The sequence below is a fragment of the Moschus berezovskii genome, chromosome 8 (assembly GCF_049115385.1).
Source record: "Moschus berezovskii isolate FMDL1 chromosome 8, NW_MosBer_1.0, whole genome shotgun sequence".
Lineage (NCBI taxonomy): Eukaryota > Metazoa > Chordata > Mammalia > Artiodactyla > Moschidae > Moschus > Moschus berezovskii.
Window position 1 is genome coordinate 13,950,162 of NC_142467.1, and position 121,896 is coordinate 14,072,057.

General features: G+C 40.5%; 2 protein-coding genes and 1 non-coding gene across 3 annotated transcripts; all 3 read left to right on the forward strand.

Moving 5' to 3' along the window:
• Positions 1-33,146: 33,146 nt before the first annotated feature.
• On the forward strand, positions 33,147-33,219 carry TRNAG-CCC (transfer RNA glycine (anticodon CCC)). Its single transcript has one exon. It is a non-coding gene; the product is annotated as a tRNA-Gly (tRNA).
• A 1,860-nt stretch (positions 33,220-35,079) lies between these two features.
• RIOK2 (RIO kinase 2) lies at positions 35,080-53,608 on the forward strand. Its single transcript, XM_055430606.2, has 10 exons — positions 35,080-35,554; positions 38,016-38,154; positions 39,645-39,761; positions 41,777-41,952; positions 44,792-44,880; positions 46,886-47,077; positions 48,538-48,630; positions 49,377-49,901; positions 50,952-51,048; positions 53,322-53,608. The coding sequence occupies exons 1-10, from the start codon at positions 35,489-35,491 to the stop codon at positions 53,484-53,486; spliced, it is 1,659 nt and encodes a 552-aa protein (XP_055286581.2). The 5' UTR covers positions 35,080-35,488; the 3' UTR covers positions 53,487-53,608.
• Positions 53,609-63,463: 9,855 nt separating this feature from the next.
• LIX1 (limb and CNS expressed 1) lies at positions 63,464-118,268 on the forward strand. The gene is made up of 6 exons (XM_055430946.2): positions 63,464-63,970; positions 83,664-83,827; positions 100,766-100,906; positions 104,243-104,338; positions 112,995-113,072; positions 115,278-118,268. Exons 1-6 carry the CDS (start codon positions 63,889-63,891, stop codon positions 115,563-115,565), a joined length of 849 nt encoding a protein of 282 aa, XP_055286921.1. The 5' UTR covers positions 63,464-63,888; the 3' UTR covers positions 115,566-118,268.
• The last annotated feature ends 3,628 nt before the right edge of the window (positions 118,269-121,896 follow it).

Sequence of the window (121,896 nt, forward strand, 5' to 3'; positions counted from 1 at the left end):
GATAACTTAGAAATTAAAGGAATATTAAATAAACAGTTTAAGAAAATGAAGGAATGAATCAAAATTCTATTTGAAACACACACATTTTAAATAATTATACAAGAAATAAAATTAGGATTACTCAGTTTTAATTACAAGAAAAATGTAATGGTCAGATACAAGAATGTTGTGTTTTTGTACATAGTATTCCTCATTACTTTTTCATTTCTACATATTTATTACACACTCAATACTTAACTTTTTAGTTATACTAAGCAAAGTAAATGACTGTGGTATTCCTTTATTTACCATGTGGTTAATGTAATGAATAAAATGTGCTCTGGGTGCACAAAACCAGATTCAAATATTTAATCTGCAGTTGCCAAAACTATTTAAAGTTATTTTTATCAAAAAGTGTACAAGTTGGGTAGGACTTTCTTTTTGTCTACTAGAAATTTTGTGTTCATTAGTTTTCACTAATGAAATTTGCAGAGCTCTAAAGCATCTGGTAATTGGAGCCAAGTTTCACAACTCACATCATCAGTACACAAATATTGACATTAGCTGTCCATCTCATCTGACTTGTGAAATTCTTCTATTCCTGTCTTCCATGGTACCATGATACAGACTTGTAAAATCTGTCTTGATATTTTTGCCCTTATCATATAAAAAATCAAATGAGTCACACTTTGCTGCCAGATCAACAGAATAACAGATCTCTTGGTAAATATCATAGATATTTTCCCCAGAAAAACTCTAAATAAAAAATAGACTATTTATATTATCTATAACAGCATTTTTTTTACTATTATCTATAACAGCTTTTTTTACTTACTATAAATCAGTACACATAAGGTCTACTCTATAAATGTGATCCCAATGTTGTTTTCTAGTCTAAAAAAATCCTTATAAAATTCTATGACCCTGAAGTTTTCCTGTAACATTAAGTTCTCAATTTCTTATAACACATGAATTTATTATTTGCAATTTAAGTAGGATAAATACTCTTTGCAACTTTGCAAAGCACTAGAAATGAATGGGCTCTGAAAAGCACAAATCATAAAAGAGAAAATTAGCAAACTAAATATCCTCTGTTATAAAATGTAGCACAAGAACAAAGTATTTGCAAGAAAGGCACTCTAATATCACCACTCCTTTCCTCCTTATTTCTCCTGTCTTTCCCAAATGTCCACAAGGCAACAAAGAAATGATGACCAATATTTCTTTTCCATGGTGTTGGAGAAGACTCTTGAGAGTCCCTTATACTGCAAGGAGATCCAACCAGTCCATTCTAAAGGAGATCAATCCTGGATGTTCATTGGAGGGACTGATGCTAAAGCTGAAACTGCAATACTTTGGCCACCTCATGCGACGAGTTGACTCACTGGAAAAGACTCTGATGCTGGGAAAGGTTGGGGGCTGGAGGAGAAGGGGACGACGGAGAATGAGATGGCTGGATGGCATCACCGACTCTGTGGACATGAGTTTGAGTGTACTCTGGGAGTTGGTGATGGACAGGGAGGCCTGGCGTGCTGTGATTCATGGGGTCACGGAGAGTCGGACACGACTGAGCGACTGAACTGAACTGAACTGAACATTAACCTTATTCACTCTCAACAGTGTATTCAGGGTCTTCCCTGGTGATCCAGTAGCTAAGACTGCACTCCCAATGCAGGGGGCCCAGATTTCATCCCTGGTGAACGGTAACCCACTCCAGTATTCTTGCCTGGAGAATCCCATGGACGGAGAAGCCTGGTAGGCTACAGTCCACGGGGTCGCAAAGAGTCGGACACGACTGAGCGATGGAACGGAACGGAACTGAAGGAACTAAACCCCACATGCTGCAACTAAGAGCTCAAATGCCACAACTAAAGGTCTAGCATGCTGCAAATAACACCCAGCACAGCCAAATAAATCGATAAATATTTTAATAAAAAGAAAAAAAACAGTGTATACAGTAAAGGATTTATCACTCTGTAAGTGGCTGATCACAAGGACCTGAAGAAAGTGTCCACAGCCTCAAATTTGTCCCCATAATTTGCTCAATAATATCCACATACCAGAACAACCCTGCAATGCCTTTGTTTCCTTCAAGTAGAACTGTTATCTTAAAATAATTAAAATAACCCTGCCCTATACTTTTAGAGGAGAAAATCAATGACTAAATGCTATTAGGATAAAAGAAGTTAATAAAATAATTAAGAATTCAATGAGCTCCTATGATGACTGCTGCTGCTACTGCTAAGTCACTTCAGTCGTGTCCGACTCTGTGTGACTCCATAGACGGAAGCCCACCAGGCTCCCCCTTCCCTGGGATTCTCCAGGCAAGAACACTGGAGTGGGTTGCCATTTCCTTCTCCAATGTGTGAAAGTGAAAAGTGAAAGTGAAGTCGCTCAGTCGTGTCTGACCCTATGATGACAAGTGATACTTAATGCTTGAAATACCATGAATACATCTAATACTTTATGATGTATCATACTTTGTTTATCATTAGCTCTCATTTGTTTATTATGAACAGTATATGAGGTTGGGAGGTCCAAGTTTACCACAGTTTACCAGTAAAGATGGGCTTCCCTGGTGGCTCGGATGGTAGAGAATCTGCCTGAAATGGAGGAGACTCAGGTTTGATCCCTGGGTTGGGAAGATCCCTCGGAGAAGAGAATGGCTACCCACTCCAATATTTTTGCCTGGCGAATTCCACGGACAGAGGAACCTGAAAGGTTATGGTCCAAGCAGTGATAGAGTCAGACATGACTGGGCAACTAACACTTTCACTTCACAAGTAAGGAAACTGAAGATTAGAGAACTTAAGCAACTTACTTAAGGTCACACAGCTAGGAAGTAACAGAAGAGACATGGAAGCCAAACTTGTTAACGATGCTTTCAGGACTATTTCTACCATCAATGAATCCATATCCTTAGATTTAATTTTCGTTTCGTTTCGTTCCGTCGCTCAGTCGTGTCCGACTCTATGCGACCCTATGGACTGTAGCCTACCAGGCTTCTCCGTCCATGGGATTCTCCAGGCAAGAATACTGGAGTGGGTTACCATGTCCTCCTCCAGGGCGTCTTCCCGACCCAGGGATCGAACCCATGTCTTCCGCATTGGAGGCAGACGCTTTAACCTCTGAGCCACCAGGGAAAGTATTTATCACTAAAAACGTTCTCAATAAAGGACCCATTATGTGCTTATACTATGCTGAACACCATGATCAAATTTTTACCATTTCTGTAAAAGGAAGCACCGTCTGATAAACTCCCCTAAAATTTTTGAAATTCCATTTGTATTACTTCTATCATAGCTATTTTTTTAACTTTATTTTGCAATGAGGAAAGCTATTAATATAAAGGAATGCTTTGGTCTTCTCTGGCAGTCAAGAAGCTCTATTTTACTGCTAACATTGAAGGCTGATGCTAATATAGTTATAACAGTATGTTATTTAGAAAGGAACTAAGGCTTCTATTTTGGACTAGAACTAGAAACTGTGCACACTGTAATGCAAAATCAGTAACAGTGAGAAATCTATTTAGGATTTTCCTCTGTAGTTTGAAAGCTAAGGCTGAAAATATCTATTCTTCCAGCCCCTAAAATTATACCCAATTAAATAAAGGTTGGTAGTTGGGAATTACCAACCAACCTCCTCTGGATAATATGTGAACTTTAAAAAGTATATATTTTTAAAAGAGTATATTCCATCATATGGAGAAACATATATGGAAAAAGAGAATCTGAGAGAGAATCAGAAGGAGCAGAAGCAAGAGGAGAAGAAGGAGGAAGAGGAGAAGTAGCAGCTGCAGCAGGAACCCGCTGTGCCTCTCTGTTCCCTCACTTCCTTCTCAACCCTTTATAATCTGACTTCTGCTCACAAGACCACAGAATATTGTCTACATCAAATAAACTCACTACATCAAGCTTTACTCAGTAGCTTGTTCTCTGTCCTTATCCCACTTGAGCCATCAGCAGCATGGGACATGTTTAATTTCTCTATTTCTTAAAACTATCCTCTTGGTTTCTAAGATTCTCTTCCCATTGATGTTTTCCCTGATGCTCCTTTCACTTCCATTTACCACCTTAAATGTTCATGTCACCCAGAGAAGATGAAGGTTTCTCATCTTTTTTAATCCCAGAATAAAGCTCAAAACTATTTTAGGTACAGAAATACAAAGCATCCAACAAACTAAAATCACAATGTCTGGCAGTTGATGAAAAATTACCAGGCAGAAAAATAAACAGAAAAGTACAAGCCATAAAGCAGAGAAAAATTAATCATCAAAACCAACCCCAAAATGACACAAATGGTAGATTTAAGAGGCAAAGACATTTCAACAGTTACCATCACTATATTCTGTTCATAAAGAAACTAGAGGAAAATTGAGCATGCTATGTTTAAATGTAAAAAACATAATACCAATCCCAAATCAAACTTCTAGATGTGAAAACTACAAATATCTCAAGGAAAAATACGCTGAATAGGACTAAAACCAGATTGGAAACTGCAGAAGAAAATAGCAAAGTAAAAATCTGGAGATATGCAATAGAAACTACTCAAAATGAAACACAAAGAGAAAAAAAGACTGAAAAAAGTGCATAGGGTATCAGTAAGCTATGAGGCAACTTCAAATAGCCAATATGTATGTAATTCAGTTCAGTTCAGTTCAGTTCAGTCGCTCAGTCGTGTCCGACTCTCCGCGACCCCATGAATCACAGCACACCAGGCCTCCCTGTCCATCACCAACTCCCGAAGTTCACTCAAACTCATGTCCACAGAGTCGGTGATGCCATCCAGCCATCTCATTCTCTGTCGTCCCCTTCTCCTCCCGCCCCCAACCTTTCCCAGCATCAGAGTCTTTTCCAGTGAGTCAACTCTTCTCATGAGGTGGCCAAAGTATTGCAGTTTCAGCTTTAGCATCAGTCCTTCCAATGAACAACCAGGATTGATCTCCTTTAGAATGGACTGGTTGGATCTCCTTGCAGTCCAAGGGACTCTCAAGAGTCTTCTCCAACACCACAGTTCAAAAGCATCAATTCTTCGACGATCAGCTTTCTTCACAGTCCAACTTAGAGTTGCTAAAAAAGAAGAGACAGGAAGATAGAAAAATACTTTAAGAAATAAAGGCTGAAATGTTTCCAAATTTGATGAAAACTATAAACTCATAGATCTAAGAAATTCAACAAACCCCAAGCAGAAGAAACCTGAAGAAATTACACACAAGCACATCAAAACCAAGTTACTTAAAACTGATGACAAAGAGAACATATTTAAAGCAGCCAGAAGTATAACTTTTTAACAACAGTATGTTTTCCTGTGGTCATATTTTTTTTAAAACCAATATACACTCTTTCTGTAACTTTTCCAGTTAGGATCAATATTTTATTTTTAAGCTAGAATATGATATATACATATAAATACATAAAATCTATGTAACTATAGATTATATACATATGTATAACATAAATTACATATATATAAAATTCAGAAGCAGTGCTAGGAATACTTTGAGTCAAGAGAAGTTCCTCCGAAATAAAATTTAAGGAGGCACTTACCAGACCCTGAAAGGGACTGCTTCCTTAAATTTTCACCTAGGATCCTTTCTTGCCTCTCCCTAGACCTAGCCTTGTTCTACAGCAGTCATCAGAGAAACCCCTCTTAAAGAGTTTTACTCTACTACAAGCAACTGTATTCCAATAAAATGGGCAACCTGGAAGAAATAGACAAATTCTTTAAAAAGCACAGCCTTCCAAGACTGAACCAGGAAGAAGTATAAAATATGAACAGACCAATTACAAGCACTGAAACTGAAACTGTAATCAAGAAACTTCCCAACAAACAAAAGCACAAGGTCAGATGGTTTCACAAGCAAATTCTATCAAAATTTCAGAGAACTAACACTTATCCTGCTCAAACTGTTCCAAAACATTGCACAGGGAGGAGAACTTCCAAACCCATTCTGTGAAGCCACCATTACCCTGATACAAAAATCAGACAAAAATATCACACGCAAAAAAAGAAAATTACAGGCCAATATCACTGATGAACACAGATGCAAAACTCCTTAACAAAGTTCTAGCAAACAGAATCCAACAACACATTTAGAGAATCATAGCAGCATGATCAAGAGGGCTTTACCCCAAGGATGTAAGGATTCTTCAATAAATGCAAATCAATCAATGTGATACACCATATTAATGAATTGAAAGATAAAAATCATATGATTATCTCCATAGATACAAAGATTTTGACAAAATTAAACATGCATTTATGATAAAAAAAAATTCTCCAGAAAATTAACGTAGAAAGAACCTACCTCAACATAATAAAAGCTGTATACAACAAACTCAGAGCAATCACTATCCTCAACAGCAAAAACTGGAAGCACTTCCTCTAAGATTGGAAACAAGACAAGGGTGTCCACTCTCCCCACTATTATTCAATATAGTTTTGGAAGTCCTAGCCATGACAAACAGAGAAGAAAAAGAAATAAAAGGAATCCAGATTGGAAAAGAAGTAAAACTCTGTTTGCAGATGACATGATACTATACATGGAAAACCGTAAAAACACCACCAAAAAAAAACTACTAGAGCTAATCAATGAATTTAGTAGCCACAGGATATAAAATTAACACATAGAAATCCCTTGCCTTCCTATACATTAAAAATGAAAAATCAGAAAGAGAAATTACGGAAACAATCCCATTCACCACTGCAACAAAAAAAAATAAAATACCTAGGAACAAATCTCTCTAAACAGACAAAAGACATGCATGCAGAAAACTATAAGATACTGATGAAAGAAATCAAAGATGATAGCAGATGGAGAGATATACCATGTTCTTGGATTGGGAGAATCAATATTACTACCCAAAGCAATCTACAGATTCAGTTTAATCTCTATGAAATTACCAATGGCATTTTTCACAGACCTAAAATTTTAAAATTTCACAATTTGTATGGAAACACAAAAGACCTCGAATAGCCAAAGCAATCTTGAGAAAGAATAATGGAGCTTGAGGAATCAACCTCCATGACTTCAAATTATACTACAAAGCTACAGCCATTAAGACAGCATGGAACCAGCACAAAAATAGAATTATGGACCAATGGAAAAAGATAGAAAGCCCAGAGATAAACTCACACCCCTACGGTCACCTTATCTTTGACAAAGGAGGCAAAAATATACAATGGAGAAAAGACAGCCACTTCAATAAGTGGTGCTGGGAAAACTAGGGAATTATGTGTTAAAAAAAGAAAAAGAAATTATAACACTTTCTAACACCATACAGAAAAATAAACTCAAAATGGATTAAAGACTTAAATTTAAGGCCAGAAACTATAAAGCTCTTAGAGGAAAACATAAGCAGTATACTCTTTGACATAAACCACAGCAAGATTCTCTCTGACCCACCTCCTCAGTTCAGTTCAGTTCAGTCGCTCAGTCGTGTCCAACTCTTTGCGACCCCATGAATCACAGCATGCCAGGCCTCCCTGTCCATCACCAACTCCCGGAGTTCACTCAAACTCATATCCATCGAGTCGGTGATGCCATCCAGCCATCTCATTCTCTGTCGTCCCCTTCTCCTCCTGCCCCCAATCCCTCCCAGCATCAGAGTCTTTTCCAGTGAGTCAACTCTTCGCATGAGGCGGCCAAAGTATTGGAGCTTCAGCTTTAGCATTCTAGATTAATAGAAATAAAAATAAATAAATGGAACCTATAAAACTTAAAAGTTTTTGCACAGCAAAGGAAAGTATAAACAGGATGAAAAGACAACTCTCAGAATGGGAGAAATAACTGCAAATGAAGCAACTGACAAAAGGTTAATCTCCAAAATATAAGAAGCTCCTACAACTCAATATCAGAAAAACAAACAACCCAATCCAAAAAAAAAGGGGCAGAAGACCTAAACAGACATTTCTCCAAAAAGACATACAATTGGCAAATAAACATATGGAAAGATGCTCAACATTGCTCATGATTAGAGAAATGAAAATCAAAACTACAATGAGGTATCACCTCACACCAGCCAGAATGGCCATCACCAAAAAAATCTACAAACAATAAATGCTGGAGAGGATGTGGGGACAAGGGAACCCTCTCACATTGTTGGTGGAACTGTAAACTGATACAGCCATTATGGAAAACAGTATGGTGATTCCTTTAAAAACTAGGAATAAATCTACCACATGACCCAGCAATCCCACTACTGGGCATACACCATAAGAAAATCACAATTCTACAAGAAACATGTACCCCAATGTTCACTGCAGCAATATTTACAATAGCCAGGACATGGAGGCAACATAGACATCCACGGACAGATGAACGGATAAAGAAGTTGTGGTACATTTCTACAATGGAATATTTTTCAACTCTAAATAAAGAAGTGAATTTGAGTCAGTTGTAGTAAGCTGGGTGAACCTAGAGCCTGTTATACGGAGTGAAGTAAGTCAGAAAAACAAGTATCATATATTAACACACATATATGGAATCTAGAAAAATGGTACTGATAGGGACTTCCCTCGTGGTCGGTCCAGTGGTTAAGAATCCACCTGCCAATGCAGGAGACTCGGGTTCAATCCCTGGTCCAGGAGGATTCCACATGCCACTGGGCAACTAAGCCTGTGTGCCCTAGAGCCCATGCTCTGCAAGTAGAGAGTAGCTCCCACTTCCTGCAACTAGAGAAAGCCTGTGCGCAGCGACAAAGACCCAGCACAGCCAAAAATAAAAAAGTAGTAAACTTAAAAAAAAACACAATGGTACTGACAAACATAGTAGAGAACGAACTTGTGGACACAGCAGGGAAAGGTGAGGGTAAGACAAACTGACAAAGCAGCATTGACATAAATACACTATCATGTATAAAACAGATGGTTAGTGGAAAGTTGCTAAAGAACACGGGGAGTCCAGTCTGGCACTCTGTAATGCCCTAGAAGGGTGGGTGAGGGGAGGGAAAGGAGAGAAGAGGAAAGGTATATATATATATAAAATGATTCACATTGTTGTATGGCAGAACCCAACACAAAACTGTAAAGCAATTTTCCACCAATTAAAAAACAAATAAGTTTTTTAAAAGTATTCAAAAGAAGCAAAAAAAAAATTACTGATATACATTAGAACCTCATAAGAAACTAAAGATTCCTAAAAACTCACTTGTATCCTAGACTTTATATTTACCAGGAAATATTTAAAATTTACCTCATTTGTCAAAAAGCAAGCAAAAATTCAGTACTATTTAAATGTCTGAACCCCTTGGGAAGACAACACAAAACCCTTATTTTGGAAAGTTCATATCTAGCAAGAAAAGTTATCAAATGAACGCAACAATAAAAAATGGTCAATATTAAAGGGCTATGAACTAGGAGTTACACAGCCACTGGGAAGAGAGGGCCTACCACTAAAGATTGCAAAAAGGGTTCCAGGGAGAGTCTCTCTAGGAAGAACAGCTGTGGTGAGGGATGCAAACTCATGGCTCCAGACCAAATACAAGAAGAAGCAGCAGTGCACGCACAATGGTGACAAGTCAGCATGCAGGAAGAAGAGGGAGTGGTGGGAACTACGGCAAACTGGAGCATGGTCCAGAAGATCCAGTCACTCAGCTCAGCCAGTGGTTGCGTGTGGGGAGCAGGTTCACCATAGTCAGATATTCTAATTTTCCAGAGGTTGGAAACTGGCATTTTTGTGCAAAATTTCTGAACTGTAAAGTACTTGCCATTAATTCACACTTTTAAAAAACACCATGCAGGCCAAACAAAATACATATGTAGGCCAGATTCAGCACAAAAACCAGCTATTTTAAATCTCCACTTTTTATTTCTCTCTGAGCCCTGCACAAGAAATTTAGGAACTGAGGATCCAAGTATTCAGATTAATACAACTTCTCAAAACTATTGAAATGTTTTTAACTGTATTTTTTTTCTTAACTCTTGACTTTCCCAGGTTGGAGAATCTTGATACATGGAACCTTGATATATTTCATGGCCCTGTATATGGGTTTTCCCGTATTATGTCATGTGTTTCTTAAGGAACATTAATCTAGAAGTGTTTCCAATCTTAAACTATACTAAAAGAGTAAAGATATAAACACCCTATTACATATAAACACCCTATTAGAACATCCAACCAGAATTTATATTTGGATGATGTCAAAGCCCAAATGGTCAAAATGTTCTACTTTAAAATCTGCATTCTATTCATGAGATTACTTAAAAGTCCCTTTAAAAATGATAATCTCAACTGAATATTGAGAGAATTATAATGCAAACACAAAGAGAAAAACAGCCAAAGTTATCAGTTGTTTAAGAGCTAATGAGTGCCTTAGTTTTTTATTCTGTTGCTTCTCTTTCATGCATAAGAAAAATAAACAGATGGGATATTTATGAAATAAAAAAATCAAGTCATACTAAAATGAAGGATATCATTCTGTACACTCCAACTTAGGATACTACAGTGGAACGAAAAATCAAGAAATCTTTATTAAGTCCTGCATTTCATGATTCAGTTCAGTTCAGTTCAGTCGCTCAGTCGTGTCCGACTCTTTGAGACCCCATGAATCACAGCACACCAGGCCTCCCTGTCCATCACCAACTCCCGGAGTTCACTCAAACTCATGTCCATCGAGTCGGTGATGCCATCCAGCCATCTCATTCTCTATTGTCCCCTTCTCCTCCCGCCCCCAATCCCTCACAGCATCAGAGTCTTTTCCAGTGAGCCAACTCATCGCATGAGGTGGCCAAAGTATTGGAGTTTCAGCTTTAGCATCAGTCCCTCCAGTGAACACCCAGGATTGATCTCCTTTAGAATGGACTGGTTGGATCTCCTTGCAGCCCAAGGGACTCTCAAGAGTCTTCTCCAGCACCACAGTTCAAAAGCATCAATTCTTCGGCAATCAGCTTTCTTCACAGTCCAACTCTCACATCCATACATGACCACTGGAAAAACCATAGCCTTGTTACTTAGAATTCATCTGCATAAAGGACATGTTCACAATCCAGTAAGAATGAAAATACTGACCTTAAAAAGTTAAATGAAGGTAAATTAAATAGGAGATAATTAAACATATTCAAAACAAATTATTAAGAAATTAATTTATCACAGTTTGAACAGACCAATATGTGAATGACCTAAAAATGATCAGTATGCTTATTTTATGCTTAATCTGATATTTCAGAATTGAAATATTTTCAGAAACAAACTATGACAATATAACCAACTTTTCCATCATAACAAAATAAAAGAAAGCATTAAAAACAAACTACCACTGCTGCTTCTTGGATTTTTCTTTACAGATGTAGGGTGGAGGAAGACTGAAGAAAGTAAGAAGTTTCAGGGTCATGAAAACATATGACCCTGATGATATCTCTTGATAAAACAAAAATTTACCCATGTATGCTGGTTCAGTTCAGTTCAGTCTCTCAGTCATGTCCGACTCTTTGCAACCCCATGAACCGCAGCACACCAGGCCTCCCTGTCCATCACCAACTCCCAGAGTCCACCCAAACCCATGTCCATTGAGTCAGTGATGTTATCCAACCATCTCATCCTCTGTCATCCCCTTCTTCTGCCCTCAATCTTTCCCAGCATCAGGGTCTTTTCAAATGAGTCAGCTCTTCACATCAGGTGGCCAAAGTATCAGAGTTTCAGCTACAACATCAGTCCTACCAATGAACACTCAGGACTGATTTCCTTTAGGATGGACTGGTTGGATCTCCTTGCAGTCCAAGAGACTCTCAAGAGTCTTCTCCAACACCACAGTTCAAAAGCATCAGTTCTTCGGCACTCAGCTTTCTTTATAGTCCAACTCTCACATCTACCCATGATGACTGGAAAAACCATTGCCTTGACTAGATGGACCTTTGTTGACAAAGTAATGTCTCTGCTTTTTAATATGCTGTCTAGGTTGGTCATAACTTTCCTTCCAAGGAGTAAGCGTCTTTTAATTTCATGGCTGCAGTCACCATCTGCGGTGAAAAATAAAGTCTGACACTGTTTCCACTGTTTCCCCATCTATTTCCTATGAAGTGATGGGACCAAATGGCATGATCTTAGTTTTCTGAATGTTGACCTTTAAGCCAACTTTTTCACTCTCCTCTTTCACTTTCATCAAGAAGCTTTTGAGTTCCTCTTCACTTTCTGCCATAAGGGTGGTGTCATCTGCATATCTGAGGTTATTGATATTTCTCCCAACAATCTTGATTCCAGCTTGTGCTTCTTCCAGCCCAGCGTTCCTCATGATGTACTCTACATATAAGTTAAATAAGCTGCATAATTTATAATACATATAAATGTGTGCTGGTAAGATAGAATAAAATCTGAATGTAATTAGAGTATTTTCTACTTCCAGTGATAAGGAGGCAATGATGTCAGCCGGGCTCGGGCTGGGGGGTGTAGTGTGGTTCTGAATTTTTGGCAATACCTCTAGCTTACTCAGAAGACCACGAGTTCTTTAACAGCAGGAGCCAGCCTTCCCTGGTGGTTCAGTGGTAAAGAGTCCACTTGCCAATGCAGGAAAACGTGGGTTCCATCGCTGATCCGGGAAGATCCCACATGCTGTGGAGCAACTAAGCCCATGTGCCACAACTACCAAGCTTGTGCCCCAAAGCCTGAAAGCTGCAACTACTGAAGCCCCCAAGCCCTAGAGCCTATGCTCTGCAACACGAGAAGCCACTGCAATTAGAAGCGCACACACTGCAACTAGAGAGTAGCTCCAGATCTCTGCAACTAGAGAAAAGCTGGGTCAGCAACAAAGACCCAACACAGCCGTAAATAAATAAATAGCAGGATCCATGTCCATTTTATTCACTGTGACATACCCAGCACCTAGCACATGGCAGTACACAACTACTTTAATACGTAAGTGAAATAAGTAAGCATATTGTGTGCTGGCCAATAATTATACAAGAGTTAGTCACTCAGTTGTGTCCAACCCTCTTGTGACTCCAAGGACGGTAACCCACCTGGCTTCTCTGTCCATGGAATTCTCTGTAATTCTCTTTTTAATCATTATCAAATTTTTCTTACTCCTTCTTACTCAAAAAATTCTGGTTCAGGTAATTTATGAGAAACACTGATCAAAGAGAACACTGTCATTTAGTGAGCATTCATAAACATATTTTTAATTAATATTATTTAAGAGGCAAATGAAATTAGCATGTTTAAATTTCAGAGATGATCCTTCACTTAAATATCTTTTTAAAATAATTCATTTTATTAAATGCATTGTTTCTCTAAATTCTCAAATAGGTAACCAATATTTTTTAGCACAACATACAAATATGACTGCCATTCTAAGTAGACCAGCAGATTTGTGTTTCTTGAGAAGTAAGATAACTATAAACTATGCAAATTTCGACAGGAAAGCATAATAAAAAGAGTTGAGAAATAAGATTCTTGGAAATAATAACACAAATTTTTTAGCTCCTATATCTCTGTGTATGCTCCAAAAAATAAGAAATTATACAACCAGGCTAACGAAATAAAAATCACTTCAGAAAACAGAGAAATGCTAAAAAACATACAAGATTAGAAATGTTTAACAGAAAAGAAAAAAAAAAATGAACCATATAATAGAGCTATGAACTCCCTAACTGTTCTGAAAAATGTTCAAGCTATATTACAAAATAAATGTTCAAATATATATTTTAATATCCTCCCAGCACATTTCAGTATTTCCCTGAACCAATTTTATATACATGTAATTTATGTCCTTGTGTCAAACACCTGCATGTTATAAATATATTAGCACAAAAACCTATTTTGAGGATTTTATTAAATCAAAAGTATGTACTAGTACATTTCCATTCAGTTGAAGAAGTTAATACAAGAGTTGTTGGCTAGTTATGGTACAAAACTGAGCCAGGAAAAACATTCATATATTTATATACTGTAGCACCTGAAAATGTTTCATTTACACTGTGCCCAGAACCACAAAATTTATCAAATAAATTTTCAGACTCTTCCACCCAAGTAAAGGCTACATTTCCAAAGACACTGTAAGATTCATATTTTTAAAAGTAAGAATTAGCATTACATGATTATATCTAAAAACCATAAAAGAAGAAAAACAGTATTCTGTAAATGATGAAAAATAATGTACAAATGAATTTGTAAAACAAAGTATCGCACACAGAGATTGGGGAAATAATGATCCTAAGAACATTTTACACAAAAAATCAAGACTGCATATGATAAGATGAAAAACCAGGGGGGCTCGGGATTAAAACAAGTTTATATTATTACAGGGAGACAAACATGTTGGGAGAGCCTGAAATTTTCTATTTTAAATTGTTATTTATTTATACTACTTACAATCAGCCTTTTAATACAGCATGGAAAAATTATTAACACCTGAAAACCCAAATCAAGTCAGCCAGCACCCACAAGGATAGAGCCTAACTAAAAATTCACATTATTCACATATTTTAGTGGTTCACAACTAGGGGCAATTCTGCCCCCCAGGGACACGTGGCAATGTCTTGGAACATTTTTTTCGTTATTACAACTGAGAAGGAGGGAAGGTTGCACTACTGGTATTAGTGGGTAGTTAGGAATGCTGCTAAACATCTTCAATGTACAGGATAGAACTCTATAAAAAACTATCCAGTCTAAACTATTAATATTCATTGGAAGCACTGATGTTGAAGCTGAAGCTCCAATACTTTGGCCACTTGATGCGAAGAGCTGATTCATTAGAAAAGACCCTGATGCTGGGAAAGACTGAAGGCAGGAGAAGGGGATGACAGAGGATGAGATAGCAGGATGGCATCACTGACTTGATGGACATGAGTTTGAGCAGGCTCCGGGAGCTGGTGATGGACAGGGAGGCCTGGCTTGCTGTAGTCCATGGGGTTGCAAAGAGTCGGACTCAACTACTATACGACTGAATTGAACTGAAAATATCAATAACGCACAGACTGAGACACTCTGCTATACAGATAAATGATTTTGTTTAAGACCCCTTCCCTGGATCAGTCAGCTCTGCCCAGAAGAGCAAAGTCAAATAGAACAATGAATAGGGATCCCTATAAAGAATCCCTCAGAAAAGGTCCATGTGTTAGAAGACAATATGATTGGCCTGTCCAATTTGCTGAGAAAACACAGGCACTTTTTCTGTGGCCATCACTCAGTTGCCCCTCATACCTCTGTCCCACCTGTCCAGGACCTCTGTTTGGCTGACAGTTAATATGTCTGAATCTCCGTATGTCTTCCTTTTACATTTTATATTGTGGAAAATCCACACACACACAAAACTGAATAGAATAATATGATCATCACCCGGCTTTAACAAATACCAACAGACTTTCATATTGTGATCTTGTCATTTTCATTTTTGGTTCTACCACTCCTGCTTAGCAGTTTTGCATGGATTTTTAAAAGAAAATCTGAGACAACACACTGCTTCACCAATTCATATTTCACTTTCTTCCTACGTAATTAACCCCTGAAGAAAGATAGGATGAACCAGATACGATCAGTCTGGGAAATGGGCAACAATATCATCAGATTAGTTAAATAAAGTAAGGAATTAATGTGAGGGACCAGAGCAGAATTCCAGATCTAGATATAACAGGGCAAGTCTTCCATGGCTACAGGAAGTGAGCCAAGGGCTGCACACCAAAAGAGAGTAAAAAACAAAGGCACGTATGGTGGATGCAGTCAGACACGGATAGAATAGTTAGGACCTGCATGGCGAGTAAGGCGGCAGCGAGATGCCATCACACATTTGCCAAGGGTCTGCATCAGAAACGCTGAGAAGTCCTAATGTTCTTGCCAGCTCTAACAGTTGGATAGCTACCTGGAGTGATCTTATAAAGATTTTGGCATTCAAAAGAGGAAAACAAAAAATCCAAGATCGGTGAGGAATAGGGAAATGGTAGCACCTATGCCACAGAGTTGCTGCTGCTGCTAAGTCACTTCAGTCGTGTCCGACTCTCTGTGACCCCATAGACGGAAGCCCACCAGGCTCCCCCGTCCCTGGGATTCTCCAGGCAGGAACACTGGAGCGGGTTGCCATTTCCTTCTCCAATGTGTGAAAGTGAAAAGTGAAAGTGAAGTCTCTCAGTCGTGTCTGACTGGTAGCGACCCCACGGACTGCAGCCCACCAGGCTCCTCCGTCCATGGGATTTTCTAGGCTTGCCATTGGAGTGGCTTGCCATTGCCTTCTCCGATGCCACAGAGTTACCAAAGTAATAAAACCTGAAAAGGAAACTTAGCTTCCATGTAAATGGCAGGCATTACCTGAGGATCCAGAGACCAAAAGAAAGTCAAAAGTAGCATACGTTATCCTGGAGTCAAATGAAAGGCTGGCAGGCTCCTTGGCATTCTGCCTATTCTCTGCCAAATGTGGGTGGCCCTATATTCATAAAATACCAACAACATAGGAGCTTCGTGACATGCAAGTGTACCACGACGATGTCAAAACAAAAGAAGCCAAGATTCCAGCTCTATATTTATGGGAAGGATTTAAAATCACAGATTTAAATCAAAGATACTCAACTTACAGACATAGTGTCCAAAGGAAAGAACACGCATCCTGGCTTCTCTAGTTTCCAGTCTCCAAACAGTAGACTCTGTGTTCTTTTCAAAACACAAATCTGTTTATGTCACACCTTACTTAAAATCTTTCAGTGATTCCACCTTACCCTAGAATAAAGTCCAAAATCCTAACACATCCTAACATGGCCCTTGCCTAATTTTCCTCCTCCAGTGGTACAGCATTCTACCTTTCTCTGTCATACTAATCTTCTTTCAGTTCCTCTTCTTCTCTCAGATGAAAATCACTGTACACCTGTAATGCTCCTGGCACTGCGTTAAGCATTTTACATACATATTTCGTTTAATCCCCTCAAAACCTTGTGGGATAGGTGTAGTTATCATCTGCACAAGAGAGTAACTGCCTTGCCATGGAAGAGCCAAGTACGGTGCTTAATAAAAGGTACTACACCTCAACAAGTGCTTCCCTCGTAGCTTAGCTGTTAAAGAATCCACCTGCAATGCAGGAGACCCCAGGTCGATTCCTGGGTCAGGAAAATCCCCTGGAGAAGGGATAGGCTATCTAATCTGGTATTCTTGAGCTTCCCTGGTGGCTCAGACAGTAAAGAATCCACCTGCAATGTGGGAGACCTGGGTTCGATCCCTGGGTTCGATCCCTGGGTTGGGAAGATCCCCTGGAGGAGGGCATGGCAACCCATTCTAATATCCTTGCCTGGAGAATCCCCACTGCAGAGGAGTCTGGTGGGCTACAGTCCATGGGGTCACAAAGAGTCAGACACAAATAAGCGATTAAGCACAGCACAGCACAGCACATACTTCAACTAAAACCTTCTGCAAAAGAGACTTGTCAAAAATACAAGAAATTTATTTTTATATCACAAGCAAGACTTGCCTTAAAGTGTCTGGTCACATTTTTTAAAAATTAATTTAAATATAAAAATACAATAATGTTTCCACTAGGTCACAACTCTGATCATCTATAGCCGCCTATATAAGTTGGTAACAGCTGGAAAGCCTATTGTGAGACCCGTGAACTTTACAGCACAGGACAAGCAGAGTTATTAACACACTGCAGACACCAACAATCAAGTAAACCGTATCATGATAAATGATACATGGATATAATAGCCAGTGAAAAGTAGAAGCAAGTAGACAACCTAGAAAGAATAGACCACATCTTGTCTTTTTTTGGGTTCTTCTGCACACCATTCCAGTACTCTTGCCTGGGAAATCCCATGGACAGAGGAGCCTGGTAGGCTACAATCCATGGGGTCGCTAAGAGTCGGACACAACTGAGCAACTTCATTTTCACTTTTCATGCATTGGAGAAGGAAATGGCAACCCAATCCAGTGTTCTTGCCTGGAGAATCCCGGGGACAGAGGAGACTGGTGGGCTGCCGTCTATGGGGTCGCACAGAGTCAGACATGACTGAAGCGACTTAGCAGCAGCAGCAGCAACATACAGTGTAAAGGTGTTCACTTTGTTTTTGTTTTTGTTTTTCCTTTTTTTGTGAGGCCACATCACACAGCTTGCTGGATCTTCCTAGACCAGGAAGGGAACCACAGCCACGGCAGTGAAAACCCAGAATCCTTGCCACTACACACCAGGGAAGTCCTACGGGCACTCAGTTTTAATGAATAATAAAACAACATATTCAACAACGTGTCAGTGCACCACAGTTTAATATTTGAGATTCAAATACCATTTAAGTCAAGGAAGTCAGGCATTGTACAAATACTTTCATTGTAAATGAGTAAAGTAAAAGCTTTGAAATTTAAACTTCAGTTATTCTAAAAGACCTAAGTTGTCCTACGATATAGGCTAAATGAGGTGTCATTTAGCCTGTATCAATGTAACGGCCAGCCAGTTGTTAAAATTTTAAAGTATAATTTCTTTAAGAATTGAAAACTTACTGCACCAAACATAGGACTTGAGGATGCCTTATATTTCTTTTGCTTGTCTAATTGCCCTAGCTTGGTCCTTCAGTATAATGTTGAAGAGATGTGATTAGAGGGCACATCTTCAACTTGTTCCTAATCTTAGGGGTAAAGCTATCAGTCTTTAACCATTAAGTGAGACTTTAACATTGAATTTTTTATAGATGCTCTTTATCAGGTTTAGGAACTTCCTTTTATTCCTAATACACTGACTGCTTTTATCATAAAAATATATGTTTTTTTTAATGCTTTTTCTGTTTCGAGATTACCATGGGATTTTATTCTATTGTGCAGGCTCCTCTGTCCGTTGAATTCTCCAGGCAAGAATACTGGAGTGAGTTGCCAGGCCCTTCTCCAGGAGATCTTCCCAAGCCAGGGATCAAACTCTTCTGAGCCACCCAGAAAACCCCATTCTATTGTTACAATCTATTTTACTGGTTCTATGAGAGATGGGAATACCAGACCACCTTATCTGCCTCCTGAGAAACCTGTATGCAGATCAAGAAGCAACAGTTAAAACCAGACAGGGAACAACAGACTGGCTCCAAATTGGGAAAGAGTGCATCAAGAATGTATATTGTCACTCTGCTTATTTAACTTATATTCAGAGTACATCATGTGAAATGCCAGGCTGGATGAAGCACAAGCTGGAATCAAGATTGCCGGGAGAAATGTCAATAACCTCAGATATGCAGATGCAACCACCCTTATGGCAGAAAGTGAAGAGGAACTAAAGAGGCTCTTGATGAAGGTGAAAGAGGAGAATGAAAAAGCTGGCTTAAAATTCAACATTCAAAAAACTAAGATCATGCCATTTGGTCCCATCACTTCACGGCAAATAGATGGGAAAACAATGGAAACGGTGGCAGACTATTTTCCTGGGCTCCAAAATCACTGCAGATAGTGACAGCAGCCAAGAAATTAAAAGACGCTTACTCCTTGGAAGAAAAGCTATGACAAACCTAGAAAGCACATTAAAAAGCAGAGATATTACTTTGCCAACAAAGGTCTGTCTAGTCAAAGCTATTGTTTCTCCAGTAATCAAGGATGGATGTAAGAGTTGGACCATAAAGAAGGCTGAGTCCTGAAGAACTGATGTTTTTGAATTGTGGTGTTAGAGAAGACTCTTGAGAGTCCCTTGGACAGAAAGGAGATCCAACCAGTCCGTCCTAAAGGAAATCAGTCCTGAATATTCATTGGAAGGACTGATGCTAAAGCTGAAGCTCCAACAATTTGGCCACCTGATGCAAAGAGCTGACTCATTAGAAAAGACCCTGATGCTGGGAAAGATTGAAGGCAAGAGGAGAAGGGGACAACAGAGGATGACATGTTTGGATGGCATCACCGACTCAATGGACAGGAGTTTGAGCAAGCTGCTGGAGATGGCAAAGAACAGGGAAGCCTGATATGCTGCAGTCCATGGGGTCGCAAAGAGTCAGACACGACTAGTGGCTGAACAACAACATTTTATTGATTGGGTTTTGTATACTGAATCAACTTTGCATTCTTAGGATAAACCCCAGTTGATCATAGTATATAATTCTTTTCAAAAATTTTCTTGATTCTGTTTTTTAATATTTTGTTGTGAAATTTGGGGTTCTACATTCACAGAGATTTTGGTCTGTAGTTGTCTTTTCTTGTAATGTCTTCATCTGATTTTGGTATCAGAATAATATTGATTTCACAGAATGATTTAAGATGTTTTTCCTCCTTTTCTAGTTTTTGTAAAAGCAGAGTAATTAAAAAAAGATTTGTAAGATTTTATGTACTCATTAAGAATTCAGATTTTGAGTGAAGAAAGATAAAAAGATAATTATAGAAAGGATTTGCAGGAGTACAGACTTCTGCTTTGGGTCATTGTACAATAACTAGTATTGGACATATCAATTATAACACTGGGCAAAGTATATGACTACTTCTTTCATAAACTGGACAGCCTGTAGTACAAAAGGAAATAAGTCAGGTGAGCCTCTGGGGCTCTTTCTGCACCATGGTACAGTGAGGAGGCGCTCAAGTAGAAAGTATCATTCTCACTGAGCTGACACGGCAAAGGCTGGAGATTGGGGTATCGCAGCAACTGGAATTTATGGAGCAGGAGTCACAGAGGGGGGTTGTGGTGAGGAGGTGACATAGAAGTATGCACCGTAGTTTCCTTCAGGGCTTTGGCCACAGTCAGAACTGTGCATTTCAAGCTAAGACTCCATGAGAACTAGCGGACAGTAGCTACCAATAGTTGAATGGAAAAAAAACAGAGAAGTCACACAAAGTTAGAAAATGTTTAGGGCAAAGGGAATGGAAAGATCTTGTAAAGTTTCTCAGGTACTCGGTTGCAACTCCCAAAAGGATCTGCCTTAACAGTAAGAACCAAAACCCAACAGAAGAGACAAACCTTAGGACTAAGTTCAGTTCAGTCGCTCAGTCGTGTCCGACTCTCCGCGACCCCATGAATCACAGCACGCCAGGCCTCCCTATCCATCACCAACTCCCGGAGTACACTCAAACTCATGTCCACAGAGTCAGTGATGCCATCCAGCCATCTCATTCTCTGTCGTCCCCTTCTCCTCCCGCCCCCAACCTTTCCCAGCATCAGAGTCTTTTCCAGTGAGTCAACTCGTCGCATGAGGTGGCCAAAGTATTGGAGTTTCAGCTTTAGCATCAGTCCCTCCAATGAACATCCAGGATTGATCTCCTCTAGAATGGACTGGTTGGATCTCCTTGCAGTATAAGGGACTCTCGAGAGTCTTCTCCAGCACCACAGTTCAAAAGCATCGATTCTTCGGCGATCAGCCTTCTTCACAGTCCAACTCTCACATCCATACATGACCACGGGAAAAACCATTGCCTTGACTAGACAGACCTTGGTTGGCAAAGTAATGTCTCTGCTTTTTAATATCCTATCAAGGTTGGTCATAACTTTCCTTCCAAGGAGCAAGCGTCTTTTAATTTCATGGCTGCAATCAGCATCTGCAGTGATTTTGGAGCCCAAAAATACAAAGTCTGACACTGTTTCCACTGTTTTTCCATCTATTTCCCATGAAGTGATGGGACCAGATGCCATGATCTTTGTTTTCTGAATGTTGAGCTTCAAGCCAACCTTTCACTCTCCTCTTTCACTTTCATCAAGAGGCTTTTGAGTTCCTCTTCACTTTCTGCCATAAGGGTAGTGTCATCTGCATATCTGAGGTTATTGATATTTCTCCCAGCAATCTTGATTCCAGCTTGTGCTTCTTCCAGCCCAGCATTCCTCATGATGTACTCTGCATATAAGTTAAATAAGCAAGGTGACAATATACAACCTTGACGTACACCTTTTCCTATTTGGACCTACACTGCTGCTGCTGCTAAGTCACTTCAGTCGTATCCGACTCTGTGTGACCCCATAGACGGAAGCCCACCAGGCTCCCCCGTCCCTGGGATTCTCCAGGCAAGAACACTGGAGTGGGTTGCCATTTCCTTCTCCAATGTGTGAAAGTGAAAAGTGAAAGTGAAGTCGCTCAGTCGTGTCCGACCCTTAGCGACCCCACGGACTGCAGCCTACCAGCCTCCTCCATCCATGGGATTTTCTAGGCAAGAATACTGGAGTGGCTTGCCATTGCCTTCTCCGTTGGACCTACACTAACAAACCATTATTCTATTCTGACAGAACAAAAGGATCTTCCAACAATTTGTTTAATGGGAAAAACATTTTTTTTCTTTTTTTAATTGAAGTATAGTTAATTTATAATGCTGTGTTAGTTTCAGGTATACCGAGAAGTAATTCAGTTATGCATATATATGTATCTATTTTTTTCAGATTCTTTTGCCTTTAGGTTATTACAAAATATTGAGTATAGTTCCCTGTCCTATACAGTAGATCCCTGCTGTTTACCTGTTTTACATATAGTTGTATGTATATGTTAACCCAAAACTCCTAATTTTCCCCTCCCCCTTTACCCTTGGTAATCATATTTTCTACATCTATAATCAAATTTTCTATATCTGTAATCATATTTTCGACATCTATTTCTGTTTTGTATATAAGTTAATTTGTAGCCATATTTTTAGATTCCACATATAAGTGATGTCATGTGATATCTGTCTTTCTCTGTCTGACTTACTTCACTCAGCAGGACTATCTCTAGGTCCATCCATGTTCCTGCAAATGGCATTATTTTGTTCTTTTTTATGACTCAGTAATATTCCATTGTATATATGTACCACACATCTTCTTTATCCATTCATCTGTCAGCAGACATTTAGGTTGCTTCCATGTCTTAAATATTGTAAACAGTGCTTAAATGAACACTGGGGTGTATGTGTCTTTTCAAATTGTGGTTTTCTTCAAATACATGTCCAGGAATGGCCTTGGAGGATCATATGGCAGCTCTGTTTTTAGGTTTTTTAAGATGTCTCTATACTGTTCTCCACGACAGCTGTGCCAGTTTACATTCCCACCAACAGTGTAGGAGGGTTCCTTTTCTCCACACCCTCTCCAGCATTTATTATTTGTAATCTTATAGCAATTTAACTAGAAAATTTAATGTGTCAGGAAAAACAAATTTGACACCTAAAGGACAATAATGTAATACAAAAACGTAATACCGAATCCTTACACCCTACCATTGACAATGTCCACTATCAAATAAAAAGACGCTGTATTTGAAAAAGGCAAGAAAACCTGGCCCATATCAAGAGAGAAAAGAAGCAACAGAAAATATCCAGATGTTGAGAGTAGCAGAAAATACTTTATAAATATACTCAAATACTTAAAAAAAAGAGAGAGACACACACACCATAAGTGAACAGATGGGGAAGTTCTGTGGGGAATTGAAAACTATTCTTAAAAAGTCTCAACCAAAAGTTCTGGAAATATAGATACACACACACAGTTGTTTAAGTCAGTCAGATAGCTGTAAAATTAAACACTGTAATATATTTTTAGATTACTGTTAAAATTCTTAAAGATTAAATCAAAGTCAAAAGTGACAGATTCAAATGAGTATGCTAATGTCTAAGTGCAAATTAAATTATAAATGTCTTTATGTAAAGGTCATTTTAAAGGCTAACAAACTAATATCAGAAATATAATATCCAAAAATAAAAAATGCCTCATCAAAATAAAATTTTAAATGCTGGCTAGCATAACTACTAGATATAGTTATGCTATACATAATAACTACTAGAAATTGACCAGTAGGAAGCAATTCAGGGTAAGAACTGTTGAAATGTTAACTATATATTTGTGTTATACATTCCTCATCAGAGGTATGAAAATGGTGGTAGAGACACCAATGTTGTATTATTTGGTATATTTAAATATCAAGTGGAGAATGAAATACTGATGTATGGCTCCTTGCCTAATTAAATTGTGATTTATGACACATTTATGTGCCATCATATATGTCAGGATAAGTGATCTCCTATTTTTTCAATGGCAAATCCAACTAAAAAGATTTTTTCCAAAATAAATATATAAACTTTTATGTAAGTGGAATCCCCATATAGCTATGAACAATATCAAATTAGTTCATTTAGTTATATATTAAATTACACATAAGATTACATAGTAATATAGAGATACTGCTTTGTTCCAGAAAATTTGGAAAACTTAGCAGTGGCCACAGGACTGGAAGAGGTCAGTCTTCATTCCATTCCCAAAGAAAGGCAATGCCAAAGAATGCTCAAACTACCACACAATTGCACTCATCTCACACACTAGTAAAGTCATGCTCAAAATTCTCCAAGCCAGGCTTCAGCAATATGCGAACCGTGAACTTCCAGATGTTCAAGCAGGTTTTAGAAAAGGCAGAGGCACCAGAGATCAAATAGCCAACATCCGCTGGATCATGGAGAAAGCAAGAGAGTTCCAGAAAAACATCTATTTCTGCTTCATTGACTACGCCAAAGCCTTTGACTGTGTGGATCACAAGAAACTGTGGAACATTCTGAAAGAGATGGGAATACCAGACCACCTGACCTGCCTCTTGAGAAACCTGTATGCAGGTCAGGAAGCAACAGTTAGAACTGGACATAGAACAACAGACTGGTTCCAAATAGGAAAAGGAGTACGTCAAGGCTGTATATTGTCACCTTGCTTATTTAACTTATATGCAGAGTACATCATGAGGAGTGCTGGGCTGGAAGAAGCACAAGTTGGAATCAAGATTGCCGGGAGAAATATCAATAACCTCAGATATGCAGATGACACTACCCTTATGTCAGAAAGTGAAGAGGAACTCAAAGGCCTCTTGATGAAAGTGAAAGAGGAGAGTGAAAAGGTTGGCTTGAAGCTCAACATTCAGAAAACGAAGATCATGGCATCTGGTCCCATCACTTCATGGGAAATAGATGGGGAAAAAGTGGAAACAGTGGCAGACTTTATTTTTGGGGACTCCAAATTCACTGCAGATGCTGATTGCAGCCATGAAATTAAAAGACGCTTACTCCTTGGAAGGAAAGTTATGACCAACCTAGATAGTATATTAAAAAGCAGAGACATTACTTTGCCAACCAAGGTCCGTCTAGTCAAGGCTATGGTTTTTCCCATGGTCATGTATGGATGTGAAAGTTGGACTGTGAAGAAAGCTGATCGCCAAAGAATTGATGCTTTTGAACTGTGGTGTTGGAGAAGACTCTTGAAAGTCCCTTGGACTGCAAGGAGATCCAGCCAGTCCATTCTAGAGGAGATCAATCCTGGGTGTTCATTGGAAGGACTGATGCTAAAGCTGAAACTCCAATACTTTGGCCACCTCATGCGACGAGTTGACTCACTGGAAAAGACTCTGATGCTGGGAGGGATTGGGAGCAGGAGGAGACGGGGAGGACAGAGAATGAGATGGCTGGATGGCATCACCGACTCGATGGACATGAGTTTGAGTGAACTATGGGAGTTGGTGATGGACAGGGAGGCCTGGTGTGCTGTGATTCATGGGGTCGCAAAGAGTTGGACACGACTGAGCGACTGAACTGAACTGAACTGAACTGACAGAGATATTGCTTTGTTCCAGCTAGAGTTTGATGAAACAATCTTATTCAAACTCTTCACATGTACGTTCAACAACAGCTTCTTCACTATTACCACAAGATTTCAAAATAGGTAGCTGAGAAATGGATAGACAACTCACCTTTATAAAGAATTTTGTTGATGAGGATTATGGAAGTATTTGCAAGAGAGGAATTCCACTAAGAAAGTTGTCATTGTGACCCATTCTGGAGAAGATGTGAGTGGTATCCTCACTTTACCCCAAGCCTAGATAGAGAGATTTGGGGGGAAAAAAGAAACTGGAAATTTCTCAGGTATTCCCTGAAGTCGGGGGACAAAGTGATCTATTGAATGACTTGTTCCTGAGAAAACTAAAGCAGATTATGACAGCAGAATAGACAGGGCTGAATCTGGGACGTAACTGCACTCTCCTCCAATGAATGACCGAAATGTGTGAATCCTGAAAACAAAATACAGAATTCATGGTAGGTATAAGAGTTGGACTATAAAGAAAGCTGAGCACCGAAAAACTGATGCTTTTGAACTGTGGTGTTGGAGAAGACTCTTGAGAATCCCTTGGACTGCAAGGACATCCAACCAGTTCATCCTAAAGGAGATCAGTCCTGGGTGCTCATTGGAAGGACTGATATTGAAGCTGAAACTCCAATACTTTGGCCACCTGATGCGAAGAGCTGACTCATTTGAAAAGACCCTGATGCTGGGGAAGATTGAGGGCAGGAGGAGAAGGGGACGACAGAGGATGAGATGGCTGAATGGCATCACCAACTCAATGACATGAGTTTGGGTGGACTCCGGGAATTGTTGATAGACAGGGAGGCCTGGCGTGCTGCAGTTCACGGGGTCACAAAGAATCGGACACAACTGAGAGACTGAACTGAACTGAACTGATGTTGGCTTGGAATCACTCAAACCAAGATCCTATCCAAAAGCAACACTTGCCCCCCTACTGCACTCTGTCCATAGGATCAGCTGCAGAAAACTAGAGGAAAGGAGGAGGGGAAGCAAACTGGCCTCTTCCCTCGTCTGCCCTATTCTGTCAGCATCTTCCAGCGATGACACGACTCTCAGCAGAAACAGCTGATCTTAAAGCAGTAGTGTGTGGCAGTTTCACTCTCCAAACCACCTTCCTTGTACCCCTCAGATAGGTGAGTACCAGATGGCCAGTGCCCCTCCCCAGAGTTGTTGGTCCAATCTCCACATTCCTACAGTCCCACAGTGACCCCCCTTCAGAGGTCTGACTCCCAGCTCAAGTTCCCTTCTCTAAGACTTTAAGATACCAACCTCTTCCCTTTTGTACCCCCTGATTTAAAGAGGTTACCTGTTCTCTAATACTTGGTCAATAATTATTTACATAAAATTCTTTAAAAATAATTGGTTTCGTTGTTCCTGCTTCCTGACTAGACTCTGACTGATTCATAATTTTCACTGTCTTCACTAAAACCTGATGCATAGCCCATGAACATGGCATTACAGAATATGACATTATCCCCAAGTTCATGTTCAGCAAGTGGTGACCACAGAGATCCACCTGGAATGATACAGGTGTAAATGGACAACATTCTGTAACCCCTTCGAGTACTGCCCAACTAAACGCTGGAAGCAGAGAATGGCCTCAGTACAACCTTCTCCTTTTGTTTTCCATGAAGACCTCTCCCACCAATCTTTTGACTTAAGACTCTTAGAAGTGAGACAGTCACCAGGCCCTATCTACTCTAAATCTTCAGTGGCAAATGTGAAGTTCTCTAAATGGGTCTCTTCAAGGCCCCATCACTTGATTTGAGGTACAGGCCAGGACCACTCTCCTCTCTGTGGAAAAGGTGAGAGAGGAAACGTTGACATTTCTATCCCTAGAAATATTCGATACAGGCCTTCATCTTTCAATCTTCAATATTCCTCAGCCTTTTTATACGTAGCATTTACAAGCCTTGATCCCTAGAGCCTCCTCTGAAACCTAAAGTCATAAAGAAAAGTTTTCACTTAAAATCCTATCTGTATTAGCTAGGGTATAAATTAATCTTCTATAACAATAGGTCCCCAAATGCAGCAACTCAGATAAGGTTGAGGTTTACTGCTCTCTCCTGTTAAGAGAGCAATAAACTTCTACCTTATGGAAGAATCAACTTCTACTTCATGGCAGGAGGGCTTGCTCCATGATGTCACCTAGGACCAGGACCCTTCCATCTCTTTTTTTTCAGACATCCCCTCAGAGTACTGCCCACACCTGCATAGTTGAAATTGGTTCACTATCGTGATGGTCGAAGTACAGCCTTCAGAAGAGCTGAATGAAATAGGGGGATCTGCATACACAATATTTTAAAGGCAAGACTCAGAAAGCATGTTTATAATTTGCACTCACATGCATAGGAAAAACTTGGACATGTAATCACATCTAGCTCGAACAAGGCTTGGACATGTAATCTCTGCCTTGGGGGCCATGTGCCCAGCTGGAAGTGAGAAAATTCTATTCCCAGACAGGAAAGACATTTGGGATAATTAGCTGATTCTGCTAATGATCACTTATAAATAAGTTCAAAATTCAAATAATACTAAAATGAAATTACTGAAAATTTTAACATGAAATGTTACATTCAGAACATACTTTTAGAACTAAAAAGTTTTATTTAAAAATTTAGTTCTAAAATATCTTAAACTTGCATAAATTATAATCTACCTTGATATTTAAGAAAATAATGTTGAGATCTACTACTGAAAACAACAAAAAAGATCCTCAGATGAGCCAGGACCTTTAGTGCAATGTTTTCAAACTCTGAACCATTTTACCAGAGCCAATAAAATTAAAACAATAAAAATAGCATAGTTTTCACTTCACCTCATTTTTTCAATCTACCTACCCTTACTTAAACAGGTAGGAAAATGCCGAGAGTGGGAGCCATGAGGAAAAATTCAAGAAAAGGGTACTGTTCATTCACAAACTAAATAACCAATTCCTCCAGTGACTATAAAGAGACCATGTATTAAGTACTACAAAGCACCACCTCTAATATTTATAGAAAGAGTGAAAGTCCTAAAAACTACCAGCTAACAGGCTATTTTTGGCTAAACTATACTGTGTCAGCTTTATTCCATACAGGCTTAACATATGTTAAGATGTGTTCAGAAAAACAAATCAGTTCAACATGAACTAATATTCAGGCGGCAACCACAGATCAATTAAAGCCAACTTCTGACTTCCTTGACAGGAAATCCCTCCTATGTTAATAAATGAGTTTGGACTATCAGAGTATTAGTGACTATGGTAACCCTAGTCACTTTTTCAAAAAGCTAATTCCAAAGTTTCCAGATGTCCTCTGACTATAGATAGTTGCGAATTGCACGATAACTAAACAATCTTATCCTTGGGAAACCTGTTTGAAAAGGGACACCTTTAATAATAAAAGTAGAACCATTTGAACGTGTCTCAAGAAGAGTGGTTTTCCCAAAGCTAGGATGAAAGAATCCAGTGTATAAACTGCCCTGTTAAGGCTAGACTTTGAGAAAGCATATTGAGGTATTTATAAATCTACCTATGGAAAAGAATTTGCAGTATTTGGAGGTCTGGCACAGTTACTGCCTTTCATTAGCTTAACTTGAACCCATTTTCACAACTGGGATCTTAGCGAATGTACATTTTTGAACCATCAAATTTTAAACAGAAAATAAAAATTTTAGATATATAACAACTTAAAGACAAAATGCAAAACAGAAGCGTTTTCATAGATTATTCTTTTAATAAAGTTTCAATTGAAAAACACAAGTGACTAAATAATTACATTTTTATGTTACTTTATGTCAACAGACATTTTTAAGTACTTTTCAGGTAATTAAACCACCATTGCTCTTTTGAACACCTCATTGTTAATATTCTCTACTTGACCATTTCCTACTGAAAGTTTAATATCACAATTTATATAAAGTCTACTTTCATGAGAACTCCTTGTGAGCAAATAATGTTTTTATGTTAAAGACTAGCATATTAAGCCGTATTAAAAAGAGAATGATAAGAATGTTTAACCAAGTTTGGAAGTTCGGCAGTAGCTTAGACTAAAAATAAAGCTGTTCTAACAGAGGGCCAGTTAAATACCCCATAGTCTGAAGAATATTTTTAAAGCTCAGATTCATTATTCAAAGAAAAAGTAATAAAACTATGTAAAATGTAATGTGTGGAAACATTTAAAATTCCACCATTTGAAAGAGTAACTTGGAATAATACATTAAGTGTTCTAATTTGGAATCAAGATAATTACACTATTTTAGGTAAACCAAAAGCCCTTACTTAATAAAAATCTCTATTAGAATAATGGGATTATTTTTAACTCTTACAGACAAAAAAAAATATAAGAACAAAAGAACAGGTCTAAAGCAAGGACACCCATTAATTCAATAAGGCAATGAAGTAGAAGATCAAGAATATGAAACAAGTTATTTACTCTCTTAATCAAAGTACATTTAAAAAAACAAAAACAAACCATAAGATTCTTACTCAGGTATTACCTTGTGCAGGCCTAAGAGGCAGACAAATGGCATATTAAATCTCAAAAACATCTCAGAGATTGTGTCAGTTATTAAGCTACTGTCTTTTAGCTCCAAACCCAGACTTCTACATTACACTTACTGACGGTAGAGCTGAGAACCTGTAAACCACATTTCTGTTTTGCCAGCTGTCTCCATGTTGGATTCTGCTGAAAAGCAATCCTATAAGGATAAAAAAATCAACTTTGTGCACCTCACTGACTTCCTTCAGGCTTTTTAGGTACATCATTCTTGTTAGCATCGTCCCAACACTTCTTCAGTCCAGCAGCAACACCCTTTCATAGCAACCTGTGAATCTAGTTTGCAGTTTCTGCAACACCTGCTAAACCAATCCTTATCTCATCCTCCTGGTAGCTTTGGTGTCTTACTATTCTTTTTTTCCCTTACAGTTTTCCATTTAGCTTTATGCCAAGTTCATTATTCTTAATATTACATTTTCTTTTTAAATAATGAATACGGTTTCTCTCCTATGACTGAACCTGGTTCTGACTGACCACCTCTCCAGTAGTTCCAAAGGGGAATGGTGCTATCAAAGTCATCAATATGAAAAACAATATTATTTCCATAAAGTAAATCCTAATCAAATATTTGTGGTTCCCAGGCATACACAGAAGAGAGTGATTCTCAACCTGAGCAGAACGGAGATTTGGGGGCCAATTATGGGGACTATCATTAACCAAGGGCTTCCCTGGTGGCTCGGGTGGTAAAGAATCTGCCTGCAATGCAGGAGACCCAGGTTCGATTCCTGGATCGGGAAGATTCCCCTGGAGAAGGGAAGGGCAACCCACCCCAGTATTCTTGCCTGGAGAATCCCATGGACAGAGGAGCCTGGCGGACTACTGTCCATGGGGTCACAAGAGTCAGACACGACTTAGCGACTACACCACCACCACCACATTAACCAAAGGTTTAGAAACACCAAGTCCAACCCTTTCACAATATAAAGGAACCTATGAATTTACCATCTATGGTAAAGAAGGAAAAAACAAAACAAAACTTTGCAGATGTGGTTAAGAATCTGAGAGGGCCCTAAATGCAATAGCGTGTATTTTTATAAGATATGGACAGAGTGAAACACACAGAAGTGGGGAAGTCAATGTGATACAGAGGCAGAGAGACTGGAGGGATATAAACACAAGTCCTTGTGATGAAACCACAAGGAAAGAAAGAGTCACCAAACCCTGGCAGAAACTGGAAGAGACAGGAAACAGATTCTCCCTTAGAGACTACAGATGGAGCATGGTCCAGAACCATAAAAGAATGAATTTTGATTGTTTTAACCCATCAAGTTTGTGGTAATTTGTTAAGGAGCACTAGGAAACCAACATAAGGATATTAAACAAAAGTTTTATGGGATGTACCACATTTTAAGAATGGCAGGTAGGGTCTACATATACAATGACTGTAAAGAAAAAAACAAAAGGGAAGGGAAGGTGAAAATTAGAAACAGTGGGGAAAAGCAGTGAGACAGAAAATCAAGGGAGCTGTGCAATGTGAAAAACAAAGTAGTTCAATTAGGTAAGAGAACATGCTGCTCGGAGTTAATGACACAGATTACTGAAGATCTTAAATGGCAGCCTAAGAAGTTTGAACTTCAACCTAAGAAGTCTGAACTTTAATTTCTGGACAGTCAAGATCCTCTACAGCTTGTGAGGACAAGCTCTGTGTGTGGTGGGGAAAAGGGTAGGAGATAGTCTGGGAGGAAGAAATGGCGATGTGATAAATCCTTTGTATACCTCTATTACACTATGCTCTAACTTTGTACTCATATCCTTCTACCACAAGGCTTAACGATTGGGACTGAGTTTCCCCAAGATTGAGAAAAATTCTGACACATACGTTCGATGAAGGGTAAATGAGTTGAATGAAGAAGAATTGTGCATTTTTTTATTTTAGTCATTACTAAGCAAGGAGAAGACTCTGATGCTGGGAAAGATTGGGGGCGGGAGGAGAAGGGGACGACAGAGAATGAGATGGCTGGATGGCATCACCGACTCGATGGAGATGAGTTTGAGTGAACTCCGGGAGTTGGTGATGGACAGGGAGGCCTGGCGTGCTGTGATTCATGGGATCGCGGAGAGTCGGACACGACTGAGCGACTGAACTGAACTGAAGCAAGGTATGGTAGAATAGAGCAGAATACTGAACAGTACTTGAATCATTTTTACTTTCAAGAGTTTGAGTAAGATAATTTTATAAAAATACATATTAATATTGAAAGTTTAAGATATTTGAAAAGTATTCCCTGATTAATCCCAGGGAATTCTCCAGAATCAGCACAGCAATTCTAGCCAAATCCAATCAATTAATGATCACTGTCTGGAGCAGAGTTAAGAATTAAACTAAGGTTTGTGCCACAACAAACTAACAATGTCTGCTAAAGTGTTGGATTAGGAGTAGACACTCAAAAGACTCGTGTTTCCCATCCCATTCTTACTCCATAAATTAGCAATTTGGTTTCTTATAAAACTTCATTTTATGTCTTATGTGAGTTACAAAAAGAAACATTCCATTTCAATAAAGGTTTCCATTAGTTGAGCTTAGTTAATCAAAGATTTACTGCATTCAGGGCTTCTCTGATGGTTCAGTGATTGAGTTCACCTTGCAATGCAGGGTGACAATATACAGCCTTGGTGTACTCCTTTCCTAATTTGGAACCAGTCTTTTCCATATCTGGTTCTAACTTGCTTCTTGACCTGCATATAGATTTCTTAGGAGGCGGGTAAGGTGGTTTGGTATTCCCATCTCTTGAAGAATTTTCCACAGTTTGTCGTGATCTACACAGTCAAAGACTTTGGCATAATCAATAAAGCTGAAGTAGATATTTTAAAGCTTTAAAAGGCAGTTATTTTGGTTCACCCTTCACAGGAGGTGAGGGCACTGTATGTGTTTGAGGAGGATTGTGGGCCACTGCTGGCTTGGTGACATTTCAAACCACTGCTGTTCAGCCTCTCCCTGGGTCCAGGCTCAAAACTTTCAATGTAAACTTTGGAACTCAGTATTTACAGGTGTTCTTTCCTGCATCCCCGCCCCCACCCCCTCCAGTTTTCACTGACCCAAGTGTTGATTTTCCTCTTCTCCCAGGCGATCTGAGTTTGTTGCTGTGTTGAAACACAGAACTAGCTGTTTCGTAGAACATGCACTGGAATTCTAAGGCACATAGTCAAATCAGTCCTATCTTTACAGACAGAATAGTTAATATCCTGAAACCAGAAAATAAAGAAAGGGACTTTCCTGGTGGTCCAGTGGCTAAGACTCTGCGCTCCCAATGCAGAGGGCCCAGGTTCGATCCCTGGTCAGGGAACTAGATCCCACATGCCACAACGAAGACTCCACATGCCAAAACTAAAGATCTCACGTACTGCAACTAAGACCTGGCACAGCCAAATAAACAGATACATTAAAAAAAGAAAGAAAGAAAGAAAGCGAGCAGAAAATCCTCTATCCCTCTGACACGCCCTTTGCCTTCTTTTTCGTTGCTGAGGGCAGGCTTTCTCTGGTTGAAGCCAGGGCTTCTCATCATAGTGACTTCTCTTGCTGGGGCCTTCCAGATCTAAGGTTCGAGGCCTTCAGTAGTCGCATTGCTTGGGCCAGCTGTTGCAGCTCTGGGGTTCCAGAGCACAGGCTCAGTAGTTGTACCACACAGGCTTAGTTGCCTCAAGAGATGGGAATACCAAACCACCTTACTCGCCTCCTAAGAAATCTATATGCAGGTCAAGAAGCAAGTTAGAACCAGATATGGAAAAGACTGGTTCCAAATTAGGAAAGGAGTACACCAAGGCTGTATATTGTCACCCTGCTTATTTAACTTATATTCAGAGTACATCATGTGAAATGCCAGACTGGATGAAGCACAAACTGGAATCAAGACTGCTGGGAGAAATATCAATAATCTCAGATACACAGATGACACCACCCTTATGGCAGAAAGTGAAGAGGAACTCAAAAGTCTCTTGATGAAAGTGAAAGAGGAGAGTGAAAAAGTTGGCTTAAAGCTCAACATTCATAAAACTGAGATAGTGGCACCCGGTTCCATCACTTCATGGCAAATAGATGGGGAAACAATGGAAACAGTGACAGACTTCATTTTCTTGGGCTCCAAAAATCACTGCAGATGGTGACTGCAGCCATGAAATTAAAAGACACTTGTGACTTGGAAGAAAAGCTATGACCAACCTAGACAGCATATTAAAAAGCAGAGACATTACTTTGCCAAAAAAGGTCCGTCGAGTCAAAGCTACGGTTTTTCCAGTAGTCACGTATGGATGTGAGAGTTGGACCATAAAGAAAGCTGAGCACTGAAGAATTGATGCTTTTGAACTGTGGTGTTGGAGAAGACTCTTGAGAGTCCCTTGGACTGCAAGGGGATCAAACCAGTCAATAATAAAGGAAATCAATCCTGAATATTCATTGGAGTGACTGATGGTGGAGCTGAAACTCCCAATATTTTGGCCACCTGATGCGAAGAACTGACTCACTGGAAAAGATGCTAATGCTGGGCAAGATTGAAGGTGAGAGTAGAAGGGGACGACAGAGGATGAGAGGGTTGGATGGCATCACCAACTCCATGGACATGAGTTTGAATAGGCTCTGGAAGTTGGTGATGGACAGGGAAGCCTGGCGTGCTTCAGTCCATACACACGACTGAGCAACTGAACTGAAGTGAAAGGCTTAAACTATAAGTTCTTGAGATGAGACAAAAATGCAACCATTATCGTACAAGTTTTGTCATCCTTCTTGTAAAAAACAGAGTTGGCACCCTTTTCGTCGGGGTGCAAGCTGTTAACGGTCCAGCTCAGGTTACGTTTTTGCTTTCCTAAGGAGAAGTCCCTGGGCTCGTGTTCTCCGAAAGCCTTTAAATGAGGCCCTCGATAGCAACGGGAACCTCGACAGCTCCACTGGGAACCGTCCACGTGCGCCCTCTCTCTGGAAAAGCGTTGGAGAGACGCCGACTGCAAGCCCGCCCTCCCACGTCACTCCAGGCCCCACCCCCAGGCGGCGCAGGCGCACTGCGGAGTCTCAGGGCGCAACTTCGACCGAGCACGCCGGGGGACGCCCGAGTTCCCTTCCCCCGCGGCGGCCCGCCCTGAGCGTGCGCAGGTCGACACGGACCCGCCCCTGCGATTACTCTTCCGAACAGCCTTGGTCTTCCTGAGTCCGGCTCAAGTTCTTTTTGTCCCTCTCTTGACGCAGCTCACTTAATCTAAAGAAGGAGTTGCTGTTTGGACATAAAACTTGGTCTTCTCATTAAATTACCACTCTGCCTTTCGACAGACGGTCCTGACAGATATGAAAAAAAAAGTCGTACGATCTCGAGAACATTAAAGAGTCAGCCAATTCAGCGACATTACAAAATCACTTTGCGAAAAGTACTTTGCTTTGTTCCACACTGTGAGCTTCGTCAGACTCAGAAGATGTTTCATTGCCCCAAGTCAGTGAGCACGGACGTCTGTTTAGCGACCAGGACCTGTGGGGTAAACCGCGCGTGCGCGGGCCGCCGGGCCGCCGGGAGAGGCGTGGGAGCCGCGGAAGCTGCGCCGCTGGTCCGCCCGGGCGCCTGAATCCGGCCCGCCATGGGGAAGGTGAACGTGGCCAAGTTGCGTTACCTGAGCCGGGACGACTTCAGGGTCCTGACAGCGGTAAGAAGTGCCCCGTTTTTCCCCTTCTGTGTCCGTTCCCGCCGCGCGTGCCCTTCCTCCTGCTCCAGGTTTGCTGGGAGCTGAGCAGGGCCCTAGGCCCCCCAGAACGCAGCCGAAGTTGGGACTGAGGAAAAGAAGATCGGCGAGTCGGGCTTTTCAAAAGCCTTTCTCCACAAGCTTTTATTTTCCCCCACTTGAAGCAAAGGCCCCCTCTTGACCTTCCTTTCTGCTCCCCTTCTGAGAATCACATTCCAGGCTCTGTGGCCTGGGAAGTTTCTCTGACCCAGGGCTGCTTTTTCCGACAGAGAAGGGATTAAGACTCTTGAAGAGGATTAATTGGTAGCTGAAGAAAAGTTAGACCAAGCGAGACAGCATATTAAAAAGCAGACACATTACTTTTTCAATAAAGGTCCGACTAGTCAAGGCTGTGGTTTTTCCAGTAGTCATGTATGGATGTGAGAGTTGGACTATAAAGAAAGCTGAGCACTGAAGAATGGATGCTTTTAAACTGTGGTGTTGGAGAAGACTCTTGAGAGTCCCGACTGCAAGGAGATCCAACCGGTCCGTCCTAAAGGAGATCAGTCCTGGGTGTTCACTGGAAGGACTGATGCTCCAGTACTTTGGCCACCTGGTGTGAAGAACTGACTCATTTGAAAAGACCCTGATGCTGGGAAAGATTGAAGGCAGGAAAAGAAGGGGAGGAGAGAGGTTGAGATGGTTGGATGGCATCACAGACTCAATGGACATGAATTTGAGTAAACTCCAGGAGTGGGTGATGGACAGGGAGGCCTGGCGTGCTGCAGTGCATGGGGTCACAAAGAGTCGGACACGACTGAGCGATTGAACTGAACTGCATTTCCTACTCACAAACTCAGTCACATAGCATTCTTCAGTTTCATTCAATCAACACATACTTAACGGATTGTTAGTAACGTTTTAGGGAATTGCAGAGGGTACAGGACAGATAAGAGGAAGGAGACAAGTCATTCAGTAAAGGAATAAATAAGAGGGATATCAGGTAAGAAGTGCTATGAAGATGATAAGAGGATAATAGAATAGGAACTCAGCATGATGGGGGCAAGGGAGCTGAATACTGTTTTTTAAACTGTTCAGTCAGACAAGACCGCCTGAGTGCAAGAATCCTGTCTGGTTTTAAAAAGTTTCTGGCACTTGGTAGGTACTGAATAAATATTTGCTAAGTAAAAGAAGGGAGAAGGCAATGGCAAGCCACTCCAGTACTCTTACCTAGAAAATCGCATGGACAGAGGAGCCTGGTGCGCTGCAGTTCATGGGGTTGCTACTAGTCGGACAGGACTGAGCGACTTCACTTTCAGTTTTCACTTTCACACATTGGAGAAGGAAATGGCAACCCACTCCAGTGTTCTTGCCTGGAGAATCCCAGGGACGGCGGAGCCTGGTCGGCTGCCGTCTATGGGGTCGGGCAGAGTCGGACACGACTGAAGTGCCTTAGCAGTAGCAGCAAGTAAAAGAAAGAATGGGGGTGGGGGGGCGGGCATAATAGCTGAATAGAAAGGAGCGGGCGGGAGTAAAGTCCTTGCAGAGAATTGAAGGGAGAAGAAACTGCAGTAGTTAAGTGCCAGGAACAATTTTTGAAGAATAGAAAGGCCAGGGTGGCTGGAGCATAGTAAGTAAGAAACTGAAGAGTTGGAGATGTAACTGGAAAAGATGAGAGCCAGATGATATGCTATAGATATAGAGGCATATAGGCTTGGTAAAGAATTTGTAATAAACTAAGTAGGGGAGCCCCTGAATGTTTTAAGCAGGAAAGTGACCAAAACTGATTGTATGGTCTTAGTCTTATAGCACAAAGATCACCATATAGATTAGGCATTTGCAGAATAAAACACGTTTATTTAGGAGCCGTTACCTTTTGGTTAAATAGACATTGCTTAAGGCAATGGCAAAGCCACTCCAGTACTCTTGCCTAGAAAATCCCATGGACAGAGGAGCCTGGTGGGCTACAGTCCATGGGGTCGCAACTAGTCAGACACGACTGAGCAACTTCACTTTCACTTTTCACTTTCCTGCATTGGAGAAGGAAATGGCAACCCACTCCAGTGTTCTTGCCTGGAGAATCCCAGGGACAGGGGAGCCTGGTGGGCTTCCGTCTATGGGGTCACACAGAGTCGGACACGACTGAAGTGACTTAGCAGCAGCATACCACCTCCAGTTTTTGCCTTCCCTAAACTGCTTTGCATATTCTTGCTAAATTAATGTTCTTAAAACAATCCTTTTCATGTATTTCCTTGACTAGACATCTTCATGAGTTTCCTACTTTCATCAATATAAAATATGACTAGGAAAGGTTATAATTGTGTCTCACAGTTGGTTCTGGAACTGCATGGTCAGAGAAATTTGAAAAAGTTAAGTTTGTAACAAGGTTTTGATAGACAGCAGCTCTATGTTGATTATGATTACATTTTGATTTCTTCAATTTCAGGTTGAAATGGGCATGAAGAACCATGAAATTGTTCCCTGCAGTTTGGTTGCTTCAATAGCCAGCCTTAAACATGGTGGTTGTAATAAAGTCTTAAGAGAACTAGTAAAACATAAACTCATAGCTTGGGAGCGAACCAAAAGTAAGTATTTGAGGCACCATTTGTGATTTTCCATGTAATTGGCTTCCCCCAGAGCAGGTATTCCAAAAGGCAGATAGAAGTTGTCAGGCTAAGAAAGCACTAGACCTAGAACTGACACAGCACACTTTTACCATATTCTACTTCTCAGAGCAATCACCAGGCCCACCCAGATCAGAGAAGTTAGAGAAATAACTTCCACTTCCTGATAAGGGATTAGGAAGTTCCAGGTGCAGAGAGCAAGCAGGATAGAGATACTATTGCTACTGTCTTGGGAAAGTACAGTCTGCCAAAGGACTCTAGAGCATTGCCTCAAACCATTGTGGCGAGAGATGAGTTCTCTTTTCCACCTTTATAAAGGGTCCATACCTTTATAAAATAATATAAATACTAGAAAGATGAAATAAAAAATTGACAAAATACAGGCTCATTTTTCTTCTTGTTAGAATTAAAGACAAAATAATTTTGTAATATTGATATAAAAATATTTTAAGTTAAACACTTAATTTCAGTTTGTATAGGGCTTCCATGGTAGCTCAGTTTAGGTAAAGAATCTGTCTACAATACAGGAGACCCCGGTTCAATTCATGGGTCGGGACGATCCACTGGAGAAGGGATAGGCTACCCACTCCAGTATTCTTGGGCTTCCCTGGTGGCTCAGCTGGTAACGAATTCGCCTGCAATGTGGGAGACCCTGGTTCAATTACTGGGTCAGGAAGATCTGCTAGAGAAGGGATAGGCTACCCACTCCAGTATTCTTGGGCTTCACTGTTGGCTCAGCTGGTACAGAATCTGCTTGCAATGTGGGAGACCTGGGTTTGATCCCTGAGTTGGGAAGATCCCGTAGAGAAGGGAAAGGCTACCCACTCCAGTATTCTGACCTGGAGAATCCCATGGACTGTATAGTCCAAGGGGTTGCAAAAAGGTAGACCCAACTGAGACAAATTGATACAAAAAAATTTTAACCTTTTAATTTCAGTTTGTATAACTTGTCACAGGCTAGTAACAAGCATTTATAGACGGGTGTCAGTCTGTAGATTACCATTTGAGTAACACTGCTCTGCTGCTGCTGTTGCTAAGTCACTTCAGTTGTGTCTGACTCTGTGCGACCCCACAGACGGCAGCCTACCAGGCTCCCCCGTCCCTGGGATTCTCCAGGCAAGAACACTGGAGTGGGTTGCCATTTCCTTCTCCAGTGCGTGAAAGTGAAGTCGCTCAGTCATGTCTGACTCTTAGCAATACCATGGACTACAGCCTACCAGGCTCCTCCGTCCATGGGATATTCCAGGCAAGAGTTCTGGAGTAGGTTGCCATTGCCTTCTCCACTGCTCTAGAGAAGAAATAAAAATTATAAGAAATGCCAAAACTCATAAGACTAGGTAGCCAGTCTTTCCCAGCTAAGACTTCCCAGGTTTAAATTCTGCTCTTGACATGGTGTGACTTGATGGTACAGTATAACTAAAATATGATCTTTCTCATTTGATTTTGTCTAGCTGTCCAGGGCTATCGGTTGACAAACGGAGGCTATGATTACCTAGCTTTGAAAACATTGTCTTCTAGACAGGTGGTTGAGTCTGTTGGAAACCAGATGGGTGTTGGCAAAGAATCTGGTAAGTCCTGATAGTACTATTGAGTGCATTATTTGCTTTGGCTTATATTTCCCTTTGAAAAGGATTCATCTTTTTAATTTTCTATTTTTCTAACTAAACAGTAAATTGAAACGTTGTTTGGAAGCAATATGGATTTTGAAGTTACCCTTAGTATGGTAAATTGTTTTTTCCTAAGTCTATCACTGAAAGTTCAGTTACACCAAGAATTAGTTTTCCTATACTAACTGAAATCTTTGGCAAAAACTTTATTTGTTCTTACTTTAATATCTGAAAAACTGGACATTTGTAATAATTTTTAAAAATACTACAAGGAGGTTCTAAAAACCACATTTTTTCATAACAGAAGTATGATCAACAAGGCAAAGTTAAGTATGTGTAGAACACAGAAAAAAATTCTGAAATAGCATTAAAGAAATACTTATGTATTGGTTTTTTAACGTGTGATAAAAATAAAGAACAGGGGATGATTTTCTTTATGACATGCTCTCTTATACACTGCTTTTTGTCTTACATAGTTTATCCTATATAGTTACATAATTTAAACTGAGAGAGCAAAAAAATTAGAAGCAAAAGAACTATTAGAAAACCTATTTCAAAGGAGGTTGTTGTGGTTACTTCATATGATTTGGATAGCTAGTATATTATTATCCTTATTTATATTTAATAAGGCTTCCCAGGTGGTGCGAACTTCCCTGGTGGCTCAGCAGTAAAGAATCTGCCTGCCAATGCAAGAGATTGAGGTTCAATTCCTGGGCAGGGAAGATCCCCTCTAATAGGAAATGGCAACCCACTCCAGTATTACCTGGATAATTCCGTGGAAAGAGGAGCCTGGTGGGCTGCAGTCCATGGTGTTACAAAGAGTCAGAGGTGACTGAGCACACACACTATCAAGTTAATATTCGATTCCTAAATATGAGAGGGTATGTAGACATGTATAAAATGCGGTACTGTAATGAAACACTTTTTTTGAGATACACTTCCTCTTAATGTTTTTTATGTCCAATTTTTTCAGTCAAAAAAATGGCTTTTTTTTTTTTTTTTAAGAACTTCATTACTTGCGAAATGGTGAGGTACAGAAGAGAGTACAGTGGAAAGTGAATCTAAACTCCTAACCCAGGTCTCCATCTCGTGTTATCACTTCCCAAAGCTATTACTGTTTATTTAACGTCGTGTACGTCCTAGAAATACTCTGTGTGAATACAAGTGTATAATGTTCTGAGAATGTATGTATCTTTTATAATCATAGGTGAGAGCAAGGAGTCCTTAACAGTTCTAAACCTTGATTTTTTTCCAGTTGGTGCATCCATGACATTTCATATCAGCATAGATGTCTTCCTCATAGTTGTCAAGTGTTATATTCTTAGAAATTAAATTATTAGAGCTACATTAAGAATTTTGGTATTACCAAATTTCCTCCAATTTGTGTCAATTTATAATCTCACCAGCATGAGAGAGAGACTGTTTATGGGAAGATCTGCTCCATTCTGATTATTTTAGGATTATATTCTGACACTCAGTATTTATTCATTGAAACAGTTTAAGAATTGAACTTCACATTGCTAAAAAGAAAGGGGTTTTTTTGTTTGTTTTTTAATTTTTTTTTTCTGGCCTCGTCTCACAGCTTGTAGGACTAGCTCCTAGCCACTCTAAGTGTAGTCTTAACCACCGGACCACTGGGGAAGTCCCATGTTGTAAAGGAAGATGTTATTAGTCCCTTCATATACGTGTAAGACACTAAAGCACAATTAGATGTATTCCCACTAAATTGAACTGAGCATTAAACACCTTTGGAAGCAGTAACTTTTGACACCTTTGCACCCCTGTTTTCTTTGTAGTAGATATCAATACATGTCATCACTTTGAATTGTAACTAAAATAGTTTTGCCGAATAAGTATTTTGAGTTATTGAGAAAGATAAAATTTGGTACAACTAAAACCGAAGTTAGAAAATTAGAATTGATTAAACTTACTGGAATAAAAATATAATAATGATCCTTTTAAAATTTTGATTTTAGATATTTACATTGTTGCAAATGAAGAAGGGCAGCAGTTTGCATTAAAGCTTCACAGACTGGGAAGAACCTCCTTTCGAAATCTGAAAAACAAGCGTGATTACCATAAACACAGGCATAACATGTCTTGGCTTTATTTATCTCGTCTGTCTGCCATGAAAGAATTTGCTTATATGAAGGTACTTTTAATTAATTTTAAATTAGTAAGCAAACAATATGTGTAGTTAAAAGGTTGTAGTGACATCCATCAGACTGTTGCCTCCATATCTCCCTACTCCCTGTTGCAGTCCTTACAGACAGTCACTTTTAACTCTTTTGACTATTTCTGCTATTTGTTTTTCTGGTGGTTTCCTTCTATGCAAAGGTGTTTTTAGGTGTTATAAATGCATAAAGGCAACTTTTATGCAGCACTATTAACAGGTAGAGTAGCCTAAAATAATTAATGATGTAAATGTGTGTGTGAATGTATATCTGTTCAGTGTATATGTGTATGTGTATCTCTAATTAAAAACACCAGATAGTTACCTTCTTTAGAAACCTTAGTGTCTCAGATAGTTGACTATTATTTTTTCCCCCACAATGGAAGAAATGTTAATTTATGAATTTGTAAGTATATTAGAAATGGTAAAAAAAAATCTTAGTTTTTAACCTTTTACCTTTCAAAATAAGTTCATATAGATTTATTAAATATCTTTAAAAATAACCAAGTTAATTGTCTTCACTAGTAAATTTTAAAAGTAACTGCATTTTTATTATTCTCTCCAGTAGGATTTATTTGTTATAACTTTTTTAAAATTTTGGATTATTAAGAGTTGTATAACCTGTTTCTTGGGAGTTTCATGTACTTAAATTTTTAGTAATCATGAAGGAAGAATCCTCAAGGGGGTATAAATAAGTGCTACTAATATCATACTGTGTTTTTTGTCTTATACCAATGGTTTGTGTCCTGTGACACAAACCATACTCATCAGTAATGTGAGTAAGCAGTTTGGTAGGAATTGTTACACATTTCCCTCAAACTGTATTAAATGTTTTCTTGGTGTGTTTATAGGAAGATACAGGAATAGAGTCTGGTTGTACATAAATATTTTTCGTAAGTTTATTCTCTCTTTCCCTAAGTAAAAATAAGACTGAGCTTTAACTTAGGGGTTATGGCACAGGGCTAAACCACTGTGACATTAGTTAAAGTTGTTATATACTCGTGAGCCGCCAAGGCTCAGATCCAAAACCATTTGGATTTAAAAATAAAAATTACACAACCAAGCAGACAGTCATTGTGGAGTGGGAAGTAGTTCAGTTCTTGTCTAAGGAAGGTAGGAAAGTGTAGACAGCCTGATGCACTGAGTGTCAGCTATGTGCCTGCCTCTCTGTTGAGTATTTTGCAGCGTAGGAGTAGGAGGGTGGAAGTGAACAGTGAATACCAAAGGAGTAACAGTCTGTCTTAAAATTAGGAAGGTAACATGAACACACACCTGGAGCCTATTGTAGAGTGAAGTAAGTCAGAAAGAGAAATATAAATGTCATACTAATGCATATATATGGACTCTAGAAAGATGGTACTGATGAATCTCTTTGCAGGGCAGCAGTGGAGAAACTGACGTAGAGAACAGACTTACGGATGTGGGAAAGGGGAGGAAGGGGAGGGCACCATGCCTGGAGGGAGTCATTTGGAAACTTACATTACCATGTGTAAAGAGGTCGCCAGTTGGGAGTTTGCTGTATGTCTCAAGGAACTCAAACTGGGGCTCTGTAACAATCTAGAAGGGCGGGATGGGGAGGGAGATGGGAGGGAAGGAGGGGACAGGGGTGTACCTATGGCTGATTCTTGATGTGTGACAGAAAACAAGATTCTGTAAAGCAATTACCCTTCAATTAAAACACAAAGTAAAAAGCAGTTTAAATGCCAAACTTCTGTAGAGTAGAAGGAGGTTTCTTGAATGGCAGTTGCATATGGCTTGTCTATAAGGAAAAGACAAGACAGTACACTTTTCCAAAGAAGCCAGAATGACAGACGTGAATATGAGCGTGAGCCTTGTGTGTACGGGTAACGGTCACTGAGGTGGTTGTTACGATCGCACTCTAGAGTGTTTATTGGACAGAGTATTGAAGAGAACTAGGACTGGATAAGTGGATTAAAGAGTTTTGAAAACTAGGGGAAATTATTCAGACTGGGATCAATATATACAGCATTGTAGGTTTTTTTAAAATGGAGCATTGACACAAGCGTCTTAGTTGGTCCTGGTACACTGAAGAAAGGTGTGGTGTGCAGAGCTAGAACCATTGTTGATGTGGTTGGGGTAACAGTGACAAAGCCCTGCTAGAAATGGCAGCATTCTAAATGGCAGAATGCAGAAAACCAAGATACTTTGAAGGAAGTAATAACAGCACAACTTTGAAAGCAGTAGGATAGGAAAAGTTAAGCACAGGGGAAAAAATGAATCTATGGATGGTGGGCAGTAACCTTTGACTCAGACTACCGGTATTTGTGACCACAGTGACTGTCACATAATAGATTGGTGTTGTGGTCTGAAGAAAAAAGTCAGTGCTCTATAAACTAAAATGTCCAACATACCGAAATATTTCATTTCCTGATATACCAAAAGACAGTATTTCCTAAATCACAATTTATTTCCATTTGAATTTTTTAAGCACATTCCAGTAAATGACAGAAACTTACAAAATAGAAGAGGATATACATATCCTAAGAGACTAAACTTCTTGAAGGCAGAGACATTTTCACACTCATTTTTGTAACCCTAGCACAATGTATATTTGGTAAATCTTCAATAAATGAATGTTTGGTAAAAAAGTGAATTATAAAACTGATTTCCAGTTTTATTTTTATGTATAGCTCATCCTGTGCTGTGATTAAGCCATAGATAATCATGTGTTAACTAATTTTGTGAAGGTTATGATTCTTTTATTTCCCCCTGGTTTTGGACACATACCCTTAACTTTATTGTTCCCTAAAAATTAATGACCTCTTCATTACTTTTTACCTGTTTTGATCTATTTTAGGCATTGTATGAAAGGAAATTTCCAGTTCCAAAGCCAATTGATTATAATCGCCATGCAGTGGTCATGGAACTCATAAATGGCTATCCTCTGTAAGTATTTATTATTCTTAAAACCATGAGTTCTGATAAATAGTTTTTAAAATAAGTTTTTTTCATTGAATGGAGTATGACTTTGGGAAGGTTAGAAATTAACATAAAGCAGTAGACTTAAAGGCAAATTGAAAATTCAGTTTCATTCTGACAATGTGGATTTTTGTTAACAATCTAGTGTGTGCCAAGCACTGTTCAAGGCACCCCAATAAACTAAAAGTCCCTGTCCTCAGAGAGCTTGTGTTGTGATGGAAGGAAACTTGTAATAAATAGCTGAACAAGGAATTATATGATACATCAGATAGTGGTGAATGCTGTGGATTAAAATGAAGTAGGGTAAGTGGGACAAGAAATACTGAGATAGATGTGGAAAGTTGGGGTGATCAAAGAACATTCTAGGCAGAGAAAAGAGCAAAAGTCCTGAAATGGGAGCATACCTTCACTCAGGGAAGAGTGCGGAGGCCACCGTGGCTGGGGCTGAGCGAGTCAGGAAAAAGTTGTGAGTGATGAGACCCGGGAGGCAGCAGACTGTTTCAGTAGAGAGGGTATATTTAAATATGAAAGAAAGTGGAAGTGTTAGTTGCTCAGTCCTGTTGCCCTCTTTGCAGCGCTGTGGTCTGTAGCCTGCCAGGCTTCTCTGTCCATGGGATTCTCCAGGCAAGAATTCTGGAGTGGGTTGCTATTCCCTGCTCCAGGGCATCTGCCTGACAGGGATCGAACCTGGATCTCTCGGATTGCAGGTGGATTCTTTACCATCTACCAGGGAAGCCCAACACTGAGTAACTTTAAGGTTGATTGATACACTTCTGTTTGCTCGCGTGACTGCCACTGAGACAACGTTACAGGGACGGTTTTGTTTGAGACAGGAAACAATGGGAGGATTATTTTGGTGGCAGCGACAGTACTAACCACTGACTGCCAGGGGACTCCCTACCATTGGGGGATTTTTGAATTGAGAAGAGGCATGATCTGACTAATGCTGTAAGGGGATCACTCTGGCTGCTGTATTGAAAATAGACTAAAGGAAAACTAGGACAGGATTAGGAAGAAAATTTAGGAGATTATTATAATCCTCGAAAGAGATGATGGTAGTCTAGATCAGGATGGTAGATGTGAAGGTGAGGGAACATTGTCAGATTCTGGATGTGTTTTACAGTCAGGGCCTACATGATTTGTTTGAGATTGGATATTGATAAGAAGGAAGTGGCAAGTAAAGATCTGGGACCTGAATCATGAATTACTTAATGAGGGATAAAGTTGACACTTATAGAAATGGGAAAGGCTGCAGGAAGAGAGTTGAGGGTTAAGAGAGTAGGGCAGAATCAGAGGTCACTTGGGGACATGGTAAGTTAGAGAGAGATGCCTAGAAGCTCGGGGGAAGTCTAGATTGAAGTCTGTGAATGAGATCAAGAATGGTTAAGACAACAGGTTTCAGGATTAGACCTTGAGGAGCTCCAAAATTTATAAGTCAGGGAAAAGCGAAAAGCTAGCTAAAAAGACTAAGAAGGAATAATCAGTGCAGAAAGACGACAGCCTTAAGAGTTAGTAGGCCAAGGGTCAAGTGAAAGGATCTGCTTCAGGGATCAGGAAGGGATTAGCTAATAGACCAGATTATGATGACGATCAAGAATTGACTATTGGATATGGCAAGTCATTTGGAAGTCATTGGTAGTTTTGACAAGAGCTATTTTACTGGAGCAGGATGAATGAAAGCCTGTTTGAAATGGGTTCATTAGAATGGGAGGGAAAATTGGAGAAAGCACAACTAGAGGAGTTTGGTTGTAAAGAATGCAGAACAAAGAATATGTATAATAGTGGAAAGATGCAGATTTGAGTGGGTTGTAGCTTTTTTTTTAATAAGAGGTATTATATCCTGTCTATATGCAGATAGGAATGAAGAGAGGCTAGAGAGGCTTGAAATGGAAATATTTATATGTAAATAAAGCCATGCTTGCTTTCATTAAAATTATGAATGAGGACAAATGAACCATTTCCATTCTTTCAGATGTCAAATACACCATGTTGAAGATCCTGCATCAGTGTATGATGAAGCTATGGAACTAATTGTTAAACTTGCAAATCATGGACTGATTCATGGAGATTTCAATGAATTCAATCTCATTTTGGATAAAGATGACCACATTATCATGATCGATTTTCCACAGATGGTTTCAACTTCTCATCCCAATGCTGAATGGTACTGGACGTGGCTCTGTTCATGTGTGCTGCAGACATTGTTTAATTTATTCTGGTTTTCAGCCTTGTCATACTGCCATTTGGGTTAATAACTGATTTGAAGTGACTGATAAGGATATCAAAGTGCTAGGATCTTTCCACCTAAGAACTTTTCTTACTCCTAAGTATTTTAAAGGGGGGAGAAAATGCACATTGATCCCAGTTTTTAAAATTTATTCATTAAAATAATATTGTTTATTAGAAGTCTAAAGAAACTTTACTTTTATAAATCATCGAAAGAATTTTAATTACTCTTATAAGTTGACAAACTTGCAAAAGTCAAGCTTTCTTAGCGATGGAACTATATATTCAAACTTTTAAAACAAAAGCCTGCTCCGAAGTAGGAACACAGAAGGGGGGACCCTGGACACCATCCTTTCTGCCTTTTTCTGCTTTTCTCTCTGTTGCATAGTTGCCTCCAAGAGGATTTCACTCAGCATAATTTAATAATTTTTTATGGCCTTAATGAAAGTTGTGGTTTTATACTGAACCTCAGTTACCAGACAGATAATGATACCACCTCCTGTTGTTTTTAGCTTTTATTTTGTTAAGAGAAAGGAATTCACGTAAAACCTCATCCTGACCCAGGGCAGAATCAATTTATATACTGTGGTAATCTTATTTCTCATGTTACTTGACCATCTAAACAAGCCCAATTGTGAAATATGACAGAACATTTTCCTTCATGTGTTTGTATTCCATGATGCAATTGAGCATAATCAAATTAAGGCTGAGTACTTTTCTCTCCTGTTCTCTCAATTCCATGTCATCCTGTCTCTTAATTCTCCCTTTCTGGACACCTTCTAGGGAATTTAACCTGTTCCTGCTACTTTATGGTTACCTAAAAAGCACCCTGATATTCAGAGGGCCTTCTACTCCCAGATTAACGTGACTTCAGATTGCTATTTATAAGCCATAGCATTATTAATCTCTTAAAGATGTTTACTGCATATTAGCTAATGGGTAATAAAGATAATATAACCATTCATTAGTCCCCAAACTTTTCTTACGAGTCACTAGTCTGTTTTGGTCTTCAACTTTCCCAGTTGACTAGAGGTTCTAGTGAACATAGCTGATGGAAACTGTAACTAGACAGACTGAAAAGTAGAAATTGGCCCCCAAACTGCAGGGCCATATCTTCTTTTCCTTGTTTCATATGTGTATGTATCCGTCAAGGTATGGGAAAACCTTGAGTCTATTCTAACCATAGGAACTGCATGCCCTTGACAGCTTATAGTCCTGGTTAGTTCCTCTGCTTTTAGTTTTTCAGATACTGGCATCTGATTTCTTTTGAGTAACATCCTTTTCTCTTTCATGTAAGGATAAGAGTGTCATAACAAATAGCAGGGATGTTGTCATTGGCTAATAAGGAAAAAGATGAGCAACAAAGTCTGTATAAAAAAATGATTCTTGCTGTTGCAGGTATTTTGACAGAGACGTGAAATGCATTAGAGATTTCTTCATGAAACGTTTCAGCTATGAAAGTGAGCTTTTCCCAACCTTTAGTGATATAAGGTTTGTACATTGTATTGCATAAAATGATAGAATTCTGTTAAAATACCTGATTTATTTACTTAGAAGTTAATGCTTTCATCTAAAAATTTTTTGAATAGTGACCTTTGGTACATTATAATTGTTGTTCAGAATCACTGCTGGTAATATACAAATGAAACTTAAAAACTATGCCTGCCTGCGGTCCATTAACCTTACTGAATTTGGAGGAGGAACATACTTAGTTTCTTATAAATTCAAGAACTCTTATTCAATAGCGGATGCTCTGTGAAGAACACATTTTTAAGGAATAAAGTCAAGTGTTTATCAGAATTTGTGCGTTTCCTTTATTCACTACAGAAACTATCTTTAATTGATTCATGGAACATAATTCTCACAGCCAAATTTTCTCATTTTATATGTTTAATTAAGATGCTGTTTTCTGTTTGGGGATGATTGACCTAACTTTAAATTGTTAGCCCCCTCTGAAAGTTAATTTATTAAGCCAGTATGCACTGAAATTTCTGTAGCTTTAATATCTGTTGCTCTTCGCAGTCCTTTTATTCTTAAATGACAACTAACATATGTCTTTTATATTTGTGTACTTGAGTGATTTAAGTATTACTTTTTATCAGAGAAAAACCTTTAAAATCTAAACTGTTAAATTCATTTGAGAGTCATGATTCATCAGAATACTAAATATACTTGCCCATGTCAGGTGGATTTTTTTTTTCTCTCTCTCTAAACGCATAACACTCTTTTTTTCCTAGGAGGGAGGACTCTCTTGATGTAGAGGTTTCTGCCAGCGGCTACACAAAGGAAATGCAAGCAGACGATGAACTACTTCATCCAGCAGGTCCAGATGATAAAAATATTGAAACAGAGGAGAGATCTGAGTTCTCATTTTCTGATGAAGAGATGTCAGAAAGAGCCAAGGATTGTAGATCAGAAAATGAAAGTGGACAAAACTCTGTAGGTGGATCAGTTGACTGCTATTGCGGATCATTTGAAAACCTTGAGCAAATAAAGGAAGATAGTTTGTCAGAGGACAGTGCTGATGCACACAGTTTCAAAATGGCTGAATTCAGTCAAGCTTTAGAAGAAATAGAAGGGCAGGTTGTTGAAAACAGTTCTGTAGCTGAATTTTCTGGGGAGAACAGCAGACGTGAACATGACACCAGGCAAGATGGTGAGACAGGTCAAGGTGGAATCCTTGTGGTCCCTGAGGAGGATGAAGATGAGTGCCCTCATCTGATTGCCTTGTCATCGTTGAACAAAGAATTCAGGCCTTTCAGGTATAGATTTTTGTTGATTTTTTTTTTTTACTTTAATCTGGAGACTATACTTTGATTCTGGTAAATGAGCGCTTTTTTCAAATGGCATGACAGCTGTATTCTGCATCAGTATGTGCAGATAGCTCAGTCAGTAGAGCATCCTTTTAATCTGAGGGTGCAGGGTTCAAGTCCCTGTTCGGGCGCAACATTCCTTCGGAGCTTCCCTGGTAGCTCAGCTGGTAAAGAATCCGCGTGCAATGCAAGAGACCCCAGTTTGATTCCTGAATCTGGAAGATCCGCTGGAGAAGGGATAGGCTACCCACTCCAGTGTTCTTGGGCTTCCCTGGTGGCTCAGCCAGTGAAGAATCTGCCCACAATGTGGGAGACCTGGGTTTTATCCCTGGGTTGGGACGATCCCCCGGAGAAGGGAAAGGCTACCCACTCCAGTATTCTGGCCTGGAGAATCCCATGGACTCTAGTCCATGGGGTCACAAAGAGTCGGACACAGCTGAGCGACTTTCACTTTCACTTTCATGCACAGACTAAAAGCAAATATCACTTTTATTGTTAAAATTCAAATAACTCTATCTACCGTTGACTTGATGCTGCCACATGTATTCAGTTTTAAGCAGTTCTGCCTTAAAATTCAAACAATTTCAAATAATAAATTGATGAGGTTTTAGATGGAATTGTTTGTATTTTTTAATAATTATTCATCTAACGTATGTTTGATTAATGTATAGTCTAATAAAAATGTAGTAAGTATGCTCTTAAAATACATACTTAAAATGAATTTTCTCTCATTCTTTGAAACTTCTGTACTTATTTGTTAATGTACAATTAAAATTACCATTACATTATTTTTCTTGTAAGATTTTTTTTTAGACAAATATCACGTATTTGTGAATCAGCCTCGGCTTAGATAGCAAAAGATCTAAAATTTAACTTTTAGATTTGGGGTAGTTTAATGAAATGGCTTTATTTCAGAATATTGATAGTAATATTCTATAAATTAATCAAACATAATTAACTATTAAGAATTAACTAGGTAAATTTTTATTTTATTTTTAGAGATGAAAAAAATATGGAAGCTACTAATCAACATAGAACAAGAACCCTGAGTGTTACTTCTGTGGGCAGTGTTTTAAGCTGTTCAACGATTCCTCCGGTAACTATTCATTCAACATTTCCAGGATGTTTACTGGGTCACTCTTGTGGGCTTCCCAGGTGGTGCTAGTGGTAAAGAACCTGCCTATCAGTGCAGGAGACGTAAATGGCAACCCACTCTGGTATTCTTGCCTGGAGAATCCCCATGGACAGAGGAGCCTGGCGGGCTACAGTGCATAGGGTCACAAAGAGCTGGACACAACTGAAGCAGCTGAGCACGCATAGAACCACACGGTCTGCAATTGGCTGAATCTGCAGTTGCAGAGGCGCCTCTGATGCAGGCGGCTGACTCTTCAAGTTATATTCAGATTTTTGACTGTAAAGTGGGTCCATGCCCCTAACACAGCCTGTTGTTCAAGGGTCATCTGTATTTTATTTCCTATTTCATCTTTCTTTTTTAAATATACTAATGTGGATTTTTTTTCCCACTTGTTTTTAACATAAAAGTTAAATTGGTAGGAGTTTTAAATTGTTCTAAATTAGGACATGCATGCATAGTAATTAATTATCTCCTTATTTTCTTTAGCTGCTTGATATGATTATCTTATGGTCTCGCTGAATTAAAGACCCAAGGGGAAGTTCAAGCAGAATATTTAGAAAACAAATTCATTTTTTCTTTTCTTGGAGCTATCCTGGAGGCCTCTGTCTGAACTCTGGTTTAAACGTGGTACACAGTCTACAATTTTCCCCAGTCTCATCTGTTGAGTGCTTTCTTTCCTAGTTTTATCTATTTTTTCATCCCGAGCTTACTTTATGGGACAATATGGACTTGAGTAGTTATTTTGGTGGGTTTGGAGAGGACTTTTTATTACTAGATATGTCTTTTTATCCTGTTCTACACCTGATTGAAAATTTTAAGTATCAAAGTTGTGATTTGGAAATAACTGACCTTCAGAAGTCTGAAGGTGTTGCTCTGTTGTCTTGGTGATAAGTTAAGACACCAAACTTACCACGCTGATCTGATTCAGGTTTCTGGTCTCCTGGGGTGAGGACCCGTGACCATTGCCTAGTTTCCTGAGACAGAGAAAAGTCACTCCCACGTTAAACTCTCAGCCAGTACTAATGCTTCCAGTCATGAAACTTCCGCAGTACCAACCAGGTGGTTCTGAAACTGCCTTTCCTGAGACTGCATCTCGTAGCGTATCAGCCTCTGTAGGGACTTGTGTTCTGATTCTTGTTTCCCTTTCTCTTCTTCTACTTCCCATTGAGAATCATCAGACTAAAATAAAGAGGGATATCCTGTTAAAGCCTGTCTGCCTAAACTATGTGAAATAATCCAAAGTCTGCATTTAACTCGACTCATCCAGATTTTTACACTAATATACAGACAGTCCAAGAAGCAGTGCATTAGGAAGACTAGTTTTCCTAGTTCCTTTTTACCTCTCACACCCATTAATCTTTACTTTTTAATGACAGATTTTTAATAAATGCTTCTTTGTACCTAACAGGGTGAGGCATGTTAAGAAGAGCCCCTTGCTTCAATCCTTTCAGTGTTCAACTTCTTTTTTTAGGAGAGAGGTTGGATGATGTAAGATTACATATGATTAAGTAACAGGCTGAATACTACAGAGGGGGGAGAAAGGGTTGCTATGAACAAAATACTCATCTTCCATGTCATTTGGCATTGGCAGCCTGAGTCTTAAGTGATAAAGAAATAATTTGAATTTATGATCATCATGTGAAAACATACATTTCTCCCAGAAACTGTATGAGGACTTTTCCATGAGTAACTCCTGCCATCGAGTCGTTTCTATACCTGAAGTTATGAAGGTGTTCTTGCATGTATTTGACCAGTACTAAATGCTTTCAAACTATTTTCTGCTGTAGAACCATGCCTACTTTTACTTAGAAAGCAAAGGAATAAGCAGATTTTTTTGTTTCAGGTTTTTTTGTTGGTGGTGGTGGTTTTGTTTTCCATCTTGTTGGGTTTGGGTTTTGGGGATTTGTTTGGTTTTTCCCAGTGACACTAGGTGGCACTGTGGTGATTCGTTACACAAAAAATTGTGACTGTTCACTGCTATACTGCTATACCCTGCTTTTTGCTGTAATCTGTATTTCAGTTAAGAATTTAATTCCTACTATTTTGTAGCAGTTCAATGTTTTGTTTTATTGCTGGTTAATATAGTATATACTGTCAGTGTTTGGAACTTTTTTAACTCAAGCTTTTAACGAAAATTTTAAAATATTAGCAATGTAAATCTTTCTTTTACTGACCGTTTACTCCTTATCAAAATGATCAGTTTTCAGTGATACTAATTCATAATATCTTTCCAGGAGTTGGTGAAACAGAAGGTGAAACGTCAGTTGACAAAACAACAAAAATCAGCTGTGAGACGACGGTTACAGAAGGGTGAAGCGAATATATTCACCAAGCAGCGGCGAGAAAACATGCAAAATATTAAATCAAGTTTGGAAGCAGCTAGCTTTTGGGGAGAGTAATATATTTAAGACCTTGACTATATTGCAAAAAGTTACCTAGATCCCTTTTTAAGCCACCTTTAGTATTTTTTGGACCAAGGCGGATATATAAATAGGTAAATAAACTTTCTTTCATTGATAAACTTGACTCATTCAATACATGTTTTCTAAAAATTAGATAAGAATAATTCTCTGCTAAAGCAACACAGTTTTCCGAGTTATTTTTGTTAGGAATATTTGAGTAATTTTCCGACATCTAAATATCACTGTGTGTGTTGTTTCTTTGTTCTCTACCAGTACGTTGCTTGGTTTCATACCCCAGCTTTTCATTTAGCAGGGGGAACTTTTAAGCGAGTCTCATTTCTCTCTCCCTCTTTTTTTCTCCTCCTCCGCCTGTTTTCGTACCGTTAAAATTGGGTTTATAACGACTTTGTAGTATTGTTTTGAGGACTGTATGAGAACGCACAGAAAACACTTGGAACAGAGCCCAGCACTTTACAGTGTACCTGGGCTTTGGCATGATGATCATGACGCTGTTTATCTTTCAGGAAATTTGCTAATGACTTGGTTGTGTTTTGTTTAGCCACTGGAAGAATTCACTGCCAGCTATTTTTTTTAGTCTCTAGTATTAACGGATAAGCAAGCAATGTCTGTCTATTTTCCATTTCCTAAATGAGTAACATCATAATGGGACCAGAAACTTGAGACAGTCCCACCATGGTTTTTATGTTTCCGGATTTTATGCAGCCTGAGCAGAAGTAGACTTAAGGGTGGGGAGGAGTAGAAAGGATGAGAAGTGAAAGATTCTGATATCCTTAGCTGGGTGAGTCGAGGACATATTTCACATCAAAGTTAACAAATATAGTTGACCTTTGAACAACATGGGTTTGAGCTGCGAGGGTCCATTTATACACAGAATTTTTTTTTTTTTCCAGTAAATAATACTACAGTCCTGTTTGGTCTGAGGTTGGCTGAATCTGCAGGTGTAGGAGGGCTGACTGTAAAGTTACAGATGGATTTTCACTGCCTTAGGGGTCTTTTCCCCCAGGAAAAAATAATACATAAGGCATGGTTTCTCCCTTAGAGACTTTATTATCCAGTGAGAGGTGAAAACAGGTTTTTAGATACACATAACGTGATAATCCAGTCCCTTCAGCATCAGCATGGCCAGGAAGAGATATGTCACCTGCAGTGGAGATGGCCACTAGATGGCAGTGTCACCCCGCAGTCGCCAGCCAGGATGACCTGGAATTACTTGAATCTGTAGTTAAATGGCAGAGAAGGCAATGGCAAGCCACTCCAGTACTCTTGCCTGGAAAATCCCATGGACAGAGGAGCCTGGTAGGCTGCAGTCCATGGGGTCGCTACGAGTCAGACATGAATGAGCAACTTCACTTTCACTTTTCACTTTCACACATTGGAGAAGGAAATGGCAACCCACTCCAGTGTTCTTGCCTGGAGAGTCCCAGGGATGGGGGAGCCTGGTGGGCTGCCGTCTATGGGGTCACACAGAGTCGGACACAACTGAAGTGACTTATCAGCAGCATAGTTAAATGGCAGCCCACTCCAGTACTCTTGCCTGGAAAATCCCACGGACGGAGGAGCCTGGTAAGCTGCTATCCATGGGGTCCCTAGAAGTCGGACACGACTGAGCGGCTTCACTTTCATGCACTGGAGGAGGAAATGGCAACCCATTCCAGTGTTCTTGCCTGGAGAATCCCAGCGACGGGGGACCCTGGTGTGCTGCCGTCTATGGGGTCGCACAGAGTTGGACACGACTGAAGTGACTTAGCAGCAGCAGCAATGGTGCCTGTGTTAGGGTTGTTCTGAAGATAAAATGAAGCAACACCTTATAAGAGCTTAGCACAGGACTTGATACATTACAGCCATCCCTTAGTATCCTCTGAGGATTGGTTCCACCGCCACTTGTGGATATCAAAATCCTCTCTTGTTCAAGTCCCTCATAAAAGTGCAAACACGTGGACTCCCTCTCAGCAGTTTCTGCCTCTAAGGATATGGAGAGCTGAGTATTTAGAGTATGTATTACTCAAATGACTTAAAGTTACCAAAAGGAAGAGTCCAAAGGAATCTTTTTTCATGGTGTTTCAGCTGATTTTATCAAGGCGCACAGATGCTTTGCTTGCAGACTTGTCTACTTGGTGTTCCCTTGAAATAAGCTTTTCCTATAAAATAACACATTTTGTAACTCGTACTAAGTTTGTGGTATTGGTAGCCATTGGTCTGCTCTTTGGTGCACAGATGGCTGGCTGAGCTTTCTCCAGAATCATAAAGATCTTTTAAAAGGTACTAACTGTAAGATTAGTGTAGCTCAAGATAATCATTCTCTTAGTTAAGTGCTCAGTAAATTTTCTGACAAAACACATAGTTGCCTAATTTAAAAACTCCGCAGGTAACGCTGCTGTCTCACAGGTTTTATCAGCTGCTTCCGCAGGATAGAGGGTCGAGTTCAGGTTCTCAGGGAGCATTTCCCTGAGCTGTAGGTTTGTTTCATGTTGCAGATTGAGTGCTCTGGGTGGGCTAAGGTTCACCACCTTTGTTCTTCATCCCTCCTCAGAACGACTCCCAAGAGAGCATGGGGCCATCTCAGTTTGACCTTGACGTGCTTTATGAAGTACTGGAACCATCTTTCTCAACTGTATAAGGCTGGGGATTGGTAAGGTCCAGAATAGTCACGAGCTGCACAGTTGCATAATAACCAGGAGTGGAAAGCAATACTCAAAAGACTAATATTCCTGTATTTAACGATCTTAAGTTTTAATATTATAAATAATGATGACATTAAGTAACTGTATAACATGTGGAATCAAGTCATCGTCGGTTTAATTTCATAAATAGGAGCATACCTCATAAATATGTTGTTTAGGACATTTGTCAAGTATTGTGTGCTTCCTTTTAGAAAAAAATACAACCACTTAAATGAATCAAAAAAAAAAAACAAAACCCTGATTACTGTAACTGTGCCGTTGTTGGTAGAACAGGTATTGACCTAAGAGTCCTACATTAGGAAAAAGAAAACGTCCAGTTTTCCAAGTGTTTGGTGTGGTATAAAGTGACATCTGGGCAAGGGGTACACAGGCTTTTTTAATGAAATTTTTGTTGACTGAAGGTCTCAAAGTAGACTATACTAAAGAGCCTGATACCATGAATCTAGTGCTAAGGAATTTCTAAAGACAAAAGAGAAGTGGAATGCCACAGTGTTTTGGTGAACTATCTTGGGCAAGGGGGATTTGGTTAAATAGGTAGACTGAAAGCTTGCTAAGAGGAAATCATGCAGAAAATTCAGACGACAGAAATTAAGGTAGTAAGCTTGTTACACTGTACATGGAGAAAGGTGTTATGTGCCAAAAGTTCAAATTAAAGATGATTTTGAAAATTTTTTTTAATTTATTGAAGTATAGTTGATTTGCAATGTTGTGTTCATTGCTATACAGCAAAATGACTCAGTTATTTTTTTTTCTTTTTCATATTCTTTCCCATTCTGGTTTTGAATCACAGGATATTGAATATAGTGCTATACAGTAGGCACCTTGTTTAGCCATTGTATATATATGTTTTTTTTTAAGTTTAACTTGATGTATTAGGAAAATGAAGGATTTTAGATTTTTAAGCAGTGCAATTATTTGATTTTAAAAAAAGGAGAAGTGAGTGGAACTAAGGGAACTTTGTCAAAATTAGACAGTGGATTGAAGGAAAACTAAAATCTAAAGTGTTAATCCTGTTGTCAGCCTAAGTATTCCAACTCAGACAATCTGAAATAGAATCCTAACCTGCAAGGGTTTTAGAGTCTTTACTGTCTTATTCTTATTTTAGAGATAAGAAAACTTACTTCCCCAGAGTCACATTGACTGGATAAGGTTGGAACTGAGAGAAAAGATAAAATTCATGCTAACAGCTAGGCAAATGGTAGGAGAAGCCGTGTACTCGGGTGGTTTGCTGCTGCTGCTAAGTCGCTTCAGTCGTGTCCGACTCTGCGCGACCCCATAGATGGCAGCCGACCAGGCTCCGCCGTCCCTGGGATTCTCCAGGCAAGAACGCTGGAGTGGGTTGCCATTTCCTTCTCCAATGTGTGAAAGTGAAAAGTGAAAGTGAAGTTACTCAATCATGTCCAACTAGTAGCGACCCCATGGACTGCAGCCTACCAGGCTCCCCTGTCCATGCGATTTTCTAGGCAAGAGTACTGGAGTGGCTTGCCATTGCCTTCTCCAACTCGGGTGGTTTAGAGCTTTTCAATTCTACAAGTGATTAAGCTGCACAGACTGTGATTTGTCTTCCTGGTGCCATGGAGATATGAGAAAAGACAGTCGTCCAGCCAGACCCGGCTTTGAGTCCTGTCTTTCACAAAGTTCCTCCATTTTTAGAGAGTGGTTGGTTTTTTGTTGTTGTTGTTTATTTTTCCATAACAAGCCTTTGCATCTTCTCACAGGCCCAAGAAAACCCATGTCAGTAGACTGAAGCCCTGAGTGGAATTTCTCTGATTGAAGGAGGTGGAAGGGAAGCAGGATAATACCGAAGGAGTAGTTCTTTTCCCTTGAGCTCAAGTCTGCTGTGGCACCTTGAGAGGATGAGAGAATATATTTCCCTCTCACTTGGTCGTTCTCCAGTTTTCAATTTGTGGAAAAATAGCTTCCCTTTCTATCCCTCCTTCTTTAAACAAATTTGGAAAGAAATAATGTTTCCTCTGTGTCAGCAGGACGCAGGCTAAGTGCAGTGCTCTGGCAGTGACTGCATAGGAAGTGAAATGGAAATTATAGTTCACAGTGCGAAATGGATGGGCTTTTATCTTAATGTAAGCATATCCATAAGTGTGGCCTGAATTGTATTGAGAGTATACTAATGATCCAGTCTTTACCGGAAGCTTCATCTGAAATATATGGAGCTGTGAAGTTACTGGCTTACTTGAACCTCACATTGCCATCAACTAATCTCAGGTTTGTCATTTGTTCATAGCCAAAAACATTTCCTTTGGTTTGTTTTAATCTAATAAATAATTCTTTTCATAGTCTAGATTTTCACTTTAAGTTGCTCACTGTTGCAAAGTTTTAAGCATTTCATGTAGTTCATACCCAGAAATGTGGCATTACATTAAGAAGAAAGAAAGTAGCTAGTTAGCCCATGTAACCTGGTGTGTCTCACCCCCCAGCATGCCCGTTACAGAAGACCCACACGTCTTCATTTCTATAGAGTGGCTCAGAGACTCAAATGGAATTCAGGTAACTCTTTTAAGATCCAGCTGATCATTTTATAGCCATAGCTCATGTAGTTTTTTCCCCAACACCCAAATTTTTGTCCTGTACAGCAGAAAGCAGAGGCAACAGGGGTGGTGGTCCTGTGAGGAAATGCAGGGAGAGGGAGAGGAACCAATAATCAGATAAGTTTTCTGGAAGATAAAACATTGTCACAAAGGCCACTGGCAAAGTCCACTCTAACAAGCTAAAAGGAAAATTGTAACTCTTCTTTCAAAGTACATATTATCCTGGAAGTACAGCGAGCCAGTAGTCAGTTCAGTTTCCATAGAACACATGTCTCGTGACCCAGGTTTTGGCATCACCATCTCCAGTCTTGTAAATTTGAACATCCAGATTTTTCCACCTTTTAAAAAAACTCTGAATTTATCCTGGAACTGTTAACCCATGAACTAACAAAGTCTTCCCCCAATGATATCTTTGTCCTCTAAAGTATTTCTTAAAGAATCAATTGTACTTCTCTTTAGAGACCAAATCAGGATAGGGCTGAGTACTTGGTTACACAAAATAACCAGCATGGCATCGGCTCATTCAGGATCCTCAAATATATTGAAAGATAAGGTGCAGGTAAATGAGGGGTTTCCTTTCATTGTGCTTTTTGGTTAAAAGTTGACTCTGACTGCCCTAGCAAAGATACAGGGCAGTTCACTAGTGTGGTTCTGTCCAGTGGGGAGGGAAATTACTTCAGGAAAGCATTTTTCATAACTTTCTATAAAAATGAGAGAATATACATTCCTTTAATCTGTAAATGGGAGAATTAATTTTCTAGTTATTCATGTAGTTTACCAGATTAATACTTAATATCCTGAATGTAGAAAAATATCAATGAACAAATAATCTGAGATAAAGTCCTTTCATGTGGCCTGTGTCTTTAAGCTTCTTTTGTCTGGTAATCTGAAGTTGCCTCTCCAACTGACCCCTCTCATAAATACCTTCCTTGATGCAAACATTTCATTGGTCTCTTCCCAGTTGAGAGTAAACAAATTAACACTGAGCAGCCATTTCATTCCTTTTACTTGTTCCTTCACGGCTCCGAGTAAACAAAGTTGACGCTAACCAGCCATTCATTCTTCCTACCGGCCTCTTCCTAGTTGAGGCTAAACAAAGCTGGCCCTGAGCAGTCATTAGTCATTACCCCTACAAAGTCAGTTTCTTCCTGGCCCTGCCCTTCTCCCCTTCCCCCATATCCCCAGCAACACTGCACAGGGCTCTGACCCGCTTTGGCCAACCTGGCACTGCAGACCTTCCAGTTCCCCTACACATCTCCATTGGAATCTGGAAGGAGCTGCTGGCAATCCTTCCCCACTGTTCTTGTTTTGAATAGTCCTAAATTGGCTCAGGCTCACTTACTGCAAGGAGATCCAGGCAGTTCATCCTAAAGGAAATCAGTCCTGAATACTCCTTGCAAGGACTGATGCTGAAGCTGAAACTCCAATACTTTGGCCACCTGATGCAAAGAACTGACTCACTGGAGAAGACCCTGATGCTGGGAAAGGTTGAAGGTGGGAGGAGAAGGGGACGACAGAGGGTGAGATGGTTGGGTGGCATCACCCAACACGATGGACATGAATTTGAGTAAACTCTGGGAGTTGGTGAGGACAGGGAGGCCTAGCATGCTGCAGTCCATGGGGTCGCAAAGAGTCAGACACGACTGAGCAGCTGAACTGAACTGACTCTGGAGTTGGCATACCTTGTGCGAACATCGTTCAGGAACAGTATTCCCCAACTGCGCTGTAGCCTCGTCTACAGACCAGCTCTCCTGTTTCGCTTACCCCACCTTCCTCCTCCAGGGCCAAGCACTGCAGGAAGTGACAAGGCAAGCAAGGTAGTGGAGACACTTCCTGTTTTAACTGAAGATGATTCTTTGTTGCATTTATTCTGTTTATTTTCATTGATGGCCTGCCTCCTTATCGGTTTTACCTGTAGTGAGCTGGTTAACAACAAGAAGATTGCTCATCTGTATTATTATCCGTCCTCTCTGGGAGCTCAGTACGTGCTGTGGCACCCGGCCTTACCCCTTTACCTCTGGGTGATAAGCTTTGAACACTGATAAGTTTTGAGTTGGATGACATTTCTCATACTTCTAAGTGGTATTCTTAACAGGATTTCTAAAAACATCATTTTGTGTTTTAACTGTAGTCATCTCCCCTGTTTTGCTAATTGTGCTTTTGGCGTATGACTAGAGATGGTGAAATCTGATGTGTGAACCTCAGAATCTGTACTAACATGGGTGCACAGCACAGGGGTTTCTCAGGCTCTTTCATCTTCACCAGGTGCTTTCAACATCAGAGAGAGAATGGTGAGAAACCAAGTTGTTTTTCTAGACTTAAAGCAATAGTGCTTTAAGGAAAGTGAGAGGTCTTTAAAGGGAATATGCAAAGACTTCAGACTGGACCTAATGAAAAAGAAGAAACTATGCTATCCAACTGGAATGTTGTATATCCACCTTTCTAGAATTCCCTTGTTTTATATTATTTCTTAAAATAGAACCCATTAGGGGTCATGATTTTTTTTTATATAGTCTTTGCGAAACTGTTTTGGGGTTCTCTAAGCAGATGTTCCAGAGAAGGCAATGGCAAGCCACTCCAGTACTCTTGCCTAGAAAATCGCATGGACAGAGGAGTCTGGTGGGCTGCAGTCCATGGGGTCACTACTAGTCGGACACGACTGAGCAACTTCACTTTCACTTTTCACTTTCACACATTGGAGAAGGAAATGGCAACCCACTCCAGTGTTCTTGCCTGGAGAGTCCCAGGGATGGCGGAGCCTTGTCGGCTGCCGTCTATGGGGTCGCATAGAGTCGGACACGACTGAAGCGACTTAGCAGCAGCAGCAGCAGCAAGCAGATGTTCGGGCTTCTCAGGTGGCTCAGTGGTGAAGAATCCATGGATCCTTGGGTCAGGAAGATCCTCTGAAGAGGTAAGTGGCTACCCACTCCAGTATTTTTGCCTGAGAAATCCCATGGACAGAGGAGCCTGGCAGCCTACACTCACTGGGTTGCAAAGCCTCAGATACAACTTAGCAACTGATAAACAATAGCAAGCAGATTCTCATATTTTACCTTTTTAGAAAAATCTTTTGGAGTTTGAAGACAGGTTTTAATAAAGACTTACCCTTCCTTCTAGTTAGCATTAATGGTACCTTTGATTTCACCCTATGAATATGTGTCCCTTTTTATTGATGAAGTGATACGAAGTTGACTATGGAAAAGTGATCTGTTTGAAAACAGTCTAGCTTTTAGGAAATCTGTGACTTGCCAGAAGTTTAGAAAATGTATGTTAATATTTGTGCTCATTTGCAATGTAGCCATAGAGTCACAGATGTTGGATAGCGTCTGGCACAGACCCCTAATTTTCTAGATGAGGTTTCCAAGTCCCGAGAAGATGAGTGACTTTCTCAAAGTTACATAGATAACAAAAATCAAATCCCAGATCATACTAACACCAAATTCAGTGTTCTTTCCACCACCTTACACATCTAAAGTAATACTAGAATTAAATTTAATCCCATAAAACTCCATTATTGATTGAAATCCCACCATTAATCATTTCTAATTTTTCTTTTAGATTATCAGTCTTCTTTGAGAATTGTGTACTTTTTGTTGTTGTTATCCTTCCAATGGGAGTGTTTCCAATTCAGTTATCACACTGAAAATATTATGCATTCATTTATACTTCATGTCCAATCAATATATAATAGTCTTTAATCAACAAGCCGTCCAATTTCTCTTAAATTATAAGCTAGATGGCAAGGACATTGAGGATTTCATATTACAGCACATGTAAAGTACACCTGTGTCTTAATGTGAAATGTGACTTCTTTCAGTTGATTTTCTTTATAATATCTTTGCACTCTGGGGCAGCCCTTGTGGGATATACATATTCCTGTGGGCATTTACTAAGTGACAGTCCTTATAATAGGAATTACTATTCTAGCCTCATTCTTTCTGTTTCCTTTTATTAAGCCCACCCCTTCTACCAACTAGCTGAAGAAACTGATCACATGGAAAACATTTTATATAGTCTTTAAAGGACTGGATTCAGTTAATCATATGGTACAACATAATTATGGAAACTGAAAATTGGAAAGCAATCTCTTGTGCCTACCCTGGAAAAATACTTTAAATAAAAGTAAATAAGTCCTCAATAATCCTTCAAGTAACGTAGGTCACAGCCACTGAAATCAGTTGTTTTATATCTGGTGTAAAACCTTATTACTGCAGTGGAATGCTATGACATGTCTCCTGTGAAAAGACTATTTAATACTTTTGTGAGCAGTGTAGGACCTCAATAGAAAAAGCTGCTTTGTTTTCTTCAGATGTTTTCGTAACCACCTATATTCTTTGAAACATATATTTTTACTTCTCCTGGAATTTTTAGTATAAAAAGTAATCCTGAAGAGAAGTGAATGATATCAGAATTCACTAAAATCAATCTTGGGACTGATTTGCCTCGAAGGAGAAAGAGGGAAACAAATATTCCCAGGTAAAGGCAAGAGACAGACTATGAAACTTTACTTGCCTCTGCCCATCAAAAGTGACTATAATTTTGGGTGGATGAAAAAATTAAACACTTGGCTCCCAAAGAGATGCTCCTGAATTCAAACTGAAAGCATGATCTAGAGCCTGGCTACATCCACAACCTTCATAGCACTTTTTCTTTACCAAAGAAGAGTTTAGATTATACAGATTCTAAGCTGGAAATTCCTTTGCTAGCAAGGAAACTTTCTTGAGAAATCATCTCCCTGATTCTATGTACTTGAAGACAATACATCAGAAGATGAATGACCAAAAGAAATACCGAAGTCAGAAAGCTGCACACCATTCAGGCAAAATCTGGTTGGAGAGGAAGGCTGTTCGCATGATTAGTGAGCTTCCCCGGCTAGCCTGTAGGTGGGTGTGTTTAACAGAACGAAGCAATGGGAACCCGCCTGTCAGCCAGCCTTTAGAGCTAATTAGCTCAGCATACAACAAAGATAAGTGAGCCTGGGAGGAGGGCCCCCTGAGGGGTCTTTAGATTCTGGGAAATGTCTGATTGGCAGATGTTAAAAGAGATTCTTTGGTAATCCTGTGCATCAATGAGCTGCACAAATTCAGACCAGGACTGCAAGAATCCAGGCATGAGGGCACTGTGCAGCAGGCTCGCACAGGCAGACCCAAGATGGACAGAACCTTGGAATCCCTGAGACACATCATTGCCCAAGTCTTGCCTCACAGAGACCCTGCTCTAGTCTTCAAAGACTGTAAGTACTGCAGGGGGAAAAGGTTGTTTTTTTTTTACTTTTTTAGAAAATAGCCCTAAATGTCTAGTCACATCTTATTTAAGTATGTTTTCTCCTAAATCTCTGTAGTCGTGTGCTGTGGTCTAAGTGGTATTTAACTTGTTCCTGACTTCAGTCAGGAGAATGATTTCATTTCACCTACGGGTATCAGTCGCTGGGTTATTTTTTTCATTGATACATCTTGCTAACCGTTTAGAAGTCTGTCCTAAAGTCTAAGACTCGCCTCAGACTTGATGAAGTTTTCCAGATGCTCTTTAAAATAAATCAAAGTTGATTGGTACTAGGATTAAAACAAAAAATAACTTGAAGACGATAATAGGATATATCCCCTTTTAAACCTGTTTAGTCCTCCATGCCATGTATTAGTTATGTTAAAAATGTACTGTGTTTGAAATGTTTTCTTGCAAACAAAAGTTAACAGTAAATCACCACTGAGCTCTTAAATTTTGATAACAAATGATAACACTTTAGTTAAAAGGCCAGTAAAATAAGATGTCTTCCCACCTCTGCAACAACACATCCCCCCCCCCAACACACACACACAAACTAAACAACTATGCATGGCACAGTTATTTCAAAATCTTTTTTTAATGATTATGAAAAATAATTCAATCAAGATTTCCAATTCTGGCAATACTATTAAACCATTTGTCATGTAACTTTGTTTCTGGAACCAATTTGATTTCCTGCTGCTGCAAGACAGACTATCTTCGCCTTGTATCTTATCTACAGTGGGGTTCATATTACAAAGGGCTTCTGAAACAGAACTTTGCTGTGGAGCTGCCCAAAAGGTAAAATGCATATGGAATTTTTTTTTTTTTTTAACTTCAATAAGTTACAGCTTTCTTCTTGGGGAATCTCATATGTTTGTCTCCATCAAAACATCAATGGTTTGGATTTTTGCTTTCTGATTGCTGGATAATGTTCGTTTCCAGATGTCCTTTTAGTTTATATTTCTCATATGTGTGATGAAGAAATGTTAGGCAATTTTATTCTGTAAAATTTTCTTCCTAGAAATTAAGTTGTAACGCATTTGCTGTCTAAGGCATAGAGTGAAAAATCTTCTATTTCTCTTTTCTTTCTTCAATCTCTCTTGTTCTCTTGGTTTCTTAATTTTCTTGCTTTCTTTTAAATACTATTTTCAAGCATGTGTCAATAGCTGCGTTAGAACTAGCAAAGATCTCTCCCCACCCCCTCCCGTCTGGCCTGGAATCTATTCAGGTTTGGCATGTTTTTTTTAAGTGAAGAGGCAAGGAAAGACTGCATATCTCCGACCATAGCACTGAATTCACTACGGAAGGGTAAAAGGGCTCTCGACCTAAGACTTTGGATAAATTGTAGAGGACCAGGGATCTTGTGTTGAGGGTTTGGAGAGTGGAAACAGTAAAAAGAAATAGAGGTAAAATGTTTCACTGAGTTCATTGTGAATTTAAGAAACTTCATCTGAAATTATGTGGCCCACTTTCTGAATCCAACTAAATCCCGGCAGCTGTTTACGGTTTACCAGAGAAAATAAGATAGAAAAGGGCTAAGATAAAACGTAACTTATGTCCTGTCAGCTAGGCCTCTGTGGAAACTCTTTTATGCGGCAAAGAAGTGTCACACATTTCGTTTATTAACACGGAACTTGAATTTAATCAGAGAGCATTGCCTGCTTGCCCTAGAATGGGCTGCCACTCTGCGACTGCTTGCATGGCTTAATGGGCGTGAATTTTAACCACTGAGCCTCTCCCTTCAGGTGTTTCTGATCTGAAAAATGACTAAATGAAAGTAAGCCAAATGGCAGATTTCTGTGCCAGGGATTTTTATGTTATCGAAACATCCAACCACTCACCATCCTCATGGAATAAATGGGAACAGGTTCACTTACATGCTGAGGCAGACTTCACAAGGGCCTGTGCCGTGCCTTGGCAACCTACCATGCATATGCCAGGGTTTAGCACATGGACTCATTTTCTTTGGCACACCCATAAGTTGCTGCCACTGCACTCCTGCTTTACACGGCCTGTAAAAAGTCACCGTCAACCTTGAATAGCAGGTTCGAAGCAGCCTCCTCTCCTCTAGTCACTCCTGGCTCCTTTCCCCCCATCCCAGGCCAGTCTTTTTTTGCCAGAAGGAAAGAACTGAGCATTTCAGCACATCACTGCCAATTCCTTAAGGAAAATTACTACCTTGTTTTCCTACAAGATGAAAAGCCGGTTCAATGATGTTTGAAACCATACACAGTTAAACAAAGAAGCATAGAAAAATAATAACATTCTAAAAGTGTTTTTCTAAATTTCTCTTCTATAAATACAAAAGTAGTTTTTTTTCTCTTTTTATTCTTCTGAAATGTAGAATACAAGAGAGATATATTTGATTAATTTGTTGCCCTCACTTGGCTTTCAATTTGTATAAAAATAAGCAATAGTAAATTGAATTTTCTCTTCAAGTTGGTCAGGAAAAGTACCCAGAGAGTTTTCTGGTCTGAGACCAATGCACATGGGGATAGTTACATTCATTTAAGGAAATAAAATATGAATGCTTTTCTCAGCCAAGGAAGTCCTCCACGTGGCATTTTGTATTGCATTAAATCTCTAGTTTGTTTTAGACAAGGTGTTCATCTGACAAAAGTTGTAATTTGTTTATTTTCTTTCCTGAAAGGAAATGAATTCCATGACATTTTCCCCCTTTTCTCTATTTCAAGTTTCAAATGAAAAATAATGGAAAGAAATTTTAAATGAGGTGGGCTCTCAGTTTGTAATTTGGTCCTCTAAGCTGACACGGGACTGTTCTCCACTGCCTGAATGTCTCCACTTTGTAACAGGTATCTCCAGGAGTCTGCACCACCCAACAGAATCTCCTTGGCAGAGGAAGTGAGGCGTGTGTCCATGTTGCCTTCCATTCTGGGCTTTGTGCAACATCCAGTTTCTTCTCTTGTGTCATGCGTCACAACCAAAGATGAGCTATCCTGAAAGCAGCCCTCCTCAGCTTTCTTGAGAGTTTGTGTGTAAGCTTACTACCTGTTGGCCATAGTTGAACAGATTCTCACATGCTTGCTCAAAGGAAACCACCACCCCCTGATTTCAAGATGTCTTCACGTTCAGATCCTATCCTGTTAACTCTTCAAATTGCAAAAGCATCACAAGCTTATCTGCCATCTTTGGGCTCTTTCTTCATGCATCATTAGTAATGCAAGGATGTCAAGTCCTCATCCTGTGATTAAGACACTATGCTAAGAATGTTTATTCTTCACAGCATTTCAATAATGTAGGTTACTATTGTGATTTATGGTGAGAGAAGTAAAGTTTCTGGAGCTTAAGGTGACCTGCTCAAGGCCACACCTAATGAAATGATACAGCCAGGATTCAAATTCTGTATTCCAACTTCTCACCTTTAACTGATACAAGACAGTGCCTCTCAGAAGAGTTCTATTGCCACGTCGTCTGTGCTGTCGTGGCAGTGTGTCAGGAAAACAGAGGTGGGACTGAGATGGACCTTTCTGGGTGTTTGGAGAGAGTCCATTAAATAAGCTTATCTGCATGGCAGTGTGACGGAGAGTGAGAGGGGAAGGGAGTTTTTGAGGAGAGAGAACAGTTTGCCGAAAGGCAGATCGGGCTATACAAGAACAACGCATCAGGGAACGTGGAGACAAGGCTGAAAAGGCAGGTGGAGTCACACGCAAGTGTAGGCAACAGGGAGCTGTTGGAGTTAACAGGGATCCTAGATTAGTTCTGAAAGCATGGGGCATCATGTTGTCTTGGGGAAAAGATTGTATTGACATCTGTTGAAGGTACACTTCCTGATATTAAGTCCGGGAGAATTACAGCTTTTTTACAGCAAGAATCCTTTTGCTCATTCAGGCAAGATACAAGAGTTGTAAACATGCCTATAGGGGGAAACCACTTTCACTAAACAAAGCCAAAATTATGACAAACTTTCTCAAACAGATAGTTACAAACTAGCTTAGTTGTCACTGAAGCCCTGAGAATGTGTTGGTTTCTAGCACTGATTTATAAAGTAATGTGTTAGATTTCACTAATATTCCCCAAAATTTTGCAAGGAAAACAAATTAGGTGGAACCTTTACTAAATATTGCACAATGAGAAGAAAAATTTGTCACATATTTGAAGTTTGTTAACTCTTCCATTTGAGGAGACACTTTTCTGTATGAAAGCTTATGTTTATCCCTGTTAGGTGAATACTTCAAAAAGTAAATTTTTACCCTTTGTAAAAATTGGACCAGACTATAGACCTGTTAAAAATGTCTTAGTAATCGTGATTCTGGCTGTATAGAATGCAAGAGAGGAAAAAGTCTCAAGAGTCAAGTATTTTCCCCACCCCATGCTTTTTAGCATAGTTATCTGAAATCTATAAATTTGATGATACATTTATGGTTTCTGCATTTCACATAAAGGAACGGAGTAGGAAGTAAGAGATGAAGGCACTTGTGCAGTAAAATCCCTCCACGTATTGCGTTGCATTCCACCACAGAAAGTGTGCTGGAAAGAGCATGGTTAAAACACACAAAACAAAAACCTCTACTTCTTGCTAGCTCATTTTGGATTAATGACTACATCTAATTACAATAATTTGAACCCTGATAATTTTAGCATCTAAACTGTGGATGCCTGTTCTACTGAAGAAGCCTAGTCAAATGCTACTTTTACTTTATTGTAGGGTACAACTATTTTTATTTTGACTTATTTCAAGAGAAAAACGCAGATTTCAGTTCAGCTATCTGTGGCATAAGCACTGTTCTCTTCTCCTTTTTTCAGGAAAGATACATTTGGCAGAGTTTAAATACTAATAGTGCCAGAGGAAATTTTTTCAAAATGGAAAAAAAATGGAAGAGGCTTCTTGATCACTTAATGGCAACATCTGTCTTGATACATATATTTCTTAATATATAGATAAGATTTAACAGATCAAAAAGAATATTGATTGACACCAATCCTGTGATCAAGTCTGGCGCCTCCTCATGGTCTGCCGTCTCATCTCACCGTAGGCTTTTTTTTTTTAACAGTTAAGATTTGTTAGCCTGAGCTCAACTTTAACAACTTCTGAAACTCATGTGTTAAGTTACAGCCCATAATAGGATACAGCTGCACAAGGGTGAGTTTCTAAGTTATGATTTTTCTGTTTAAATGATACGGTTTTACTGATTATGTGCTACAGATTGATTTAAGAAATGTAAGACAACTTTAGAAGCCTTTCATAAAAGAATCTTCTTTATTGAATACATTTCATATTGACATTTTAACCCCAAAGGCTCTTATTCCTTTTCTTCCACGTTCAAATGCTCACATCAGTTTAATCTGTCAAGGTAGTTTTTAAAACTCTTATTTTAAAAGAAAAAGAGGGGAAAAAGAATCCTACCGAAAGTTTAATAATGACAAAATAGGCAATTATTACACTCCCTGTAGTTTTCTTTTTTTTTCCCTTCCTCTGCGATGATAATCAGTTGATCCCTATTTTGATCCCATCCCATTACACAGCTGTGGGAACCCATCATGTAGTCACCACTCCTTTGGCACTTATGGGCTGCATAGTGTAGTTTACATTTTTCTCACAGGGCTCTGCCCCATGAGTTATAGTTTTGCTGGCGTGTTTTTTCCACATCTCAGTTGCAAGTCCCAGGAGGGCAAAGCCATACCTTGCACTTCTATGTAGCCACCAGAGGCGTCGCTCACAGGGTCAGGCACCTAGCAGGTGTACAACAGACTTTTTTGGTTGCTGATTCACTGGTTTTCTCCCTCACAAAAAGGAGGAAGATTTTTCCCATTGTCAGGTGAAATATGATGAGATAAATGGCACTGGGACTTATAAGCCATCATCCACTGACACCTTAATCACAGCCTAATTGCACACAGGGTTCAGTTAACAGCTCTGTGAGACAGGAGGGAGCATATTCTTCTTCAGGAGAAGAAGAAGGGATTTTGAAAATAAACACAGCCACTTCAGACGACTTCCCCAGAGCGCTGCCTCAGGTTGACCTTGGTATTGTGATATCACTTAGTCATGTCCAACTCTTTGTGACCCCATGGACTGTAGCCCGCCAGGGTCCTCTTTCCATGAGATTTTCCAGGCGAGAGTACTGGAGTGGGTAGCCATTTCCTTCTCCAGCAGATCTTTCCCAGGAATCGAACCCAGGTCTCCTGCATTACAGGCAGATTCTTTACCATCTGAGCCAGCCAGGAAGCCCCTGGCCTTGGTAGAGCAGCCCAAATTATCCCATATACCACATTGGCACAGTGACTCAGATCGCCAGCTCTTGTTTTCATTCTCTCAGTCTACCCTCAACTCTGAATCACCATTGTGTGCATCAAGCTCTTCAGGGCTGAACTCTGTCTGTACCTTATACAAAAACCCAGTTAAACAGCTGTGGCAGGGTCATGGATAGCTTTCTTATAATGACTCTACCGGGGGAAAGTATGTGACATACCTAAAGCCACATTTGCACAGATTGGACCATTTTAACTAAACAGAACTGGTTGGCAAAGCAACAGTGTTTGCTCTTTTATTTGTTTTTTGTTTGCTTGGATCTTTGGTTGTTATCTAAAGTCAACAGTCCTACAAAGTCTCTTTTTTTTTTTTTAATTGGCATATCATTGCTTTACAGTGTTGTGTTAGCTTCTGCTGTACAACAGAGTGAATCAGCTATAATCAGCTATGTGTATTCATATTCCCCCACCCACCCACATCCCACCCCTCTAGGTCATCACAGAGCACCGAGCTGAGCTCCCTGTGCTGTATTGCAGATTCCCACTAGCTATCTATTTTACGCATGGCCGTCTCTTTATGTCAAGCCTAACCTACAAGTTCCACCCTCCCTTTCCTTCTCCTGCTGTGTCCACATATTCGTTCTCTGCGTCTGCGTCTCTATTCCTGCCCTGGGACTAGGCTCCTCTGTCCTGTTTCTCTAGATCCCTCATACATGTATTAATATAGGGTATGTTTTTCTCTTTCTGACGTACAGTGCAAATGTAATGCCCAGTGGTACGTGGGAAAGATATATACTTCCTAGTTGCTTAAATAGATTACATCAGGTTTTTAGTCTGTGGCTTTTGTGATTGGATGACATCATCTGAACCATGATGTACATGAAAACCACACTTGGGAGCTCAAGTGCTGCCGTTTAATGGTGGTATATTTAATGACCTTTTATTTTGTCTTTGTGATTCCATCTTGTTCCTTGATATTCTCTCCCTTAAAAAGTTATCTTCTTAAAAGTTACCTTGTACTTCCAAAGATATTTTTAAAAAAAAGTTTTATTTAACACAAGGAGCCCAGCCTGGAGCTGTGATTACCTAGAGGGTTGGCTAGGAGGCGGGAGGGAGGCTCACAAGGGAGGGGATATATACAGATAGATAGATAGATATAATTATGACTGGTTCATGCTGTTGTATTTCAGAAACCGACATTGTAAAGCACTTACCCTCCGATAAAAAAGTGTTATTTAAATTTCTCCCACAAATGATTTACAGCTCGTCAATTTTAAATTCTAAAGGTGAAAATTAAAGCAAAAAGAATGATGTAATTTGTGTGTGTATATTTTGGAGAGTCTTCCAATAGATTAATTTTGTAACACAACCCAAAGGACTTAATTCCCTCAGAAAAAGTGTTCAGGATGGAGAACAGGGACCAGATCAGAAGAAAAGGGAAAGGAAACCAAAGAAGAAATATGATCAGCTGCCCAACTGCTGCAGGAGCTAGGCACTGGCTCTGGAGAACAACGAAAAGAAAGCTACTAATGCTGGGAACAGAGCAAGACTCTAAGCTGTCTCATCTCTGTGTGTGGCTGTGGCTACCTTTGAGAGAGTGTCCACAGAAAAGAAGATGTGGCCCAAGTTTCTTACATGTTGCACACGACACATAAGCGGTGTCAGCAAGATTCCCCTAGCCTGATCAGAACTTGTCAGAGCCTGAGAATGGTTATAAATGTTTAGACAGCTGGCTCTGTTGGTCACTGTCCTGGTGTTTGCCAAGCCAAGCACAAGACCTAAAGGAACCCAATTTTGCATGAATGGCAAATTGGCAAGATGCCTTGAGCTTGCTCCTTAAATTATTTGGGAATCCTTTTCCTGTTTCTCCTCAACAAAACAAGAGGATCACATTTACAAAAACAAGGTATATGTGATTGAATTGCTAGAATAGAAAATGCTGTTAATTTTATTTAAAAATATCACCTGCTAAGAGTAATCTATAGTTAAAGATTATATTAAAACATTACATACCATAAATCCATCTGGAGGCAGAGAATCAATTTGAAACTATGTTCCTGATCTTGAAAGCCTCTAACTGGTTTATCCTAAAATGGTAGCCTTTCCAATTTGTCTTAGTTTTTGGCAAAGGAAATTTTTACCCAGCTAGAATTTTTTCTCATGTAAGGCATAAAGAAATAGGCTCTTTTTTTCTGATAGATTTATGACATACTTTTAAGATCCCTTATTGCTGACAAATGACTATCTTTCCAGTTAGGACTTACCTCATATTAGGTAATTGAACTGGGCAATGAACTATAATGTTTCTACTTTCCTGAAGTATAAGAGTTATTAACATTAATTTGAAATAAGCGTTAGTTCCTTTCTGTAGTTTTTCCTAAAAGCAGGTCTGTTACCATTAGCATTCATTTGAAAGTGAAAAACTGGACAAACATCCATGTTTCCAGATTTTGAGACATGTAGTATTTCTTTCCTTTATTTTCTGGCTATTATGAAGCTTTGACTTTACCAGTGAATGAAATTAAAAGAGTTTTCTTATTTCCATCTCTGAATTCTTCACATATCTTAGACACAAATTAAATAGCGCAACGTGTACAATTAGAGAATTTTCAGACTTGAGACTGTTTTCGGAATGTTTAATGATACGGTTTCCAATCTAAGAACAGTCAGTTTCAAAGATGCAATGTGCAAGCATATAATCATGCCCTTTCCTTTCTTCCTTCACCTTTTCCAACCACAAATAATAACTAACCCTCCAGTGCTTACTATGCGTGAAGCTCTATTCTGAGTATTTTCCATTTTAAGCTTTACAGCAACCCTGTAAATACTGCCATTTACAGATGGAACAGAGGCACTCAATAGGTATCTCGCACAGGAGAGACCAGATTCACATCCAGGCATTCTGGCTCCAGTTCAGTTCAGTTCAGTCGCTCAGTCATGTCCAACTTTGCGACCCCACGGACTGCAGCATGCCAGGCCTCCCTGTCCATCACCAACTCCCGGAGTCCACCCAAACCCAGGTCAATTGAGTTGGTGATGCCATCCAACCATCTCATCCTATTGTCCCCTTCTCCTCCTGCCCTCAATCTTTCCCAGCATCAGGGTCTTTTCAAATGAGTCAGCCCTTCGCATCAGGTGGCCAAAGTATTGGAGTTTCAGCTTCAACATCAGTCCTTCCAATGAACACCCAGGACTGATCTCCTTTAGGATGGACTGGCTCCAGAGTCCATGCTTTTAACTACCTACATAAACTGCCTGCCTATTGATAAAACACGGAGAGACAAGATGCAGTACACATTTCAATGTGTTTGAACCAAAACCTCTACTTGAGGACTCTCCTGTAACAAACTCTATAATCCATGGCACATTTACATCTTCTGAATCTCAGAATTCCCATATGAAAACATAGGTCATGTGTCCCTGTTGGCATCTCCATCATGCCCAGTCTATGGAAATGACAAGATCTAAGTTTTTAGGATAAAAGCCCTCTGAGAGGCTTCATGCTTCTTCCTTCCAGGTTGCCAAAGGAGCACTCTGCTTGCTCCATCTCCTACCCACTCCTTGTAGGTTTTTCTGCCCAAGCTCCTACCAGAGAAACATTTTTCCCGGGCTCACCCAGATGCATAAGAGCAACCACACATTCTCTCCATGTGTTTGTGCCCTTGTTTTGCATGAACGGAGCCTCTACAGACAGCACAGCACCTCAAAGACGAAGGACAAGGAAATCTGTGGCCCTGCCTTTCTCACCCACTTGCATAAGGCTGGGGCACCGGAACAGTAGAATTAATTTCCAATTATTAAAAGAAGCAAAGTCCCCTTGCCCTGTCGCTTATCGAATCGCACCCCCTTCTTCATGGCATACTTTCCTGTCACTCCCACACGCAGTTCCTCCACTGAGGCACTACTGCTTTTCCTACTCCTTTTGTCAAATGCCACTCTCACTTTTGGGGGAGCATAGTTTCTACCCCCTTCCCCATCCTGATCATTTTTCTGAGGAGGTTCAGCTTAGGCTCTCCTCCTCTGCATAATTTTTTCTGTCCTTTTCAGTCCACATTTATCTACTTTTCCCCTTAAATGTACTTAGTTCAGTTCAGTTCAGTCGTGTCTGACACTTTGCGACCCCATGGACTGCAGCACACCAGGCCTCCCTGTCCATCACCAACTCCTGGAGCTTGCTCAAACCCATGTCCATCGAGTCGGTGATGCCATCCAACCATCTCATCCTCTGTCATCCCCTTCTCCTCCTGCCTTCAATCTTTCCCAGGATCAGAGTTTTTTCAAATGAGTCAGTTCTTCACATCAGGTGGCCAAAGTATTGGAGTTTCAGCTTCAACATCAGTCCTTCCATGAACATGCAGGATTGATTTTCTTTAGGATGGACTGGTTGGATCTCCTTGCAGTCCAAGAGACTCTCAAGAGTCTTCTCCAACACCACAGTTCAAAAGCATCAATTCTTCAGTGCTCAGCTTTCTCTATAGTCCAACTTAGATATTGTGCCATACATTTTAGAGCTCTAAATGTTACCTTAAAATCATTTCTATTATACAATGTAGCAGTCTAATATTTTGTTAACAAATTATATTATAAATTCATTATTTCTGTAGTCAAACTGTAAATCTTTATGTGCAAAGGCCTATTTTGACCTTTTTTTTTTTTTATTTTTGACTCTATGCCATCAAGGTCAGGGTCCCCAGATAGACCAGGGCCTCACTGCTGGTTAATTGTGGTGTTCTGTTCCACTGATCCCAGAGAGACTACTTTCAAATCCTTTTCAACACTATGCTCCAGGCAGTCAACATAAATGGAGAACTGACACTTTAAGACAAAAGTACTTAGATCTCTGTTCAGGATAGCCATAAGCTCTAGTTATCATGAAAGTGAAGCCCTAGCAGGCAAGCAACCTGCAATCACCCTACCCAGGCTTCATCTTCCTGTACCTACTCAACCATCTCCAACTGAGACATGGCTACCACCAACACACCCATGCTGTGTGGGCACCATGGTGGTTCATATAAGAAATCTCCTATTCTAGAAGGAAGTCTTAATCTCTGCATGAATCGTAGTACTTCCACCTCTCTTCTGTATGTTCATTCAATTGCATGGTTCAGATCTGTAAATAACATGCAACTCTTCTCTATATGATGGATTGTTATCCCAAGGCATTTCATTCCTCTGGCCAGAAGTAAGCCCAGCCAAGCCTGACTTGATAAATTTAGCCAGGAGCACCACATCAATTTTATTAGCATGGTTTATAGGAGATTAAGTGCTAAGACACAGGGCCACTGATGGAATAAGGGCACAGGGAAGGCCATTCATGTGGGCTGGAATCGGGGAGTAAGGCATGATGGAGGAGGTGGCATTTCCTCTGAAATTTGAGAGTAAATTGGATGGTTAGAAAGGAGAGGCAGAAACAACGTTCAGGGTAGGAAGGAGGATTTGAACAAAAGCACAGGGGAAAAAAACATGCAGTATGTGTTCAAGGGCAAGTGAAGTCACTGCCTTTGCTGAAGCTAATTGAGGCGTTCTGCTAGAAAGGGTCAGAGGTTGGACGCTTAAGGTGTTCCACATTGTTGGATGTCTTCGTTGGTCAACTGCCTTCTGTGAAGCTTTAATGCTGAACTTTATGATCAGAAAGAAAGCTGGAGGAAGGGGGAAACCTCACTTAATGAAAGACTTACTTGGAGATCTAGTCACTCCTCCGGAGACTGTCATGTTCAAATTTCAAAACACGGTGAGAAAGAAAGTACCCACAATAATGCCTATCAACTGCATAGCAAATTGTCTTCTTATTGTTACAAAAGTATTCAAAACCACTGAAGAGGTTTGTCTTAGTTTGAGCTGCTGGAACAAAATACCACAGAGTGGGTGGCTTAAATAACAGAAATGTAATAGTATTTCTCATAGATTCAAGATCAAGCTGCTGGCAGAATCAGCATTTTGGTGAGAGCCCTCTTCCTGGTTTACAAATGGCTGCCTTCTTGCTATGTCCTCACAAGGCTGAGAGAGGAAGCTGTGGTGTCTCCTTCTGCTCATAAAGATACCAGTCCCATCGTGGGGCTCTAACCCTCATCAGTTCAGTTCAGTCGCTCAGTCATGTCTGACTCTTTGTGACCCTGTGGACTGCAGCACACCGAGCCTCCCTGTCCATCACCAACTCCCAGAGTTCACCCAAACTCATGTCCATCGACTCGGTGATGCCATCCAGCCATCTCATCCTCTGTCGTCCCCTTCTCCTCCCGCCTTCAGTCTTTCCCAGCATCAGGGGCTTTTCAAATGAGTCAGCTCTTCACATCAAGGGGCCAAAGTATTGGAGTTTCAGCTTCAACATCAGTCCTTCCAATGAACATTTAGGACTGATTTCCTTTAGGATGGACTGGTTGGATCTCCTTGGAGTCCAAGGGACTCTCAAGAGTCTTCTCCAACACCACAGTTCAAAAGCATCAATTCTTCGGTGCTCAGCTTTCTTTATAGTCCAACTCTCATATCCATACATTACCACTGAAAAAACCATAGCCTTGACTAGATGTACCTTGGTTGGCAAACTAATGTCTCTGCTTTTTAATATGCTGTCCAGGTTGGTCATAACTTTCCTTCCAAGGAGTAAGCGTCTTTTAATTTCATTGCTGCAGTTACCATCTGCAGTGATTTTGGAGCCCCCCAAAATAAAGCGTGTCACCGTTTCCACTGTGTCTCCATCTATTTGCCATGAAGATCTTTGCAACCTCATGGACCGTATAGTCCATGGAATTCTCCAGGCCAGAGTGAGTGATAGCCTTTCCCTTCTCCAGGGGAACCTTCCCAACCCAGGGATCAAACCCAGGTCTCCCTCATTGCAGGCAGATTCTTTATCAGCTGAGCCACAAGGGAAGCCCAGGAATACTGTAGTGGGTAGCCTATCCCTTCTCCAGGGGATCTTCCAGACCCAGGAGTTGAACCGGGGTCTCCTGCATTACAGGTGTATTCTTTACCAACCAACTGAGTTATTAGTTTACATCTAACCCTCATAATCTCATCTAAACCTGACCATCTCCCTCAGTCCCCACTTTCTAATACCATCATATTTCAAGTTAGAGATTCAGCATATGAATGTGTGAGAGACACAAATATTTAGTCCAAAACAGGGTCTATTACATGTGTCTGAGAAAGCAATGTGGAGCAGTAGAGTGGATTAAGACATCTGACGTGCAAAGTCAATTCAGGGGTTAATTTGTTTTTTTGTTTTTTTACTCTCAGATGTTTAATAGAAGTCACAAAAAGGAACTGGATTTCATGCTATCATTTCTAGGATCTCCCCAACAATTCTCTCTCCTTCCATTTCCTCTCATACCCCCACCCTCAGCCATTTGATATTCTATTTCTGTATAGTAATTTTTCCAGTTAAACATCAGTACCCCATGGACTGTAGCCTACCCGGCTCCTCCATCCATGGGATTTTCCAGGCAAGAGTACTTGAGTGGGTTGCCATTTCCTTCTCCAGAGGATCTTCCGACCCAGGGATCGAACCCAGGTCTCCCACATTGTAGGCAGATGCTTTCCCATCTGAGCCACAAGGGAAGCCCCTTCATAGTAATTTTTCCAGTTGAAACATCAGTAACCTTGGCAAAGGCAAGACCTATGGATGGCCAATGAGTGTTAAACCCTGAAGTCGGAGGGTCACTCAACTTGTCCTGACTCCAGCATCAGCCAGGTTGTTACCCGTCTGATTTCTCTGGATCTCCAGCTCAGGATTCACTGCCTCTCTCCTGTCCAGTGCCTAGACTCCCTCTGAATGATTAGTGTATCTCATTCTGGCTTATGAATAAAAGACCTTTTCTTTTCACTAAAGGAAACAGTGTAGAAACTCTTCAAATAGAATTTCATTAAACTTTGGGAGAAATAATGCACAGACAAAAATATATGTGTTCCAGACTATAGCTCCCTGACCCTGAGGTGGAAGGTACAGTCAGGCAGCGAGATTTGACCTTGACTGGTGTTCACGCCCTCTTCCCAGGAAACCAGTTGCAAGGCCTTCCTCCGTCTGTTGTCATTTGCTCTTGTTCCTCTTGTGGTCTCAAGAGGGACAGGAATGTGAGACTTAACCACAGCCCCTTCTGAAGCCCATGACTGTTGGGTGTTTACAATGTTGCTTTTAACCAGAGCAGAGAATTGCTGAAGGTTGATCAGGATACCTGTTCACATGACACAGACTGCCATTCACTGTGACAGTTCCAAGCTGGAAATGTGTCATACCATGTGGATGGAAAAAATACAAATATTAACCCTTTTCTTTGTTTGACTGCCAAAGACAAGCATCAGAAAAATGGTCCATAGAAAATGGTAGGTGAAGTAATTCTTGTGCAGAGTCTCCCACACCTTCCCTATCAACAGCTTCACAAAGGCAGCACATCTTGCATAACTTTAATGGCATCAGCTATTCAACCAACATGTATTATGCTTCTAAAATCCTTCTGATAGATGTAGACACGCATGAAAACAACTTAAATTCCATTGTAATTAGGAGTGGCTCAAATGAGCAAAGAGCCAGACTATACATCCAGACCAAACTAAGTTAAAAACCCCAAGGCTGAGAATAGCTGTGTGACTGGGCTGTATCCTGAGCACCTTTTAACTTCTTATCTCTAAGCTGTGGATGGTAACATCTATTTCTAGAAGGTATTGTAAGAATTAAATTAGAAAATTCCTAATACCTGGCATATAATAGGCACGAGATAAGGGAAACGAGAAGAGCAACTTCTTCCTACCCTACCCAGGGCTTCTCCAACTTTAATGTGCATCAGATTGCCTGAAAATCTTGTTAAAAATGTAGACTCTGGTTCAGTAGGCCTGGGGTGGGGCCTGAGACCCTGTGTTTCTAACAAGTCCCCAAGTGATATCCATGCTATCTCTCAGAGAACTGCAGTTTCCAGGGGAAGGGTTTAGAGATTATTTTGAGTTTGTTTTCATTTTTAAGAAGCTATTGCTGGAGGTAGATCTTTAAAAAAAAAAAAAAAATGAGTAGGTGCCAGCCAGGAAGATGACAGAGAATGAAAAGGCATTCAAGAGGGCAAATAGAAGTAAGGGGCTTGCTAGCAGCATAAAAAGCATGAGAGCAAGAGGGGCCTGGGATTTGACTTGAGGAGAGAAGTTTGGAATAAGAAAGAGAATCAAGACATAGGGCCTTCTATGACTTGCCAAGGAGTTATTTGCTCTCAATCCTGGGTGTTCATTGGAAGGACTGATGCTAAAGCTGAAACTGCAATACTTTGGCCACCTCATGTGACGAGTTGACTCTCTGGAAAAGACTCTGATGCTGGGAAAGGTTGGTGGCGGGAGGAGAAGGGGACGACAGAGAATAAGATGGCTGGATGGCATCACCGACTCTGTGGACATGAGTTTGAGTGTACTCCGGGAGTTGGTGATGGACAGGGAGGCCTGGCGTGCTGTGATTCATGGGGTCGCGGAGAGTCGGACACGACTGAGCGACTGAACTGAACTGAATGAGGGACTCATGGAAGGATTTTAAGATGGGAGTGATTCAATCAACCGTAAGGTTCAGAAAGATTACCTGGAAACAGCTACGGATGGGTTAGATGGGAGGGTGGCTGGAGTCAGGAGGGCACTGTGGTATACGTGGTGAGATGTGAACCCGTGAAGCAATGGCAATCTTAACTGAGAGGAAGCGGTGATCAGAGACATCGGCATACGGAAGTGACAGAACTCTACCACTTATTAGGTCTGGAAAGAGGAAATTAAGCTGAAGGTTCCTGTCAGCTTTCTGATTTGTGTGACTGGGTAGATGATAATATCACTTTTTAAGTAGCTCAGGAAAAGAGTGTATGGAAAAGAAAATGGGTTGAGTTTGAGCCATATGTTGCATTTAAGCAACAAACAAATGGAAAGATCTATTAACAAAGCTGAAGCTACAGGAGAATGTAACCACTGGCGTATATCATGGTAGATGGATGAATGGAAATAGGTTCTGTCGTTCATGAGCAGCAAAGTGAAGCAAGAAAAGACGAAGATAAGACGCTCACGCAAAACACCATGAAGGGGAAGAGAGACATAAATGTGACCCGGAAGAAGTGACAGGAACAGGGAAAACACCGTCAAAGAAGCCTAGGGGTATGAACGTTTCCAGAAGAAACTTATCAGCTGTGTCAAATGCAGTTAGAGGTCACATAAATATGGACTGAAAGTTAGAATTAGTGATATTTGCCAGAGTCGTGTCAGTACCTTAATGGAGCAGAACGCCAACATGAGTGGAAGATAAGGAAGCAGAGAGAGTAATACAGAATATTCTTTCCAGCAGCTCGGGCTATATTGAGAAAGTTTTAATAACTAGTAGCCAAAAGCAGTCCCAAGGTCGAGTACTTCTTTTGACTGATTATTCATTTGTTGTTGTCTCGGGCATACGTATGGCTGCTGAGAAGCAGTGAGAAGAAACATTTAAAAATAGAAGGTCAAGAGGATGACTATTAGAACAATGCCCAGTAGAAGCGACCCAAATTCATGAGGGACTGAAGGAAATGAGGTGGACCTGAGCACATGCACAGGTGGGTCCCTAGATGTAAGGAGGGATATTGCAAGCTTGGTGGCCTAAGTTTGTAACATGAAAGTCAGGATCATTGGCCGGTCCGTGAAGGTGCAGCTGCAGCTGAAGTCTAAACTGTGCCATGAGGCCTTTGCTCAAATTTGGGTGGTTTTCTTCAGCATTCTTGACCCTTTGCTAGCGTTTCCTTTGACGCCATCTGTGAACTTTGTTGTTACTACATCAAAAAAATAAAGAAGCGTGTGTTTCATAAATAAAGCATCTTCAGATATGCTGATCTTGGAAATTCCAAACAACAAGCTGGCTCTCTTCCCTCTGCACTCCATTCATCTGGTTTTCCAGTCGACAACAGGAGATAGAGATAGAAAGATGAGTTGTGTGTGTGCATGCACATATGTTGCACTCTTCAGAGGTGATGACATACATGAGACCATCAAAGAAATCCTTCAAAGTTGCAGAATAAAAGATCTGAAAACTGCTACTTTTATTCCTCCATAAATTTTACTTAGTACGTACTTTGAACTTTAATCCACACAGTTTTACATGCCAAAATTCTTGTGTTCATTTTACCTAGATAACTATGAGTCTTCATCTTCTTACTCCAGGTCTCAGCTGAACATCATTCAGCAATGAACTAACTTAAAATAGCAGCCTAATGGCCCTTGCTGACTATCAGAGCAACAGACTGCTGGTTTGGGTTTTAGGCTTCAAGACATCACTGCTTTAATCTTCAAGACATCACTGCTTAATTCTCGAGGTCACCTACAAGTAGAAAGATGGATCAGCTGGCTCAAAAAATACTTGTTTTGCTGGACATGGGAGGGAGTGGAAGATAGGGAGCAGAAATACAATTTAGGAAATAAAAGTTCTATTCTGAGTGACGTCAAATGGTAGAAAATATCACTTCAAATGTTTTTGAATGAATGAAAAACGTCTGTAATTACCAAGCTCACCTTGACTAATCAGCATATATTTTATTGGTTAATTCAATTATCCCCCCGACAGTCTTATATTTCCCGGTTTATTTCCCAAAACACATCTTAAATACTAAAAACTGCAGTTCTTAAATATATACAGACATCCAGTTCTTTAGGCATCTCGACAATTTTCCTGAACTATGTCCTGTGAAGCTGGAAGCTGATCAGTGGCCTAAGAATGAGGTGAAAAAGCCAGGTGCTCTGTTCAACAGCTTAGAAGGTGATTGTGAAATATTTTTGCCTCCAGATCAAACTCTGCCTCTCCTGACTTCCTGCAAAATAGCAAAGCCCTACATTTTGAAGCACATATATTCAGAAATATATCAGGAGGATGTCAAAGGGCCTAGACACCATACTACACAAAGAATGTTTGAAAGAAAAAAGCTATTTAATCTAGAACTTGAGGAAACCTGAGAGCTTTCTACGTTAGTATGCTTTCATACACAAGTGAGAGACACCAAGTCAAAATGGCTTAAGAAAAAAGCAGTTGTGTTGGTTCAGGAGCTCAAACTATGACATGAGAACTTAGTCTTTCTTTCCCTGTCTCTTGGTTCTGCCCTTCTCTATGCTGACTTTCTTTTCAGCCGTGATTTCCCCCTTGCTTAGGCAGTACCACACTTCTCTCCTATACCCCCAACAATCTAGTGAAAAGGGAGAATCCAGTCTTCCACTATTCCCAACAAAAATTATTGACCCTAAGTGACTTGACTTTGAGGTAATATCCATCCTTCAGCCCTGGAGAAGACATGATTGAAAGAAAGGTGGTTCTTTAAAGAAAGCTTTTAGGCTATCCCTACAAAGAGGAAAAGCAAATGCCAAGTAGGCAAAAACAACATATTTCCTATGCCACCTTTGAGTACATAATGGGTTTTCTTGGGAAGATGGGGATTAACTTCTCTGAGATCAGAGTCCCAGAAATGAGAAATAGCCCACTGGCAGGAACATTATAGGAATGCAGATCTCAGCTCACTCCCCAAAAGGACCTTTTTATAGTTAAAACCATTAGCAGTTGAGATGGTCCACCTTAAGATGTGCCAAGTACCAGGTCCTTCCACATGTTCAGAATCAGGCCAGATGAGAAGCTGACAGTGGAGTTGTGCAAGGAATTCCTGCATTGAGCAGAGTTTTGTCTGCATGACCTATAGGGTCTCCTTTGCCCCTACAATTCTATTATCCTTGTTAATTTCCACAATTCAATTTGCAATAGAGGATAAACAAACCAACCTAATTTGATCTGGAACTTCTGCAGGCTATCACAGGTCATTTAATCCAAAACACATGGCTGTAGCCATTACTATGTTTTCTGAAGTCATCTAACAGACGTGGTCCTTAACAAGGTTTCCATGTTATTAGTTTCACTTACAGTTTTTTTCCCCCCAGCCTCTTGCTTATTACACAATTGCTTTCATTCTCCTTTAGATTAGGGTGGAGAGAAGCATGAAAGAGTTTTTTTCTTTCTGCTTTTCTCCTCTTAAATCTTAAAATAGGTGAGTTCCAATGAAAGTTTCATTGCTTGTATTTTTACCTTTGAATTTAGCTTTCCCTTTGCAGGTCTAAGGATGTATGGTCTAAGGATCTATGAGAAATGGGATTCATGGATAATCACAGCTCTGGACAGAATTTTTTAAAAAAATTTTCAAAGGGAGAGATTTTTAAATTTGATATCAAAAATTAAATTGTAATTTTAACATGCTGCAATGTCATTAGAATTATGGTGCCAAACCCCTTCAGCCATGCTCATGAAAAGTTAAACACATTTGTGTTAAATAGTATTTGTCTTTTTCACAACTGAAAGCACCCCACCCCCACCCCACCCAAAGATACACATACTCTGTTTTCCTTACACTGGAAATGACATGTCACACGATCCAACCCGCAAATAAAATATTGTTTTTGCCAGGGTATGTCCACCCTTAATTACTGATTATTTTTCTTGTCTTTTTCAGTGAATGTTGTGTCGATGTTACAGGAATTTTGGGAAAGCAAGCAGCAGCAGAGGGCTGCATTCCCAACTGAAGGTGTGGTGGTCTACGAGTCACTGCCGTCTCCTGGACCACCCTACGTGAGTTATGTGACCCTCCCAGGGGGAAGCTGTTTTGGCAATTTTCAGGTAAGAAACCATAAATTGATTAGTGAAAACTGATTGAGATAAAATAGAGTAAGCCTTTTTATAAAATGGTAACATCATTATATTTCTTGGTTGTAATGAAGAAAAGTTGCATGAACCTATGGCAAAGGTTGAGAGTCACAGGGCTGGGTTCAGGCACCTGTGCTAATCCCAAGTTCTGCTCTGAATACCTGTAGACCATGGGGAAACGTTTATCTATTTCCCTGATTTTGAGATAGGGAATAATACCCATGGGGTTGGTTGGGAGTCATATGAAATATACATGCAATGTGTTTATCTGGTTATAGAAGTATTCCAAGTATTGTTCTGATCATTAGTATAAAGATTCTTCCAGTTGGTTAATTCTTTATTATGTTTATGAAAGGGGTATAAATGATGATACATTTCTAATTGTACCCCTAGATTGTTGTGCAAACAAACAATCAGCATCTGATTATCCAGTGTGTGCAACAAATACTCATTGAGTGACTAGGAAATATCAAGCACTGGGCCCGTAATGGGGATATATGGTCCATACTTTGAGGAAAGAAATGTACAAAAAAAGTTATAGTAATTACATCATTATATTCGAGGGTCAATGAAGGCATAAAGGTAAGAACTTCTCAGTTTACCAATCACCTTTGTAAATAGCCCTTTGGTGCAGTAAACTTTCTTAATTTTCAATAGCTGGCAAAAATACCTCAATTATAATTTATGGACAATGTGAAACTCAGAAGAACTCAACTTCCCCTCTTAGCTTTGACAACTAAGTTCAGAGGCAAGATTTCAGTGTATCTCTTTGTAGCATAAATCTATAAAACTTGTATCATGTAATTTTTAGGGCTAATCTCATACTTGATATTATTTATATTTCTACCTTTCCTCTCCCTTTGAACTCGGTCACTCATTTTATTCCATCCTGTTACCATGTATCTGTTTTATATTATTTCAAATCCTTTGTGGAGTGAAGGGAAGATGTAGTTTAATAAATGGACCCACAACCCTATGTCTGCCCAGGGAAAGTCAAAAAAGAATTCACAGGAAGCAATCACAAACAGAGATGTGCAACTGAGGGTGTCTCTGCCAATTGGCGAAGGCAAGATGACATTCTCAGCCTAGCGAACAGAGTGTTCATGGGCATGCAATGAGAGAACCACAAGCATTTTCAGATTGTGAGGAGCCTGAGTGTGTCTGTGGCAGGGAAATGGTAGCAGAAGATGGTTAGGCTCTCACATCAAGCTGTAAGTGTCTTCATGCTTTGCAATGAAGAATATGTTTTATTCTGTATAACATCAAAACCCTTGAAAGATTCTGAGCAGGTGCAAGATATATTCAAGTGTGTTTCAGAAGACTTACTCTGACAGTAGCATGGGGTAATTTTAAAGAATTGCTTTCAAAACTTCGGACACTGCCAGCCAGTGGGGTCTTGCCTTCTTCTGCCCTGAGCTGTGGTCAGCAGTAGATTTTTACCTCTGGGGTCGGACGTGACTGAGCGACTTCGCTTTCACTTTTCACTTTCCACTTTCACACATTGGAGAAGGAAATGGCAACCCACTCCAGTGTTCTTGCCTGGAGAATCCCAGGGACGGGGGATCCTGGTGGGCTTCCGTCTATGGGGTCACACAGAGTCGGACACGACTGAAGTGACTTAGCAGCAGCAGCAGCAGCAGTGAAAGTGAATTGCCTGATGAGGATGATTTGAAAGTGGTCTAGAAGCTTTAGAATAGAACTTGATGTAACCCTAGACACTTAGGCATGAATGAGGGACGGGGAGGGGAAAGATAGGCAGCAACTGAGGAGGGGATTCTCTAATCCTTGTGAGTCTGTGGGTCCATCGCTGAGCATTCAAGGTGAAGGCTGCCTACAGAGCTTGCATCAGACTTCCATTTAGGGGAGGCCTCCTAAGAAAACAGACCTACTCAGCCACAGAGCAAGGTCTTGCCAGCTGCTTAAATTAATCTGGGTTTTATTTTTTTGTCTATGAATGTCAAAGGACTAAAGATCACCAAACATTTGAAGAAAAGCAAAAGAAAAAAGGCAAACAAATAATAGAAGAGAAACAATTCAAACAGCAGAGTACCTAAAAGAGTGTTACAAAGAGTATCTTCAGAAAATTATGAAAAGAGGAGAAGGGGGCGACAGAGGATGAGATGGCTGGATGGCATCACCGACTCAATGGACATGAATTTGAGTAAACTCCAGGAGTTGGTGATGGACAGGGAGGCCTGGCGTGCTGCAATTCATGGGGTCACAAAGAGTCGGACACGACTGAGCAACTGAACTGAACTGAGCTGAAGTATCCCTAAAATAGCTATGAAAAAAGAAGCAAGCAGGAAACAGGAAATTTAAAATGTGATTGCCAGATTAGAACAATAAAAAAAAAGTGAATAAATAGATGAGTAGACATAGATCACAGCCAAACTGATAAAGGATAACAAAGTAAAAACTAAATAACAAAGTAAATTTTCTGGAACTTAGAGCAAAAAGACAAAGAGATGGAAAAAGGACAGGAAACATGGATTAATCCTGGAGGTAAACATTAATCTATTAAGAGTTCTAGAAAGAGACAAAGGAAATAAGGTGACAAAATAAATACACAGAAGAATTTGTATTAATACAAATAAATACAAAGAAAATTCTTTGAGTTAAAGCAGCCCAGATTTTCATATTGAAATGGCCCACCATATTCCAAGCAGGTTCATAACAAAAGTTACACAGCTCTGTGACTGTATAAGACTTAGGGACAGCATTCTGCTCATGGATCAAAGGACTTTTGTCATTGATTTCACTGTTTGGGGGGATTTTGTTTTGTTTTAAGGTAGATTGGAGTTATATGCAGGATACTTTTGGGGGATCTGATACGAAATTGGGCCAAAACTGGCAAACCTGGTTAACAAAATAAAAAACTATATCTTTGAAAAGATAAATAAGAAAAACATTTGTGAGTGTGACCTACTTATGAAGTGCTATTGCCACCTTCTCTTCATATCTAAACCCTGCCTACCTTCCCAGACTTCACTCAGATACCGTGTTCTCCATGAATTTTCCCTGAATCTTCCTATTAGAAGTCTCTACCTCCTCTGATTTTCCAAAGCAGGTATCCTTGTTTCTCTTCTAGTATTTTATGTTTTTTACCTTACACTACTCATGGGGCTTCCCTGTAGGCTCAGCGGTAGAGAATCTGCCTACAATGCAGGAGACTTGAGTTCAATCCCTGGGTCAGGAAGATCCCCAGGAGAAGGAAATGGCAACCCACTCCAGTGTTCTTGCTGGAAAATCCCATGGACAGAGGAGCCTGGTGGGCTACAACCTATAAGGTCACAAAGGAGTGGAACATGACTTAGTGACTAAACAGCAACAACAATTACTTATGGGCATGTTTGGTCTCTATATTAAAATGTAAGTGCCTCAGGGACAGAGTCTCTATCCTTTTATCTCTAAAATGTCAAGTACTGTATTTTGCATATCAGTTCAGTTCAGTTCAGTCGCTCAGTCATGTCCGACTCTTTGCAACCCCATGAATCACAGCACGCCAGGCCTCCCTGTCCATCACCAACTCCCAGAGTTCACTCAAACTCATGTCCATCGAGTCGGTGATGCCATCCAGCCATCTCATTGTCTGTCATCCCCATCTCCTCCCACCCCCAATCCCTCCTAGCATCAGACTCTTTTCCAGTGAGTCAACTCATCGCATGAGGTGGCCAAAGTATTGCAGTTTCAGCTTTAACATCAGTCCTTCCAGTGAACACCCAGGATTGATCTCCTTTAGAATGGACTGGTTGGATCTCCTTGCAGTCCAAGGGACTCTCAAGAGTCTTCTCCAGCACCACAGTTCAAAAGCATCAATTCTTCGGCGATCAGCTTTCTTCACAGTCCAACTCTCACATCCATACATGACCACGGGAAAAACCATAGCCTTGACTAGACGGACCTTGGTTGGCAAAGTAATGTCTCTGCTTTTTAATATGCTATCTAGGTTGGTCATAACTTTCCTTCCAAGGAGTAAGCATCTTTTAATTTCCTGGCTGCAATCAGCATCTGCAGTGATTTTGGAGCCCACAAAAATAAAGCCTGACACTGTTTCCACTGTTTCTCCATCTATTTCCCATGAAGTGATGGGACCAGATGCCATGATCTTCGTTTTCTGAATGTTGAGCTTCAAGTAGTAAGTGCCTAATCAATGTTTGTTGATAAGGAAAAAATTGATAGTTGCTCAGTCATGTCCGACTCTTTGCAACCTCATGAACTATAGCCCAACCAGGCTCCCCTGTCCATGGAATTCTCCAGATAGGAATAGTGGAGTGGGTAGCCATTCCCTTCTCCAAGGAGTCTTCCCAACCCAGGAATCAAATTCAGGTCTCCTGCATTGCAGGCAGATTCTTTACCACCTGAACCACCAGGGAAGTTGAATGAATAGCTAAATGATGAATAACAAATCAAAAAAATCAATGAGGTTTATATTTGTCCTTTTTTAGAATATTATCACTATTGACTGATATACAAAACAGTATATACTATTATATACAACATAATACATCAACTAAAGTATTTCACCTACCTCTAGAAGATGGTGGGCTAGGAAGGAAAAATCAGTAACATTAAAATCAGCTGATATTATTGTGCACCTAATTCTCTCTGAATTTCATTTATGCAAAGTAACTTTTCCTCCACCCACAATCTCACATAAGCAAGATTTGGCCATACTCACACCCAGGGATGTGTTATGTTTGTTCATATGTAATAACTACATTTATTATAATGTATTTAGAATATAATACATTTGACAGATCTGTGAATGGATCTAGAGGATATAAGTCTAAGAAATTTTAATGTTTTATTTTTGTATTTGCTGCCTTGAGAACTATGAATTTCCCAATCATCCCATAAATTTCTATCCCAAATGGTAAGACTTTCCATATGTAGTAAATTTACCATCCTCCTTGTGGTCTCTAAAAAATAGGAAACAAAATTTTAAAAACTGAACTCTTTAGCAAGGTGGCCTCTTGGTGATTTCTCTGATCATTTCAGGGTTTCCTTTTCCTTATGTTTAAACCATCATATTTTAAGGTTCTCAGGAGGATTGTTAACATCCTTGCTTTAAAAGATCCAGAATTTCCTGAATCAAATATGTTTTGAAAATGTGCTTGGGTGATTGGCTGCCAAATCTTAACCCATTTGGCCCCAAAAAATGTGATTTGAGAAAGGAAAACCAGGAAGGAAAAAAGAGGAAAAGAAAATTTCTCCAAAAGCAATGTCCTTACACTTTTCTTGGTTCTTCAGACACCATCTTAAATGCTGTTTTCACCACATAACATTTCATCATACTTTTGCCAGCAGTTGGTCTGTGAGAGCCTACATGCTCATTCCTGCAATGCCTCTCACGTAATCAGATGTCACCCTTGTGCATTGCAAATCATTTCACGATGGATTATTAACGCCAAGACCATGTGCTGGGACATGGAGAAATCATTATGCCAGTAGTAGCCTTCTTACTGAGCCGTGGACGTCACCTCCAATGGTGCCAAGTAATTGAAAATACTTGAAGTGGAGTATGGGACTGGATTGCAGGATTAATCCTTCTGGTTCATGAAAGCTCTAAGAGATTACGCCCATTCATTCTTTAGAAAAGCGGTATTCAGACTGAGCTTAGTCTTCTGATTAATCAAAGGAAAGCAGTCAAAAGGCTCTGGTGGACACAAACCACTGGTTTTATGAAAAGAAACCTCCCACTGAAGTAAACGGGAGGCTTGTGTCCAAGAAGACTAATTGAAGAATTTTCAGTTAGTTTTGATGCCACAACCCCCTAAAAAACAGAGAGCCAGAGGGAGATAAATCAACCATAAATCTGCCTTTTAACCATGCCTTCATAAACTACTTTGGTATAGAAAAAGAGAAGTGAAAATGTGATTTGTTTTTTAATTTCTAAGCAATAAATAAAACAATCTATTGTTACTAAACTATTTTTCTTTTAGAAAGTTATACTGAAACACATTAGTGCTTATTGTCTTTTATAAAAGAAACTGTCTTCTAATACTGCAGGCATTAAGTATGAATTCATGCATTTTGGATGTATTCTCTCCATGCCATTTTTGTCTAGGCAGTTAATCCTTCCCTAGCCACATATCATGACCATGAAAACTTGCAATAATTTCCATTTTTTACAATAAGAGCAACACAAGCGCCATCAGCTCAACGTCTGGCTCCCCTCTTGATGAACTCAGAAGGAAAGCCATTCATTGTTTCAGCAGCTGTTTTTGTTTCCAAACCCAAAAGGGGGAACTTAATTTAGTATTTTCTCTTATTTTGATTAAAAGTTTTGTGATTCAAGTTTTTGTTTTCAAGCCAGTGACATAGTCGTCCCTATAGTCTGCTAGAATGATTTGGGTTAGTGAATTTTACTCTTATTTGGAACAAAAAGTAAAAATTCTTTTGAGTATAATAGTACACCATGTGATTATTTTTGTATATGAGTTTTGATTGTATAAAAAATGTATCCCCTGGATAAAACATTGATGTGATAGTTTAATTTATTTGACGTTTAGAACGCTAATTCACTGTGGTACCATACTTTTTTTTTCACCTATTTTGTGGGGAAGTCGCTCAGTCGTGTCCGACTCTTTACGACCCCATGGACCGTAGCCCACCAGGATCTTCGGTCCATGGGATTTTCCAGGCATGAATACTAGAGTGGGTTGCCATTTCCTTCTCCAGGGGATCTTCCCAACCCAGGGATTGAACCCGGGTCTCCCTCACTGTAGGCAAATGCTTTACCGTCTGAGCTACCAGGGAAGCCCCAGTTTTATGGTACTTGGGCTTTTTGCATCATGCCAGGCACCACATAAAATTGAGACATTTAATATTTCCATAAAAATATGTTGATTGATTTTTTTCTTTTCTTTTCATTTTCAACCAGTATTTGGCATTGTGTAATGACTAGTTGACTCACTGGAAAAGACTCTGATGCTGGGAAAGGTTGGGGACGGGAGAAGGGGACGACAGAGAATGAGATGGCTGGATGGCATCACTGATTCTATGGACATGAGTTTGAGTGAACTCCAGGAGTTGGTGATGGACAGGGAGACCTGGCGTGCTGTGATTCATGGGGTCGCAGAGAGTCGGACACGACTGAGCGACTGAACTGAACTGAACTGAACAAGGTCACACAGTTGGGAGAAGTAAGTGGGGAAACAGAGCAGAAGAGCTTCTTCAAAAGCACTGTCTCTGAGAGGCCTTCCATTTTTATGCCAGTTGGTTTTCCCACCAAAGCCTTTGCCTGGAAAGACTACTTTTCTACAGGCAGTCACCTGGAAAAACTACTTTTCCAAGGTACATACTACCCAAAAGAAGGATAGGTATGTTTCATTTGTTTTAGTTATTTTAGGCCTATAGTATCTCTAGTCCACACCCCTCCCCAAAAGTATAGATGATGAATTAAGGCTCAAAAAAGAGTAAACGGAGCACTTAAAAAGCACACTTCTACATCATCAGGACTAGGATTCAAGTCCTCCCCTGGCTCTGGAACATGTGCTTTACTCCACGCCACCACCCATAAAGAAGGCTGAGCGCCAAAGAGTTGATGCTTTCAAACTGTGATGCTGGAAAAGACTCTTGAGAGTCTCTTGAACAGGAAGGAGATCAAACCAGTCAATCCCTAAAGGAAATCAACCCTGAATATTCATTGGAAAGACTGATGCTGAAGCTTCAATACTTCGGCCAAGTGATGCGAAGAGCAGACTCATTGGGAAAAAAAACCCTGATGCTGGGAAAGATTGAGGGCAGAGGAGAAGAGGGCAACAGAGAATGAGATTGTTGGGGGACATCAGTGACCAAATAAGCATGAGTTTGGGCAAACTCTGGGAGACAGTGAAGGACAGGAAGCCTGGCATGCAGTCCATGGGGTCACAAAGAGCTGGACATGACAGCAACTGAACAACAACATTTTTAAGGCAATAAACGCACTTTACTATCAGATATAAAACATATTTTAGACTTTTATAGGTTTCATGATTCTTTTTGTTTTAAAGTATTAAATCACAATGAACTAAGTTTATAAAATCAAGTTTTTCCCAAGAGAGAAGGACTAGGAGAAAATTTGATTAATTCATAGTCATGGCTAAATGGAATTGTAATGTTCTCTTTTTACTGATTATTAAATAAGGCCTAGCCTTAACATTCCATGCTCCAAAGAAAGATTTTCCTGCCATAAAATTGAGACTACTGCCTTGCACTAATGCTGTTTTAATGTCAACTATTACTGTTTGAAATCAGCCATGACCTCTTCTCTGTCACTAGATTTGTATACCTTGACGCAGACGCACGACATGCTATGCAATGCAACTTAACTTCTAAAGGAGGTATTTCCTGGTAGAAATCTCCACAGGAAAGCATCCTGTTTGGCAACTAATGAGACTCAAAGATAGGAAGATTAGTTAAAACCCCTTCCCATTTGAAAGTCATGTGTCAGCTAATGATCCGGGCTTTAATGGCTTGCCTGTGAAACTGGAAGTGAGTATTGTTTTAATGAGGCCTGGTTATTACCCAGAACTCTTTGCTAACTTTTTTTTTTCATCAAGCAAAGTGAACAGAGATATTCACATATTGCTGTTCCTAATAGAACCTCCACATATAGTGAAAGATAATGCTTGGGGAAAGACTCCAGGTAAATAGACTCAGGACAATCTCCAGAGGGGTTCCCCGGCCTTTGCTGTTAAACTTTAGGAAGATGCTCACAGTCTTAGGAGTTGCTGAGTGAGGAAGAAAGGCTGACTTCACCTTTCCCCACCCCATCCCTGAGTCTCTCTCCACACAATCAGAGCCAAGTCCTTTTACATCAAAGCAACTGTAAAAATAAACCAAAACTTTGAGCCCTGATCAATCCATCTTGTCTTCACCTTAACTTGAAAGAAAAAAAAAAAAAGAATTAGAAGAAAAGAAAAAAGGGAAAATAAAAAAAACCTCAAGGAGCAAAACACAACATGGTTTTATAATAGTTACCAGGGACCTGGGTCTAGGTATGTGTGTAGAATAGCATTTGCAGCAGAGGTAAGCGAGGAGGAGGCCAGGTGGTTTATATTATAAAAATAACATTCTGACCCACCATGTGCATGAAACGTTTCTTTCAGTTGACAGGAACTGGGTGAGTTTTCCCTGAAAATTGGACTCCCAGACCAGCCCCTTCCCCCACACCTAGCAAAGACCACCCCCCCATTCCCAGCACACACAGAGCTCCAAATTGTTCCCAATGTATTTACAGCCAGCCTGACCTACGGGGAAGAGACACCATATTAACTTGGGTGACTGAGTCTCAACGGTTGCCCTTTTTCTCATCACCATCTGGGAAGGAAAAAAAAAAAAAAAAGCTAATATATCTACAATTAGATAAATTGGAACACATGCACATGTTCATGCTTAGACCAGGGCAGTCAAGGTCTTAAAGAACTGAAAGGGGGACATTAGCATCAGGGCCTGGTTTGTGCGGCATTCTTTGTGCTGATGGCTTGCTGTCAGGATGAAACCGAGGTGTTGGTGACACTGGCCAGAGCTGGCAGGCCGTACACGCAAACTCTGCAAGTCGCTTGCTGAGACTTGGACTACGAGTCACACCAGCAAATGCCCCCCACCACCTGAATGACAGGCCTGACAGCCTAAAGAATCTGGCCAAGAATTCTCACCTCGCACAGAGTCCGTTTATTTGGTTTTGCCACCTGCAAAGTCCCAGTTTGGGAGAGCCCCTTGGGTCCGACGTGCTATTGAGCAAATGCCACTAAATAACACTGACCTGCTGTTGGCCCCAGAGAAGATGGCGTCTTCAGCTTTGAGTCTACATGTAGACACAGTCTGTCAAATATATAATAAATGATGGGTCTTTTTCAAAAAACCTTGCCTCTTACCGACCACTTTTCAGCTCCTCAGCTCCCACTGGTAGGCACAGAATAAAGTGTACCTAACTTGATTTGGGATCTGCATACTTATATTTTTCTTGATGTCTTTAAAATGCAAATGTGAAAAATTCTAAAAAGTCTATTTAAATCTGTTTAAGTGGAGAAAAGTCACTTATATTGATATCTTTCCATAGACTTTATTTTGAAAGCCCTATAGTTGGGGTGTATGGACAGAAAAATATTAGTACACAGAAACAGTCACTCAATACATGCTCTAATACAAAGCATGGGAAAAACTGTTAATAAAATGAGGAATACTAGAACACTTAATATTCAGAATATAAACTGTGTCATCCTGGCTGGAAAATGTTTCTGTGAGTACTAATGCACTTATAATAATTTCAATGTTTATTATTAACAATAAAACTAGTATCTTATTAGGCATTTCTATGTTTACAATATGTACATGACTGCTAAAATTTTATTTCAATGAATTTTAAACATTTCTGTACATCCTAAAAAATGGACTAACTACCATTTTATTTCAGGACAGCCCTCTGTCCCACAAATAAATATTGGTTCAATTTTTCTGTTGTATAGTATGACATATGGAAAATTATCATGAAGAAATAAGAACTTCTGAGTAAAAAGGAATATTGAGACTTCAGTTAAGTTAGAAGTGCCTGTATACTTCCTAAAGGCTTAATTTTAGAAGAACAGTCATAAACCAATTTTTTTTTCAACTTGAATGCTGCTGTCCCTAACTTTTGTGTAAAAGTAATTTCTCTAGTGACAAATTAGGCTGTTTCATGTTAGCGGAGGTGGATAATACTATTGCGATATTGAGATTCATAATGACGTATATATTTGCTTTGGCTCCTGCCCAACAGCCCCTGACACCCCTAGGATTTCCTAAGTGATAAGAGTGATAAAGGTGTCTTTTAGTATTCATAACAAATAAAAGGTTATACCACACCTGAGTTTATGTTAATGAAGTGGCTTTTGGGGAAGCTCCTAGTGATGGGCCTGGTTGCTAGGAGAATCATCCATCCATACGATGAGAAGTTTAGAATTTTCAGCCCCAACCTCTGATCTGATAAGGGAGAGGAGCTAAAGATTGATTTATGTGTCAGTGGCCAAAGATTCCATCAAGCACTCTTACAAGTCCTAAACGGTGGGATTCAGAGAGCTCCGAGGTCGGTGGTGCTGGGAGAAGGCGTGGAAGCACGGAGTCCTTCCAAACACACCTCGCTCTGTGCATCTTTCTCTGACTGTTTCCGAGTTGCATCCTTTTATAACAAATCAATAATCTAGTAGGTAACTAATTTTTCATGAGTTCTCTGAACTGTTCTAGCAAATGATGGATGCTGAGGAAGGAGTTGTAGGAATCTGTCATTTTTAGCAGTTTGGTCAGAAATGCAGGGGACAGCCTGGACTTGTGTGATTGATGTCTGGAGTGGGGTCATCTGGTAGGACAGAGCCATCTGTGGAATCTGATGCTATCTCCAGGTGGACAGTTTCGGAGTTGAGTTAAACTGTAGCATACCCAACCTAGACAGCATATTAAAAAGCAGAGACATCACTTTGCCAACAAAGGTCCGTCTAGTCAAGGCTATGGTTTTTCCAGTGGTCATATATGAATGTGAGAGTTGGACTGTGAAGAAAGCTGATGGCCGAAGAATTGATGCTTTTGAACTGCGGTGTTGGAGAAGACTCTTGAGAATCCCTTGGACTGCAAGGAGATCCAACCAGTCCATCCTAAAGGAGATCAGTCCTGGGTGTTCATTGGAAGGACTGATGTTGAAGCTGAAACTCCAATACTCTGACCACCTGATGCGAAGAGCTGACTCATTGGAAAAGACCCTTATGCTGGGAAAGATTGAGGGCAGGAGGAGAAGGGGACGACAGAGGATGAGATGGTTGGATGGCATTCCCAACTCAATGGACATAGGTTTGGGTGGACTCCCGGAGTTGGTGATGGACAGGGAGGCCTGGTGTGCTGTGGTTCATGGGGTCTCCAAGAGTTGGACACAACTGAGCGACTGAACTGAACTGAACTGTAGCATACCCAGCTGGCATAAGAGAATTAGTTGGTGTGAAGGGGAAAACCCCACATATGGTATTGACCAGAGACTGTTCTCCCTCTCAACCATGGAGCCAGTGAAACTTCTGCTGCATAGGTTACTTCAAATTCACAGGCCAGTTTTTAAAATGTGTGATTTCTTACTGCTTTTCTCATACAAAATCCCTCAAACTGTGTAAGCGTCAGGTCCCACACAAAACCTGGTTCTGCCTCTGCTGATTAGAAGTGAGACACAGAACAGACAGGTGCTAGAGCAGCCTTCCTCTAAGGATAGTCCTGGATCCACCTGCCCCAGAATCACCTGGAAAGTTTGTTAAAATGCAGACCCCCACTGCGGTCCATCTGAAGAGACTCTGACTGAGAATGCGCATGTTATCAAGTTCCCCAGGTGATCTTACCATGAAAACTAAAGGTTTCAAATTTTTGGTTTGGACTGCTAGCCGAGGCTTAGCAATGGTCTTTATAACATACCCTGTGGGCTCCTAGTACCTTGTCAATGATCTCACATCCAAAATAAAATAAAGAGCCAGAAGGAGCTGGTCTTGGGAGAATTTCTCATCCGGTGGAGCTGGAGAAGTTTAGTTTAAATGACTTTTTGCTCTTGAAGGGTTACCAAATATATCTTAAAGTTGTTGAGGTAAAACCCTTAAAATTTGTGTGGTAAAACTCTCAAGTCTCTTGGCTCCGTTTTTAATCAAGGGAACAGTTCCAGACAGCACAAGAAAATTCTAACAGGGACTGACAGTTGATCTCCTGTTCTAGTCACAGCTGGTCTTTCTCCATTTTCCTTGTCCCTACAGTTCAGGAGAAGAAAAAAACTAAAAGGACATAGGAGAGAAGATGATATTAATATAATTGTTAGCACATGCCTTCATCACTGAGGACAGTTTATTGAGACACTGCACTGCTTCTTCCTTGGCCTTTTCTTTTAAAAGAAGTTGAGTTCATCATGTGGGAATGGGAGGAGATATTCTTGGAATCCTATGTCAGAACGATCCACGGAGTACCAAGTATTTAGCTTGGGCTAAAGTACTATCTATACTGATTTGGGGAATGCTGGGAGACTTCAGCTAAATTATATCTCTTCTCTATTCCAAGGTGGGTGACCATTTACGCGACAAGCAGAATAGTGTTGTGGTTAAAAATCTGGGCTCTCAAGTCTGACAGACAGGGGGTTTAATCTTGCTTTGATAATTTTTTAAGTTATATGACCCTGGGCTATGTAACCTCTGTTTTCTCAAGGGCAAAGTAAGGATCACAACAAAATAAACCTTACAGGATTGTGGTGATAACTAAATGTGGGAATCGGCATAAAACACTTAGCTTGTGCGTGCGTGCCAGGTGACTTCAGTCGTGTCCAACTCTTTGGGACCCCGTAGACTATAGCCTGCCAGGCTCCTCTGTCCATGAGATTTCCTAGGCAAGAATATTGGAGTGGGTTGCCATTTCCCTCTCCAGGGGATCTTCTGGACCCAGGGATCAAACACACGTCTCTTGTGTCTCCTGCGTTGGTAGGTGGGTTCTTTACCACTAGCACCACCTGGAACAGCTTAGCTAAGCACCCAGCAACAAGGATCATTATTAGTGAGCTCTGCCTCAAGGAAATGGCAACCCACTCCAGTATTCTTGCCTAGAAAATCCCATGGACAGAGGAGCCTGGCGGGCTACAGTCCATGGGATTGCAAAGAGTCGGACACAACTGAGCAACTAAGACAGACAGACCTCAAGGGTGGGCTGAAGAAGTTCCCAGTTACCTGATGGGAGCAAAGCTTCTGTGTTAGCCATCTGTGGCTGGGTAACAGATTGCCACGAAAGTTCTCATTGTCTCACACTCTTTCTGAAGATCAGGGGTCTGGAAGCTGCTTAGTTGGGTAGTTCTGGCCCAGGGCCTCCCAGAGGTTGCAGTCAAGCCTGGAGCCACAGTCATCTAAACGCTTGATGGGGTCTGGAGGATCAGTTTCCAATTTCCCTCAGAAGGTTCTTAGGAGTTAGTTAGATCCTTAGCATGTGTACTTTTCAGTAGGACTACTCTCAACACAGCAGCTGACTCTTCCTAGCGAGAAAGCAAGTGTGACCAGGAAGGACCATAGTGCCTTTTATAACCTAATGTCAAATGGGACGTACCATAGCTTCTGCCTTATTCTGTTGGTTACACAGACCAAACCTGTACAGTATGGGAGGGGACTGCACAAGTGTGTGAATACCAGGAGGCAGAAATCGCTGGGGGTTTTCTCAGAGGCTGGCTGCCCCCACCTTTAAATAGTTTTCCTGAGCAATGCCACAGATGCTCTTTTTTTTTTTTTTTTTGGCTTTAATTTTAGAGCTGAGAGGCTTTGAAATGATTATAGTGGTTTATAATCTACCGGCAAAGGAAAGGCATCCAAGCATCAAGATAAATGTCTGAGTGGGGTCTTCTAGGCACTTGAAAAACATGTGGCTCCATATGCTAAAGAAATCCACAGCTGACTTTAGTAAAATCTTGACTATTAAATATTCCAGTCCTGCACTTTCACAAAGTGCAAAGGACAGAAGTTGTCTCTCTGTGTTAACAAGTAAGAATGGTTAGCGGATAAGTCATGGTTTACAAATCTGTATTTATGATTGGGGTCTGGCTGACAAACAGCAAGAATGAACCATACAACCTGGGGAGTCCAATTCCAGCAGGAAGTTGCTTTGCAATAACATCATACTTCATTCACTCCCCAAATGATGTCTTTGACGACCAGTTTGGACACGTCAATAAAACGTCCTGTGACTTACCATATTTTATTTTCTTGCAGCATTTCCCACTGTTTGATGGTAACTCTCACAGTGCCTGCTCTTACAGCAGAATCCACACTCTAATTTAGATTTGCCAAGTAGATTGCTTTGGCCAGATTTCTTGTCCAAACACAGGTCCTTATGGTTTGAGAGTTCCCACTAAAAGATCCCTAAAGAAAAATATGCAGTTTTACTGGCTCGGATTTGTAGCTCCAAAATTTAAAAGAAAGCGGCTGGTTAACATTATAGACATTTTGAAGTACTTGTCTTTCAGAAATGCAAAGAACAATAGCAAGGAAAGCCTTTGATGGCTCAGAATTTATTTTATTTTATGTACTTATTAATTGGTACACTTTCTCTCCCATTTTAACCAAAGATTCTGTACATTGAAATAGTAAAATAAGTAAAGACATATGTCTGCTTTAAAAATCTCGATACTGGTTAAGTCTCGGAGTCCTTTTCCATGCTTTCTGGGTAAAGGCTCTTTCTGTTCTTTCAGCCCTGTAGCACTTTGATCTCAGAAGCAGTGCCATTTGGTTGTAAATGTATGTGGCGCCTTTGATCTAGTACTTAGCTGGTCTTATTTAAAATAGATAGCTTCTTTTATCTAAGTAGTGTTTACTAGGTCTCGCTCTATGAAAGATGGTTTAAATTGCTATTATTTAGATAGAAAGTTTCGTAAGAGTGCCCAGATCTGAATCTAATTCTCTAAATTCTAAAACCCCCAACGGCATTATTATATGTTTCATACAGCAAATTCTTATTAAAATGAGCTGCTTTTACAGATGTCAGGTAATATTTGCAAAAACTCTGTTTGCTTTTTAACAGGGAACTGATTTTCCAAAGAATAATAAACATATCCTACACTCGGGCAAAACTAGTACTCTCAGAGCGCCTGAACTAAAAGGCCAGTTTTCCCCTCCGCAATTCACATATTAGTATATTTTTCTGTTACTGGATTATGAATACAATAAAGGGTATTTTGAAGTGGGGCTTTTTAAAATGAATAAGAATTAGTGTATATCTTAAATTCTCTTCTTTAAGAGGATTTCTTAAATACTTTGTCACTCGCTTTAGTGACAGGTGCTTTCCGTTTCCTAGGCTATATTCAATTATTCACGCAACAAACTATGTTGCAGGTGCAAAGACAGAGTTAAGTCAAAGACTCCGCCCTTAGGTTGCTCACAGCCTGGGGCTGGGCAGCAGAGCGCTAGTAGACAATTACACTTCAGTGTGGTATGTGCCTCTTATGGATGCTGGTCCTCCCAGCCTGCAATTGGGAGCGGTCAGGGAAGGTTTCCTGGAAGAAGTGGTACCCAAGCTTTAGTGAAAGACTGCTGACTCAGAATTCAGTATCCTGTAAATTTCCAGCCAAATCCACAATTGCAAAGACACCTCTCCCAGTCTCCACACCCCTGGTTTAATGCCGGTGGCCTAAACCTTGAGAGAGGTCTAAAGCTTGAAGGGCTTTGCTGCCTGAAGCTACCTGAAAGGCTTATAGATTGCCATCCAACACTAAAGAAAAAGCCCAAACCATCTTTCACAGCGGCCACTTGGTCCTAACCTGAAGGTTAAAAAACATAAGCCTGAGGTACTCTCATAGAGTGTTACTACATTCTGGGTATTTCGGTGCTTTCTCTGTATTAATGATATTGAGCCTATCCTCAACCCTATGACACAGGGACCACTATTATTCCCATTTGGAGAGGATGAAATTGCGGCACAGAAAGACTAATTTGTCCCTGGTTTTTCAACTAGTAAGTTCCAGAGTTGGAATCGGAACCCAAGGAGTCTGACTCCAGAATATATGTTTTTAATTATTGTGTTAAACGAGTCTCCCATTTTCCTTCGTTCCTTTTTTTCTCTGAAATAAAGATTTGAGGAGGGCCCTGGTAAGGAGTTCAATTGCTGCGCACAGAACAGTCGCCATTATTACTTTTGTTATTATTTATTAACAGGTGTGAAAGCCTCTCATACATAGTAGGCACTGAGTGACTGAAATAAGACTAAAACATTTGAAGACTCACCAAGACATTTGCCTGGGCTCTGGGGCTGCAAAAAGTCTGCATGATCATCGAGGGGATTAGCAATGGCTATGGAAGAGTAGATGCAGACAGCAAATGTATAAATAGAAATGAATGTCCAGAGACCCATTGAGTTAGGGCGAAATGATGAGATGCCAGATTCTTTAATGACTCTTTTTCTCCTTCCCTTAAGTGCTGCTTAAGTAGAGCCGAGGCCAGACGGGATGCAGCTAAAGTGGCCCTAATCAACTCCCTCTTCAACGAGCTGCCCTCTCGCCGGATCACCAAGGAATTCATTATGGAGAGTGTGCAGGAAGCAGTTGCCTCCACCAGCGTGAGTACCCACCAGGGAAGGGGGAGCTGGCTATACTAAGAGTTCTGAGGCCTTTGAATCTTGGGAGATGCTAATGTGTACAAGTTCTTTAAGAACTGTGCAGGGTTTTTTCCTTAACCTATTAAATCATCAATTTTCAGCAAAATAAGCACTTAGATTGAAAATCATGATATTGGGGCTGTCTCCCTATCCATGTCTCAGCAAGATTATTTAGCCTTCCTGGATCGCAATTAATCAAGCTGTCTATCAAAGTGGATCAAATTATCCATCTTGATTTGTTTATTTGGGTGTTTGCTGTTTGAGGAGCACTGATTCTTTTAGGGCCTGAGGATGCATGCAGTTGAATACTGCTTTAACCTAGACATAAAAAAGTTCAGTTTTTCCCAGACTTGACTAATCATAAAAATTATCTGAAGCACTTGTTAAAAGTGCCAATTCCCCAGCCAGTGTGAGGTCCTGCAATCTGTGTTTTTAAGGAAATACTAACTGCTTGAAGTGAAGTGAAGTGAAAGTCACTCAGTTGTGTCTGACTCTTGGCCACCCCAAGGACTCTATAGTCCATGGAATTCTCCAGGCCATGATACTAGAGTGGGTAGCCTTTCCCTTCTCCAGGGGATCTTCCCAACCCAGGGATCAAACCCAGGTCTCCCACATTGCAGGTAGATTCTTTACCAGCTGAGCCACAAGGGAAACCCACTAACTGCTTAGCTATGAGAAAAGCTGTATGCCTCATATTTGTTAGATGTTAAACTTATCACACTTAGTATCGATTACTTTATTCTGAGAGCTCTGGAAATTTCTGTAATAGATGTAATTAAATGCAAAGTGCTTTGAGAGCCAAACGATGTCTTAGAAATTTAGACAGGACATTTTCTCGTCAATCTAGGAGTAGATTATTTGCCCCGTGAATTATTTGATGCTCCTGATCCTTGTACCTCCAAACTATAAACCATTTTCACCACGGAGGAAGCCTTGGGTCTCCATTGGGGCAGGCGTCTCCCTACATGTCCTTAAAGTGCAGAAACCAAAGGGCATTACCAAAGAGATAGGCTACCTCCTGCTTCTCCTTTAGCATGGATCAACCCTATCTGAGAGTTTCATTCCCCGATTCCCTTAACCTGACTATGCAAGTCAAGGTTCTGTCATTCTGGAGAAGCTACTGATGAGGAAGGTGACATTATCACACCAGCTGTGAACTTTTTTGCTGCCTTCCCTCCTCATAAATGCTCTTATCACACAGAGAAGCGATGAGGGGAGAGAGGCAGGGACTGAGAGTGGTTATCCTGGCAGGGAGACTTCAGGGAGCTCTGTTCTGTCTCTGCTCTTGAGGATGAAAGGAAGCCTTTATTTTTCTGCCCTGTAAATTTCAAGTGCCTTTGAGGAAGAGAAGTTAGGAAAATGATGCCTGATTTATATGTGTGGCATTTACTCAGGAGCAGGGAGGGGTCCTCAGTGTAAATGTAATTTATCATTTTTTTCATGGAAATTTCTAAGGAAGGAGCATATATATGGTTCATAGGCTTCTGGATGGATTTCCTCTGGGGTATTTAAAAAGCCAACATAAATATTTCGGCAGTAGTGTGTTAATGTTATTGCATTCAAAAGCTATAAATCTGCAGCCATCTGATGCTGGCAGTTGTTCGTTCAGTCTCACAAAGCCATTGCCCACCTTCCCAGGAACCCAAGGCCATGGGATTGTGAAGGGCAGGCCCCAGTGCCATTCCAGAGCTCGTGTTAGCTTTTTTATTGCCACTCCCCATAACCAAATATTGAAGGGGAATTTCATTTTTCCCCATCACCCACCCACCTTGTTTCTCAAAGATTAAGTGGTCTAGAATTGAAAAAATAAACCAAAATCCATGTCTCCAGGTTGAACACCAGCCTATTATGAAAAGCTCCCATTGAGAATCACAGTGGTCAAACATCAATGTGAATCAGCCATAGGTGTACATATGTCCCCTCTCTCTTAAACCTTCAAATTAAAAAATTTAAAAAAAAAAAGAATCATGGTGATAAAATATGAATGGTCCATACAACTGGAGAATTATTTCCCTGTTAGTTACATAATTTGCTTGGTAATCATTAGAAGCTTATGAAGCAAGTCAGCATTTCAAGATTTCAATAATGGATGAAAACAGCCTCAACGGGCAACCACTCATTCAGTTCAGTTCAGTTCAGTCGCTCAGTCGTGTCCGACTCTTTGCAACCCCATGAACCACAGCACGCCAGGCCTCCCTGTCCATCACCAACTCCTGGAGTTTACCCAAACTCATGTCCATTGAGTCAGTGATGTCTTTCAACCATCTCATCCTCTGTCGTCCCCTTCTCCTCCTGCCCTCAACCTTTCCCAGTATCAGGGTCTTTTCAAATGAGTCAGCTCTTCGCATCAGGTGGTCAGAGTATTGGAGTTGCAACTTCAACATCAATCCTTCCAATGAACACCCAGGACTGATCTCCTTTAGGATGGACTGGTTGGATCTCCTTGCAGTCCAAGGGACTCTCAAGAGTCTTCTCCAACACCACAGTTCAAAACCATCAATTCTTCAGCGCTCAGCCCTCTTTATAGTCCAACTCTCACATCCATACATGACCACTGGGAAAACCATAGCCTTGACTAGACGGACCTTTGTTGACAAAGTGATGTCTTTGCTTTTTAATATGCTGTCTAGGTTGGTCATAACTTTCCTTCCAAGGAGTAGGAGTCTTTTAATTTCATGGCTGCTCATTAGGGTGGCATTAATGCCACTACCCGGAGAAGGCAATGGCAAACCACTCCAGTACTGTTGCCTAGAAAATCCCATGGATGGAGGAGCCTGGTAGGCTGCAGTCCATGGGGTCGCTAAGGGTCGGACACGACTGAGCGACATCACTTTCACTTTTCACTTTCACACATTGGAGAAGGAAATGGCAACCCACTCCAGTGTTCTTGCCTGGAGAATCCCAGGGATGGGAGAGCCTGGTGGGCTTCCGTCTATGGGGTCACACAGAGTCGGACACGACTGAAGTGACTTAGCAGCAGCAGCAGCAATGCCACTACCAACAAAAACTCTATAGAGATGTGGGAATTTCTGCTTTAGTATAATTATTCTTTTTGAGTATATAATCAGTTAACATTCTAACGAAAAGCTAGATTCAAATTGACTTCAAAATCCTCTTCACTCTGAGAGATGGTGAAATGAAGGCTTTTATCCCAAATCAGCCGGAGATGGTTGTAAGGTGTAACCTGAAGAGTTAGAACCACAGGAGTTTCACCATGGGGCCACAGGATTCATTCATGACCCCCAAAGAAGAGGAGGAAAAATCCATGATGCTTTCCTTTTCTGCTTCCTTCCCAAGGGCACTTTGGATGATGCAGACGACCCAAGCACCAGCATCGGAGCCTATCACTACATGTTGGAGTCAAACATGGGGAAGACCATGCTAGAGTTTCAGGTACCTGCCACATGTTTATTTTGCTACATAGACCCTAGAAGCCTGGGGGAATGCCAGTCTTATCACAAACAGCTCTTTGTTTATTTTGGTCATTTTAATTTAACCCTCTTAGAATCCAGCACTGTAACTGTCTTTTAGCAGCACTGCAGTAGGCTAAAACAAACAAGTCAACAAGGCACAATCTTTGCTTCTTCAAGGAAAGTGGAAGACTTAAGCTAAGAAGCAGGTAGGGAACATTACCATCTTATGACCCTATTAACACTTTACCAGCTTTTCAGTATAAAGCTCCCCTTTAAATCAAATCAAGCAGCTTGAAATACTGGTCATGACCATTTGGTTCTTAATTTTCAGAAGTTATAGATGAAGGTGACTGCAATGTATATTAAACAATTTCCCCCTCCGTTATGGTATTTTTGTTAAACAAGATCTGCCATCTCCTATCATTAAGTAAATCAAAAAATTTAGCAAGCTGTAGCTGTTTTCATTCCACTGCTGACAAGCAATAACAGAGCTCAGGAACTCTATTACCTGTTATTTGTAAATTAATTATATTAGTAGTAAGAAAAAGAAGAATAGCTTACACTCATTGGATGCTTACCTTGTCTGGCCCTGTGCTAAGCATTTAACAAGTCTCACCATAATCTAACCTTCACAATAAACGTACGAGTATTTTTATACCCATGTCATCATTGAAGGAAGAATGTCATACAGCTTAGTAAATGGCACACCCTGGGTTCAGACCCAGGCAGTCTGATTTCTGAGTTCATATTTTGACTATTATCCTATACTGGGCTCGACAGACAAAAATTCAATAGTGGTTGAGAATGAAAAGTATGCTCTCTAAAAAATTAAATTTGAATACAGTTGACGATCCATATACGTCAATGCTACTAAGAATCAATATGTAGTGTTATAATAAGGAGACTTTACCTCCAAGATTTCTATTATTTTTGGTTAGATTCCAAGAAGCAATGGGAATATAAAGTTTCATGGAAAAGTGTTCATCACGGTGTGATGTACAGTGGTGGTAAAGCTGAAGCCTAGAGCCAGCTCCAAATGCATCTTCGGCGCCTTTCAAACCCTTTTCCTGACCACAGTACCATAGTCACTTCTCAGGTGGATACGTCCATCCTGCCCATTTTAAAATTCGTTCATTTTACTCACCACTCTCTTGTTTGATTGAAGCAAAAATGCTCTTTTTTGATCCTCTCCCAGGAAGATCTCAGTCATCCAGATTTCTCTGTAAGCAGCTGTGGTCTCACTGACCTTTGATGTTGCTTGTCTTGGTTTGCAAAAGACCTCAAAGCTCACCTTCCGGGGTAGACAGCAGCTTGCAGCAGCCGGCGGTTCTGATCCCTGACTGGGGAATGGGTTCAGTCGTTCACCTCTAACTCTGCTTCCTCATTTGTCCATAAATCAGGAAGAATAAGAGTAGCAATAATAGCAGGGCCACCTCACACGCCATTGTGGGGATCAGACAAGACCGCACAGGGAGTTCAGAATGGCTCCTGGCATATGGTAAACGCTCAGTGAAAAATGACAACTGAAATGCCAGAGGCTACCGGATGGATTCCCCTGACAGCTTTATCGAACCTAAAGCCTCCAGATGAGGTCAAAGTGGCTTCCCAGCCATAAATGTTTCAGGGCCTTGGGACCCCTGCATTGCAGGCAGAGTCTTTGCCAACTGAGCTATGAGGGAAGGAGGGAAGCCCTGCTATAGAATACAAGAGTGAAACTGGCAAGAGTCATTTTTTATACCCCGTAACAGTCTAAAGTCAAACAGAGGAAACATAAAAGGGAGGCACACGACACAAGAGAAGGAACACACACACAAAAAAATCATACAGATCCAAGTGCCAAGCCTGTTCTACCACTTGTCACCTGTGAACTCAGCCATTCTGAGACTCAGTTTTTCTCATCTACAAAATAAGAATCATGATGTCCATTGTGTAGAGTTTTTGTGGGATTTAGACAATGTGACATTTATAAAGCATTTAGCACAATGATTCCCTAAGAAAGAAATCATTTATTTTAATTTCTCCTCTCTCCCTGACAGAAGAATATTGTACTTTTTTTTTCTCTTACAGAATGAATGTTGCCTGGCCAAGAACATTGTAGTTTGTATAGGATTTAGTAATTATTTTCAGAAAAATCAAGAATGATTTTTTTTTAAATGCAGTGGGTTAGTCTGCCAAATATAGGGTAGGCAAAAAATTTTTTAATTTTTAAGTTCTGTCCAAGTACTATGAAAGGCTGTACTCAACCACCTTTTAGTAATACTTTTTTGTTTTAATTGCCTTACTATGGGCTGCATGGTTTCTGTGTGGTCTGCGTAGTAAGGTATTTAAGTATGTGAAATAATTGACTCATTTTGTGGAAATGCTTCATAAATTCTCATAAAGGACTCTGGGTGCCGGACGAGAGACAGGGGTCGAGGAAGACGTGAGAGCAGGAAAAATCCAAACTCCCTCCCCCAGTAGGGGTGCTGGCAACCCACAGGCAGGGCCAAGAAGTACATCCCTCTTCCTTCCTCCAGCCCCAGGTTGCCTGCTGCTTTCCTACACATTCCTCCCTGGCCTGGGTTAAATGCATCAACTTGTTTCTGGGCATAATGGGAATTGACCACAGGCCTGGGCTGTTTGCAGTCAACACAGCCATTCAGTCCCCTGGTGGGTAATAGATGTGTGTTTGTATCTAGCTATGGATGACTATACAGTGTAACAACAAGTCTGCTGTCTCCTGACTGCCCTCAGGCTTTCCAGGGTGGCCGTTATGGAGGCAGAGCTCAGAAGAAATCTGATAGGCTTCTGCTTACCTTCACTTTGTGGGCAGGAGGCTGGGGTGCCTGTTTAAGGTAGCCTTGCCTCTCTCCCGTAGAGAAAACTGCCTCATGTTTGCGGGGGTGGGATGGCAGCAGCTCTAGCCACTGGGTCTTGTCAAGGTCAGATTCAAGGCACTTTGACTGAAGCCGGTTAATATATTTATTCTGAAGCCTAATGCAATCCAAAGACGAGCTGTTTATTTACATCTTTGCTAAATTCTCCAGGTCGCCTTTTAAAACCTCATCCCATAAACAAATTTCCTCTTAAATCCATTCTCTTGGGTGGGGAGATGGTGCCCACCTGTTTTTCAAGTTCTCCATTTACACTGTTTGTTTTTCTTATTTCTGATGAATCACAGAACCAAGCCAGTCTCCCAGACAGAGTTCCAGAGAGAAGCAGTGTTCATTTTCTCCCTGCAAAGTAGCTGGGAGGCCACACATTGTTTCTCGTAGGAGGCAACACCAGGAAGCTCTGTGAGGACAGACCCCAGTCATTGTTGGTTTATATTTAATGAATGACAACACGAACCAGAAAAGTTGTAGAATGAAAGCTACAACTGCAATGTTCCTGAAGAGAAAGAAAACACAGGACTCGATTCACCATTTGATTTTGAATTTACTTATGGGGGCTCCCTGTGGCTCAGACAGTAAATCTGCCTGCAGTGCAGGAGACCCAGGTTCGATCTCTGGGTCAGGAAGATCCCCTGGAGAAGGAAATAGCTTCCCACTCCAGTATTCTAGTCTGGAGAATTCCATGGATAGAGGAGCCTGGTGGGCTACAGTCAATGGGGTCACACTGAGCGACTAAAACTTGGTAAAGGGAACTGGCTACATAATCTATGGGACCTGGTGCAAAATGAAAGTTTAAGGCCTTTTGTTCAAAAATTGCTATGAATTTAAAGATCCGTTCCGTCGCTCAGTCGTGTCCAACTCTATGCGACCCCGTGGACTGTAGCCTACCAGGCTTCTCCGTCCATGGGATTCTCCAGGCAAGAATACTGGAGTGGGTTACCGTTTCCTTCTCCAGGGGATGAATTTAAAGATTTGCTATCTTTATGAATGTAAAGATAGCAAACCACTAAACCAAGCTCAAAGCCTGTGTGACTGCACAGATCACAAGCTTGTGAAACTGCCCTTGTCGCTGAGACAAGATCCCCAGAACAGCCCAGACTAGGGTAAGAAGAGTCAAGCATTCACCTGGGGTACAAAATTTAAAGGAGCAACAAAAAATTCAGTAATCGAGGCAAATAATATTATAACGTAATACGTTTAAAACTCAAAATAAATGTGTAAAAGTCTATGATAAATGAAACATCCAAATTTTAAATAAAGACAGGATTTTAAATAAAAGACCCTGAACTTATACGACTCACCTAAAGTGTTGCTTCATTCACCTGGCCCTAGTCTCAACCCCACCTCTAGGCCAGCTTGTTTATCTGTAAGCCCATGCAGAGGAGCCAGGCTTCTAGATCAGCCTATGTTACAAACACAGCTCAAAGACTTCAGTGAGGAAGAAGCAGGGCAGATAGTTTACCAAACAGACTTCACTGAAAACGATAGGGCTTCAGCAAGTAGAAAACAAGGCTGAGAAGACCAGGCAGTGAGGAGTCATGGGGAAACTGGGAACTGAGTCCTCACAGAAGCCCACAGCCACCCTCTCCCCGCCAGTCTTTCATAAAGCAAGGATTTCCAGTGAAGTCAATGATAAGCATGCAAGGGTTTCCTGGGATTGAGCCAGGGTTCACACAGCTTCAGGAAGATCTGAAGATAGTGAACTTGGTCAGTTCAAGTCAGTTCAGTTCAGCCTTTCAGTCGTGTCCAACCCTTTGCAACCTCATGGACTGTAGCACGCCAGGCCTCCCTGTCCATCACCAACTCCCGGAGTTCACTCAAACTCATGCCCATCGAGTCGGTGATGCCATCCAACCATCTCATTCTCTGTCGTCCCCTTCTCCTCCCGCCTTCAATCTTTCCCAGCATCAGGGTCTTTTCAAATGAGTCAGCTCTCCACATCAGGTAGCCAAAGGATTGGAGTTTCAGCTTCAGCATCAGTCCTTCCAGTGAATATTCAGGACTGATTTCCCTTAGGATGGACTGGTTGGATCTCCTTGCAGTCCAAGGGGCTCTCAAGAGTCTTCTCCAACACCACAGTTCAAAAGCATCAATTCTTGGTCATGTGAGGGGAAATAAAGAAATGGGACAGGGAGAATGTGGAAATATTTCAGTATACTTCATATGACGATGGTAAGATCTGTTATCTCCAGAGAGGAGGGCAAGCACTATAGATCAGGACAGAAAGTAAGAAGGTAGAAAGAAGGTTATGTTTCCTGGGGGATTTAGGAACAAGAGCTGCAAGGAAGAAGAGGCAGTTGTATTACTGCAGAGGAAAGAACTGCTTGATGCTAGGACAGAAATGTAGACAAACTAGAGGGGTGAGGAGGATAATCCTCCCCCTGCAGGCAAAAACAGCCCAAGTCTCAGTGGGGAAGTTATATCAGAGGGGGTATGTTGCCAAGGGATATGAGAAAGATTTCCAGTTCCGTTCACAGAATTGTGGGTTCCACAGTGTTAGGAGAGTTGCTGAGTAACACAACAGGAATTTATCTGGATGAGGGGCTTGGCACATAAATAAGAGAGGACATTGGAAGAAAAATATATTATGAAGCGACAGTTATCAGAGGATGGAATTAAGAGCTCTGTTAGCAATAGGCTCTTTCTCAAACTGGGCCACACGGATGCAAGGACGATGCCAGGAGGGTTACTGAAGTCACAGAATAAACTCAATACATCATTCTGGATTGTTGACATTACATGAAGATTGCAGGATAAGGAAAGGAGTGGAGTGGCATTCATTTTCTTCTTTAAGGAAATGGACATATACAATAAAATACAAAATTTAAGAGGAGTCTTACAATAAAACATTTGTCAATATTGTCCCTCCTGTAAACACCATGGAGACTACTTCATATCAGAACCTAAAGAGCATTCCTATCCATTTTTTTAATGTCTAAAAAGCATTCAGTGAGTAGGCCTGAGGGTTTAGCAAGGAGGGCAATACAAGTTTACCTCTCTCAGCCACTGGGGTTATCTTGACAAAAGGCAGAGTGGTGGGAGCCAGATTAGATTATGGATTTGGTTAGGGAACAAAAGACTCTCACTTTTCCAAAGTAGCATAGTGATGTGACAGAGTGGAAATCTGGATGGGGGCAGAGAGAAGTGGAGAGGAGTCTTAAGAGGGGTGAGTTCCCCTAGCACTGGACCCAGGACCCGGGGCAGACATGGGGTCAGTGTGTGGCTCAGCTGGTGTCCATGTCATGTTTTAATTAATGGAAACACATGATTTTGCCCTTAACAAGGTCTCTGTTCTTGGGCTTCCCTGATGGCTCAGACAGTATCTGCCTGCAGTGTGGGAGACCTGAGTTTGATCCCTGGGTTGGGAACATCTCCTGGAGAAGGAAATGGCAACCCACTCCTATGTTCTTGCCTGGAGAATTCCATTAACAGAGGAATGGCGGGCGATGGTCCATAGGGTTGCAAAGAGTCAGATACGACTAAGCGACTAACAAAGTGTGTTCTTGTGGTGCTTACCATGTAGTAATACATACACAAAATCCCAAACCGAAAAGAAGAAAAGCATTACATCCTAATGGCAATTTAAACATGAGAATAGTGCTATTCAGACATGAGACATTTAGACATGAGAATATTTGTTCTGATGATCTTATCTCTTTAAATTTTACCTCATAATTTTAAGGTAACTGTAATCTCAAACTGAGCTTATGTGTCCAGATTTCATAGTGAAAACATTTTCCAGAGCAAGCAGACATAAAGATAATAAAAGTCCACTTTTTCTTGGAATGGGCATAAGACATCTGTTCAAATGTTAAGCTTTCATAACTTGTCTCATGACCAGGAAGTTCCTTAACTGTATTGTTATTTTCCAATAGGTATGTGGCTGTGGTTTGTACTACCACTAATCCACTGTATATGTTTCTCTGATCAAAAAAGAAAGAAAAAAAAATGCAGGTAACTTCAATGGAAGACTGCTAACGCAAATCAGATTGGACAAACAAAGTCTTCAGTATGTTGAATACATGTTAGCTTGCACTCAGTATCATGCAGGGAAAGGATGATGCTGATAGAAAGGCTAAATGCTGTGCTCAGCCCTGGACGTTGAATGTGAAAACTGTGGGTGGGTTTAATGTCAATTCATCCTTATTGGTCATATTTTAAGGCATTTTCTTGACTGAATTTACAAACTCAGGGGTATTTTACAGTTTCTGTAGTTTGTCCATTATATGCTCTATATTTATTTTTTGGCCTGAATTTTTTAAAATTTAAATTATTTTCATATGGCATATTGTCACATGGTTCAAAGCTCAAAAGGTACATGCGAGTGTCAGAGGAAAGTCTCGCTTGATTTTTCTCCCCAGGGGCGACTCATGTTCCCAGATTCTTTTGTATCTTGTCAGAACTCCTCTAGGCATTTATAAGCAAATATTTATAGGCATCTTCTAATTCTTTTTTAATCAAGTAGTAGCACACAGTATACATGTTGGACACCTTGTTTTTAACAACACCTTACAGAGACTCTACATTAGAATAGAGAGCCCTCTCACCCTTTGAGATTGCATTGTATTTGGTAGGATGACTGTGTTATAAGGGAGGAAGAATCATTTTCTTTTTATCCTTCTGAATTCTTAGCTGAGACTCCTGTAATGAAAGACAGATTAGGAAGAGAAAAACAGAAGTGCACCTCATGTATGTGTGAGAGATACCCAGGGGAAACTGAGGACCTCCACAAGGTGGCTTAGCACTCAGGGTTAAATACCATCTGAATCCGGAAGGGAGAGGGGGTGTAGGCCTCTCAGGAAAGTGCATGCGCCTGCTCAGCTGCTCAGTCATGTCTGAATCTTTGCAACCCACAGACTGTAGCCCATCAGGCTCCACCTGGGTCCTCTGCCCGTGGGATTCCCCAGGAAAGCATACTGGAATGGGTAGCCATTTCCTCCTCCAGGGGATCTTCCCGACCCAGGAGTTGAACCTGTGTCTCTTAGGTCTCCTGCATTGGCAGGCAGATCCTTTACTGCTGAGCCACCAGGGAGGCCCCTCAGGAGAGAGGAGATAACCTTTAAGAAAGATGAATTGATCCTTAGAAGAACAGATAGGAGATGCGATAGTGACAAAGTCTGGCCGAGCATGGAGTGAACTTCAGCTTCTGCTTCTGTGAAAGAGTCAGTACACCCTGGCTGATGAAACTCCTGGAGAAGGGATTTATAACAATTAAGTTCCTTTTGGAGGATCTGTCTTTTGGGAGATAATGGGAGTTCAGAGAAAGCCTCTTCCTCTGTTTGTAGTTTTTTAAGTAGTTATAGCTCAAAATAATCACTATACCAAAGTTGCATATTTGGGGGTGCTATATTCTGCTACACTTCAGGATTTAACCATTCCTTTTTGTAACCATTTCATGTAACCATTCCTTTAAAAATGAACATTTAAAATATTGCCTACACATTATTCGAAGATGTGCTGGTATATTTATATAACTTCCTGGGTATAAAATTGTTACAGCATATGTGTTTACACTATTGAGAGGTAAATTTGTCCATTATTTAATAGTTCATGCCAAATATAGATAAAACAGAGGAAGGAAGGAAAAATGCTCCGGAAGCCTATGACTGTGGTATTTGAAGTCTCAAAGTGTTCTGACAGTACTGTATATTCCATTTGCCTGATATAGTTGGGAGTTAGAGTTATGACCTCTTCGGCAATCACTGAGGCACTTTCTTTCAGATTTCTGCTTTGAGACTAATGACAAGCATTTGGGTTTTATAGGAGCTTATGACCATTTTCCAACTATTGCACTGGAATGGAAGCCTCAAAGCCCTTCGTGAAACAAAATGTTCCCGACAGGTGAGATTTTTCCAATAAAAAGCAGGTTTGTGTTGTATGGCATCTTCCACTGAGGTTCCTTTATTTGAATTTTTCTCTGTTTAGTACCTTATTTATTAAAAGCAGAGGATATATATATAGATGCTGTGCTTAGTCACTCCACTGTGTCCGACTCTGTGAGACCCTCTGGACTGTAGCCCGCCAGGCTCATCTGTCCATGGGGATTCTCCAGGCACGAATACTGGAGTGGGTTGCCATGCCCTTCTCCAGGGGATCTTCGCAACCCAGGGATCATACCCAGATCTCCCTCATTGCAGACAGATACTTCACTGTCTGAGTCACCAGGGAAGTATATGTATACTAACATATATATATATATGTATATACTAACATATATAAATATATGTAAATTTATGTGCATTTGTGTGCACGTAACTATATGTGCAACGTATATGAGTGTACTAACATATATATGTACATATATACATATATATATATCTGATATATCTATCTGGTATATCTCTCTCTGATATATCTCTCTAGATTTAGATCTCGATATCTCAGTCCAGTTGCGTCAGGGACTGACCACATACACACACTAAGAAGAATGTTGGCTGGCCATAGGACAGATTTAGATACCTGTACTGAACGCTAGAATGGAGGGATCACTAAGACAGACCTAGTTCCTAAGTCAGATATGGCATCTACTCCACGCAGTGTGCCCCTCCCACTCTTCAAAGCAGAAAGAAATGTGAGTCTGCACCGCCTCCAAACTTCCTCACCAAGAACAGGTAGTTATTTATAGCAGGAGGATTCTTCTCACCCTCACCAAATGTTCCCAGTGGGCAACAGAACTGATTATAAAGGTGGGAGACATGGCATTTCCATCACTTCAATTTTTTGTTTTTCCAATCATTCCAGTTTGGGGGTTTGGAAGTTTCTTCTTTATTTTTCAGAGACAGGGTCTCACTATTTCTTAGCTATCCATGAAAAGCATCCAGCCCCCTTTTTTGGTGGCAAAGGCAATCCCATGCACCTAATGGTTCTCGCCCTACTATCACTTAAGATTTATTCTTCCTTTATCCCACTAGATTTCGAGGATAGTAGTTTATTTTTGAGAATTCGCTAACAGGAAGTTGTATGAGGAGCAAAGCCTCTACTAGTCAGCAAGATGAGGGTGGATGTAAAAGTTTTCCATGCACTGCTGCCCCAGGAGTTTTTAGTTGTTCTTTGCCTAGAAAGCCTGGCTTTCAAAATGTCAAAGATGGAAAAGAAATGAGTAGCTGACAATGGCTTTGGCTATTTTTTTCTTTTCCTTTGATTTCATAAAAAGCCTTTGAAACATGCTGAGTTGGTTACAAACACTTTTCCGTGATTGTTTTTAATTTGTTAAGGTCATAAATAAATACCATATGTTCTTGAAAATAAAAATAAGCAATGCATCCACTCCACAAGGTCTTCTTAAAGAGTGTTCATCAAACTTATACATGACATTACAGTGTAGGGGCCAATTTTAAACACGAGAATTGGAAGATGGTGACTAATTTTGCATTGTCTGCAGAAAGTAAGAGACAGTGCACATAAAGTTGCCATTATGATATCAGTGATGATAACACCTACATTCCATAATTTTTAGTCCTTCCCATAGTTACTAAGAGCCATTTCGTCTGTCATCTTCCTTATGCTAACAACACAGCAGTTAGGAAGTTGACTCTCCTGGTGTCTAAGTCTTGTCCTGATTCAAAGCTTCCTGTTTTCTGCAATGGGTGTGACCAAACCCAGTTCTGCCCGAATCCTTCTGTACAGTTGTTTCCCTCTATCTTACCAAAGGAGCTAATGTTGGGCAGAAGGGTTATAAATAAATGAGGTAAAGCTCATACTAATTGTAAGAATGCAGTTTCAAAGGAACATATAGCTTCCAGTGAGGTTAGAGCTCTGTTCAGTGAACAACATTAGGTCATTCCTGGTGGCAGTGTTTTGATTCAACCTGGAGTGACCTTTACTTTGGGTACCAACTTAAGTCATTTTTATCCTTTAAAAGGTGTGTCCTGGGGTTGGGCTAGTTCATGAGCATCAGAGGGGCTTGGTTGTCGGTAGAACCCCCGCAGGTGTTTGTGTGCTGGGGTCGGGGGTGGAGGCCTAGGAAACGAAGTGTCAGAAGACCATGAGCCCAGGTGCTTCTGTTGCTCGTTACTGATGCTCTGGACCTTGTCTCTTGGTTCCCAGGAAGTCATCTCCTACTACTCCCAGTACTCCCTGGATGAAAAGATGCGCAGCCACATGGCCCTAGACTGGATCATGAAGGAGCGGGAGTCGCCGGGAATTCTCTCCCAAGAGCTGCGAATGGCCCTGAGGGAGCTGGAGGAAGCCAGGAAAGCAGGACAAGAACTACGGTTTTACAAGGAAAAGAAAGAGATCCTGAGTTTAGCCCTGACGCAGATCTACAGCGATCCTGACGCTGCTTCGCCCAGTGATGACCAGCTGAGCCTCACGGCCCTTTGTGGCTACCACTAGCAAAACTAGGTCCCAGCTGCCCACGAGGTGGGCAGAAGCCGGACTCTCCCACGAGGAAGCTCGTGGAGAGGTTTGGTCATCAGAGGCTTTAGCACTTCTAGATGCTACGTGAAGGTGGTAGTAATTCTCCTCACTTATCCCATGCACGGTATCTCAAGAGTAGTAGGACCCTTACAGGACCCAACGTCCCCCTCAATGCAATTTCCCCATCACATTCTCAATAGTTCCACCCCAGGTCAAAAGGATGAAGACGGGATTGTTTGGAAAATATTTCCCAGGCCTGGCTTCAACCTGAAGCCTGGCTGACATGTGCCTTGCTGGATTACGTATGTTGTTTCAAAGAAAGGACCAGTGTAGCAACTCCGAAAAGAACACCAGCCAGGACTAGGGAAACTAGCATGGTAGCAATTAAAAAATACTTGGGATTAAATAAACAATATGGATTATTTTTTTAAATATCCAGGGGTCAGAATTTCTTATTGTCAGCTGCAAGATCATTTATACTCCACTAGGTGTAAGATAAAACTTCAGTGGGGATTCTATCTGGACATCCCACTATCAAAGATTTTGAAGTGGTAATGGTATGAAAATACTATATAAATGTAATGTGGCTTAAAATGTCATTGTAATAATTTTTTTTAAAGCCCACTCTTCCATATGGGGATAAATGTCACCCAGGATAGCACCCTTGCTTGTTTTCCTCAAGAAGGATTAATATCCACTTTGTGTGAGTCCCCAGTCAGTCATGTGCATTTTTAATTTGCAAACAGATGAACTGCTTTATTTTCATGTCTGCCACCTCAGTCACATATCTATAATGGGGACAGTTACTGGCATTTCTAAGATTAAAACATTTTGAAAAAGCATTAGCATTTAACAGTACTTATATTTACATTTGATTTGTTTCTCCTACATTGGAGAAAAGGAATTATTAATTAATCTTTGTTGTTGTTCAAGAACTTAAACCACCAGACGTAGTGTCACTTTTCAGGTTAGATTACTGGACTCTTCTTTAAAGGAGGGATAAAACATTGCCATCTCTCTTTTAAAATGGCTTGGGTCAATCACCTGATTAGAAAACCAAAAGCAAATACAAACCATTTTTTATGGTTCTTCATCACTCAAATTTAAGAATGGCAGCAATGCCAATTTTAAACACATATAAATAGTTCCTTATTTTTAACATGGGATGGATTATCTTGAATTTACTCCAATGTCAAATTTAATAAAAACAGTTTTCTTAGTTTTCAATAAGATTTCCTTTTCTTCCTGTTTAGGCAAATGCACATTAACTTTCATGAAAGCTGAAACCGTTATAATTACACTAATGTTTACAAAAATGTGATAGGTGTAGCTTCATGTCTAAATATCTACAATGCTAATTGTCACTCCTTGAATCCCCATGAAACTGTACACTGATCATATATTTTGGAAGTAGCCTTATTAATAAAAATTAACTTCACACATTATATTTCTCACCCCAAGGAAAAATTTAGCTATATACCTTACCACTCAAATGTCTTGCAGAGGTAATACTATATAATATTAGATACATTTTGTTTAAAATATTGTTTTAACAAAAAAAAAATCACACCCCTCCCCATAATGAAGCTAAATGTCACCTAGGAGAAATTCCCAAATAGAAATTAGAATTAATATCTGTAAGTGAATGCATTTTAAAATTAAATCACATCCTATTTAAAGTAATGTTTTCAAGAAGTCATTACTCTTTATCATTTCAGAAAAGCTATAGCTTCCTGAGTTAGGTGTGATGAAAAGTAGGTACTGCATTTGCAGTCTTTAACAATGACCATGTCAAGCTGACACTATCTAATAGATGCAGGAATAGGAATCAGCTAGAAAATATTAAATGTAGTCTCTGCCCAGCAATTAGAAAAACTGTACCCATTCTGTACACTGAAAGCAGAGGCTCTGGCTTGGCCGCTATCAGCATTTCCTGGCTGGTCAAAACTGCCCACGCTTCCCACCATGGTGTGGGAGTTTCAGCAAAATAAGCAAAAGTCAGAATCTTTGCCACTCCCTTTAATGATCATTTATCACAAATCAGTATCAGCTAAGATCTAATGTCTGTTGGTATATCACATAAACATCTGTAATTCTGGCCTTGAGAATAGCAGGGTTGAAGAGCAAAGTAGACTATTATTATTTTTCATTTCCTATACCTTGTTCTCAATAACACACTGTGTTGAATGGGCCTGGAGTGGAGGATTCTCTACTTAAATATATAGAACCCTGGGTTCTAATATTTTGTGGTTATAAATTCTTTGAGAATCTGATAGAAGCTATGGACCTTATCCTAGGAAAACAGAATGAAACAACTACATTCAAAATCACACAGACTGTTGCAGAGTGTATGTGAGCCTCCCCAAAATCCATACATTGCTCTGCTGAAAGGACCCCCGTTTAGAACTCTCAATTTTTGCATATCTACTTACAGTTTCTTAAACTTTTCAGCAGGGCTTCAACCTAACTCAGACATAGTCCCATTAACCTATCTCTGAGATAAATGTCATCATCCTTAAATACAGAATTGCACTGATTTGTGACAAGAGATAGTTTAATTTTCACAAAACCCAAATACCCCAGACTGTTATGAAAAAAAACACTTGAAGAAAATTAGTCACTTAACTTGTATGAACATATCAGAATATCACAGATTTAATAAAGTCACTGTTCCTCTAATGATCAGAATTTGGTTGTCCATTTGTTCAATATGTTCACATTCATTCACTTATTTCTAGAAAAGGAAAAGAATCAAGCCATAGATATTCTTGAAATACTGTACCTACATCAGTGATAAATCTGATCAGCTAGGTCTCAGGAAAACAAGAAAGAAAACATAAAAGCTTAACTCCTTTCACTTTCTTTAGAAAAAGTTTCTGACATCAGGAGCATTGTTGTAATTGACTTTGTCTCTGAAATACTTTAGAGGGTTCTCAGCTATATCATGCCATGCCTTTCTTTCTTGCCAAATGACAAAAGAAGCAGATTAAGAATATTTTTATTACCCATGACTATGTTTACAGGTAAAGACTATTTAAGACATTAGCTCATGTATATTGTCGATTTTTGTTTGGTTTTACCTTGCAGAAATGCAAAACTCAAGATTTCTTCTATGGTGTCCATCATGTTAAAGGGTGAATATTATTTTTAGACAGGGCTCCAGGGAAATGAAAATTATTTTCCCTACCCCAGAAGTTCTCAACTTTGGCTCACATCAGAAATATTCAAGGAGATTTAATAGATCCTAGCTATTCAGACTATCCCCAGGTCAGTGAAATCAGATTCTCTAGCAGTGAGACCCAGCCATCAGTATTTTTCAGAGGACCCAGGTAGTTCCAGTGTGCAATAAGGTGGAGAACCACGGTTCTACCCAGGAAGTTCTGGCTCAAAGGCCTGCAGCCTAACTAATGGGAGCTGTTACTTAACTTGGCACTGGCCCCAAATTAAAAACACTAAGCTCTTCTGATCTAGGTCGGAGCAAAACCTTTTGTTTGGGCAAGAGGCTTTTCTGGAGCCCAGAACTAAAGCTGGGCAAGCGTGTGTTCACTCACACACACACCTTATCTTAGCAGGAGAGCCAGATTCTGTTCCAGGTCCAGGCTTTTTCTCAAATATGCCGCACAAACTACCTGTACCAGAATCATCCTTTAAAAATACAAGTTCCTAGTCCACACCCAGACCTGCTAACCAAATTCCAGGAGAGAGTCTGGATTATTTACCACTTCACCAGGTGTTTCTGATCACACTTAAATCTGAGTTCTTCTGGCCAAGAGCTACTTAGCACGTTCTTTAGTAGGCAGCACAGCCTTGGCCTAACACAATCAGCCTCTTGGTGGAGAGTACAGAAAGGAATAAGGGAGGACAGGGGAGGTTGCCTCTTTACTCTCCTGGAGCTACAGAGAAGCAGAAGGACTAGCTGCCTTTTCTCACCCAAAAGAGTAGCTCCCACTCTTTTTATCACTTTGGCTCCAACATTTGGAATTAACTTTAATCTCATTACTGGAAACCGTGAAAATCTTCTATTAGCTTATGGTTAAAGTCATTTCTTTAAACCTCACCCAACCCTGGTAGCACATTCTCTCTTGGTGCAAAGTTGTGGGAAAGGGAAGCAGAAGTTTTTCCTGAGAGCTGTTGATTCTCTAGTGATCGTTGGTTCCCAAGTGAAAGTTCTGGATTGCTATCTATTTATAGGCAGTTCCCAATTTTAGCTGCAAGCCTGTTTCACAAGTCCATTTGTAATTCAGTTGTTCAATCCTAACGATGCATTTTTCCACAGGAGCAAGGTCATAAATGATGGCAAGTTTCCCAGACGAGCCTATGTAAACAAATATGTATATGTAGTATGCATGCATGCTCAGTCGTGTCTGACTCTTTGCGACCCCATGGACTGTGTAGCCCACCAGGCTTCTCTGTCCATGGGATTTCCCAGGCAAGAACACTGCGGGATCTTCCCGAGCCAGGGATCAAACCTGTGTTTCTTGCATCTCCTGCATCGGCAGGCAGATTCTTTACCAACTGTGCCACCTGGGAAACCCCACATAAACAACAGGGTAACTTATAAATGGATGTATGGGACATAATATGGCTCTAGGTTGTAGGCAGGGGAGAGTAGAATAAGGGAGACAGCTGTGGGTCTCAGGCATATTACTGAAGACCTCCCTAGGGCATATTTCTTGGTCTCAAACTGGTTCTCCAGAGAGTCCCTTTGTTTTCTCTTTGCTCCCCACCCCCACCCCAAGATTAGCTTGACAATACCCCACCCCTTGCCATCACTTGTTTCTTCTTCTGATCACAGCTTCTTCTACGTGCTGACTTACTGAAGAAATGCTTTCCTTCCTGCCTACCTACAAACACTTTCAAAATTTCTAACTGGCATCACTAGAAATAGGAACATTGGATGACCTAAAAATGGCAGCTACTAAGCCTCCCTGCAGGTCCTGCAGAGAAGGACATGCGCCGGACAAGGAGCTGCACTCTCCCACCCCTACAGTCGCCTGCTTCCTTGGCGTCCTCAGTGGACGCCCCCACGGCACTGCCCCCTCCTGATCACGGATGCCCCATAGCTAGCCAGTGATTCTGGGTAATCTGGCTCAACACTGCAAACTGGACTGATCAGTCCATCCCCCTCAGGAATGGGAACCAAGAAACATGGAAGGAATTTGGCAGTTCGAGATGGGAGCTAAAATTGGAAGAGTCAGGCTGACGAGTGCTGTGCAGGTTGAAGGGATGAGGAAGAAGGAACGATGCGTCAACAGAGGAAGCTGGTCAGTAGGAAGAGAAGGCGGTGGTCAGTGTAGACAGCAATGCAAACAGAGGCAGAAACACAAGTTGAAGGTGAGACTCTGAGGCCCACGAGGAAACAGGAAGAGCAGCTGGCCCACACCCCCTGCGGCAAATTCACTTACTCTGTATCTGACTGGATCAACACTCGGCAACCAAAGAAATCTCACCTTCCTAATTTCAGAGCAAAATGACTCTAGATTTACCTGGACTTTTCCTCCTGAGAAGAGACCAAGAAAACTGACACGAGGCAAAACAAGAGAAACAGAAGCAACAGACTTGATGCTGGGGAAACTAGACAGGACTGGCAAGAGAGTTAGATTTCCGCCCACTCGTTGCCCCTTCCACTCCAGTGTGAGCTCTCATATCAGTCAGGAGTCCTTCCCAAATCTGCAACAAATTTACGTATTATGTGCTAAGCCTCCTGTTTTCCCTCCCCTCCACAGAAATTCCTGTGTTCTCATGTTCCACAGGAACACAGGGAAATAGAATTCTATGTTTACAGATAGAATTCATAATCTCAAATAAATGTTGCATCTTTAAAAATTTATCACCTTGGGAAACTAATAATGTAATTTGACAATGCTCAAGAGTATTGAGCAAAGGTTTGCCAAAGACATTTCTGTCACAAACGCCTCTGTGGGAATAGCCCTCTAAGTCCATGTAAGCGAAGGAATAAAACCAGTTTCTTTTATCAGCAGAAAGCACCTTACCATTCTGAACAGACTAGTTTATTTCAGTATCTCAACTATTAGTCCTAATACTTAGCAGGTAGTAAGTATAGGTGAATCCAAATTTCTACTTGAGGAACATTCATTGAATGTTTGTCATCGTGCCTTGGTGCCTTCCTTACTCCTTGCTTGATCAGTTAATTCCTTCATCAGACCTGGCTCTGTTCTATGAGATTAGTTAGTAATCACTCACTAATTAGTCAGGATTACCCAGTGGCTCAGCGGTAAAGAATCCACCTGCAAAGCAGGAGACACAGGTTCGATCCCTGAGTGGGGAAGATCCCCTGGAGAAAGGC

Coding starts and splice junctions, on each gene's coding strand:
- RIOK2 (XM_055430606.2), top strand. CDS start 35,489: ATGGGGAAGGTGAACGTGGCCAAGTTGCGTTACCTGAGCCGGGACGAC. Junction 35,555..38,015: donor ACTTCAGGGTCCTGACAGCG/GTAAGAAGTGCC, acceptor CTTCAATTTCAG/GTTGAAATGGGCATGAAGAA. Junction 51,049..53,321: donor GCTGTTCAACGATTCCTCCG/GTAACTATTCAT, acceptor ATATCTTTCCAG/GAGTTGGTGAAACAGAAGGT.
- LIX1 (XM_055430946.2), top strand. CDS start 63,889: ATGGACAGAACCTTGGAATCCCTGAGACACATCATTGCCCAAGTCTTG. Junction 63,971..83,663: donor TGCTCTAGTCTTCAAAGACT/GTAAGTACTGCA, acceptor TGTCTTTTTCAG/TGAATGTTGTGTCGATGTTA. Junction 83,828..100,765: donor GCTGTTTTGGCAATTTTCAG/GTAAGAAACCAT, acceptor CCTTCCCTTAAG/TGCTGCTTAAGTAGAGCCGA.